This window comes from Cajanus cajan, chromosome 4 (assembly GCF_000230855.2).
Source record: "Cajanus cajan strain Asha chromosome 4, NIPB_CcT2T_4, whole genome shotgun sequence".
NCBI lineage: Eukaryota > Viridiplantae > Streptophyta > Magnoliopsida > Fabales > Fabaceae > Cajanus > Cajanus cajan.
Window position 1 is genome coordinate 70,013,261 of NC_138520.1, and position 123,639 is coordinate 70,136,899.

At 32.5% G+C, this 123,639-nt stretch overlaps 4 protein-coding genes across 11 annotated transcripts; 2 read left to right on the forward strand and 2 right to left on the reverse strand.

The window, feature by feature from the left end:
* The first annotated feature begins 47,081 nt into the window (after positions 1–47,081).
* LOC109802187 (F-box protein At4g00755) lies at positions 47,082–52,394 on the forward strand. Of its 2 annotated transcripts, none has more exons than XM_020363427.3 (6): positions 47,082–47,233; positions 47,818–48,011; positions 48,218–48,637; positions 48,727–48,866; positions 50,559–50,677; positions 51,840–52,394. In XM_020363427.3, the coding sequence occupies exons 2-6, from the start codon at positions 47,885–47,887 to the stop codon at positions 52,123–52,125; spliced, it is 1,092 nt and encodes a 363-aa protein (XP_020219016.1). In that variant the 5' UTR covers positions 47,082–47,233; positions 47,818–47,884; the 3' UTR covers positions 52,126–52,394. The 2 variants fall into 2 exon arrangements, with proteins under 2 accessions (XP_020219016.1, XP_020219015.1); XM_020363426.3 differs by having other exon boundaries at positions 47,106–47,233; positions 47,857–48,011.
* A 3,226-nt stretch (positions 52,395–55,620) lies between these two features.
* Positions 55,621–61,008, reverse strand: PEX11C (peroxin 11c). Of its 2 annotated transcripts, none has more exons than XM_020363888.3 (8): positions 60,848–61,008; positions 57,360–57,566; positions 56,935–57,009; positions 56,785–56,859; positions 56,597–56,677; positions 56,410–56,484; positions 56,131–56,304; positions 55,621–55,899 (listed from the first exon to the last, which is right to left on the reverse strand). In XM_020363888.3, the coding sequence occupies exons 2-8, from the start codon at positions 57,549–57,551 to the stop codon at positions 55,864–55,866; spliced, it is 708 nt and encodes a 235-aa protein (XP_020219477.1). In that variant the 5' UTR covers positions 57,552–57,566; positions 60,848–61,008; the 3' UTR covers positions 55,621–55,863. The 2 variants fall into 2 exon arrangements, with proteins under 2 accessions (XP_020219477.1, XP_020219478.1); XM_020363889.3 differs by lacking the exon at positions 60,848–61,008 and adding an exon at positions 60,692–60,751.
* A 16,420-nt stretch (positions 61,009–77,428) lies between these two features.
* LOC145956945 (uncharacterized) lies at positions 77,429–80,697 on the forward strand. Of its 3 annotated transcripts, none has more exons than XR_014433355.1 (3): positions 77,429–78,044; positions 78,130–79,985; positions 80,111–80,697. XR_014433355.1 is itself a non-coding variant. In XM_083072946.1 (3 exons), the coding sequence occupies exons 1-3, from the start codon at positions 77,937–77,939 to the stop codon at positions 78,499–78,501; spliced, it is 342 nt and encodes a 113-aa protein (XP_082929072.1). In that variant the 5' UTR covers positions 77,430–77,936; the 3' UTR covers positions 78,502–78,886. The 3 variants fall into 3 exon arrangements, 1 of the variants encoding a protein (XP_082929072.1); XM_083072946.1 differs by lacking the exon at positions 80,111–80,697 and having other exon boundaries at positions 77,430–78,044; positions 78,130–78,291; positions 78,430–78,886; XR_014433356.1 differs by having other exon boundaries at positions 77,974–78,291; positions 78,430–79,985; positions 80,111–80,696.
* A 9,054-nt stretch (positions 80,698–89,751) lies between these two features.
* LOC109801841 (uncharacterized) lies at positions 89,752–107,728 on the reverse strand. Of its 4 annotated transcripts, XM_083072949.1 has the most exons (12): positions 106,825–107,728; positions 101,790–101,932; positions 98,388–101,467; positions 97,974–98,207; positions 97,142–97,852; positions 96,159–96,974; positions 93,333–94,346; positions 91,322–91,953; positions 91,111–91,237; positions 90,739–91,020; positions 90,559–90,660; positions 89,752–90,328 (listed from the first exon to the last, which is right to left on the reverse strand). In XM_083072949.1, exons 3-8 carry the CDS (start codon positions 101,400–101,402, stop codon positions 91,945–91,947), a joined length of 5,799 nt encoding a protein of 1,932 aa, XP_082929075.1. In that variant the 5' UTR covers positions 101,403–101,467; positions 101,790–101,932; positions 106,825–107,728; the 3' UTR covers positions 89,752–90,328; positions 90,559–90,660; positions 90,739–91,020; positions 91,111–91,237; positions 91,322–91,944. The 4 variants fall into 4 exon arrangements, with proteins under 4 accessions (XP_082929075.1, XP_082929073.1, XP_082929074.1 ...); XM_083072947.1 differs by having other exon boundaries at positions 89,752–90,660; XM_083072948.1 differs by lacking the exon at positions 101,790–101,932 and having other exon boundaries at positions 89,752–90,660.
* Positions 107,729–123,639: the final 15,911 nt, after the last annotated feature.

The window sequence follows — 123,639 nt, forward strand, 5'->3', positions numbered from 1 at the left end:
AGCATGTTACATCACTGGTGACCCCAAGGTACACCTCGTTAGCAAGTTACATCACTGGTATGCGGCCTCAGCGGCACACCTGGAATAATATATGCGTATGATGCATGCCATACCATCATAATCTCATTGACTCAATATTTAACTTGTTACATAATTTCATTTAGTACATCATGTCCTCATTTGTCATAGTCTCATAATCATAGTTTGTCTCAATAGTCAATTCATATGTCTCATGTCATTTGTCCATATTTCACAAGGTCGTGTCATAAATACTCCTCATAAGGTTCGCATAGGAATTCACAGAGATCCAGAGAGCATTCTTTTTCATATTAAAATCCATTTATTATTAACATTAATTTCATATTCATTTATTACTTCAACAAAGAAAAAGGTAGAGTAAATAGAAAATCAGACAGAACAACGGCACTTTCAACAAAAACAAAGTAGAATAAATAGAAATTTAGACAGAACAACGGCACCTTCAACAAAAAGCAAAGTAGAGTAAATAGAAATTAAACAGAATAACGACAAAGGATTGGGGGCCAATCCGACAAACAACTATCCAACAATTATCCCCACACCCCTGAGCGAGGTTCTCACTCCCCCCCTTACCTGGATAAGCGGAGCTGAAACTTAGGCAGAGCCTCCTCCTCTGGATTCTCTCTTCCTTTCTCTCTCTCTTTCTTTCTCTTTCTTTCTCTCTCTCTCTCTCTCTTCTCTTTCTCTCTCTAAAATTTCACTTTCTTCCTCTGTATAAAAATTTTCACCCCCTGCCCCTATTTACAGGCAATCTGACGCACCCGGAACGGCCCGTACTGATTTCGAAACGGCCCGTTCCGGATCCTTCAAATCTGGGCAAAATTTGTAACTGGAACGGCCCGTTCCAAAATCGAAACGGCCCGTTCCCAAAAAAACCAGAACGGCCCGTTCTGAAACCAGAACGGCCCGTTCTCAATCTCAGCAGAACGGCCCGTTCTCCTTCCGGAACGGCCCGTTCTCCATACCGGAACGGCCCGTTCCAAGGCCGTTCTGGGACTACAAAAACCTCACATTTTCAACATTTGGAACGGCCCGTTCCACTTTTGGAACGGCCCGTTCCGGAACCCAAAATACCCCTATAACTTTATTAAAATTACGAAAATGCCATTAAAAAAAAAATAATAATAAAAATTTGGGTGTTACAATTCTCCCCTCCTTTTAGAAATTTCGTCCCCGAAATTTACCTGAAAACAGAAATGGATGAGCTTCTCGCATCTTGCTTTCTAATTCCCATGTAGCACTTTCTTCAATATTTCCTCCCCAAACGACCTTAACCAAAGGGATTTCCTTTCCTCTTAGTTGTTTCACTCTCGTGTCATCAATCCTTAGAGGAACCGTTTCATAAGTAAGATTATCCTTCAACTGAATGTTGTCAGACTCAATGATATGGGAAGGATCATGGACATACTTTCTGAGTTGGGAAACATGAAAGACACTATGGAGATTTGAAAGAGATGGAGGCAAAGCAATTTGATAGGCCACTTCACCGATTCTTTTAAGAATTTGATAAGGACCAATGAAACGTGGAGTAAGCTTACGGGATTTCAGTGCTCTGCCTACTCCTGTCCAAGGAGTGACTTTAAGGAACACATGATCACCTTCTTTAAACTTAAGGTCTTTTCTCCTCTTGTCATTATAACTCTTTTGCCTACTCTGAGTTGCTCTCATCTTCTCTTGGATCATCTTAACCTGTTCAGTAGTTTGTTGAACTATCTCAGGTCCTAACATGACATTCTCTCCAGGTTCTGTCCAACATAAAGGTGTTCTACATCTCCTACCATACAGAGCCTCATATGGTGCCATCCCAATACTAGAATGGTAGCTATTATTGTAGGTAAATTCTATCAAAGGAAGGAAACTATCCCAACTACCCCCACGTTCTAAGATGCAAGCCCTCAACAAGTCTTCCAAAGATTGTATGGTTCTCTCAGTTTGGCCATCTGTTTGGGGATGGTAAGCTGAACTCAATCTAAGCTTAGTGCCTAAAGCCTTATGCAAACTCTCCCAAAATCTAGAGGTGAACCTAGGATCTCTATCAGACACAATACTAGTAGGAACTCCATGCAACCTCACGATCTCACTGATGTACAACTTGGTTAACCTCTCCAAAGAGTACCTAATATTAATGGGAATAAAATGGGCAGACTTAGTCAATCTATCCACAATGACCCATATAGCATCCAAGTTCTTCACAGTCTTAGGTAACCCAACTACAAAATCCATAGAGATGCTATCCCACTTCCACACAGGCACATCTAAAGGTTGCATCAAACCTGAAGGTTTTTGGTGTTCTACCTTAGCTTTCTGACATACTAAGCAAGCATACACAAATTCCTCCACTTCCCTCTTCATCTTAGGCCACCAAAACATCTTCTTAAGGTCTTGGTACATCTTAGTGGCTCCTGGATGGATACTAAGGATACTCTTATGACCTTCTTCCAAGATTGCTCTCTTAAGTTCTGGCACACTAGGAATGCACAACCTATCCTTAAATCTTAAAACTCCATCCACTCCAATTCTAAACTCACTTTTCACACCTTGATTCAACTTCTCTACCTGACTCAATAAGAAAGGATCCATCTTCTGACCTTCTCTAATCTCATCTATTAAGCTATTAGTCACTCTCAAAGCTCCCAACTTAATACTCTTAGAGGTCAACTCACACCCTAAGCTCATATCCCTAAACTCCTCAATCATTTGCAATTCCCTAATCATCAAGGAAGACATTCTCAAAGATTTTCTACTCAAAGCATCAGCTACAACATTAGCCTTGCCAGGGTGATAATTTAATTGAAAGTCATAATCCTTAAGAAACTCTAACCATCTCCTCTGCCTCATATTCAATTCCTTTTGGTCAAACAAGTACTTAAGGCTTTTATGGTCACTAAAAACCTCAAATCTAGACCCAAACAAGTAATGTCTCCATAACTTGAGCACAAAAACTATTGCAGCTAACTCAAGGTCATGGGTAGGATAGTTTTGCTCATGAATTTTAAGTTGTCTTGAAGCATAGGCTACTACCTTACCCTCCTGCATAAGTACTCCTCCTAAACCCAATTTAGAAGCATCACAAAATACCTCAAAAGTCTTACTAGGATCAGGTAACACTAACACAGGAGCACTAGTTAATCTCCTCTTAAGCTCTTGAAAACTCTCCTGACACCTAGAATCCCACACAAAAGGTTGGTCTTTCTTCGTCAGCTTAGTCAAAGGAAGAGCTAGCCTAGAGAAATTCTCTATGAACCTTCTGTAATAACCAGCTAGTCCTAGGAAACTCCTAATCTCAAATACTGATTTAGGTGTTCTCCACTCTAACACAGCTTCTACCTTAGCAGGATCTACAGCTATTCCACCCTTGGATATCACATGTCCTAGAAAGTTCACACTATCCAACCAAAATTCACATTTTGACAATTTAGCATACAACTGTTTCTCCTTAAGGGTTTGAAGAACGATCCTAAGGTGCTCAACATGCTCTTCCCTAGTCTTGGAATACACTAGGATATCATCTATGAAGACCACTACAAATCTATCCAAGTAAGGGTGAAAGATCCTATTCATGTAGTCCATAAAAACACCAGGTGCATTAGTCACACCAAAAGGCATAACTAAATACTCATAGTGCCCATAGCGGGTTCTAAAGGCAGTCTTAGGAACATCCTCAGCTCTTACTCTAATCTGATGGTATCCTGACCTTAAATCTATCTTACTGAACACACAAGCTCCAACTAGTTGATCCATAAGGTCATCTATCCTAGGCAAAGGATACTTATTCTTAATGGTCACTTTATTCAGTTGCCTATAGTCTACGCACAACCTCATGCTCCCATCTTTCTTCTTAACCAATAAAACAGGCGCTCCCCAAGGCGAAACACTAGGCCTAATGAATTGTTTTCCTTGTAATTCCTCTATTTGTTTCTTAAGTTCAACTAACTCTTTAGGGGACATCCTATAGGGTGCTATAGATATAGGTGGGGTACCTGGTACTAAGTCTATGCTAAACTCAATCTCTCTCTCAGGTGGTAAACTAGACACATCCTTAGGAAATACTTCTGGAAATTCTCTCACTAAGGGAATCTCATCTAGCTTACTATCAGCCTCAAGTGTTAAAGAGGCTAAGATCATGTACACTCTTTCATTGTCTTTTAAACAAGTTTTAATGTCAGCAGCACTAAGAAATTCCATACTCTTACATTCACCAAAGGAAATAGATTTCTCAAAGCAGTTTAAAAGGACATGGTGAGAAGATAACCAATCCATACCAAGAATTACATCTAATTGACTAAGAGGCAAACAAATTAAGTCAACTAGAAACTGCTTATCAGAAACTGTCAAAGGACATTTCAAACACACTAGGGATGTAGTCACAGGACCATTAGTAGGGGTTTCAACAACTAGATCAAAATCTAACAAAGACACAGGCAAATTCAATTTTTGGACACAAGAGACAGAAATAAAGGAATGAGTTGCACCAGAATCAAATAGTACAACAAAAGGAGTCTCAGCTATGAAACAAGTACCTTGTATCAAATTTTCTGACCGAGAGGCTTCAGCACCACTAAGAGCAAATACTCTCCCTACAGTCTTTGGACGCTCAATTTGCGAACCCGATCCAATAACACGTGTTCTTTGTGATTCAGGACATTGGGTACTGATGTGACCTTTACCATTGCAGTTGAAGCAGGTAACTTCCCTGTCACGACACTCAGACTGATTATGACCAACAAGTCCACACTTCCAGCATCTTACTGAAGGAGTGGACACAGACCCTCCAACACTTCCAGTAGCATTAACAGTGGATCCTCTAGTAAGCAACTTGCTTTTATTAGCAGCAGCTTTACTCCCTTGAAATCTATTAGAAGCGGAATAAGGCTTGCTCCTACCCGAAGTACTAGAACTCACAGCACGGATAGGACCTCCAACTCCTTTATAAAAAGCAGCACGAGCACGGTTGTCATGATCATAAATGCTGCACTTATTGACCAGAGTGGGAAAGTGATATATCTCCTGATAGTTAATTGCAGTTTTTACTTCCGGACGCAGACCATTTACAAATTTTATGCATTTAGCTCTTTCACCACCCTCACCATGGTAGTGTGTGCAATAACGAACCAAAGCATCAAATTTGGCAGCATACACAGCCACTGTGTCGTTCCCTTGATTCAGCTCAAGGAATTCCATTTCTTTCCGACTTCTCACATCATCCGGGAAATACTTCTCAAGAAAGACCTTCTTGAAGTTGTCCCAATTCAAGTGCACCCCTCCATCAATCATCCTCCGAAGTGCTCCTTCCCACCAAAAGTGAGCATCAGCAGTCAACATGAATGTGGCCAACTTCACCTTCTGAGCGATGGGACAATCCATAACATTGAAAATTTTCTCTATTTCTGTTAGCCAATTCATAGCAGCATCTGGGTCATATCCTCCTTTAAAGGTAGGTGGGTGATTTCGTTGAAATTGCTCCAACCAGTTAGGAGTAACTTCAGTCCTATTGTTATTATTCATAGCTTGTGCTAATGCTTGAAGAGCATCGGCAATCGCACGATCATTTCTACCAGCCATAGTCTAAGAAAATAATACAATCAATAAACATAATCAATCATCATACTAGCATACCAACAAGTTTTACAATCAATTCAGTCCATCATTCATGTACCAAATAAACATAGTAAACCAAATAAGCATAGTAAACTCATAACTCACGGTCGATTAGATCGACCTGCTCTGATACCACTAAATGTGACACCCTCTACCCCATCATCAATTCACAATTAAATAATAAGAAAGATTTCTTTTTTTTTTCTTTTTGGGTAAATAAAATCTTTCATAGTTTAATAACATCTTTCATGTATAAAACAATTGTTTCAAATATTATAAGGTAGAAGATTCACATTCGTAACTCATCAATCATAAAAAGTCAACATATAAGTATTAAGATTCAAGAAATCATATAAAGGAAAATATAGATTAATTCCAGCAAAGGTGGCAGAGCCTCCTAGTTAGGAATTAATTTATAACTTTGAAATCATATAATAAAATAGTATAATAAAGATGTACATTTTGGTCTTTTCTCAGGAACGTTCAAAATTACATAAGAAGAGAAAATTAAAGCTTTTTAATATAATAACATCCAAAATAAACCTAGCTATGCCCGACGTCACATCCTATCAGAGCATGCCCCACTGAAGCCTTTAAGCCTCATCACCAACATCCCCATGATGCTGATCATCTGCAACATAATTTAAAACATATACAAAAATAACAAGGGAGTGAGAAACATCTCACTCAGTTTCAGGTGCAGAAATAAAGGCTAGATAGCACCCACACACACAACAAATATAAGTCACTTATAAACAATACACATATATCATCAATATCACATATACATTCATTTATCATGCAATGATGTCATGGACTCATCTCATAAATGCATGCATGTGGCGCCATACGGAAGTTTCACATATCATCACTGGTGACCCAAAGGTACACCTGGTTACATCACTGGTGACCCTAAGGTACACCTGGTTACATCACTGGTGACCCTAAGGTACACCTGGTTAGCATGTTACATCACTGGTGACCCCAAGGTACACCTCGTTAGCAAGTTACATCACTGGTATGCGGCCTCAGCGGCACACCTGGAATAATATATGCGTATGATGCATGCCATACCATCATAATCTCATTGACTCAATATTTAACTTGTTACATAATTTCATTTAGTACATCATGTCCTCATTTGTCATAGTCTCATAATCATAGTTTGTCTCAATAGTCAATTCATATGTCTCATGTCATTTGTCCATATTTCACAAGGTCGTGTCATAAATACTCCTCATAAGGTTCGCATAGGAATTCACAGAGATCCAGAGAGCATTCTTTTTCATATTAAAATCCATTTATTATTAACATTAATTTCATATTCATTTATTACTTCAACAAAGAAAAAGGTAGAGTAAATAGAAAATCAGACAGAACAACGGCACTTTCAACAAAAACAAAGTAGAATAAATAGAAATTTAGACAGAACAACGGCACCTTCAACAAAAAGCAAAGTAGAGTAAATAGAAATTAAACAGAATAACGACAAAGGATTGGGGGCCAATCCGACAAACAACTATCCAACAATTATCCCCACACCCCTGAGCGAGGTTCTCACTCCCCCCCTTACCTGGATAAGCGGAGCTGAAACTTAGGCAGAGCCTCCTCCTCTGGATTCTCTCTTCCTTTCTCTCTCTCTTTCTTTCTCTTTCTTTCTCTCTCTCTCTCTCTCTTCTCTTTCTCTCTCTAAAATTTCACTTTCTTCCTCTGTATAAAAATTTTCACCCCCTGCCCCTATTTATAGGCAATCTGACGCACCCGGAACGGCCCGTACTGATTTCGAAACGGCCCGTTCCGGATCCTTCAAATCTGGGCAAAATTTGTAACTGGAACGGCCCGTTCCAAAATCGAAACGGCCCGTTCCCAAAAAAACCAGAACGGCCCGTTCTGAAACCAGAACGGCCCGTTCTCAATCTCAGCAGAACGGCCCGTTCTCCTTCCGGAACGGCCCGTTCTCCATACCGGAACGGCCCGTTCCAAGGCCGTTCTGGGACTACAAAAACCTCACATTTTCAACATTTGGAACGGCCCGTTCCACTTTTGGAACGGCCCGTTCCGGAACCCAAAATACCCCTATAACTTTATTAAAATTACGAAAATGCCATTAAAAAAAAAATAATAATAAAAATTTGGGTGTTACAATTCTCCCCTCCTTTTAGAAATTTCGTCCCCGAAATTTACCTGAAAACAGAAATGGATGAGCTTCTCGCATCTTGCTTTCTAATTCCCATGTAGCACTTTCTTCAATATTTCCTCCCCAAACGACCTTAACCAAAGGGATTTCCTTTCCTCTTAGTTGTTTCACTCTCGTGTCATCAATCCTTAGAGGAACCGTTTCATAAGTAAGATTATCCTTCAACTGAATGTTGTCAGACTCAATGATATGGGAAGGATCATGGACATACTTTCTGAGTTGGGAAACATGAAAGACACTATGGAGATTTGAAAGAGATGGAGGCAAAGCAATTTGATAGGCCACTTCACCGATTCTTTTAAGAATTTGATAAGGACCAATGAAACGTGGAGTAAGCTTACGGGATTTCAGTGCTCTGCCTACTCCTGTCCAAGGAGTGACTTTAAGGAACACATGATCACCTTCTTTAAACTTAAGGTCTTTTCTCCTCTTGTCATTATAACTCTTTTGCCTACTCTGAGTTGCTCTCATCTTCTCTTGGATCATCTTAACCTGTTCAGTAGTTTGTTGAACTATCTCAGGTCCTAACATGACATTCTCTCCAGGTTCTGTCCAACATAAAGGTGTTCTACATCTCCTACCATACAGAGCCTCATATGGTGCCATCCCAATACTAGAATGGTAGCTATTATTGTAGGTAAATTCTATCAAAGGAAGGAAACTATCCCAACTACCCCCACGTTCTAAGATGCAAGCCCTCAACAAGTCTTCCAAAGATTGTATGGTTCTCTCAGTTTGGCCATCTGTTTGGGGATGGTAAGCTGAACTCAATCTAAGCTTAGTGCCTAAAGCCTTATGCAAACTCTCCCAAAATCTAGAGGTGAACCTAGGATCTCTATCAGACACAATACTAGTAGGAACTCCATGCAACCTCACGATCTCACTGATGTACAACTTGGTTAACCTCTCCAAAGAGTACCTAATATTAATGGGAATAAAATGGGCAGACTTAGTCAATCTATCCACAATGACCCATATAGCATCCAAGTTCTTCACAGTCTTAGGTAACCCAACTACAAAATCCATAGAGATGCTATCCCACTTCCACACAGGCACATCTAAAGGTTGCATCAAACCTGAAGGTTTTTGGTGTTCTACCTTAGCTTTCTGACATACTAAGCAAGCATACACAAATTCCTCCACTTCCCTCTTCATCTTAGGCCACCAAAACATCTTCTTAAGGTCTTGGTACATCTTAGTGGCTCCTGGATGGATACTAAGGATACTCTTATGACCTTCTTCCAAGATTGCTCTCTTAAGTTCTGGCACACTAGGAATGCACAACCTATCCTTAAATCTTAAAACTCCATCCACTCCAATTCTAAACTCACTTTTCACACCTTGATTCAACTTCTCTACCTGACTCAATAAGAAAGGATCCATCTTCTGACCTTCTCTAATCTCATCTATTAAGCTATTAGTCACTCTCAAAGCTCCCAACTTAATACTCTTAGAGGTCAACTCACACCCTAAGCTCATATCCCTAAACTCCTCAATCATTTGCAATTCCCTAATCATCAAGGAAGACATTCTCAAAGATTTTCTACTCAAAGCATCAGCTACAACATTAGCCTTGCCAGGGTGATAATTTAATTGAAAGTCATAATCCTTAAGAAACTCTAACCATCTCCTCTGCCTCATATTCAATTCCTTTTGGTCAAACAAGTACTTAAGGCTTTTATGGTCACTAAAAACCTCAAATCTAGACCCAAACAAGTAATGTCTCCATAACTTGAGCACAAAAACTATTGCAGCTAACTCAAGGTCATGGGTAGGATAGTTTTGCTCATGAATTTTAAGTTGTCTTGAAGCATAGGCTACTACCTTACCCTCCTGCATAAGTACTCCTCCTAAACCCAATTTAGAAGCATCACAAAATACCTCAAAAGTCTTACTAGGATCAGGTAACACTAACACAGGAGCACTAGTTAATCTCCTCTTAAGCTCTTGAAAACTCTCCTGACACCTAGAATCCCACACAAAAGGTTGGTCTTTCTTCGTCAGCTTAGTCAAAGGAAGAGCTAGCCTAGAGAAATTCTCTATGAACCTTCTGTAATAACCAGCTAGTCCTAGGAAACTCCTAATCTCAAATACTGATTTAGGTGTTCTCCACTCTAACACAGCTTCTACCTTAGCAGGATCTACAGCTATTCCACCCTTGGATATCACATGTCCTAGAAAGTTCACACTATCCAACCAAAATTCACATTTTGACAATTTAGCATACAACTGTTTCTCCTTAAGGGTTTGAAGAACGATCCTAAGGTGCTCAACATGCTCTTCCCTAGTCTTGGAATACACTAGGATATCATCTATGAAGACCACTACAAATCTATCCAAGTAAGGGTGAAAGATCCTATTCATGTAGTCCATAAAAACACCAGGTGCATTAGTCACACCAAAAGGCATAACTAAATACTCATAGTGCCCATAGCGGGTTCTAAAGGCAGTCTTAGGAACATCCTCAGCTCTTACTCTAATCTGATGGTATCCTGACCTTAAATCTATCTTACTGAACACACAAGCTCCAACTAGTTGATCCATAAGGTCATCTATCCTAGGCAAAGGATACTTATTCTTAATGGTCACTTTATTCAGTTGCCTATAGTCTACGCACAACCTCATGCTCCCATCTTTCTTCTTAACCAATAAAACAGGCGCTCCCCAAGGCGAAACACTAGGCCTAATGAATTGTTTTCCTTGTAATTCCTCTATTTGTTTCTTAAGTTCAACTAACTCTTTAGGGGACATCCTATAGGGTGCTATAGATATAGGTGGGGTACCTGGTACTAAGTCTATGCTAAACTCAATCTCTCTCTCAGGTGGTAAACTAGACACATCCTTAGGAAATACTTCTGGAAATTCTCTCACTAAGGGAATCTCATCTAGCTTACTATCAGCCTCAAGTGTTAAAGAGGCTAAGATCATGTACACTCTTTCATTGTCTTTTAAACAAGTTTTAATGTCAGCAGCACTAAGAAATTCCATACTCTTACATTCACCAAAGGAAATAGATTTCTCAAAGCAGTTTAAAAGGACATGGTGAGAAGATAACCAATCCATACCAAGAATTACATCTAATTGACTAAGAGGCAAACAAATTAAGTCAACTAGAAACTGCTTATCAGAAACTGTCAAAGGACATTTCAAACACACTAGGGATGTAGTCACAGGACCATTAGTAGGGGTTTCAACAACTAGATCAAAATCTAACAAAGACACAGGCAAATTCAATTTTTGGACACAAGAGACAGAAATAAAGGAATGAGTTGCACCAGAATCAAATAGTACAACAAAAGGAGTCTCAGCTATGAAACAAGTACCTTGTATCAAATTTTCTGACCGAGAGGCTTCAGCACCACTAAGAGCAAATACTCTCCCTACAGTCTTTGGACGCTCAATTTGCGAACCCGATCCAATAACACGTGTTCTTTGTGATTCAGGACATTGGGTACTGATGTGACCTTTACCATTGCAGTTGAAGCAGGTAACTTCCCTGTCACGACACTCAGACTGATTATGACCAACAAGTCCACACTTCCAGCATCTTACTGAAGGAGTGGACACAGACCCTCCAACACTTCCAGTAGCATTAACAGTGGATCCTCTAGTAAGCAACTTGCTTTTATTAGCAGCAGCTTTACTCCCTTGAAATCTATTAGAAGCGGAATAAGGCTTGCTCCTACCCGAAGTACTAGAACTCACAGCACGGATAGGACCTCCAACTCCTTTATAAAAAGCAGCACGAGCACGGTTGTCATGATCATAAATGCTGCACTTATTGACCAGAGTGGGAAAGTGATATATCTCCTGATAGTTAATTGCAGTTTTTACTTCCGGACGCAGACCATTTACAAATTTTATGCATTTAGCTCTTTCACCACCCTCACCATGGTAGTGTGTGCAATAACGAACCAAAGCATCAAATTTGGCAGCATACACAGCCACTGTGTCGTTCCCTTGATTCAGCTCAAGGAATTCCATTTCTTTCCGACTTCTCACATCATCCGGGAAATACTTCTCAAGAAAGACCTTCTTGAAGTTGTCCCAATTCAAGTGCACCCCTCCATCAATCATCCTCCGAAGTGCTCCTTCCCACCAAAAGTGAGCATCAGCAGTCAACATGAATGTGGCCAACTTCACCTTCTGAGCGATGGGACAATCCATAACATTGAAAATTTTCTCTATTTCTGTTAGCCAATTCATAGCAGCATCTGGGTCATATCCTCCTTTAAAGGTAGGTGGGTGATTTCGTTGAAATTGCTCCAACCAGTTAGGAGTAACTTCAGTCCTATTGTTATTATTCATAGCTTGTGCTAATGCTTGAAGAGCATCGGCAATCGCACGATCATTTCTACCAGCCATAGTCTAAGAAAATAATACAATCAATAAACATAATCAATCATCATACTAGCATACCAACAAGTTTTACAATCAATTCAGTCCATCATTCATGTACCAAATAAACATAGTAAACCAAATAAGCATAGTAAACTCATAACTCACGGTCGATTAGATCGACCTGCTCTGATACCACTAAATGTGACACCCTCTACCCCATCATCAATTCACAATTAAATAATAAGAAAGATTTCTTTTTTTTTTCTTTTTGGGTAAATAAAATCTTTCATAGTTTAATAACATCTTTCATGTATAAAACAATTGTTTCAAATATTATAAGGTAGAAGATTCACATTCGTAACTCATCAATCATAAAAAGTCAACATATAAGTATTAAGATTCAAGAAATCATATAAAGGAAAATATAGATTAATTCCAGCAAAGGTGGCAGAGCCTCCTAGTTAGGAATTAATTTATAACTTTGAAATCATATAATAAAATAGTATAATAAAGATGTACATTTTGGTCTTTTCTCAGGAACGTTCAAAATTACATAAGAAGAGAAAATTAAAGCTTTTTAATATAATAACATCCAAAATAAACCTAGCTATGCCCGACGTCACATCCTATCAGAGCATGCCCCACTGAAGCCTTTAAGCCTCATCACCAACATCCCCATGATGCTGATCATCTGCAACATAATTTAAAACATATACAAAAATAACAAGGGAGTGAGAAACATCTCACTCAGTTTCAGGTGCAGAAATAAAGGCTAGATAGCACCCACACACACAACAAATATAAGTCACTTATAAACAATACACATATATCATCAATATCACATATACATTCATTTATCATGCAATGATGTCATGGACTCATCTCATAAATGCATGCATGTGGCGCCATACGGAAGTTTCACATATCATCACTGGTGACCCAAAGGTACACCTGGTTACATCACTGGTGACCCTAAGGTACACCTGGTTACATCACTGGTGACCCTAAGGTACACCTGGTTAGCATGTTACATCACTGGTGACCCCAAGGTACACCTCGTTAGCAAGTTACATCACTGGTATGCGGCCTCAGCGGCACACCTGGAATAATATATGCGTATGATGCATGCCATACCATCATAATCTCATTGACTCAATATTTAACTTGTTACATAATTTCATTTAGTACATCATGTCCTCATTTGTCATAGTCTCATAATCATAGTTTGTCTCAATAGTCAATTCATATGTCTCATGTCATTTGTCCATATTTCACAAGGTCGTGTCATAAATACTCCTCATAAGGTTCGCATAGGAATTCACAGAGATCCAGAGAGCATTCTTTTTCATATTAAAATCCATTTATTATTAACATTAATTTCATATTCATTTATTACTTCAACAAAGAAAAAGGTAGAGTAAATAGAAAATCAGACAGAACAACGGCACTTTCAACAAAAACAAAGTAGAATAAATAGAAATTTAGACAGAACAACGGCACCTTCAACAAAAAGCAAAGTAGAGTAAATAGAAATTAAACAGAATAACGACAAAGGATTGGGGGCCAATCCGACAAACAACTATCCAACAATTATCCCCACACCCCTGAGCGAGGTTCTCACTCCCCCCCTTACCTGGATAAGCGGAGCTGAAACTTAGGCAGAGCCTCCTCCTCTGGATTCTCTCTTCCTTTCTCTCTCTCTTTCTTTCTCTTTCTTTCTCTCTCTCTCTCTCTCTTCTCTTTCTCTCTCTAAAATTTCACTTTCTTCCTCTGTATAAAAATTTTCACCCCCTGCCCCTATTTATAGGCAATCTGACGCACCCGGAACGGCCCGTACTGATTTCGAAACGGCCCGTTCCGGATCCTTCAAATCTGGGCAAAATTTGTAACTGGAACGGCCCGTTCCAAAATCGAAACGGCCCGTTCCCAAAAAAACCAGAACGGCCCGTTCTGAAACCAGAACGGCCCGTTCTCAATCTCAGCAGAACGGCCCGTTCTCCTTCCGGAACGGCCCGTTCTCCATACCGGAACGGCCCGTTCCAAGGCCGTTCTGGGACTACAAAAACCTCACATTTTCAACATTTGGAACGGCCCGTTCCACTTTTGGAACGGCCCGTTCCGGAACCCAAAATACCCCTATAACTTTATTAAAATTACGAAAATGCCATTAAAAAAAAAATAATAATAAAAATTTGGGTGTTACAATTCTCCCCTCCTTTTAGAAATTTCGTCCCCGAAATTTACCTGAAAACAGAAATGGATGAGCTTCTCGCATCTTGCTTTCTAATTCCCATGTAGCACTTTCTTCAATATTTCCTCCCCAAACGACCTTAACCAAAGGGATTTCCTTTCCTCTTAGTTGTTTCACTCTCGTGTCATCAATCCTTAGAGGAACCGTTTCATAAGTAAGATTATCCTTCAACTGAATGTTGTCAGACTCAATGATATGGGAAGGATCATGGACATACTTTCTGAGTTGGGAAACATGAAAGACACTATGGAGATTTGAAAGAGATGGAGGCAAAGCAATTTGATAGGCCACTTCACCGATTCTTTTAAGAATTTGATAAGGACCAATGAAACGTGGAGTAAGCTTACGGGATTTCAGTGCTCTGCCTACTCCTGTCCAAGGAGTGACTTTAAGGAACACATGATCACCTTCTTTAAACTTAAGGTCTTTTCTCCTCTTGTCATTATAACTCTTTTGCCTACTCTGAGTTGCTCTCATCTTCTCTTGGATCATCTTAACCTGTTCAGTAGTTTGTTGAACTATCTCAGGTCCTAACATGACATTCTCTCCAGGTTCTGTCCAACATAAAGGTGTTCTACATCTCCTACCATACAGAGCCTCATATGGTGCCATCCCAATACTAGAATGGTAGCTATTATTGTAGGTAAATTCTATCAAAGGAAGGAAACTATCCCAACTACCCCCACGTTCTAAGATGCAAGCCCTCAACAAGTCTTCCAAAGATTGTATGGTTCTCTCAGTTTGGCCATCTGTTTGGGGATGGTAAGCTGAACTCAATCTAAGCTTAGTGCCTAAAGCCTTATGCAAACTCTCCCAAAATCTAGAGGTGAACCTAGGATCTCTATCAGACACAATACTAGTAGGAACTCCATGCAACCTCACGATCTCACTGATGTACAACTTGGTTAACCTCTCCAAAGAGTACCTAATATTAATGGGAATAAAATGGGCAGACTTAGTCAATCTATCCACAATGACCCATATAGCATCCAAGTTCTTCACAGTCTTAGGTAACCCAACTACAAAATCCATAGAGATGCTATCCCACTTCCACACAGGCACATCTAAAGGTTGCATCAAACCTGAAGGTTTTTGGTGTTCTACCTTAGCTTTCTGACATACTAAGCAAGCATACACAAATTCCTCCACTTCCCTCTTCATCTTAGGCCACCAAAACATCTTCTTAAGGTCTTGGTACATCTTAGTGGCTCCTGGATGGATACTAAGGATACTCTTATGACCTTCTTCCAAGATTGCTCTCTTAAGTTCTGGCACACTAGGAATGCACAACCTATCCTTAAATCTTAAAACTCCATCCACTCCAATTCTAAACTCACTTTTCACACCTTGATTCAACTTCTCTACCTGACTCAATAAGAAAGGATCCATCTTCTGACCTTCTCTAATCTCATCTATTAAGCTATTAGTCACTCTCAAAGCTCCCAACTTAATACTCTTAGAGGTCAACTCACACCCTAAGCTCATATCCCTAAACTCCTCAATCATTTGCAATTCCCTAATCATCAAGGAAGACATTCTCAAAGATTTTCTACTCAAAGCATCAGCTACAACATTAGCCTTGCCAGGGTGATAATTTAATTGAAAGTCATAATCCTTAAGAAACTCTAACCATCTCCTCTGCCTCATATTCAATTCCTTTTGGTCAAACAAGTACTTAAGGCTTTTATGGTCACTAAAAACCTCAAATCTAGACCCAAACAAGTAATGTCTCCATAACTTGAGCACAAAAACTATTGCAGCTAACTCAAGGTCATGGGTAGGATAGTTTTGCTCATGAATTTTAAGTTGTCTTGAAGCATAGGCTACTACCTTACCCTCCTGCATAAGTACTCCTCCTAAACCCAATTTAGAAGCATCACAAAATACCTCAAAAGTCTTACTAGGATCAGGTAACACTAACACAGGAGCACTAGTTAATCTCCTCTTAAGCTCTTGAAAACTCTCCTGACACCTAGAATCCCACACAAAAGGTTGGTCTTTCTTCGTCAGCTTAGTCAAAGGAAGAGCTAGCCTAGAGAAATTCTCTATGAACCTTCTGTAATAACCAGCTAGTCCTAGGAAACTCCTAATCTCAAATACTGATTTAGGTGTTCTCCACTCTAACACAGCTTCTACCTTAGCAGGATCTACAGCTATTCCACCCTTGGATATCACATGTCCTAGAAAGTTCACACTATCCAACCAAAATTCACATTTTGACAATTTAGCATACAACTGTTTCTCCTTAAGGGTTTGAAGAACGATCCTAAGGTGCTCAACATGCTCTTCCCTAGTCTTGGAATACACTAGGATATCATCTATGAAGACCACTACAAATCTATCCAAGTAAGGGTGAAAGATCCTATTCATGTAGTCCATAAAAACACCAGGTGCATTAGTCACACCAAAAGGCATAACTAAATACTCATAGTGCCCATAGCGGGTTCTAAAGGCAGTCTTAGGAACATCCTCAGCTCTTACTCTAATCTGATGGTATCCTGACCTTAAATCTATCTTACTGAACACACAAGCTCCAACTAGTTGATCCATAAGGTCATCTATCCTAGGCAAAGGATACTTATTCTTAATGGTCACTTTATTCAGTTGCCTATAGTCTACGCACAACCTCATGCTCCCATCTTTCTTCTTAACCAATAAAACAGGCGCTCCCCAAGGCGAAACACTAGGCCTAATGAATTGTTTTCCTTGTAATTCCTCTATTTGTTTCTTAAGTTCAACTAACTCTTTAGGGGACATCTTATAGGGTGCTATAGATATAGGTGGGGTACCTGGTACTAAGTCTATGCTAAACTCAATCTCTCTCTCAGGTGGTAAACTAGACACATCCTTAGGAAATACTTCTGGAAATTCTCTCACTAAGGGAATCTCATCTAGCTTACTATCAGCCTCAAGTGTTAAAGAGGCTAAGATCATGTACACTCTTTCATTGTCTTTTAAACAAGTTTTAATGTCAGCAGCACTAAGAAATTCCATACTCTTACATTCACCAAAGGAAATAGATTTCTCAAAGCAGTTTAAAAGGACATGGTGAGAAGATAACCAATCCATACCAAGAATTACATCTAATTGACTAAGAGGCAAACAAATTAAGTCAACTAGAAACTGCTTATCAGAAACTGTCAAAGGACATTTCAAACACACTAGGGATGTAGTCACAGGACCATTAGTAGGGGTTTCAACAACTAGATCAAAATCTAACAAAGACACAGGCAAATTCAATTTTTGGACACAAGAGACAGAAATAAAGGAATGAGTTGCACCAGAATCAAATAGTACAACAAAAGGAGTCTCAGCTATGAAACAAGTACCTTGTATCAAATTTTCTGACCGAGAGGCTTCAGCACCACTAAGAGCAAATACTCTCCCTACAGTCTTTGGACGCTCAATTTGCGAACCCGATCCAATAACACGTGTTCTTTGTGATTCAGGACATTGGGTACTGATGTGACCTTTACCATTGCAGTTGAAGCAGGTAACTTCCCTGTCACGACACTCAGACTGATTATGACCAACAAGTCCACACTTCCAGCATCTTACTGAAGGAGTGGACACAGACCCTCCAACACTTCCAGTAGCATTAACAGTGGATCCTCTAGTAAGCAACTTGCTTTTATTAGCAGCAGCTTTACTCCCTTGAAATCTATTAGAAGCGGAATAAGGCTTGCTCCTACCCGAAGTACTAGAACTCACAGCACGGATAGGACCTCCAACTCCTTTATAAAAAGCAGCACGAGCACGGTTGTCATGATCATAAATGCTGCACTTATTGACCAGAGTGGGAAAGTGATATATCTCCTGATAGTTAATTGCAGTTTTTACTTCCGGACGCAGACCATTTACAAATTTTATGCATTTAGCTCTTTCACCACCCTCACCATGGTAGTGTGTGCAATAACGAACCAAAGCATCAAATTTGGCAGCATACACAGCCACTGTGTCGTTCCCTTGATTCAGCTCAAGGAATTCCATTTCTTTCCGACTTCTCACATCATCCGGGAAATACTTCTCAAGAAAGACCTTCTTGAAGTTGTCCCAATTCAAGTGCACCCCTCCATCAATCATCCTCCGAAGTGCTCCTTCCCACCAAAAGTGAGCATCAGCAGTCAACATGAATGTGGCCAACTTCACCTTCTGAGCGATGGGACAATCCATAACATTGAAAATTTTCTCTATTTCTGTTAGCCAATTCATAGCAGCATCTGGGTCATATCCTCCTTTAAAGGTAGGTGGGTGATTTCGTTGAAATTGCTCCAACCAGTTAGGAGTAACTTCAGTCCTATTGTTATTATTCATAGCTTGTGCTAATGCTTGAAGAGCATCGGCAATCGCACGATCATTTCTACCAGCCATAGTCTAAGAAAATAATACAATCAATAAACATAATCAATCATCATACTAGCATACCAACAAGTTTTACAATCAATTCAGTCCATCATTCATGTACCAAATAAACATAGTAAACCAAATAAGCATAGTAAACTCATAACTCACGGTCGATTAGATCGACCTGCTCTGATACCACTAAATGTGACACCCTCTACCCCATCATCAATTCACAATTAAATAATAAGAAAGATTTCTTTTTTTTTTCTTTTTGGGTAAATAAAATCTTTCATAGTTTAATAACATCTTTCATGTATAAAACAATTGTTTCAAATATTATAAGGTAGAAGATTCACATTCGTAACTCATCAATCATAAAAAGTCAACATATAAGTATTAAGATTCAAGAAATCATATAAAGGAAAATATAGATTAATTCCAGCAAAGGTGGCAGAGCCTCCTAGTTAGGAATTAATTTATAACTTTGAAATCATATAATAAAATAGTATAATAAAGATGTACATTTTGGTCTTTTCTCAGGAACGTTCAAAATTACATAAGAAGAGAAAATTAAAGCTTTTTAATATAATAACATCCAAAATAAACCTAGCTATGCCCGACGTCACATCCTATCAGAGCATGCCCCACTGAAGCCTTTAAGCCTCATCACCAACATCCCCATGATGCTGATCATCTGCAACATAATTTAAAACATATACAAAAATAACAAGGGAGTGAGAAACATCTCACTCAGTTTCAGGTGCAGAAATAAAGGCTAGATAGCACCCACACACACAACAAATATAAGTCACTTATAAACAATACACATATATCATCAATATCACATATACATTCATTTATCATGCAATGATGTCATGGACTCATCTCATAAATGCATGCATGTGGCGCCATACGGAAGTTTCACATATCATCACTGGTGACCCAAAGGTACACCTGGTTACATCACTGGTGACCCTAAGGTACACCTGGTTACATCACTGGTGACCCTAAGGTACACCTGGTTAGCATGTTACATCACTGGTGACCCCAAGGTACACCTCGTTAGCAAGTTACATCACTGGTATGCGGCCTCAGCGGCACACCTGGAATAATATATGCGTATGATGCATGCCATACCATCATAATCTCATTGACTCAATATTTAACTTGTTACATAATTTCATTTAGTACATCATGTCCTCATTTGTCATAGTCTCATAATCATAGTTTGTCTCAATAGTCAATTCATATGTCTCATGTCATTTGTCCATATTTCACAAGGTCGTGTCATAAATACTCCTCATAAGGTTCGCATAGGAATTCACAGAGATCCAGAGAGCATTCTTTTTCATATTAAAATCCATTTATTATTAACATTAATTTCATATTCATTTATTACTTCAACAAAGAAAAAGGTAGAGTAAATAGAAAATCAGACAGAACAACGGCACTTTCAACAAAAACAAAGTAGAATAAATAGAAATTTAGACAGAACAACGGCACCTTCAACAAAAAGCAAAGTAGAGTAAATAGAAATTAAACAGAATAACGACAAAGGATTGGGGGCCAATCCGACAAACAACTATCCAACAATTATCCCCACACCCCTGAGCGAGGTTCTCACTCCCCCCCTTACCTGGATAAGCGGAGCTGAAACTTAGGCAGAGCCTCCTCCTCTGGATTCTCTCTTCCTTTCTCTCTCTCTTTCTTTCTCTTTCTTTCTCTCTCTCTCTCTCTCTTCTCTTTCTCTCTCTAAAATTTCACTTTCTTCCTCTGTATAAAAATTTTCACCCCTGCCCCTATTTATAGGCAATCTGACGCACCCGGAACGGCCCGTACTGATTTCGGAACGGCCCGTTCCGGATCCTTCAAATCTGGGCAAAATTTGTAACTGGAACGGCCCGTTCCAAAATCGAAACGGCCCGTTCCCAAAAAAAACCAGAACGGCCCGTTCTGAAACCAGAACGGCCCGTTCTCAATCTCAGCAGAACGGCCCGTTCTCCTTCCGGAACGGCCCGTTCTCCATACCGGAACGGCCCGTTCCAAGGCCGTTCTGGGACTACAAAAACCTCACATTTTCAACATTTGGAACGGCCCGTTCCACTTTTGGAACGGCCCGTTCCGGAACCCAAAATACCCCTATAACTTTATTAAAATTACGAAAATGCCATTAAAAAAAAAATAATAAAAATTTGGGTGTTACAGTTCTTATAGAGTAGAATTATTATTTTGTGTTACATGGATGGTTGTGCCTGAGTTTCAGGTGGATTTAGTAGAAATTGTGATCTATATAAGTGCAGATTGCTCATTGTGTTAGGTGCACCTTCATGGTACCGGACGTCGTTCAAATGTAAGGCTCTTTGTCTCGATCACTTAAAGTGCAAGATCGATGGCACCAAAGAGAGACTCATCTCGGGTTGGAATGGTGTTGGAAGTGAGAACCTTGGGAGGTCTCTAACTTGGTGACGCATGGCCCAAGGTTGAGTGGTGTCCAACGTTGCCAAGTCAGGACTCTCTACTTGGATGGCGCTGAGCATTGATATGGTGATGTCGGGTGTGAGTCAGGCAAAGATTCCTTGCCTGAGATGGGGTTCGGCATGGTACCTTACCACGGTAGGCGTGAGGTCTTAGGGGCCTCTACCTTATCCATGTTGGGCATGGATTGTGTAGCCTTAGACATGGGTGAGAAAGGGATTTCCTTGCTTTGATGGCGTTGAACATTGTGTGAGTGGCACCGAGTGTTGGTTACTGAAGAAAAAATGTTGATTTATTTGATGTATTATTGAACATGAGATGAATATGAGTATATGTTGCATACTTTAAAATGTTGTTATTTTATATATGATGATGTTTTGAGATGAATGATGATTGAGAAATTGAATGTGAGTTGAAATGTGTGTTGTGAGTTGTAGAGTTGTGTGTTGGTTATGTAACTATGTTGAATATGCAAGAAGTTGTGTTGTTTAAGATGATGAATGTTGAGTTGTAATGACCAACCTAGAACTAGAGGAGAGATTTTTAAAAGTTGCATGTGGATATTGTGTTGTGGTGCTCCAAGAGCCCAAAATTTGTTTAAAACTCTTCTTAGGAAGTTGACATTTAAAGTGGATGGTTGTGTTGAATCTCCTTTAAGACTTAGTTGGTACTATGTGTGGACAAGATCGATACATACGTGTATAAAGTGACCATAGTATAAGGGTCAGGTCGAATTATATTGATTACAAGTTACTAAGTAAAGTACAAAATTGAAAACTTAATTCCTAACTAAGTATCAGAAGGACGTAATATTTGGAAGATAGTCGATGAGATAATCCCATAGTGAACTTAGTTGAGCTAGCTAATGTCATGGTATATCCATACCCAACTATTTTATTCTAATAGTATTAGACTTCCTTGTTTAAGTAACGACATTCGAGAAACCAAACTAAAAAAGATTATCATGTGTTGTTGGTTTGGTAAAGTCAAACTACTTAAACTGTTCATCATATGTTATAAAAAAATCTCATAGTTAAAATGCATGACGATACATGTAATTGTTGTGTTGTTCTGATGAACAATTTGAGTTGTCAATATTATGATGTTTAACTTGACATTGTGCTGTAGTAAATTGAGTTGTTTATGTTGATATATGTTGATTGTATTGTGATGATGCATGTTGATAGTGTTGGATATGAGATGAAGAAGTGATGATGCATGTTTTATGTTGTATATATGTTGATGTTTTAGCCTCTAGCTTACTTTTGCATGTTTCCATGTAATTTGGATCGCCATGATCATACGTGAAATGAGAGCAAGATAGAGATAGGCTTAAGGTGGAGGCAATGAAGATCACCTAATGGTGTTGGAGTTGATGTGTTGTGGCTACATTTGAGTAGTTATTGTATATATTGTAGAAGTTGCTTAATTGACAGCTTAGGTTGTATAATTTACTTTTATTGGATAATTATTTTTACATCTTTTATATTTATTTAGTTGTTCATTTTTATAAGTATAGTATGTAGTACATATCCAAATATTAGTAAACTTATAATTCTAAGATACTAGGTTTTTTTTTTCCCAGCGCTTGTAGTTATATTATTTAGTGTAGAGATTATGGTGGGTTATTACGGATTTTATTACTAAATTAAGAGAAGTTTATTAAATGAAATGCAAATTTTAAAAAAAATGATTTTCAATACATTTAAAAAAAAGGAGATTGTATAAAAAGAGTGTTATTAGTATTTATGAACAATGTGGAATCTAATGTGATGTGTAAATTTTGTTTTAAGATGGAATAAAACATATAAGTATTAAAATATAAATATATTTGTTTATTTATTATAAGTTGTCTTGAATATGGGAAGAATAAATACTCACTCTATGTTTTTATAGTTATCCATAAAAATTAATTATAATTTTTAACGATGAATATTTCATACTGCACCTGAAAAAATAAATTGTCATATACTCACATAATAATTCTCAATTAAAAATAAATAAGTTGTCCTGTAGCAACAGAATAATCATCGATTCGGTTATTGAATTAATTATGTGATCCTGACGCTAACGAGAACGTAACCGTTTAGGATTGAGTACATCGTGCATTTGAATTTGACGAGGAGATTAGTCATTGCTATTGACGGTGAATACTTCAGGAACAAATTAAAAATACTATTTTTTCATATTAAAAAAATTAAGGAGAGAAATCAGTTTTCTGTTCATAATTATAATGATAACAATAGACTTGAAATCTAAAATTATATATATATATATATATATAGTTTTAATTTAAGATTAGAAATGAGTCAAGTTAAGTTGTCAAATTAATTTAATAATATTTAACTCGATTCAAATTTGAAATAATTTTTTTTTTGAACTTAATTTGATTTAAATTCATTAACAAATATTTTGTTTAGTTTAAATTACATAAATCAAGAGTCAATTTTTTTTTAATCTTACACTATTTTGGTATTAAACTTTTTCAAAAAGACTTAATGACTATCCCAATTCAGAGCATCTAATGAGTGTAAAATTCCTCTTTTTCTAAGGCTTTGAAGTCCCAATATATACATTAATGTAATATTATAAGAGTTAATCACCTATACATTGCAAGAATGACAAAAATACTTGCACCCGTGGGTATCTGTGGGTAAAATTGGGTACCTACGGATATTGGGGACAAATAATTTTTTACCCGTTTATAAACGGGGCGGGGGGTATGATGATATCCATACCCGCGGGTATCCGTTTAATAATATTTTTTAAATATCTTAATTATCTTTGTATCACATAATCCTAAAACTACACTCTCTCATCTTATTTTCTTACAAAAGTAAGGTTAATGAAAATTAACAACATGTGTTAAGCATGTTATAGAATTATGTTGGATGTAATTTGATTAATTTTTTAGCTTTGATTGGACCAATAAGATTTATGTATTTTAAGTTATTTATTTCCGTTTTGAATTATGAGATTGAATTATTGTAGCTTTGTGATGATACTTTAACTTATTTATGAGATTGATGTATTTTGAGTTATTAATTATCTTGCATTTTTATTATTATTTAAACAAAATCAACATTAAATACGAGTTCAAAATTAACATTGAATTTTTATTTTTAATATTTCAATGACATTAAATATAAACAAAAATATTTATAATATAATTTTTAAATTTTTTAAAAAATTTATAAATATCCACGGATATCTTGAGTATTTAAGAAATTCATGGATAGCCGCTTAATGGATACCCGCGCGGATATGGGGTGGGTATGGGACCAATTTTCATCCAGCGGGGCGGGGGTGGGTTTACTATTACCCTCCCCCATGGGGCCCCATTGCCATCCTTCACTGCAGTGTAAAGTTTTTTTACACTGACAACCAATTATATCTTTTAATTATGTCATGTCACTGTTAAAATTAAATGTGTTTATAGTGACATGACACAATTAAAAGATATAATTGGTTGCTAAAAAAAACTTACACTGATAGTGTATAGGTGATTAAGTCATATTATAAATGTGAATCTCTTATTTCTTTTTGTTATTCTACAAATTATGTTGTATCATTATTATCATTAATAGGCTTATAAATCTTAGTATTTATGGTTATTATCATGTCTATTCCGTAAATTATGGTGCCTAGGCTCAACTACTAGATCATGGGAGATGGTTCAGAAATTGACTGAGTCTTGTTATGAAGCGTATTTAACAAATTAATCGACCATCAATCAGAGGATTTATTTGGTTCACTCGGTAGGCAAGAAACTAGTATGGTACATAGTCCTCCAAGCTCAAGTTCTAAAGACATGAAGAGTCTAAGTGATTGGACTACTTGATCGCCGAGACATCGATTTGGTACATATACATTTACAAATTTCAATTTATAAATTAACTTAAGATAAAATGATTGTTTAATTTTGTTTGGAAAGACAAAACATAACTTATTATATTAGTTTTGTAAGGTTACAAGATATGACTACAAAAAAACATAATTACAACCAAAATCTGCATAAATAAAAACTATTTTACCTCACATAAAATAATAGAAAACTTAATTCATAACCATGAAACTCTAATTAAGGTGTCCATTTCTTTCATTATTATTGACTTATAACTAAGTTTTGAAGGTTCTTCAAATTTTAATAAGTCAATTATATATTTATATGTCAAGCCAATTTTATGAGTCAAATGAGTCGAATCATATGCAATTTAAGTTCCACTCATTTATTTATCGAGTTCAATTTTTATCTTAAGTTCAACTCATTTAATTTATGAATATAACGAGTTAACTATCAAATCGATTGGCAAACTAGTTTTGAAAGTTGATTCGATTCATTGTCACTCTTAGTCCAACTCCTCACAACTAAGTTGACTGCATTGATACTTTTAGGTGGGTAGATTCGAATTTCATGTTAAGTAAAGTAAAAAAAATGTTAAATGTCAATAATATTTTTTGGCAGCAATATATTGGAGATCTCATATTATTTAGGAATATAATCATAATAATATATATATATATATATATAAATAGGGAGACAATCTTCATCTTATAATTATGAGAAATTTCACAATGTTTAAAGATATGACCATACTAATGTATATAAATGAAGAACAATCTTTACCTTACAAGAGTTAGATAAATTTCTTTATAAGTATTTTTAAGAGAAAAAATAAAATAAAAAATAATTTCTTTACCAATTAAAATTATTTTGATGTATAAAATAACTTTTAAAAGTTCTATCATATTAGTATTTCTAAGACTTATTTTTAATTATATATAAGTTAATTTTAACTTATTGATAAGTTTATTTATTTATTTGTAATTTTTTTTCCTAAAATTGTTTATAAAAAGTTTTATCCAAAGTCCAAATAGATCCCAAATGCAATCTTCCTTCCATCCTACCTTAACTTTTGTTTCTTGTGTCTATTTCCCTCCACTCTTCGTTCTCCCACCTCGCACATGTCTCTTTCATCACATCATCATCATCTTCCCCTTCCTAAATCCCCAACAATTCACACTACTATGTCCCCTCAACAGTAAATAAAGCAATAACACAACCACTCTCTTTGAAGAAAACCAATTAATTGTTTTCTTAACATCCCATCAGCCATTGACGAAAGAATTATTTTCATTGATGAAGAAACTTGAGTGAATAAAATAACAAAAAAAAAAAGAGTTGAAATGTGTTTTAAAATTTTTAGCTCACTTTATTTTATATATATAAGTTCATAAACTACTTGTTCAAAATGAAAGTTTATTCAAAACACAAAATCAAAATTCAATATCCTTTTATGGTCATTAGCTCGGAATGGTATTTGAAATTATAATTAATATTGATGTATGCTACTTTTAATATATATTGTTCTGTAAAGATTGTTTATATTAGAAACTATGTTTTGACTTTTAACAAGATATAGAACAATAAAGTAAAATGGAAGAAGAAACAAAGGCAAAAAAAAGATTTTATACCAGTTCCCCTTAAACTCATATATACTACGTTCACTTCTCACTACAACTGTGACACATTTTAACTGACATATTTTGATGTGCTTTCTTTGGAAGGATTTATTGACTTGAATTCAGCTGCCTTTCAGTAAACCATTCTGATGTTGTTTTTGGAGCAAATTCATTATGATGTTGCCCACTTGTTATATTCTTATATATCTTTTAAGTAAGACTATTTTGATTTCTTAGTAGTGAGTTTGGATTGAAATCTCATATAGAAACATTTTCTTCATTATTTAGATAATTAAACTTCATTTGATTCTTTTGATATTCTTTACTTTACACATCTGGATATAATTTATTTTGAATTTTCACTGAAACACTTGATTGAAAGATTAGTCCAAATAACTTGTCACCACCCTTACAATTTGCATAAGTGTTTGTCATAATTAAAACAACTTGGGGTCTGAATTCAACAACACTATTGACAAAGCATGACCAAACCACACATATTATTGTTCACGTTGACAGGGACATCGTTAATGAAAGAAAACCAAAACACACATAGTAGCACAACGCTTCTTCACCAGTCGAAAGAACTTTGGAGGTTTGCTTAAGACAGTTTTCATTGTGGCAGGATTGATGGCATGGAATCAATGCTTGTGTTTGTTGTCAGGTGTCATCAACTCGTTAATACCCGACTGATGAACTTGCAACTCGATCTCCAAATTCCAGACTTGCCCTAAACAAAGAATCAGATGGTCATTGTCAGTCTAGAAAAAACAATGTAACTAGTTGATAAAAACACTTTTCGTTTTCAAAATCAAGAAAAAAATTGTTTCTGCTTTTTAGATTAAAAATACATTCTCGTTATATTTAACAATGGTTCTTCTCATCGCCGCTACTATCAACATTTTTGTCACTAGTATCAACATCACCATTGCCTTCACTATAATTTGTGAATATGGTTTTTAGTTTTAATTAAGAAAAAGTATCACTATATATGACACTTGTCTTTTCCATCAGTGTTGCCAAATCATTGTCGTCACCACTGTCTTGTTGTGAACGGAGTGGATGATCTATAATCACACTAGAAAACTATTAAAGAAATTGATAGTTCACCTTGTCTTTACACAAGGTTGCATCTTGTCGTGATCTAAGCTATTATGAACAAAAAAAAAACTCATTACACGTTATATATTTTGCTTATCAAAATGTCAAAAAGTGCTTTTAAAATTTCCACACTAAAATCTACATTTTAAAAGACTTCGTTTAATTTTTAATTAGTACTATAAATAGTGTGATTGCACAATTTTGACGTCATAAGTTTATCAATTCAATATTTCAATCTCTCAACTTTATGTTCTTTTAGTCTTCCACATTTCCATTAAATATTTAACACATTGTAGTGACGTGATAACTCCCATGAGTTGAGTTGAATCTAAGTCCCAATTATTTTAATTATGATAAACTATTAGCATGCAAATTATAAGAATTATGATAAATCATTAATAATACAAATTATAAGAATGATGAGAAAAGTAAAGATAATTAATATTTTACTAAGTGTTTGAGTGGAATATATACTCCATTGAAACACTTATATATTCCACTAAAAATAACTATTAGTGGAATATATAGTCATTAAACAAAATAGCATACTTATTAGTTATAATTTCAAATACCATTTCAAGCTAGCTATTAATTGATTTATAAAAAGAATCAAATTTTTATTTTGAGTTATGAATAAATTTTTATTTTAATCACCTTTAGGATCAACGATAGTCTTGACAAATCAACGTAAGATTTTTTGGTGTACTTTGTCCTCAGCATAGACTTTTGGAAAAACTTCTCACAAGGTGATCATCTATTCCTAAATCATTTCAAGTCAAATATGCTTAATTATGGAGTTCTTAAATGACAAGTTATCGAAAAGTAGATGCATTTTTATTGGTATAGATAATATAAATGAATTTCTTTAAGTTATCCTTAATTATACAGTTTTACATATGTACAAGTCTTGAATCCCCCTCATTCATGTGTTTGAGTTGTTACAAGCCCACTAGTTTTTACTTGGTTCGTCCCCAAACCATACTGTATTTGAAGAAAAGACCTACTTTGATATCATTTGTAACATCCTTAAATTTGACGTCTTAACGACTCCACTCCATGACACTTTACACAACGTACTCTTCATTAGTTAGAACATTTTACCGGTTAGCACCTTCTATGGGTAGCCTTTTCTGAGATGTTTGATTGCCTTTAGGATTAACAACTGTCCCCACAAACCAACATAAGACTTTTTAACGTATTTTGTTCTCACTTGCACACTTTCTAAGAAAACTTCTCAAAAGGTCACTCCTAAATTACTCTAAGTCAAACATGTTTAATCGTGAAGTTCTTAAGTGATGAGTTACCAAAAAGTAGATACATCTTATTGGTATAGATAATTCAAATTAATTTCTTTAAACATAATCAACTACATAGTCTCACACTTGTACAAATCTTTGGATCCTCCTCATTCTAGTGTATTGGACTATTACACCTTCAAAAGTTCATCAAATCTATACATTAAAATGGTAACTTCAAAACATATTCTTATATATGATGTCAAGTCGTGTACAATTGACATTTTTCAAAACATCATTTAAGCAAAAGAGTTGTTAGCATGGGTACCACTTCTACTAACCATTACCTTGGTGTCTTTACAAGGACATGAAGATGACTTCTTGCAAGTGTGGAGTTGGTGAAAGAGAGAGATTCCTATACTTGTTACCTTTGATATGAGAAAACTCACTTTCTGCTTCATCACTCTTTGTAAGAGTGTACCACTTCTATACATGTAGACCAGGACATTCTTGAACAAACATAGAAGTGAGAAGTTGGATTTCCTTAGTGTAAACTCCTTTTAAGGAGAGAAATTGTAATACGTGCAAACTCTCATAAATAACCAAAATTTAGAGATAAATCTCCTAACCAAGACCTATGTAAGGTGTTGTAGTATAGGACATGTTCTATAGGTGCACTAGTTTTTTTGAGAACATTGTAAGAGTAGCCAACTTTGTAGTGTGAACAACCAGATAAACTTGATGTTATATATAGCTATGATTGTTGGAGTTCTCATTAAGTAGTGAGGATCGATGTAGCCCTAAGCTTGAGATGAACCAACATATAATATGTTGTGTTCCTCTTTCCCCTTTACTCATTTTACTGTATTAAACTATAAAGTAATACAACATGTTTGTCATAAACATATCATTGATAAACAATATTTTTAACATAAAATATTATGTTACTCTAATAGTTAATTCAAAAGATTTTAGAGTATGTTTGGATCCAACAATGTTTTACAGAAATTGCTAGATATTTATTTTGAGTTTAGAACAAATATTCACCATAAATAAACATCCTATTATCTGATCATTCTAATATTTACTTTTAATGAAGAAAAAAAAAAAAGAGCTCAAGTTTTATGAAAATACAATTTAACCATTTCACTCCTAAATTGTTTATATGGTTAACAACTAACACATTCAAATGTGATACTAATATGTGGTATGTCATACTGACATGAAATGCAAAAATGTGATATAAAAGGTGCTGAATGTTTATATTTAGACAACAATACTATAACCATTTGACTAATGTTTTAGTTTGGTACACGCTGGCCGATCCTAGCTAGGTAAAGTTTAGAGTTGCAACGACCAAGGAAGGGGCCCAAAAAGTTGAAAAATTTGTGCCACAGTTTTGTTTTAGTAGTCTATGGTACGTACTTTTATAAATAAATAAATTGAAACCATTGTCTCTTGTTATGTCTCCTTTATATATCTAAATGTTAAAAGTGATAATATGATTACAAAGTATTACTTTTAATTATTAGTTATTTTTATGTATTGCATTGATAAATTTTATGTTAAATGAATTCTAGCTCACACATGTGGATATTAAAATGCGTACTCCTAAATTCTTTTTTAACAATATAAGAAAAATTAAAACTAAAATCATAAAGGGATTTACTCCAGCATAATAATTCTAATCCCAAACTTGAATTGGAAAATTTTCACTTTCTCGATTAATTAACATTCTCTATTGTTTTCTATCTTGAAAATTACATATTTCACATACATTCTTTATAATTAGACCAAAAAAAAAAAAGAAATCTCACTCAATCATCTTAAATTACACATCTTTATCCTCTCTCTCTCTCTCTCTCTCTCTCTCTCTCTCTCTCTCTCTCTCTCTCTCTCTCTCTCTCTCTCTCTCTCTCTCTCTCTCTCTCTCTCTCTCTCTCTCTCTCTCTCTATATATATATATATATATATATATATATATATATATATATATTAATAATAACTTTAATCATCCATTCGTTTTAATTTAAATAGCCATGTATAATAATTTAAATTATTTATAATAATATAAAATATAATTTATATATTTAAAATATTTATATATTAAAAATTATTGTTATAACTATAATGACAATTATGTAATAGTAAATATTTAACTGATGTAATACACCTGATAAAATACTAGTTAAAAACAAAACATTATTAAGGGGTTTATTTATTTAAACTTAATAGTAAATGTTTTTAGACAATTACTCTTAAAAATTTAATTATTTAAGAAACATACAGGAGTTGTTTCTATAAAAAAATAGAAAACTGCTTATTTTAAAAAAAATTAGACAAATACATTAAAAAAAATAAATTAAATAAATAAATAAAGTGTTTATTTTATTAAAAAAATACTTTTAAAGAATAAAGTTTAAACAAACAAATTTAACATTTAAATAAAAAAGTACCTTTAATATTTAATTTAAGATGATAATATTTTGTTGATGATAAACCTTTATATATGAAATAAATTGAATAAAAGTATAATATATCTTTTTATATTTATTTAATTTAATAAAAATATATTATTTTTTATTAAAATACTTTTTTAATATATACTTACATTTTAAAATGTTTATACATAACGATTTTTTATTTATTATTTTGTCTAAAACTCATAAAATATAATGATTGACCATACATATGAAAATTATATGGTATATAACTAACTTTATGAGTGAAAGATAAATAAATAAATAAATAAATAAATATATATATATATATATATATATATATATATATATAATCGCACAGAGATTTAATTTTAATTTAATTATTATATTTTAAAAAAAATTATAAATATAATTTTTTTTTTACCTTTTTTTTAATATTTTAATAACATAAATAAGATATTACTGTCTCTATATTATTTTTTATTTCACTTAAAAAAAATATTTATATCATATATTTTTTATTAGCCTTCATTTAAGATATTATATATATATATATATATATATATATATATATATATATATATATATATATATAATTTGATAAGGAAGTATAACTCCTTCTTTTCAAGTTGGTTCATATAGGATAAAATGATACTTCTAGTCGTAGCTATATATCAAGGTAATAATCAAACTTCGATCTTTAGTTAAGTACGTGGTACAAGTATTGAACAATTTATGTACAAAAATATAATAATAAATATAAATTGAGAATAATTTATTTCATTCACAGAAGTATAAAAAAAATTAAAAATTAAAAAAATAGTTTTTTGAAATAATTATTTAATATTGAGGATTGAGTTATTAAATATATATATATATAGTACTAAAATAAATTTTTTTATTGATTTCATATTATTATATTATTTATTTAATAATAATAAAGATATATGTATTTTGACCTCATTTTTAAAGTTAAATCTATATTATTAATAAAAGAAATTACTCCATTTGGTAACACATTGTTTTGAACAACTTTCTCCATGTAACAATTTTTCAAGCTGTCATTTTTGTAACACTATGAGTTGGAGAATGTCCTAATTGTTGTAATTATATGTTGGTTGTTATGTTGAAGTGTTATTTTGTGTTGAGGAACTTTGGATATGAGGATTTCTTATGAGTTTCATTAATGTTGGAGGTTTTTTTTGGACAAAGGTTCAGTTTAACCCCAAAGAAAGGAGTACATAAGGTTTTTTTTTAGAATTAAGTTTTATAAGTTCAGGTCTTCAGAAACTTAGAGAGAAGAATTATAGAGAGAATGGCTCTGGTTTGACAGCTTCCTTTCTCTATAAATCTTCTCCAATTCTTCCTTTAATATATGTGTTGTATTGTTGTTGATTTGGGTTATAGGAACCTAGAATCAAGCAAGTGTATCTGTGTGGAGCTTCTCGGAGTCATGTGGGATCTTCTCCTTCTCTTTCTCATTTTCTAGATTGATATTAGGGTGAGGAAAATTGGATTATTGCTTTTAGTTGAGTTGTTAAATGATTTATAAATTGAATGTTGTTTGAAATCTTTGATATTCGTAGCTGAGTTGGTTGATTCGAAGTGGGTTTCATGTTGAGAGTTGAGGGTTTATGGTTTTGGGAAGGAGTATGATGAAAAGGTTGATGTTTTGTTTTAATTATGAGTTGCATGTTGAAAATGGTGTTGTATATGAGTTGCACATAACATATATGAGTGTATTCTTGTGTAACATGTTGGTTTTACTGGATTTCAAGTGAATGGAGAGGAGAAATCATGATTTGCATAAGTGCAGAACTGGCCTCACCCTCGACACAAGATTGGTAGCATTAAGCGTGATGAGAGAGACTTGTCTCATATTAGAATTACGACCAAACATGAGAGTACTATAAGGTCTTTGACTTGGTGACGTCGAGCCTTGGTGGAGTGGTGCCCAATACATGGCTAAGCCAAGACTCACTACCTAGAAGACATTGGGCACCAATATGATGACATCGAGCATAAATCAGGCAAAGTCTCCCTACCTGAAATGAGGTTGGGTGTGAAACTTTGCCACACCGAGCTTGAGGTCCTAGGGGCCTCTACCTAATCCATGTTAGGCAAAGAGTTGTGTGATGTTGGGTGTGAGCGAGGTAAAGTATTCCCTGGCTCAATAACACCAGGCATCGGGAGTTTGGCACCGACGACTAGATATTTATTAAAATTCTTGTTGGTTGCAATATGAGCTGAGGGGAATAAGTAAACTAGAGTTGTCTAATGCATGTTTTTAGCTTCTAAATGTTGATTATATATACATATATACACATATATATGTTGATATATGATGGTAATTAGAGATGATGGATGGCTAAGAGTTGAAAGTGAGTTAAGTTGTATGTTGTGTGTTGGTGGTGTAGCTGTGTTGAATATGCTTTAAGCATGATGTTGTTGTGTTGCTGAGATGATGAATGTTGAGAATGCTTTGGGCACTTAAGCATGGTGTTGAAAGTTGTGTTGATCAACTTAGGACTAGAGAAGAGATTGTCTTTAAAGTTGTATATTCTATTGTGTGGATATTTTGTGTGGTGCTTTAAGAACCCAATTTGTTAAAAAACCCTTCTTGAAAATTTGACCCTTGAAGATGATAGTTGAGTTTCTTCTAAGACCTTAGTTGATATTGTATATGGGTAAGATTGAGGTATATGTGTATAAAATGATCACATTATAAAGGTAATGTTAATCTATACTGATTACAAGTGTTTAACCGAGTAAAGTACGAAGTCAGGAACTTAGTTGTTAATCGAGCATCAAAAGGGCAAAGTATTTGGAGGGTAATTGATGGACTAATCCTATAAAAGGTTTAGTTAAGATAACTAATGTCGTGGTAGGCTTATACCGAATTGTTTTACCCTGACATGGTGCCCTATTTCCTAGTTTAAGTGACGACATCCAAAAAATCAAGTTGTTGGGTTGTGGATTGATATCCAAATTGTTGTTGATCTAGCAAGTCAAAAAAATATTCTCTTGTGTCATTGGTTTGATAAGGTCAAACCAATTAAACTACCCATCCTATGTTGTATATATTGTGTTGTTGTGTTGAAAAATCTAAGTTGTTGGTGTAGTGGTGTTCAAGATGATATTGAGTTGTAATGGACTGAGTCGTTCACATTAATAGTATTGGTTGATTTGTGGTGTACATGTTGATAATGTTAAAGGTGTTGTGAGGTTGATGTTATTATTTAAAGATGTGATGATATACCATCTTGTTTATACTTTGTGTTGCATATATGTTATTTTCTTTGAATTCTAGTTTACCCTTACATATTTTCATGTGGTTTGGACTGCGATGGTTATATGTAGTATGAGAATAGAGCAATGATAGGTGTGAAGTGTTGTACCGAGGAGTTCATTAGTTGGATGGTGAAATTGTTTATATTTTGGTGCTACTATTGTGTAGTACAAAGTGTAGAAGTTACTTTGATAATTTAGGTTATATAGTTTACTTTTACCAGATTACTGTATCTATATTACATATATTTGTATAGTTGATTTACCTCTATATGCATGATATATATTACACATTCACTAGATATACAATTCTAAGTTAGTAGATGTTCCACTACTAGTTTCTAATTCATAAAGTGTAGGGATCACGATTGATCATTACAATTTCTTTCCATAATTTTTAAAAAAATGACCTTTACAATTACACTTACTCAAAAGCTTATTATTAACTACTTAATTACTTTTATTTTTTTAACAATACATGGACGTAGGAATTTTTTTCTTTTTCTCTAGTATAATATAATTTTTTTTCTGATGGTAATTGGTTGTGGGGATTTAAGGGAGATATTGGAGTGGATACTAGCTTTAAAGCTGAATTGTTAGTTATTTTAGATGGTCTTCAGTCGTGTTGGAATAGAAGGTATCTATCTGTTCTCTTGGTTTCAGATTCAAAAATGGCTTTGGAGTTAGTCAGACAACCAATTCAACATACTCACAGGTATGCAGGGGTTCTTTGTCATATTAAAGAATTTATGGCCAAACCATGGGCCCTTAGATTGATTCATTCTTGGAGGGAAAGAAATATGTATGCAGACATGCTTGCTAACATGAGGCCCAATTCTGGATTACGCTTATGGAGCTTAAAGATCCTCTGACTGTGTTAGAGGCCCAGCTATTTGCTGATGCCATGGGTCTCCTCGTCTTACGGGAGTAGTGTGTTTTTTTCCTTATCTTTCTTTTTTCTCTTATTGGCATTTCAGTTTATAAAAAAAAGTATAAGAACAAATATTCAAATTTCTCTCTTATGTCAATTAATTTATTCCTTTGCTCTTATATTTATAAAAATTTGAGATCAAATTTGATTTCTCTTATGTTTCATATATCATCTATGTGATCTTACATTGATGATAAAATAAAGTAATAAACGATTCATAATTTCTCTAAAATGTTTTAAAGAGATTAATAATTAACTATAATTTTACATTAAGTCATATCTTATCTTAATCTAAATTATTTGTTAAAAAAATTCACTTTCAATACCTTGTCAATCTCTTTCTTCTTTTTTTATTACTATTAATAATATTTAGAGAATTTTAAATATTAATATTCTTCACTTCTCCTTCCTTCCCCACTTTTCTTTTCCTGTAAAAAAAAAAATCCCCCTCTTTTCCTCAATATTCTTGTGTTATAGAATTTAATGTCACCCAAACTTTTTTTCAATTTTTGCATGCCATGTCAAGTGGGGACCAATCATTGCAACATTAAATATTCAATAGACACTACCCCGTACGTCGTGCCATGCCGTCTTTCCACACTATCTCCTACGTGTTAAAACTTAAAACCTACTTGTAGTGTTTCTCAAAACGATGTTATAAAATTAGGTTTAATTATATTCCAAGCTTCATGTGCTGACATTTTTACAACACAAGCTGGCAATTAACGTGACTAGTTTCATCATCTCATTTGCTCCATTTTTCTTATCCTATTTTCAATGGACATTAATAGAAGTACAACATACAAAATAGCGAGGTCCCCACCATCATCCCATAACTTCTCAACATTAAATTATTAATACTAATAAAATTATAGCTTATTCCAAATATCATAGTCATAGAGAATTTTTTTTTAGCAAGAGATTGGTATGTTGCAGTGGATAAAATAGTCAAATTTCATACATTTCTTTATAAGGCAAGCTAAAACACAGCCCTATGCATATATTTTATTTATTTTAATAATAAAATAAATTACAACTAATGACATCAAAATTTAATCTTAAAAATTATATATATTATATCAATAGGCCCACTTTAAGAGTTTCCCTATCATGTATCTAATTGACAACTAATCAATATCCTAGCAAGTTATCTGTAAATGGAGTCATTAATTTCTAAGAAGTTTCGTTTGCTAATATGCCCATTGGTTTACAATGTTTACCGGAAAAAAAAAATTATATAGTGACGCACACTTTAAAGAAACATAATATTTATTAAAAAATATTTTTACTTATATTATAAATATAATATATATTAATATGTTATTAAAAATATAAATATAAGTTATTGTGATATATAATATTATATTATTAAATCTCATTAAAAATTAATAGTAAAATCATATGTAATTATATATTAAATATATATATATATATATATATATATATATATATATATAATATTTTTTTATATTACTGTATGTAACAATGTTTTATAATTATTAGTCGAATGAAATATAAAACTAGAACATGACTGTATACTTCCTAGTTACTGCTGTTTGGTGTAGGATACTGGTATGCATATACGGTGTTAATATTATTTAACGATCTTATATAGTAGAGTTATTAATTATTTTAAGAAGTTTTTATCAGTTAAGAATGCTACATATTACGATCGTAATCATATGTTCAGATGTTATTGGCTGAAATATGTTAAATTAAAGCAATACTACATCATATACTATTAATAAATTATTAAACATAAATTAAAAATACAAATAAATTAATAATTAAAATTAGTTTTCTTTTTCTTTCTAAAAGTCAATCGATCTTTTCCTTTTTTTTTTCTTCCTTCCTTTTTCCTTCTTCTTCTTCTTCTTCTTTTTTTTTTTTTTAAGTTTTTCCTTTCATCCAAAAATATATATATATATATATATATATATATATATATATATATATGTATGGAGAGATGATAGATTTACTTACTCTACTCAATTTACTCATATTTTGCATAAAATTTTATCAATTTAATTGTTAAATTCAAGTTTTTTAAAATATAGATTAAGTTTACAATTTTTTTAAGAAATAAAATATTTGATATTTCGATTCATTGATTTAAATTAATGAATAATCATAAAAATATTTTATACGTGGATTTGAATTTATATAAATAAATATCATATAGTTATCAAATTTCTTTAAAAAAATTGTAGAGTTGACTTATACATTAAATTTTTTTAATTAAACAGTTAGATTATTAAAATTTAATGTAAAATATAAGTTATGGTTAAAATTTGTAATAAGTGGATCCATATATATATATATATATATATATATATATATATATATATATATATATATATATATATATATATATATATATATATATGAGTGATTCAAGTAAGAACATTTGCAAATATGAGAATATAAGAATAACCAATAATAACTTTTGGATTAAATTAAATAACTTTGATTATAAAATTATCACATATTGTAATTCTCTTTATCATTGTTGTCGTCATCACTATTATTACAACAGTTACATTCACCTCCATTACACCGCTACTAAATTACCACCACCTCCACCCCCATTAACACTATCATCGTCGTCACTATTGTCAACGACAATGGCGTGGTAATGGTGACATAATAGTAATGACGATAATGATGGTGGGGTGACAATGACAATATTAATAATGATGATGGTGATTAGGAATGACAAAAAAAACTTGTATATGCAGATAAAACCTATCAAGGGTTGCAAATAAATAATTAAATGAATACCTTTTTAATAATAGACAAGAACGAGTAGTAAAGTACCTTTATGTAAATTAATTTGCTTTAATTGGTTTTTATTATAAATATACACTGTCATAATTATTTATTTTTGTATAAATATATCTCACAAAAATATTTTTTAATATAAATATGTTTTAAAATTATTTATTTTTAATTTTATATTATTTCTTATCTTTTTATTTTCAAGTTTACATTTTAACAAATATTGGTAAATATTCATAAACACTCATAGATATATAAAAAAGTATAGATACTTGTTAAATACATACCCATATTGAATGAGGTGGGTAGTCAAAGTTACTGTCCGCTCTTATCCTGGGCCATTGTCATCTTAGTGGTGACAATAAAAATGATGGAGGTAATGACAATAGTAATTGTAATAATAATAATAACGACAATGATATAGAAAGAATTATAATATAGCAACATTAGTAGTAGCTTATTTTATTTATTATTTTTTAAAACATTCATCAGATTAAAAGAAAGAAGTGAAAGGCAAACTCCTTTAGAATATTATGAGTTTAAGAGTTGAAAGGAAGAAAGAACTGAAGAAAAGTGAAGAGCTATTCCTCCTAGTTGAGCACAACTTGTCTTCACAAGGTATGTAAAGAAACACACATGGTATGCCCATTCCCCTCATCACCTAATAGCTGAGACGTCTTCTGGCAATTCGGAAACTGCAAAGAGATTATTCGCTTCTTTCTTTCTTTGTTGACATCTACTTTTTCTTGCCAAGTAAAGAATTATTCGTTTCTCTCTTTCTCTCAATGATCTTCCTGCAACTTATCGATAATTTTGGAGTCTATTGCTCATAATTTATAATAGTTTCAAACCAATTTGCATTCCTATGAATGTCTTTTCTTAATTCTCTTTCTTTCTCTTTCTCTTGTCAAGCAAAGAATTTAGCCTCTTTCTCATGATAAAATTTCTCATAAGAAACTATTCTCTCTCTATATATAGATATATATACTTTGGATCATTGTAAATTTGCTCATGCAAAGAAACCTAACATATCGAAAAACAAACAGTTCCTCTTTTCAGCCAATCAAACCTTTTTCATTTACATCCCATTTTGACATTTACCTTTGTGCTTCTAAATAAAAAAATTAAAAACAATTTTTTTTATATATATTTTTGGTTTATTATATTAGAGTTTGGTCTGTACACTGTTTTTTAAGAACATAAAAAAAACAATAGATCATAAATTATTAAATGAAATAAATATACCAAATTTCATTCTTTTAGCAAGTAAATTCCTCTCTCTTTATATATGTGTGCTCAAACTGTGTGAGCGTGGGTTGTAGAACAAAATAGAGAGACTAACTGTGTGTGAAGTTGATCAATTAAACCTATTTTTCAAGAAAATAAGTAGAAGCCAAACTTCCAAATCATTTTCCAAAGCTTTTCACACTTTCACTCAAGGTACACTCAGATCATATATTCACCTATTAATATATGTATATACAATAATATGATAGTATTCATAAAGTGTTTGGTCACACCACTCGGGTAGAGAATTGGACTTCCTAGAGTAAGGGGGCTTGGAGAAGAGGAAAGGAATTAAACTCATTTTTAGTTCATATAAAATATAACTACTTACATAAAGATATGTAGAATGCAAACTTTGAGAAGCAGACAACTAGCTTTTAGTTTCGATATATCAAAAATAAAGGAAATTTATGTTTTAAAATAATTTTGTTACATGTTAAATTCTTAGTCAAAACATTGCTGAAACAAATATTTAATTGGAATGTTATAGAATAACCAGTGGAAAGAATTTTCAAATAATAAATAGATACATTAAGAAACATCAACAAAAAATGCAATATTATAGAACAGTTTGTTTAATTACATACTAATAATTGAGCCTTTCCTCCTTTTTGTAAGCTTGTAGCTACTCTGTTTGATTTGAAAATGGCGACTCCAAAGTGGATTTTCTGCACCCAGAATAGACTCTTTTTTTTTTTTTTACTATATTTGAAGTTTTTTAATTTTAAATTTATGCTTGTAAATAACTACTTAGAAATACAAGAATAACAAGAACAAGTTGGAAACTTGGAACGAAATGAATGGAGGAAAAAAATCAATTTTTTCTTTTCTTTTTGAACTTTTTCTGTAACAGAATTATTTAGAAAACAGAAAATTTAGAAATTAATGCAACAAAGGACAAACTGGAACACAATAAGCAGAAAAAAAAAATATTTTTTTGTGCTTTTTTTATGTTATAAAAAAAAAGAACAAAGTGAATAAATCTGGAAGAGAATAATAATTTAAATTATTTATAATAATATAAAATATAATTTATATATTTAAAATATTTATATATTAAAAATTATTGTTATAACTATAATGACAATTATGTAATAGTAAATATTTATTTTATAAATTTATTTTATACTTTATTTCATTAATTCAAATTAATATATAAAATGTTTTATGATTAACTGTTAATTTGAATTAATGCAACGACGTATTAAATAATTTTTAATTTTTTAAAAAGATTTGCAAACTTGATTTAAGTATTATGAACTTTTAAATTAATAGTTGGATCGTCGAAATTTGATAGTTGAATTATTAAAATTTGATATAAAACATTAACTACTAAGGAAAGGAAGTTTACTTACTCTTGAAGTAAGTATATTCCTCCTTATATATATATACACATTAAATTTATGTTCATTTAATAGATTATATTTTACATCAAATTTTAATGATCCAATCGTTAAATTAAATTTTTTTAATATGTAGATCAAGTTTACAAATTTTCTTAAAATATGAAAATTATTTGATATTCCATTTCATTAACTATAACTATAATCCTAAACCTTTTATGATTCTCCATCAATTTAAATTAATGAAATGAAGTATCAAATAATTTTTAAATTGTTTAAAATTTTGCAAACTTGATTTATGTATTAAATTTTTTTAATTTAACAATTAAATTATTAAAATTTAATGTAAAAACATAAGTTATTGAGTGAAATAAGGTTACAAAAACTTACTTTAAAAATAAATCAATCTATTTATAAATATATATATCACCTTATGAACAGGAACTGAAGGAAGCCTGGGATCAAGAACTTTTATAACTCCTTCCTTTATGGTGTGTTTGGATGAGAAATTTTACAAATTCAATAAATTTTAAATTCTTGGTATTTGAATTACTTAAATTTCAAATGCTATCATTCTTAAAATATTTTATTTGGATAAATCAATTCAAATTTATCAAATTTTAAATTATTAGGTTGGATATGATAATTTGATTCTACCATGATGAAATTGATTTAAAAAATATATTTATATGTTGAAAATTTTAAATTAAATTTTATAAAAAAAAAATTAGCTAATTTTTAAATATTTAATAATTTTAAAAATTAATATTAGATCATATTTAATAATTTTAAAAATATTTTTGAATATTCAATAATTAAATACATAAAAAGATAAGAGATAAGATAAAATATATAAGTGAAATAAGAAGAAAAAGAATATGAAGAATTTCAAATTCTTACTTTTTTTGGAGAATTTGAAATTCTACTATTTCAAGAAATTTCACAAATGCTTGAATTTCAAATTTCTTATAAATTCTTTATTCAAACAAGGTATTTCACATTAAAAAATTTGAAATTGTTTAAATAAATAAATTAGTCCATTTAAATTCCTCATCTAAACACACTGTTAGAGTTTGTCATTTTCCTGACCCATTGATGATAATAAAATTTACCTCTAATCCAAATTATCGATAATAGCTTACACCTAGCTAAACCGTGATGATGAGCCAAATTAAGTGTCAAATTCTGAACAATGATTCAATGTTGAGTTGGAAAAAGAAAATTTGACACATAAACCTAGCCTTTTATATTAAAAAAAAAGCTTAATTATATTTTTATCCCTTAAATATTGTAATTGTATAATTTTGATCATAAGATTTTAATTGAGTAATTTTAATTCTTAAAAAATTGTAATTGTGCGATTTTAGTCCCTCAATTTTTAATTGAAAATTTTTAATATCTTAAATATCATAATTGTGCAATTTTAATATTTTTCATTAAAAATTTAATAATTTTAAATTTGTAATGTATATCTATATAGTTTTAAAATTATACAATTGTTACTTATTTTAAATTAACGTATATTATAATTTTATTAATGTATTAAATAATATATATTTATTATTAAATAAATAAAATTTATATTTTATTAATATTTTAATATTACTGATAAATTAATATCAATAATATTTTTAGTATTTATAGATAAACTAATAATTTGATAAATATAACTTAGTATATATTAATATATTTTTGTAAAAGTATATTAATATATAATAAATTATATTTATCCAATTATTACTTTATCTATAAATATATTAATAATATTATTGATATTAATTTATTTATAATATTATAAAAATAATAATATATAAATTTTATTTATTTAGTAATAATAAATATATATCATGATACATTAACAAAAGTTATAATATACGTTAATTTAAATAGACAAATAATTGTATAATTTTCAAACATTATATATATATATATATATATATATATATTAAAATTATTAAATTTTTAATAGAAGAAATTAAAATTGTACAATTCTGATATTTGAAGAATTAAAATTGTTCAATTAAAAAAATTAAAGAATTAAAATCGTACAATTATAATTCTTTAAGGACTAAAAATATTTAATTAAAATCTTGAAGATCAAAATTACGCAATTACAATACTTGAGGGGATAAAAATGTAATTAAACAAAAAAAATATAATATACTAGTCGAATGGAAAATTTCCCTGAGTTACAGTTGTATCTAAATTCTATGTCGGACCAAAATATGCTTCTTTTTTAAGTTCTGGGCCTTTGTGTATTGCCTTACATGTTATTTTACATAAAGTGCAAACTTCGTTAATTCTTTTAATATTTTGTGATTGTCATGATAATATTTTTCAGAAAGCAAATTGTTATGATTTCAATCGGTTAGAACTGATGACTTCCAATCATTTACTTGGTTTACTGGTTTCATTCTTGCTCTTAATTTGTTGGAGCATTATATAGTCGATTATAAATTTATAATTATCATAATAAAGATTAGTTAATCGGGCCATATCAGACATATTCGTTTAATAATTAATAGAATGATTTTTTCTCTTCCCAAAATATCGTTTTATGATATCAAAGTTTAGATAACTCTCCATCTAATCGTCACTAATTTAAGTATATACAAGCATATGTGTCAAGCTTGTGTTCATATGACACCTTTGTATTCCAAGCTATTTTAAATTAATAATAATAATAATAAAGTACGACAATTAAATATAATTAAACTTAATTCTTGAACCAAAGGATTCACAAATTATACATCTTCACTAAAATAAAACTCAAATAAATAAAAAAATATGAGTTTTGAAAATAAAAATAATACTTAGAGACATTAAAATGACCTTTATAAGTTCTTAAATTCAATGCAAATCATGATAAAAGAAAATTTAATTAAGACATGTTCATCACAAAATCCTAAATAACTAGTCCTAATCTTGATGTCATAGTCTGTTGGAGTAGCCCACAAAGAAAACCTATATAGCCTAAGCTTCTTTTCTTGCAACCGCTTCCTGCTTAAGTAGATCATGTTCACCTTTAATGGCAATCAACCCAAACAACAACAACAAGCACACAAATAGAGAATTGATAATATATCCCACATATGTTCAAAGGCACATACAAGAAATTCAAGTAGATCTCCACACTCACAAACATCACAAACAACCATTGTACAAAATATACTCAACTCATATGGACTTGTGCTCTTAATTCTATATACATGTGATGCCATTTACTTCGCATAAAAGGCTCACAAATATGAGGTAACATAGGAGTACATGAATCGGATCACACTAAGTGACCCTCTCAATCTACTCTTAATTAGGAAGATGATCTATTAGGAGTCAGTTAGGTTACTATAACACCAACAATTTCCTCTCGTTCATCTTAACGTGAGAGGCTTCCTACTATAACACCTCTAAGGTCAAGGTAGAAAACTATAAAGACCCTCCCATAAGGATTCACAACCACCCCAAACAAAATATGGATGATACACATGAACTCAATCACATCATCACAACACCCAAATGACCAAGTGTATACTTAGATTTTCTCCTTGCTAAGCCATTACTTAGATATATCTTGCAGCACACATAACTCATATGCACAAACATCTCAATTGTGCATAACAACCCATATATAGCTCAATTTTATGAATACTCATAGCATAAAAACTTAAGCATAATATAGTATGATATAGTAGTTTTAAGCTTTAATTGGGATTTTTACTAATTGGTTTGAAGTTTTGGGGTTTTTTTTTGTTTTGTATTGTGTGATTTTTGTATAGTCTATAGGTTCCTCACAAATTGATATTGTGTTGGGTGTAAAATGAGCCACGCCAGGTGCTGTTTGACATTGTTCTAATGAGGTTTCACATCAGGCATGATATTAGTCACATCGGGCACATGTACGACAAAGAGGTTCTGTCTTTTCCACATCGGGTGTAAAAAATGTCATGTGTTGGGTGTGATAATGTTAGAATCAAATTTTTTGATGTTCATATAAATTATAGCTCTAGATGTTATTTTTCCAATGCTGTTGGAATCACTAAAAAATAAGGTTTAGAACTCAAGTTATGGTCAAATCAGTGACCAAAGGTTAGACTATTAGATTTATGCTGAAACATTACGGTTTTGTAATTTTTAAAAATAGTAAATGACAAAACTAACTCTTAAGGCCACCATAGAAGTTGTACATAATTATCTTAACTTTATAATAAAATTAAGATCAACTCTATAACATGTATATAGTTTTAGATATCATGTTTGGACAACATGAGGCTATAAAAGAGTAAGTTATGAAAATGTAGTTTGTGAATGATGATTATGAATGACCTTACCCTTTAAGTGTTTTATCTTATGAATGGTTTGAAGTACCTATATCAATGTTTAGGGAAAAAATCACGAGGGAGAACAATTGTGATTAAATTATAGTGTGAGTTGATTGTTAACAATTTAAGAGATTTTGGTGATATCAATGCCTAAGAAATTAGTGTGTTATACCAATAACGTTGCTAAACTAGTTAAGTTATAAATATAAATGTCTAGTTTAATGATGATCTCTTAGTGACAATGGTTGAAGTATTAACATATGATTAGATGATTTCATAATGATTCTATCTTGAAGTGTATCGAATGATGTTATATAATTGTTGTGCTTGAACTGCGAATATATAACTTTTGTACTAATTGATGTGGATAACTAAATATGATATGTTGAGTATAAATTTATGTTAATGTGAGACATGATGGATGTAAAGGATGTGAATTGGTATTGGTGTTGACAAATCATTGTATGTGTATCTAATGAGGGTTGTTTGTGGTATTTTGGCAAATCATTGTGAATATGTATAGAGATAACATGATGTTATATTGAATCTTGTGTGACCTGTATCATGTGTATGTAAGTCACTAAATCGACACACACACATATATAATTGACACCACATGCATATGCAAATTGTAGTTCATGTTACACTTAAAATTTTTCATATGATTAAATTTTAACCAATGATACTTTGATTTTTTTTATTTAAAAGTTTAGAACTATTGTGTTTAGTTCATATCGTTAAGTAATTGTTTTTAATTATTTTTTTATTAAAACAATAAGTGACCATCGCAAGTGATACTCACAATTATTAATGATATTATATTAGTATTTGATAATTCAATTTTTTTATTTTATAATTTCTTAAAATAATTTTTTCTATCTAGGTTAAAATTATTGTTATGAACCAAAATAGTGGATTTAAGTTTTAGAAGGATGAAAATTAAAGAAAAATATTTCAGATGGACTAAAACCAAAATTTACTCATTTTACAAAGATAAATTTTTTTTATAAGGTCAAAAATATTTTTTTTTACAAATTTTAGAAGGATAAAAAGTGAAGAAAAAATTTCATAGAGACCAAAGTTAAAAATTTCTTATTTTAGTTTACAAAAACTAAAAAAAAGCTTTTAATTAGTTTAATTTACTATAACTAAAATTTATATTAAATATATTTTTAAAAGATATAAATTATATTACAATTAAAATCTATAATATGTGTATTAAATATTTTTTTTTATGAGAATCGAAATTGGTATGAAAGAGTTTACAATATTCATTATGAAACAAATGAGTTCACAAAATTTATATTTGCACATTCTACTTAACTAATAACATTTTAGTAAAAGAAACTCAACTGTAACAACCTTAATCTTGATAAACTGCTTTAACTTTTTGATTTCTATAGAATTAAAATGATATTTTTACGTTCAATTTCATATCAAGGCAAAAATCTAATATTAGGATTTAAATGAGCAACTTTATCTTTAAACTACTTTAATTTAAATATGACTATGAATATTAAATTAAGTTCTCAATACAAATGAAAAAATATTTTTGTTTTCTTTATTTTATAAAATAAATAAATAAATAAAATAAAATAAAATAAAATACAAACGAGGCGATTTTGTATTTTTTTTTGTAATAAAATAATCGAATAATTACGATATAGCTTTGTGTTTTGCCAGGTTATACGCCATTTCTCTCTTCTTACCAACAAAGTTACCATTCTCTGTTCAATTTTCTCTCCCTTCTACTTCTAGGGTTTCGCTTCTGCGATGTACATGTCTTCTTCTGCACATCAAAGGTGAAGTTTTTTTCGTGTTTATCGCACTTTCCCTGCAACATACAAACACCCTTTTATCCTCTAGCGTTAATTTTCCTTGTTTCTTCAGAATTTTTTCCTCTTAATTTTTTCTCTTTCTCTATTCAATTTTATTTTTCGAAATTTCCCCCTTTTTGTGTTGATTGTTAGTGATTTTACCCCCCAAATGCTTGAATTTTACAACCCATTGGTCAATTGATTTTTATGTTTATTTAATTTTTTGTTCAAAATGTTTGGTTTGATGCTTGGACGATAATGTTTTTCACCCCTTAAAGCAATTGGCTTTAGTCCCGCTGCAATCTATTGCACCATTCTCTGTTTGTGTCATTATTTGATTGACCTGTAGGGTGGAAAATTTTCAATTTCTGTATCCCCATTATTATTCTATACAAGTCCCAGGAAATAAAGGAGGTAAAAATATCCCATTTTTTTGGATGTTGGATATTTTTGAATTTTAGTAGCAAGCATGCATGAATAAAAGCAAATTTGACCATAGAAAAGTTGTTAAGTAATACTATTTTTTTTTTTAAGTATCTGGATTTTTCACTTTAAGGTTACTGTTGCAGCTGACTTTATGAACCAATTCATATTTCTGGCTTGAGAAGCCAATCTACAGTTGCAGTTGTTTCAACAATGGAAAATCGGAAAGATTTTCTCAGCTGTCTGGATTCTGATATGTCTCTTAAGATACTCACGTGTCTGGATGATCCGGCTGATCTTGTTCGTGTCTGCTGTGTCTCTCGATCTTGGAGACACTATGGTGAGTTAAACTAGTTCTAACTATGCAGTTGTTTCTCAACCGATGCATCAGTTTCATAAAAGTTCAATTCTAGTTCCTTGTTGCCTTGCATTTTACAATACTTTTCAAATCTGATCAGTACTGTTTTGGTTTCCAGTTCTCATTCTCAACAGAGACAAATTTCAATAAAAAAAATATATTAATTTCAACGATTAATTGGTTTGCAGTGATTGCAAATGGTCTTTGCAAGAAGCTATGCTTGAGAATATTTCCTCAATTATCTAGAGTTGCTTTTGTTGTTGAACTGAATCAACATGGAGCCAAGGAACTTGCCGAGGTTGGATCTAGCTCTTCTGTGGAATGGCTAGTTCAACAGAGAGAACATAGAGTCTATGCTTACTTAGGCAGAGCTCTCATGTCATCTGTTGCAATGAATTGCATTGCTAAGACAGTTGGTGCTTCTAGCACTGACAACTTTCCTCAGGAAAGCATTGATAATACTCTAGAGCCAAGAGATCACATTTCTGGTAGATATTCCTACTGGTCAAGTGATGGACAAAGTAATCCCAATGTTCCTGAGACATTAACATATGAGTTGGTCTCTCAAATTTGTGTAATCACAGAAATCAATATCCAGCCTTTTCAAGGTACACTTTGAAATCTTCACAAACTATGTGTTGACCCATCTATTTTATGTTTCTATTCCTTTTTGCTAACAATATTATGTCTTATCCAGCTCACTTTCAGATTGGGTCACCAATATATGCAGCAAGATCTGTTCGGTTTAAAATGGGTCATGCTAAAGCCTCTTTAGATGCTGTAGATGATGAAATGTTTTCATGGACCTATACTTCACCGGAATTTCCAATGTCTCAGGTATATAACTTATATCTTATATAGTTTGTCTACTGTTTTTTCAATTGAATAATGTCTGTTTCATTGATTTCCTGTATAACTTTACTATGAAGTTTGTCCTAAATTATAAATAATTGCCTTCTATAACTAGTGAACTCCCTCTGTTCAAAATGTGATGCTTTTGATTGAAGAGAACATATTATTGAAAAAAATGTTTTAATGCAACATAGGCTTATTTTTGAGCATCGGATAAGGAAGACCTGGTTTTTTTTTGAGTAAATCAACATCTTGTTTTAACAGGTGTTTAGTACACTCACAATTATAGTCAAATTTAGTCAAGCATTGTTATTTCATTACAACAACCTTATAGTGTATTCTCTCCAAATAATATGCATTAATAAGAAATCACCCCATAAGAGAAAAAAATAATTCTTTGGTTGCCCAATTTACATTCCACTGCTAAAAATGATGTGAATCATCTTACATCTATTGGACTAAACTGTGACCAGATTGCAGATCTGCATTTAATTAAAATCTCTTTTAAGTTCTGTTTACGAGGATTACTGGTTTTATAACATTTCTGCACAACATGATATGACATAATAAGAAGTCACCTCCCATAAGAATTAAAATTGCACTGTCTCCCAATTTCCTTTCCACTGTTAAAAATGATGTGAATAATCCCAGGTCTAGTGGACCAAACCATGTCCATGCAGCACAGATCTGTATTGCATTCATATCTCTTTTAAGTTCTGTTCAAGAGGATTGTTTGTCTCATTCAAAAATTTTCAAATTGTATAATCACTTGAAAGGCTGCTGCAATACTGGAAGAATGACCAGAGGGCTCTAAATCTCTCTTATCCTCAAGTGGGTTAAAATGATTGAAGTAAATAGATAATCAAACGTTCTACAGTCATTTCCGGCTAGGGAATTAACTATTGATAATAGGTGCTTTTGCTGCTTGCCAATTAAAATTGGGGTTTCATCTCAATAGCCCACGGCTTCTCTTAATGCCAAGATAAAGCTCCAATTTTGATTCAAAAAAATACCAAAAGCACCTATGGTATTGCACCTATGCTTTTTTCATAATAATAAATAATTAAATACCATTCATTCAGCCTATTTATGGTCGTTGGTAATTTTTTATATTTTCTCTGCATTGATACATACAGACAGAAATTGACTGATCTGTACACGACTTTAAACCACACATTTAAGCAATTTGGCTCCTCACAAGGGAGAAAAATAAAAAAATGGAAAACGGAATGCATAAGGAATATTTGGTTGACAGAATCTGGGCAACTATATCTTCAGTTTTATACTGATATACATTAGTTGGTCAGATCCTTTGTCTCTTCAGGTGTTTGTCAATGTTTATAATGTGTTATGTATGTGATGGGGAGTGAATGAATTGTATTAAGCTTGATTTATTTGTTGGATCCTAAGGCACTTCCATGAGTTTGATTCTGGGTCTATATATCATTCAATGTAAATACTGTAAGTAAATTGAAAAATAAAAATTGATGGATAATGAGAACATCTATTTACCTCCCAAAATAAAATAACCCAGGTTGATGTTGCATAGCGAAATAAAATAGAAGCTGCATAATTAGCATCAATAATTTAATGATTTCGTTTGTGCAACCCTCTTCACCTTAATTTATAATCCCAAGAACAGCAATATGAAATTTCTGAGAAAAATCTCATGAACAGGAGAACCGGCTGCAGAAGTTCAAGCTTCCAGAACCTGTGCTGTGTATTGGGGGTATCTTGCAGATTGAGCTTTTGGGGAGGGTACAGAGACAAGAAATTGATGGTCTATTATACATTTGGTGCGTTTTGTTCTTCCCATTTGGTTTGTATTTGTCAAACTGGTTCATTGTTGAGGTTTTATTGAACTTAGTGGCATAGATTTAGTATCCTAATTAAATGCCCAATAAGCCTTATTCAATGTTAGGTTTTAGTATCATTTGTCTTTTAAATGCACAAAAATGTGGCAAATAGTGAAGTCTTGATTATTGTGGCCAAAAGTGTTTGTGACAATGTTGTTTGGATGAATATGCACGAGTTTCCTCATTCTTTTTAAGTTGAGAAATAGAATAAACTTTTAGGTCCCTTTGGTTCTATGTACTGGCTTTGGGGAGGTGGGTTTTTGTCCCTCACCTGGACTCTTTTAAATATTCACATCTTACATAAATTTCAAATATCGGGTTTTTACATCATAAAAGAAGCAATATATGTGGCTTTCTCTTTTAACACTACAGTGTTTCGTTCATGTAAAAGTGTTGAGTCCTGCTTATCTGTGTATGCTAAAACAAAATGCCGAAGCCTTCCCCTGGATAAGTTGACCAGAATGCTGTAAACAGATTGGACATTCCTCAAACTGGCTCCGGGTCCATTTTCTTCCCTATTCATGAGAGAATTACAGTGTATTATCCACTGAGTTGGAAGTTACTAATTTCTACTTTTTTTTTTTTTCCTGATGTGTTAGATATGTTTTGTAGTTATTGCTAACCACAATTCAGTTATACCTGCATGACATGCTAATAGAACTTCTGTTGTTTGCTTTGTCTTTTTGTTGCTTTGAAGTGAATGATGCTTTAATGTTTAGTCTTGTAATATTCTGACATCCTTCATGTGTCTTTTCTTGGAGGATTTCTCTGTTGTGCTGATCTAGTCACCTAGAGTTCAACAACAGATCCTAGAACTCAGTAGATGACACTAGGATATTGAGTCCAAGAACACACCATGTATATATCTTCGTTTATCTCACTGTTTGATGCATTTTTGTGAAATTAAATCACCTAGAGGAACTTTTTCTCACCCAAATTTACATAGTTAAAAACACTGCCTCTGTTCCATTTATTACGGGATTCATGGCATGGTTGTTATGCTGTCACTTCCATTTGAAAAAGTATCCCTAAATATTGCGTAGAAGTCAGTTATATTGTTGACGGTTGTGCCAAGTCCCTAACACGAAAATTGTGGTTGCAGTGTTTCTCATGTTCAAGTTCTTGGAGGCTCATTGTCACCAGCATTCAATGCGGATATTCTAGATCCCTCTGGAAACTTTGTGTTGAAAAGGGACCAAATGGCTAACTGTCAACCAGTTATCACATCTGGAAATGAATCTCAAGAAATTTCAGCCGAGCACAGGGGACTGAGAGATTTCCGGAATATTGTGACTATATTGCGCGGACAAGTAGTAGGAATCGGGGAAGATGATTGGGATGAGGAAGAATATGAAATTGATGATTTTGAAGAAGAATATGCCCTCTGATCTTTTGCCGGTATAAAGTACTTTTATAATTCCTCCCAAATAAAGAAAAGGAAAAAAAAAAGTTAGAATCTCCTAGGTGAGGAGTGGTTGCATTCAAAACCTGTTTTCTGTGTAATGGTTACGCTTCAAAAATTCTGGTTTTTCTGTGCTGTGGCTACTGAGATTTGAATATAAGTATTTACTTCTCTTGTAGATATGATCTTGGGTGTGGGACAAGTATAAACTTATTTTCTGCGGTTTAACATCTGATGCTTGAAACTTGAGCTTTCTATCGAGTATTAACATGTTATCATCCATCTTTAAGTATAGTTAGACAAACCATATTCTGTGCCAGTATGCGTGATCTTGAAAACTTACTTGAGTAAATATGTAAACTTATTTGAGTAAATATGTAAATGTCTTCTGCTGTTCATGTCTAACTATTTTATTATCGATTTCTTAAAAATGTTTTATTAAATAGTTGGTGCTTATTGATTTGTTGAATAATGGTTTATTAAATAATTGAGACAATTGCTTTGTTTAGTGAGTAAATGATAATGTTTAACATTTAGTCGGTGTTTTAAAATCAGCTCGACTGGTTGGTCGAATCTGTTGAATCAGAAATCGGTGGTCTAGTCAATTCCTGCCTTGAGTTAGATTAATTATGCATTCTATTTGTTAAAAATTGGAGTGAACCGGTTAATGTTCTGATTTGATCAATAAATTGGAAGGTAATCAGTTCAATCACAAAAATGATTTTCATCACTTTTTAAAGAAATTCAAAGGAAAGCACATGAGAATCAAACCCTACTTATACGAGCGTGAAAAGTCTTAACAAATATTACAATGACCACTTGTTATAATATATTTATTTGTAATATATAAAATTTAAATATTTTTTATAGTATATTATTAATTTTAAATTATATATTTAATAATATATTATATATGTAAATATTACATATATTATTTTATGTATCAATTTCAAGAATACTATATATATATTATTTATAATTTTAATTTATATTAATATATAATTTATATTAATAAAAATAATTTTAAATAAGATAAAAATTAAAATTTAAAATATGATATGAATTTATTGAAATTTGTAAGTATAAAATATATTCAACATGGATATTTTTTTTAAAATTAATAGAAATCGGATCATGTGATTTAATTAGTGACCCATCGATTAAACTTTTGATTCACTGACTTAGTATCCTAACCGGTTTGATGACCGAATTTTTAAAACTATGCATTTAGTTTTCTTGTCTATAAATTATTAAAAATAATACCAGCAATATTTAGTATAAAGAAAGAGAATATGTGTATATTTTTTTAAAATTAAATTTAATAAAAGTGTTTTGAGCAAAAGTTTAGTCTTTTATATAAGGAAAATATAAAATGACTAAATCCCAAGAATAAAATCGTACAAATTTTATATAAAAAATCTTGGAAATTAAATGAATGCAAAAAAAAAAATGAATTGAAGAAGTATCTTTTCTTATTGAATAATAAAAACGTTGTATCAGTGGAGTATAATCAACTTGAGCAGAAGCCTATAGCAAAGTGTTGAAGAGTGTTCGTATAACGGATTAAAAGTTTATTCTTGAAAATATCAATATTTTCATGTTTTTTGTGTTTTGAAAAATTATTTTCAAGTATTGTTGATTCTTAAGTTGTCATATAAAAAAAAGAAGATATTTTATCAGGATTTCTATTCAAATTGTAGATATAATATTTTAGGATTTCTATATGTCATGTACCACTACAATCAATTTTTGAATGAGTTTATTATTTTTCCGATACTTTCTATAAAATGATTGCATATGAGAAAACATTAGTGTAGCATCTATTGAGAAAATAATGATAGGAATATGATTAAAGTGGTTTGGACGTGTGCAAAGAAGACCTTAAAAACATTGGGAAGGAGCAAAAATCACTTGATTTCTAGCTCTATAAAAAAGGTTATATGAAGATCAAGAAGAATGTTAAAAAAAAATAAATTAGGACCTTCTTGACCGAACCTATTGATATTATGTTATTTATGTAATGGACCTTCTTGTTGTATTAAACATATTTAAGCATTTTTATTATTTATAAAAATTATAATGACAATAACACGCTTTAAATCTAGAAGGACAAAATCCTAAGTATACTACTATAATATTCTACTACTAGGTTGTCATTAATAATTCATCAAGACATTTAAATTAACATGAAACGATTGTATTACATGTCTTATAAAATAAAGTAAAATTATTATAAATAATTAAGAAAAGAAATCTATATATAAATCTTATATATCAACCTTTATATATATATAAACCAAGATATTCCTTAATTAAAAGTTATAGATTAAGTCTTTGACATACTGAAATTTATTTAAGGAAATATTTTTCAACAAATTTGTTTTATACACACGGAAAAAAGCCTCTTATTTGAAAATGCATTAGAATAAAAAAAATTTTAAAAAGAAAAAATTCAAATAAGTTTTTCGTCATTAATTCATGTCTAGATTTGGCCCATTTTTAGCCTATTTTTCTTTCTGCACAATTTTTTTTTCTCTACCAATTTCTTGACTTACCTAAAATGACAACTTCACCAATTGCTGATTCAAAAAACTGTCTCAAACCAATCTGATCAATTTTATGATTGTTTCAATCGTATATTTTGCGGATTTTCATCCTAACTAAATGGAACTCTTACGCATATACTTCATGTTGCTTCTTTTGAAATTCACAAACCGACTAATGTGTATCAAAGAATATTAAAAATAAAAAAAAACCCAAGAAGCCCTTTAAGTATTACAATAAAGCAATACGGAAAATGACTCCAATGGTTCTAGAATAAGTTAATGTGTTGTAGGAAAATTGTTCATTGTTACACTGTTTTGTTATTGTTGCGGTGATGCATATTGTTTCTCTAGGTTATTATATATATAGACGTTTATTTCTTTCTCTTGAACTTATTTCTTAGGAGGTTGCTCGGGTCCTCTAATTCAGAGTAATCACACTTTTAACACATAAGCAGAGGTTTATTGGTTGTTTTTCTCTTTTAATTGGAAAACTAATGCGTGGGAACCGATATTGATTGCTCTTACCATATAAACAACACAGCATATCTGCAATTTATCTACATATTGTTTCAGCATTGCACATAACGGGATTGTCACTCAGTGTAGTGTTCAACATGAAGTACCCGTGGTGGACAAATACACTAGGTTGTGATTAGTATCAGTAAGTTGAAACATATACGTGGCTTGCTTAGTGGAATATATCATTCGTGTTCACACCAGGGAAACAATGACGAATATTTAAAGATTTTAGTCATTTGACTTCTACAAAGCATCGCATTAGCCCTTTGTAAACATCAAATTAATCCTTTAATGATAAAACCAATGCATCCCATGTTGTCTTTCAAGGACCACTTTGATATTTGATTGAAGGACCATTTTGATGACACAATGAAACATTGAGGGGGAGGGGGAACCAATTGATGACATGGCATGTCTTTTAGGGGACAAATTTATATATTTATATTATGGAGCAACATATTATCGTTGCATATATTTTGGAGGACCAAAATAGAAAGATACCCTACATAGCAGTTTTTGGAAACAATTGTAAACAGGGTCCTGTTTTCTACTATGATGGAAATTGGTCAATGCTCACACCAACCAATATTTCCTGACCAATTCATATAATTATTTGACAATAACGAAGTGACATGAGAACCATTTTATTCTTGCAAACTTCATGAAGCTTTGGACTTGGTTGGGGCAGGAAGCAACTGCATTGCATAAACCAAAAATTGTCAGAGGAAATAATACTGATAAGAATAGTTACAACTAAGAGAAAAACCATGACCATCAAACAATCAAGAGAGAAACAACTAAAGAGCTAAATTTGTCTGTGGTTTTGTATCTTGGTCACTAGTTGTGCAAAAGGCATGTATGTTAGAGATAGAACATGGATACAAGGTATTAGGGAAGAAAAATAGAAGCACAAAGAAAGCAAACACCTGATAGCAAGATATTAGAGATGAAGCAAATCCAAATGCACCAGTCACGCGGGGAGTAACTTTCTTTGGTGCCAATTGAAGCAGTCCAACTGCCACCACTATATCCATTCCCGCTTTGATTAGTGCTAGAGTCCTCTCATTTGACTTGTTTAGTTTGGCACGGTATTGTTCATCCTGAAATCATAGTTAATGAAAACACATAAAAGTAAGGCAAACAAAGTCCCAAAGTAAACCGAAATCACAGTTTGAAGACTTTATACACAAACATAGACAACATACTTCATATTTATTCTTGTTCTTGAGTTCTTTCTCTATCTTCTTCATTGATGCAGAGAGTCTTCCAAGCTCCCCCAGCTGATCAAATGAGTCAAACATGTTATGCAATTTACACAAAGTTTAACAATGAAGGAATAAGAGGGCACATTGATGCACACACAACATCAATGAAGGAAGGTAAGCCACAAACCTCAACCAAGGAGCCACACACTGAGGAACCCAGCCAACAGAAAAGAGATATCCGGCCAATTAGTTCACTGCGTTCTTTATTCTGTATTTAGACAAAAAATTCTTATATACTGCAGGATGGCATTCACATATAATAGTACCGAAACAAACATGATGCTAAAGAAAAATATATATTTTATTATTTCCTACCTGGTAGATGCCTGATCTTCCAAGCCACACAAATTGATCAAGAAACAAGAAAGTGGAGAGTAAAGCATTCTTGGACTGAAAAAAATAACAAGATGTAAGGAAAATCAAACAAAGATGAAAAACAGTGGAATGTTTTTTGAGTTTTCATACCTTTCCCAACAGAATTAGAGGGAGAGGAGTTCCCCGTGGTGTTGGACTAATCAGAGCATGTAGGTCATTGACAAACTGCGAATCAAGAGTGATGTATAAGAGTGACCATCAGTGCATGAACTAATTAATTTGCAACATTTATTTTTCATGCCAAATGTCTATTTGAATATTATAAATGGATAATACTATACAAAAAAGTTGCAGTATTCGACTTTTTTTGTTTTATCCCTTTTCCAATTACATCCCTCAGAACCCAAAAAATAAAATTATGCATACTACAAATATCTTGTCTTTTTTAAACAAATTAATCATTGGGGATACACACATAATGAAAATGATACAAAGAAAGAAATACCATTAAAAAATGAAGATGTTAACTGATGAAAAAGCATGTGCCAGAAATTGGAAAGTAAAGATAGCCAAACCTTAAACAGACGAAAAACTTTTCGTGCCAAGCTGGTTGATTTTTCTACATTCTGGGCAGTACCAGGTTCCCCGTTACTCAAAAATTTGGAACCATATTGTATTGCTCTGCATATTTTGTCCCTTGTTTCAGCCTTGCCCAGATATAAAACAAGAAGACCAAGTTCAGCCCTTGTTGCATCCAACGTACTCATCTTCTACACTAATTGCTGCAACATAACAAAATCACAGCACAGTTTATGTCAGCTAAATTAGGAGAAAGGATTAGGTAAAGTTAAAAGTGATATTGTCAAATTAAATAGGGAGGGCAAAGAGGTTTAGAACTCTCATTTCATGCAGCAATGTGAGCAGAGTTTTTTTTTTTTTTTTTTTTTTTTCCCCTAAGAAAAAGGTGTTATATATTAAGTTGTTCAAACCTTAAACTCGTCAACTACATAAAAGTAGGCTTAGTTACATTTTTTGCCATCCATGTTTCGCAATTTTGCAAATTTTGCCACTCAACTTTGAAATTGCACCATTTTACTACTTAACTTTCAAGTTTTCAAATATTTTGTCACTATGTTAGCTACCGTTGGACATTGTTAGTTGATCACTAAGATGACATGTTAATTATTGACATGTTATATTGAGACCATCAACATTGTTACTTGGCCACAATTTCTAAGTGATGTATGACTTTATTGGTATACTGGAACAGCTAGTGTTAATGTAGTCAGTATTAAATTCAGTCCTATAAGAGTTATATTATAGTCATATAGTTGGGTATTTTTGTTGGGTCAATTTATGGGTATTAGCTACCATATGCACTTTTCCTTATGTTCATTTTGTAGTTCAGGATTTTATTATCGCTTATCAGGGGTGGTTGTTTGACTTGGACCTGAAGTTGATAATACAGGGCCCGCAAGTTTGACTAGTCCTATGCAAATGATACCACAAACAATAAAAGATTATGGTAAAGAAAACATTTTCAGGGAAAACTCTTCATGCCAGGCACCTGATGTGTGATAACCATAGTTATCAATCCCAAGTAGTGAGGAGTGCTTGAACAGCCAACCCCCAAACCGTTATGGTGGGATTGCATATTGCGAGATGAAGTTTACAGATATATGTATTAAATAATTTATAAATGCTAAAAAATAAAAGCAAAAACACATAATTAAAGATATATTCATAATTAATAATTAAAATTCATATTTTTAAACCAAACAAAGAAGTTAATAACAATGCGAGTCAAGTAATATAAATAAATTAATAATATAAAAAAAAGTACACAAGAAAGGGAAACATAAGGTTATCAGAACACAAGGGTGAAAGAAACAGAAGACAAAACATAGACATAAATATATAAGCAGAATGGGCTGATTCAGTGGGATGGAGTTATACCTCCTAGTTATATATATATATATATATATATATATATATATATAAAGGGATATATAAACCCTTTTTTGGCTAGAACAAAGCAGTCCCCAGAGGATGTGAACATAAAAGAAACCAGAGAATAGTGTGCTGAAGTTCCACAGATTGTGGGTTGACCAGAAACTCCAGTAGAGTGTCGTGGTTTGGCTGGGCTGGTAACAAGGTTGAGAGCTCTGCATCAGATGGTTTGTGTTGAAAAGCGATGGGACCAATAAGAGTAGTTCATTATTTAGCTTTCAAAAGGAGTGAGAGGGAAATAGGGTTTGTGTTCTGATGAAATAAAAGCGGGTGAGATCCCAAGATTGCCTCCTTTAAACATAACCTAACGACATCATTTAAGGGACAAAAAGGGGGTTTTCATATATGAAGATAATAACAGATGATATATGGCTGCTATTTGAAGCAAAGGCGACCATTATTCCGCAAAACAGCGACATTGAACTGCTACACTACAGGCCACACAGAAGCAACAAGGGGACTGTGCTGCTTTGCAACGCCACTGTTAACTCTTGTGGCGATACCTAAATTATTTTTCTACTTTCATCTTTTAGACTTCTGCCTTATTTTATTACTTTCAACCCAATCCAACTGTGATTTCCTACGCAGTTAGCATTAAATATCCACGCCACCAAATCCCTAATTGCCACTTACAATTTTCCTCAATTTTGTCAAACCCCAATTTCATTTTCACTAATTGACCATTTAATCCTCCTCAGCAACAAAAGCATTTTTCCCCCAAGTGGGACTAGCTAAATGGATCAAATAATACAATTGTGTTCTGTCATAAACAAGAAGACATCTCCTTTACACTCATCCTTAGAGAGAAAGAGACAAAAAGAAGATATTTGGTGAGGGTGCCTTGGCCCTTGGTAGAATGGAAGAAAATATGTACAAATTGCATTTGCCCTTCCAACTGTGGCTACTCTAGGCCACATCTTGCAAGGATTAAGATTTAAGAACTACTCTCAAAACTCTATAATACATAACACTCAATCCTGGCTCTGTTTCCTGATAACTAATAAGAACTTAGACTAAATTGCAAGGGGGAATGTAAAAGTTTCATCATTTTATCTAGAACTAGAATCACTAAAGCATGATGTTCTCCGAATCTGTCAATCTTCGCCTCACCAACAAATATGATCTTCATCAGGTCCTGCTTTTTACAGACAGGATTTGAAGGGCTGCATGAATTCTCTGCCTCTGGATAGCTTCAATAGAATAGGTTAGCTAATATGGCACTCTAGAGTCTAAAAGGAACATTAAATTTGCAAGTTCAGAGGCGAAAGAAGAGGGTCATTAGCAAGAATCAAAAACCAAGATAGATATCTGCATATTCACCAGGGTACTTAGAATTCACCCAAAAGAGCAACCATTACATGAATACTTCGCTTAGTAGGACAAAATATTGAAACCAATGAGCAAATCAAAGCATCTACATTTAAGTTTTTTCTCCAATAACAATAGATAACTCATTCAAACAACTTTTAACAAATCAAACCCACAGAGCAATATTAAGAATAAGAAGTCATCAAGGCAACGTCTAATCCATGAGTCCGGATTAAGATTCATATCGTCAAAACATAAAGCTTAGTTCAATTATGCCACGTTTGGCACACGATATAAGATAGAAGAGCCAAAGAAAATCGACCCATCTGAACTTCCGCGTAGTCCAGTTACATCAATCCATTTCCTACGTTATAACAACCACATCTTCAAATCTTCAATTTCCCTCATTTTTTTAATATTTTGTTTTATCATTTTCAACGCAGCCGAACACACTACAAACAACACAACGTTCAAATAACAATAATAACCAACCCATCAAATCAAATCATAAAATTCCAATGACCCGGTTCCCCAACCTCAATTCAAAATCAAATCAAGTTGACCCAAAATAAAAATTCACAAGCCCCACCTTCAAAAATTGCAACTTTAGAATCTCAAGCTGCAAGGTCAAAGGATCTAACAACTGGGGCACGTGAATTCCCGAGTCTATTAGACAAAAAAAAAAAAAAACAATAGCAACGAAAAACACGAGCGAGAGAGAGAGAGAGAGAGAGAGAGAGAGTACCAAGTTCGTTGGGGGCGAAGAAGAGAATTGTGTTCGAGAATGAGAGAGCAAGCTTTTGGTTTGGGCCTTGTACGGTAGATAGAGTTGTGATAAGGGCTTGTTTGGTCCTCTCCTTCTCGAAACAAAAAAACAAATGGGAGATGTTATGCTCTGGTTTCGTCCCTCGCCTGGAAGAATCTTGCACCGTTCGATGATTCCGATGGCCACGTGTCGCACGTTGGGAGATGCAACTACGTTTGATTGGGCCTGGATCAGTGTCGTAGAGAGATTCAAGTCGACTGCGTCGTTTGGTTTGTCACACGCATCTCAACGTCCACTATGTCATGACTCATTACGCAAAAGCTTATCTACAGTACAAGATAATGTTTTAAAAAGGTGATAATAGTAAGTAATAATACTATCCTTTTAATGCACCACGCATTGCTCATTTTTCTTCTTTCTCTTTTTAGTCATACTATATATTTTTTAATCTTAGTGTTAGAAAAATATGAGCGTTTCTTAAGTTTTTAATATAATTTATTTCATAATTAAAGTTAAGATTCTAATTTTAAAATTTTGTTAAAAGATATAAATTATTATTATTTGTCTTCATCAATTAATTGTGTTTAAATTTTTAAAATACCAATATTGTATTTCTTTTAAAATTACTACAAGTAGTATTTTAATTTCGGCATGTACTATTCGAGAGAAATATTTATTTTTATATAATAAAAATTTATAACAAATAAATATTTTTTTATATAAATTATATAATAATTAAAATATAATAAATAAATATATTTAAACATATAAATTATATAATACTTATTTATAATGTAAAATCTAAATTGTAATTTAAATTTATAATATATGTTTTAACACACTGTTTAGAGATTACAACTTGGGAAGTTTCTCTATGTTAACTCTTAGCCTAGTCAAATTAGTGCAAAGCCACATTAGTGTGAAAAAAGAAAAAGAAAAAGATAACAGCTTGCGGGGTGTCTCTATATTAAAATATTTTTCTAAATAAAAATATTTTCAATATGCTATATATATTACGTGTATTATTGAATTTTAATTGTTTAAATAATGTTATTATATTTTTTGTTGACATCTTATGATGATATGTCTTTTTAAAGACCACGTATATTCTCTAAATATGTGATATCATATACTATACATAAAAATCACCGTCAACCTAGATTCATATGATTATATGAAGATTATAATACTATTCAACTGGAAGTAGATGACAATGCTCTTTGACTATTTTATTATAGTGTGTTATTTTAGCTGGAGCTCTAAACATTAGGAGAAATCTAATAAAAGAAGAAGAAGAAATATTAAGAGAATTTACGGCCGACTTTTCTTGCGAATTTTTCATAAAAATTTATAAGAAACGTTGTTCTTGCAAATTTTCCTATGAAATTTTATCTGTAAGTAATACCTTCGTGGATAATAATTTTTTGCGAATTTTAAAATTTATAGAAAATTTTCCTGTGAAATTTCTTGCGAAAAAAATTTGGAGGAAAGTTTCCTAAAAAAAAAATTGCAGGAAAGTTTCTTGCGAATTTTTTCGCAAGAAATTTTGCAGGAATATTTATTACAAAAAAATTAAAGAAATTACTATAAATTCTATCAATAATTTTTCAACTTTCAAATGCTCACAATGAATTCATTTGAAGCATTTGTTTCCATGTCTCCAACATGTGATACATAATCTTTTAAATTCTATGATTGTAGATTATAAGCCTAACACTCAACCATATAAATCAACTTGTAAGGTAAGTGTTGCCCCAACTTATATACTCTTTAATTGCTTTATTTTCAATCGATGTGGGACTCGAAGTTTTTTTTAAATATTAAAATTATAAATTTAAATATATATTTTTTTATTTTTCTTGCAAATTAAAATTTGTAGGAAAATCCGCAAGAAAAGTTACCTGTAAAATTTTTCTACCATTTAGTAAACATTACTTGCGAATTTATTTTTGCACGAAAATCTGCAAGAAACAAAATAAAATTCTTACAATATTTTCTGCAAATTTTTACCATGGAAAAAATTTCTATGATTATTAAATTTGTAGGAAAATTTGTAAGAAATATCTGTAAATTATTTTTCGCAAATAAATTTGCAAAAAATTTCTGCAAATATTTTTTTGTAGGAAAATTCGCAAAAAATTTCTGTGAATATTTTTTTGCAAGAAAATTCGCAAAAAATTTCTGCGAATATTTTTTTGCAGAAAAATTTGCAAGAAAATGCCACTTTTCTAGTAGTGACGAGTGTTCTAAAATCAAACTATTTATTTCCATTGATTGAGTTGAGGATGAAGTTGAAAAGGGTTTTCCATGGGTTTCGAGGGTTCAAGATGTTCATGGAGGTCCATGCTTGAGTGGTGTTTGATTTTTAGTTGCATGTTGTTTCTAATGATGAATTTGCGTTGTATATGTTGTATAGATGTTGTTTGAGATGTTGCATGCTATGAGAGCTTTTTGATTTTTAGGTATTGTGTGAAATTGGGCTCTGCACAAGTGTAGAATCCAATATTGCATCGGACGTGCCTTCAAGGCATCGAGCGTGGTTCTAAAGGAGACGTATTTGTCTTAATCACACTAGGCGTAAAATTGGTGGTGTCAGGCATGAGGAGGGAGACTCATCTTGGGTTGGAACCTCACTGGGTGTGGGTTGAATGGTACCGGGCATGAGGAGAGAAACTCGTCTCTGCCTTGGTTCACGTTGGGCGCTAAGGTGTGTGGTGCCAAGCCGAAGTCAAGCAAAAAACTCTCTACTTGAACAGGGTCCGGGGTGGAAGTTGCCAGGCTAGGCGTGAGAGTGTGGGGCACTCTTTGCCTCAACCATGCTGGGAATAATTGGAGTGACATCAGGTGTAACGTAGCAAGTTGTTTTAGAAAGTCCTATATAGGTGATTTAGTAGCCCAGAACGGGTCGTTCCCAATCTGGAACGGGCCGTTCCAAGCTATTAAATTTACCTGTGATTCGTGGTTGAGAACGGGCCGTTCTGGAGGGAGAACGGGTCGTTCTGGTTAAAGTACGGGCCGTTCTGGATGAGTTCCAGAATGGGTCGTTCTGAAGTCAGAACGGGCTGTTCTGCATGTGGTTTTTGCGTATGACAAAGGAGTACAAAATGGGCTGTTTCGGATTCGGTACATGCCGTTCTGGCCACTCCGAAATGTCTATAAATAGGGGTTGTGGGCCGTGAGAAGAATGCGAGTTTTTAGAGAGAAGGTCTCTGGGTCAGTGAGCTCCTTCCTCTCCCAAATTTCTTTGTATGATTCATTTTCTTCTCTAGACCACTAATGCCTTCTGTCATTTCTTGAAATTCAGATTAGAAAGCTTGATTTAGGTGGATTGAAGTTCCGAGTTGAGCCTCGAAGGGAAATTCTACTTTTGTTCAGTTTTTGGCTATCTGAGCCAATTTTCAGGTGAAGGAAGCTAGAATGTAGGTTGTTTAATTTCAGGAGAGTTAGGGAAGCTTTATGCGTGGTGTTCTTTTGTTGAAATAGTTGAGTTGTTGGGTGCTTAAGTTGATTTATGTTGTTTATGTGTCAGTTGACATGATAGATGAATTTTAAATATGTGATATATTGCTGAAGTTGTTTATAAAGTTGTTAAGTTGCATTAAGCTGCTATTGTAATGACTATAGTTGTTTAATTAAGTTGTTTGCATGTTGTAAGTTGTCTATTGTTGTTAAGATGTACATTGCTGTAAAGTTGATAAGATGTCTATTGCTGAAAAGTTGTATGTTGTTTAAGTTGTTACGTTTATTAAGCTTTGATGATGAGTTGTTGATCACTAGGACCAGGGGAAATGTTTTCGAAGTTGCTCATCCCATTGTGTGCATTGAGATAGTTGTGGTGCTCTAAGAGCCCAATTTGTTGAAAAACCCTCCTTGGGAAGTTGTCCCTTGGAGTGGACGTTGTGTTGTTCTCCTCTAGGACTTAGTTGATCCCGTGTGTGGGCAAGGTCGAGGCACACGTGTACAAAGCGACCACGGTATAGGGGACAGGCCGAGCTATACCGATTACAAGCGGCCAGATGTTTATTGTTATAAAGTTGTTATGGTGTCTATTGTTGTAAAGATGAAAAGTTGGGGACATATGGTGAAGATATATGTCCTATGTTGAGATACATAGTACTAAGGTGATAAGTTGAAAGTTGTTTTAAAGTTGAAAGTTGTTTTAAAGTTGAATCCCTTAGTACTGTGTGGGCGACATGGAAGTATTCGATCCATGTCATGGTTGAATGACCAATTTGAGTAAGGTATCTAGTTAGAGATGTAGTATTTGGCTAGGTACTAGAGGGTGCGTGGTACTTGGAGGACAGTGGGTGGGCTAACTCTACATGTGGATTGGTGAAGCTAGCCAAGACCGTGGTAGGCTCATACCCAAACCCTTCTGTCCTGACAGTAGTACTGGACCTCCGAGTCTAAGTGGCACACCTGAGAAATCAACTATTGTTGTCTATACCTGGTTCTCTTCGGAGTTCCTAACGCTATTCTATACCTGACCTGGTTGAGATAGGTCAAATGCTGGATTCGGTAGGGTTTATGCCACCTATACTGCTCAACTTCAGTTGTTGGAGATCTCCCAGTTGTATATGCGTGATGACGCATTAAATATTAAGTTGTATATTTGATGGAAGAGGTTAGTGAGAAGTGATGAATGTTCTTCTCCTTAGCTCCTCCTAGCCACGGATCCTCTTCAAGGAGATATTACCGAATGAAATGGAACTTAATTGATGAAGGAACACGGATGGATGAAGGTTCAAGCCTTGGATGGAAGCATCCAAGCTCAAAGATCAATGGAAGACTCACTTCAAAGAGTAGGAAGAAGATGAACTCCCTAGGTTTTTGAGATGAATTCTCTAGAGGACTTTGAAAAAGAAATTCGGCTCTTGGCTCTCAAATTTCATATAAGGTTCAAAGTGAATACAAAAGGTGAAAGAATGGCTTAAGTATGCACGGAATTGTGACCCATAGGTGCCTAAACTAAAGCCTCACAAAATGGCGCCTAAAGTTTGAATTCAAATTTGAATTTTGAATTCAAACTTTGGTGCACATGTGTAAGTCCGAAAATTTAGGTACCAAGGTGCATTTAGGTGTGATTTGAGAGTCATTTAGGGTTAATTTGAGTGGCACATGTTCAGCCACCCATGGTGCTAAACATGTGACTCAAATGTAACTTAAATGACTTCCAAATTAAACCTAATTTAACCTAATTAGCATACTTTAGTATTCCTTGTATTTTCCTATTCTAATGACCTAATTACATTGGTCAAACAATTACAATGGAAAGGAAAAATTACAAGAATGAAAATGAGCCCAATATTGGGTACCAAAAGCCCAAAGGCCCATGAAGCCCAAAACTAGGCCCAACTAGCCTAAAACCTAAAATGCTACTCTATGTGGTCCAAAATACAAGACCAAAATATATGATACCTATACTAACATGATGTATACAAAACATATGAAAATAGCTATAACAAACTATGGCCCATGAAAAGTTCAACTTGGGCCTTCCCAGGCCCATAAGGCCCATTGGGCCCTGACTGGCCCAAACCTTCATGTCTAGCCAACTCCTCTTGGATCTTTGAGTATGTCACCTCTTGCACTCCAAAGCATGATTCCATCAATATTGTTATTGTTGTTGTTGTATTAAAGTTGCTTCTAAGTTGTATGAATGAGTTGTGTTTTTATGTTGAACTGTATGATCGTTTGTGATGATGATTGGATGAATGAGTAGTATAGTGTTTTCCCCTATACTTGTATGGTTGTTTATCAAATTCTAGCTTACCCTTCTGTTTCCATGTGGATGGACTGCTATGATCATATGGTGTATGGGAGCAGATCAGGGCTAGGTTGGAGCTGTTGACTGAGTCTGCTACTAGAAGTGTATTTTTTTGGTGCCTAGTGTCAGAGTTACCACCTTGGGTAACAATTTTGTGCTTGACCGGCACTAGGAGATAGTAGTTTTGGATAACTGTATAAATACTAATACTTAAAAACAATTATTTTTTTATATATAATTATTCATGTTTTGTATTTATGAGTTATCCAATTTTATTATTTATCTTAGTTTATAAATTTTTAGTGCGATTCCATTAAGTGTAGAGACCACGGCGGGTCGTTACATCAGGCATGAGTGAGATAGGGAGCTCCCTGCATTAGTAACATTAGGCGCACGGTAAGTGGTTTTGAGTGTGAGTTGGATGATTAGAAGTTTCATTTTAATGATGTTTTTCATTTGATTGAGGATAAATAAGATGTATGATGAATAAGTTGTACAAGTAATATGGTAATATGTTGTATGAGTTGATATATAGTAAGTCGAAGTATGTTGCGAAGTTGTAAGTCGTTTTAGTTGCTCGTGTTGATTTATGTTATGGTTGCTCAAAGACGTGAATGTTGTAAAGATGTATGTTGTTATGTTGTTTAAGTTGACATGTTGTGAATGTTGAAAGTCAAATGCTGTATGTGTTGTATGTTGAAAATGTTGTTAAGTTGAATGCTGAAAGATGAATAAGCTGCTAAGTTGATAAGTTATAGATATGTGGGTTAGATACATATCTTTTCTATGATACATAGAAACTAGAGGAGAATTAAAGGTGTTTTCAAACTTAATATCCCATTATGTGGATATATGTTGCGGTGTTCTAAAAGCCTAATTGAAACCTTTAGTAGGTAAGTTGGCCTTTGAACGGGTAAGTTATTTTCAATTGTCTCCTTTAGGTTCTATGTGGCATATGTGTGGATAAGGTCAAGACACACGTGTATAAAGAAACCAACCGAGTAAAGTACCGGGTCAAAAATTTAGTTTCTAACCTAGTATTAGAAGGTTGTGATATTTAGAGGATAGTCGATGGACTAATCCCATAGGTGACAATGTTGTAGACTAATATTGTGGTAAGCGCATACCTAAATTGTTCTATCCTGATATAATACCATACTTCCTTATTTAAGTGACAAAACTTAAAAAATCAATCTAGCTTATGTTAGTCATTGTTTCTAGTCTTGCGCTAGCCATTATTTTTGGCCTTAGTGTCAACCGTTGATTATGGTATTATACCAGTCATTGTGATTCGATAAAGTCAAACCATTTAAACTGTTCAACCTAAGATGTAGGAAATCTTCATAGTTGATATGTGTGGCTAACACATTAGATAGTGTAAATAATGCATGTATGCTGATATAATGAAATGTCATGAGTTGTTAAGTTGTTATGTTGATGATGCCCTGTTGTAAGTTGAATTATTTAATGTGATGAATGTGATGTATCATGTCCAATTGATATGATGATTATAATGTTTCCTTGTTGTAAGATGAGATGTTTTTACATGATGATGTTTAATAAGTTGTATGTTGAATTATTTTCACTAGCTTACCATGTGTTTTCCTTATGGTGGGAACTGCGATGATCATACTTAGTATGAGAGCAGACCAGGATTAACAAGATGACTTGTGTAGTTGGAGGATTAGTCGCACTGGAGGTGGTTACTTTTGGTTGTAGGCTACTCCTATGTAATCGAGTTTTGTATAGATGTTGATCAACACTTTGGTTTATTTTGCAATTGGTATTGTATTTTGTATATATGGTATATATACGAGATGCCACTTACTAGTTGTAATAAACTCTAATTATTATGTATGTAGTTAAAACTTTTGCTATGGAGTAGTTGTATAATAGTTAGTATAGTGACCTATCGGGTCATTACATTAATACATGATATAAATTAGGTAAAATTCTACTCACATCTCTTTATGTCTTTTTAAATAACATATATCTCTCTTTTAGTTTTTTTAAGTGAACACTAATCTATTTTATTTATTTATGTAGGTAACACATATAACCTTTTATACAAGATAACACCATTTGTACATTAATAAGTGAGAATAAATTATTAATACAAGAGTCAATAATTAAATAAAATTTTATCTTTTACTTAATTTTAACTCTCAAATTATATCATAAATATCATACATAAAAAATGAATGATAGGCATGTATATGATTCAAAATATGAATTAACTTATATTTTTTCTTCTTCTTTTATTTTAATAAACTAATGATATTACTCTAAGGAAGCTGAGTGATTTTTAAAAATTAGAAAAAAAAAATGTGTATCATTTAAATATATCTCAAAAAGTTAAATACAATTTTTTCTAAAAATTAAATATATTTTGTCTCGCATAATTTTGTCAGTTTCATTATTTATATTTTAGAAACATATTAATGTTTCATTATTCATTGATATAAGCATTTATTAAAAATTAAATTTAAATACATTTTTATGAGAATAAATAAAATGAAATTAATCAAAATATTTAAAGAGAACGATATAATTAACACACTAGAGACAAAGCTTTATTGAGCAGAGACATCTCTCCTGCAAATTTTTTAAGAATATATATATATATATATATATATATATATATATATATATATTTATAATTGAGTTATTTCTAATAAATTTTATTAATATTTGTAAATATTTTTTAAACTTTATTCTCAATTATAAATAATTTTAAGTCACTAAAAAATTAATGATAATATTTTTTTTTACAAATAAACTTGTTTACTCATCAATTATTAACCATTTTACGTCATTGAAAGCGTATATATGGAGAATCTTAATGTGCAAAATTTTAGTCATTGAAAAAATATAAATAAAATAGTCTTTAATTAGTCATTTAATTTACTAGTCATAATTAATATATTGCATTTTAAGGTTTTTTTTTCCCGATAACATCAACCATTATGATTGATTTAATGAACACTTTTATACATTTCATTAACAATTTCTTTTCTTCATATTATAAAACTCTTCTTTTGTGTGTGTTTTCAACCCCATTTTTTATTTTTATTTTTTATATACTCATTCTAGTATAAGAAAGTTTATACAATATGATTTGAATTAATAATTTTTTCTTGCATGCAAAATTTTCTTGAAATTTTTTAATCTAGATTTCTTTCATGAATTTTGATTTTTTCTTCTTCTATATTTTGTAAAAAAAATGTGATTATTTTCTTAAATTTATTTAAAAAATTTTGGTTTTTTGTGCGTGCAAATTCTCATATAAAATTAGTTGGAAAAGGATATAAAAGTTGAAAAAAAAAGATGTAACATTATAGTTTTTCATATATGATAGTTATACGAGTTGTTAGAGGTGTTTTAAATTATTTTTTAGAATATGAAGGTTTATGAAACTCTTGAGATCAACTTGGATCAAGAAAAAGGAGAGATGTATAATTATATAAGGTTTTTAGAGATAAGGACTTCATAAATTCACTTCTAAAATCTTTTATAGAGAAATTTTATAAAGATAAACTATGGTGCCAAATTAGACCTTTTCACCTTCTGATTCTACCATGATCATCTTTATCCTCCCTTGAAATTGGGTTGGTGTTGTAGAAGTGAATTCAAGTCTTTGGAGCTTGAATTTGAATAGAGAAGTCAACCCTATAAGATTTTGTTGTTCTTCCCCTTTTCTTTAATTTCTTTTTTTAGTAGCAAATTGACGTAAGATATATAAGTTTGTTGTTTAATTATTTGATTTTTTTTTTATGATGCTTTGTTATTGAATTTTCCCATTGGTGGCTTACTTGTTGAAAATTTGATGATTGGAGTTATAGAAAGTTAGGGTTTTGGGGTTGTTGAACCAAAATCCAAAGTTGCTTGATTCTTGCTAATATATGGTTGCATGTGGATTTTGAAGTTGATTTCATGATGTTGAAATAGTTTAGAAATGGATTCATGGTGTGCATGTGGTTGATGATGGCTTGATGGGTTGGGAGTACGCATGCACCATGTGAGTACATTGCATTCTCGCTTAGTAAGGCACTACTTGTTAAACGAGCATTCATCGCTAGAAGGCTGAAAACCCAAATATTTCATTTTTACTCACTGACACTTGAACTGTTCAACAAAAAATGCATGAACTCTAAGAATGCCTATAAAGCTTTGCTGAGCAAGTTCTCTTAACAAGCTTGGGTCTTTAGATCAAGGGTTATTGTGTCTCATTGAGCATTTTAGTTGTAACATTGCATTTGTTGAGTTTGGCTTAAATTGTTTTGTTGAAGGACTTAAGGTAGGATGAGGAGGTGCCAAAATCTTTTCTTTCTCCTCTTAGGTTTAAGTTAGTAATGAAGTTGCAGTTCTAGAGGTCGAATATTTCTTCAATCCTCCTAGACTCTGTTTACTTCTCCTATGAGATTTTTGGGAGCCTTAGAGCTGAGATTCTATAACTGGTGGTGATTTAAAGTAACTTGAAGCTGAGAATCACATGGTGTAGGTGCGGAACTCATGTTGTTAGAGCTAGAAGCCTATTTCTTTCTCTTTTTCTTCTTCTACTTTAGAGTAGTTCAGAGTTTTCCCCAATTTCACATCGTTCTGAGGTAAGGTAAGTTGTATTTTTCTAGTTTTGATTGAGAAACTGAGTTGTGTAATGAAGTATGAGTTGTATATTGTGTGCCTTTCTTTAAGATTCATGACCATGTTAATCAATTTGAGTTGGGTTCTAAGGGGATGCGAGGTTTTTGGTGTTCTTGATGAAGAGTAAGAAATTGATAATCTACCTAATATGTTGTTGTTGTTGTTGTTGTTGTTGTTGTATACCCATTCTTTTATTTTTGAGTTGCATTTTATGAAAATTAGAAGGTTTTTAAGGTTGGATGTATGTGTTATTACATAAGTTGATAGAAATTGGAGATTAGCATTGTTCTTCATTGATGCTGAAAATTTTGACTTTTTGAGGTTGGATGTATGTGTTATTTCATAAGTTGATAGAAATTGGAGATTAGGGTTGTTCTTCATTGATGCTAAAAATTTTAAGTTTTGAAGCTGAGAGTGAGTTTTCACGCTTAATGTGAAAATTGAGAAGTGTGACTAAAAGGATAAAGTTAAGTGTGAATTTTCACGCTTAGTGTGGCTGAGGTTGAGCATGGGATTCTACGCTCATCGTGGAAACCTAAAAATTTTATTTATAACTCTTTAGAAGCTTGAGACTGAGCGTGAGAACTCAGTCAAATATTTTCCTTTCAAATTGAGTTGGTTGCTTACTTGATGAATGAGTTGTATGGATGATGTTGCATGATAATGAATTCATATGTTGAAATTTGATATGTTGTATGAATTATGATGAGGATTATGTTGTAAGCTACTAGTTGAGAGTTGAGTTAGGTTATAGAGTTGTGTGGTTCTACTACAATGTTGAATATGTTATATACATGACATTTTTATATTGTTGAGATGAAGAAAATATATTTTATGCATGATGCTTCTATGTTGTTGAGATGATGAGTGTTGAGAATGCCTTAGGCATGGTGTTGTTGAGTTATGATGACCAACCTAGGACTAGAGAGAGGGTTTAAAGTTGCATATTCTGTGTGGATATTGTGTTATGGTACTCTAAGAGTCTAATATTTTTTTGAAAAAAATTGTTATTGGAAAATTGATCCTTGAAGATAATTGTTATGTTAAATCTCCTCTAGGACATAGTTGGTACCATGTGCGGGTAAGATCAAGACACAAATGTGTAAAGGGACCAATTGAGTACAGTACAAAGTCAGAAACTTAGTTCCGAATCGAGTACTAGAAGGCATAATATTTGGAGGGTAGTTAGCAGGCTAATTCAATATATGACTTAGTTAAACTAGCTAATATTGTGGTAGGGTCAAACCCAAATGTTTTACCCTAACAGTGGTACTAGACTTTCTTGTTTAAGTGACAACATCTATGAAACTAAGTTGCTGTGTTATGGATTGATATCCAAATTTGTTTTTAATCTAACAAGCCAACAAGATCACCATGTGTTGTTGGTTCGATACGGTCAAGCTACTTAAACTACTCACCTTGTGCTGTAGGAGATCTCCAAGTTGAAGTACATGACGTCGTACCTAGTGTTGTGTTGTATAGTCTATGTTGTATATCTTGTGTTGAAAATACCATGTTGAGTGTTGAGGACTTGTATGATTTTTGTTGTGGTGTTACAATTGATTGTTGTGTGGTAATATCTTGAGCTGTTTGTTTTGATATATACACATATTGTTTGTGTTGTGATGTTGTACAGTGGATAGTGTAGAAAATGAAATGAAGATATGATGATATATATTGTTGTTGATGTTTCATGTTGTATATTTAAATTCTAGTTTATCCTTATGTGTTTTCCTATGGATGGATTGCGATGATCATACGTGGTATGGGAGTAGTGCAATGATAGATTAGTCTTGGAAGTTATGTAGTGGAGACCACCACGAGGTATTGAAGCTAGTTGTTCCTTTTTGAAGCTATCCTTGAGTAGAATTCCTATATTGATGTATAGAAGTTACCTGACTGGTAACTTGTTAGAAAAGATGGCTAAAATTCAAGAGGGGTTGAATTGGATTTATCAAAAATTTAATCAGAGTTTTGGATCTTTATTAAAAAAACTTTTCTAAAATTCTTTCCAATTGAAGTATATTGAAATCTTGATATATGGGATATACTCTTATATGCTCATTAAGACTTTCTTTAATCTTTAGGATCTTAACATGAAACTATGCATGAATTACATTTCAATTAACACCTCAATCATACAAAGATATAGATCACATGCAATCAATTTTAACCAAGTTAAGATACTAATTAAAGATTACACAATTAAAAGGATTAAGGATGAGAGAAAGTGCAAAATGATTTATCCTGGTTCAACCACTCCACATGTGACCTACATCCAGTCCTCAATCATAACCTGATCAAGATTTGTTCCACTAACTTTCACTACTAGAAAAATTAATATTTGTGACGAATTTTGTGACGGAAAAAATAGCATCGCTAATAGTGACGAATTTTGTGAGGGAATTTAAGTTTTGTGATGGACTAGAATTTATTGACTTTTGTGACGGATTTTGTGACGGAATATATTCCGTGTCTAAAAATCCGTCACAAATTTCGTCACTGAATCAAAAAAAAAAAATTTGTGACGAATTTTGTGACGAAAAAATTTTCGTCTCTAAAAATCCGTCACTAATTTCATCGCTAAATAAAAACAAATGTTTGTGACGGATTTTGTGACGGAATGAACTTCGTCTCTAAAAAATCCGTCACAAATTTCGTCACTAAAATGAAAAAATTTAGTGACGGATTTTTCCCTCTCAAAATTCCGTCACAAATAAGTTAAAATATTTTGTGAAAAATTTGTGATAAATTGTTTCCTCTCAAAATATTAAATTTTATTTATGAAACTTTTATATTTAAGAATTATGCATAATTAAAGAAAATATGTTAATTTTTTTTTTAAAAAATAATAAAATTAAAAATATTTTATTTCATTAAAGGACTGAAAAAATTATGAAATTCATTTAATTAAATAAAAAATTGTCAATTTTGAACATAAGAAACTAAGACATTCATTAAAAATATTTATAAAAAAACTTGTGAAATTAAAAAAAAAAAAGAATATTAATTTAATTTTGGCTTAATTACATTTTTGATCCCTCAAGTATTGTAATTGTGCAATTTTGATCCCTAAGATTTTAATTGGATAATTTTAGTCCCTAAAGGATTGTAATTGTGCAATTTTAGTCGTTTAATTTTTAATTGAACAATTATAGTCCCTCAAAAATCATAATTGTGCAATTTGAATCTCTCCCATTAAAAATTTAATAATTTTAAAATTTTAATATATATATATATATATATATAATAATAATAATTTAAAATTATACAATTATTTGCTTATTTAAGTTAACATATTCTATAATTTTTATTAATGTAACAAATGATATATATTTATTATTACTAAATAAATAAAATATTTATATTATTAATAATTTAATATTGCTAATAAATTATAAATTGATAATTTGATAAATATAACTTAGTATATATTAATATACTTTTACAAAAATATAAATATAGTAGATAAGATATGTATATTTATATTTTTGTAAAAGTATATTAATATATAATAAGTTATATTTATCAAATTATTAGTTTATGTATAAATATACTAATAATATTATTGATATTAATTTATGAATAATATTATAAAAATATATATATATATATATATATATATTATGTATTTATTAATAATAAATATATATCATTTGTGTGACACTCTCTACCCCACATACCATAACACAAATAACAAAAATTGAATAACATAATCTTTTTCATATTTAAAATACCAAACATGTTTAATTCAAATCAAAACTCATGTATTTGTGGAATTAAATAGATATTCATACATCTCACGCAACAAGGAATACAAGAGAACAATCAAAAAGTAAAATATAAACTTGCATAGTTTATTTGTTTCTCTCAGGATTCTCTTAAGAACCTACAGAGTACTCTAATCCATACAATAAACATCTTACTCATATAATTGTCTCTTACAATTGCATTCCCTTATGGTGTGTTTGGATGAGTAATTTTACAAATTCAAGGAATTTGAAATTCTTGGTATTTGAATTACTTTGATTTCAATTTCTATCATTGTTAAAATATTTTGTTTGGATAAGTCAATTCAATTTTTTTTAAATTTTAAATTGTTAATATGGATATGATAATTTGATTCTATCATGATAAAATTGCTTTTAAAAATATATTTATATGTTGAGATTTTTAAATAAAATTTTATAAAAAAAAATGTTAACCAATTTTTAAATATTTAATAATTTTAAAAATTAATTTAGATAATATTTAATAATTTTTAAAGTATTTTTAAATATTCAATAATTAAAAATATGAAGATATAAGATAAAATATATAAGTGAAATAAGGGGAAAAAATATGAGGAATTTCAAATTCTTACATTTTTGGGAGAATTTGAAATTCTATTATTTCAAAGAATTTCACAAATGCTTGGAATTCAAATTCTTTGTAAATTCTCCATCCAAACAAAGTATTTCACCTCAAAAATTTAAAATTCTTCAAACAAATGAATTACCCCATTAAAATTCCTCATCCAAATATACTTTTAGGTTTCTCATAGGAACCATAGAGATATTAAAATTATACATTTTTGATTATTAAAATAGTAATAATTATTAAAAACCTTTAAAACATTCTATAAAAGTCATTAAAATAACTATAAAAAGATAATGTCCACAAATATATATAATTGATTTAATTACATTTTTGATTCCTCAAGTATTGTAATTGTGCAATTTTGATCCCTGAGATTTTAATTGGATAATTTTAGTCCCTAAAGTTTAGGAATTTAGATAAAACTGATTTAGGAAACTAAACAATAAATTAAGAGAGTATAAACTAGTATATCTAAACTATATCTTATAGAATTATCTTAACAATTTATATTGTTTATGATATATTATAAAAAAAAATTATATATATATATATATATATATTAATTTCTTTTTTTTTTTATATTTTAAATTTCACAATGAAGATAAAAACATATTTAACAATTACTTTGATCTCTTGACTTGATTATGTGAATTTAATTTATTTAATTGAATGATCAATATTAAAATATTTTAAGAACTAACTCTAATCTTTTCAAATCACTCGGTTGTTATTTGAGAATAATAATCAATACTACCAGAGAGTTGTTATATGGTATACTTAAGAGTGATTTTTTTTTTAAATCTGTTGATCTAGATTGTGTTTGAGAGAAGACATTTAAGTAGCTTATTAAGTTATTTTAACTAGTTTACAAGCTAATCCGATTAAATAAGCTTGTTTAGTATGGGTGTTTATAATTTATTTTTATAAATTAATTGAAATAACTCAGTTTGTAAGTCTTTTTTTTATTCTTTTTACTTTGTTATCCTTATTATTTTTTTGAAATTAATTTTTATTCTTTTTAATTTAAAAACTACTTTATCTTTCCTGTCATTTTCTCATCCTCGTTATAAGAATTATTTCTTGAAATTTTATAATTATCAATTAGCCTACAAAAAACTTCCAATTCAATTAGCTAGTTCACAAACTTCTAATTTTTCAGTTCTTAACTAATAAGTTTTCAGTTTCCAATTTATAACTTATAAATTTTCAGTTAGTTTATGAGCCAATTTTACTAAAAACCTTTAATTAACTTTATAATTCTTGTAACTTTTTTTTTTTTTACAATATAACACTGCTTATTAAATAATTAGTAGCAAGTATTTTTTTTTAATTATAGTCATTTTTCATTAGTAGCAAGTATTTTTTTTTTAATTATATAACACTGCTTATTAAATAATCCGTCACTAAGCTTATTAGTGCAGTTGTGGTGGTTCGTCGATGTCTGGAATCAATGTTATTCCTAATCAGCTGTGACTATTAGGGTGGAAAGAAAATTGATTTCAAGATGGTTTGATTGGCTAGGAACTAAAATTTGTAGTCCTTTTTCTTATAAACTGATTGATGAGCCGTAATTTAGTGCTTCAATTCATATCATTATGGCATTGATTACTTCTCACATTTAGGGTTAATTTCGTGGTTTTATCATGTTTGCTAATTGTCATTTGAATTATGGGCCTAATTGCAAAACTAATCAAATTTCTGTTTCTGGACAGTTTGACCTTCGCTCGGTTTTTTGGCTCTATCTGGAGCTACAGGACTCCGAATTGAGCAATCTTGGTGGCGTTGGAAAGCTAAGAGAAAAAGCTACAAATGTCTCACTAATGTGCATCTCCTAGTTCGAAGCCTAAGATGGTCAAAATGGAGCCCGAAAATGACCCACGGAATCTGGAAACGTTTTGGGCCTTGTTTTGCAATGTTCAAATCAGTTTGGGCCCAATTTGACCCAAGCCTTCTAGAAGGGCAAAAGGGTAATTTAAGAAACCCTAAAAGAGGGCAGAAGGGAGCCCTCTTCACACATTCTCTGTCTCTTCCCCAAAACCGTAACCCTAACCCCCTTCCTCTCCCGCTCCCTCTCCCTCTCTGCCACCGCTCCTCCCTCCCTCTCCGCCCTCTCCTTCCTCCGCCGCATCTCCCTCGCGGCCTCCCCCTCCCTCCGCTGCTTCCTCCTCCCCGCCACCCCCCTCCCTTCGCGCCCTCTCCACACGCGCCACCACCTCCTCCCTCAACGACCCCAACCCCAACTGGTCCAACCGCCCCCCCAAGGAAACCATCCTCCTCGACGGCTACGCCTTCATCGAAGAGATGCACCGCGAGGAAGGCCACGCCGCTGTGAACTGTTCAGCGGTAAAGCGAAAGAAACCATGCTATGTTTGCGGTGGTTTGGGACACAATGCAAAACAATGCACTAAGGTATGTCTTATAGTCATATTCTGTCATTTTATTGGAATATGAGGGTTTAATGTGTTTTGTTGAGATATGTTTTATGCTCCTACAGACGCAAGATTGCTTTATCTGCAAAAAAGGTGGTCACCGTGCTAAAGACTGTCCAGAAAAGCATGCGAGTACTTCTAAAAGCATTTCTATTTGCTTAAAGTGTGGAAATTCTGGGCATGATATGTTTTTTTGCAAGAGTGATTATTCACTGGATGATCTCAAGGTTGTTCTGTTTCTTATTGTGCTTTTCTTTTATTGTCAAATTTGGGAAATGTTTTTGGTTGGATTTGCATAAAATTAGTGGCTTCTGTTGGATTTGAATTGCTAAGTCACTGACTATTTACCTTTTCTGTTTAATTAGGAAATTCAATGTTATGTCTGCAAGAGGCTTGGCCACTTATGTTGTGTCAATTCTGATGATGCAACACCATGAGAAATTTCTTGTTACAAATATGGTCATTTGGGTCATACGGGTTTGGTAAGTTTTATTTATTTAATGGTTTAATTGTCTTGCCTTATTATATATAGCTCTTTTGCATAATCTAGTCTACTCTTACTGTGTGACTCTTATTCTCTCTTAGTAAGGGGGGAATTTGTTTGATTGTTTCTTTCTTTTTGTTGTTGTCATCTTTTTCATACCAGGCATGCTAAAATGTTTGCAAGATTTAAATTTTATTTAGTGGAAATAAATAGAAGAAAGTTGAAATAGCCTGAAAATGATATTTCACTTATTGCTGAATTGCTTGTTAACATGTATGTGAAGGAAACCAATCATTTTTCTAAACCTAAATGCATCAGTGATAGCCATTTTGAACTTTCTTTCCTTTCAAAATCATTAGTTATCCTTGCACTCTGTTAAAAGCAAATTTCATCCTGAAAACAAATGAATAATATGCTAGTATTCAAGGTATTAGCTTTCAGTTGCTTTGATATAGAGAAAGGAAAATATGGCAACTAATAGGAACTACTGTCTTGGCCTTTGTGTTCTGATTGTACTAATGGTTACCGGTGTTAAACAACCTTTTACTTGTAGAGATGTGAGTTTTCTTTGTTTTCATTTTCAAAATATCACATTTTATAAAATAAAAAATATATGGTACAATAACTTGATTAAACAATAGTTAAATCTTTAGTTGCCTGATTGTTTTCTTAGATTCTGTGGAAGTATAATTTTAGAGTAGCTTGGTTGTGGTGGAGTGTCATTTTTGAAAATCATTGAGGGGATTATTGTCATCAACTCACATTCGGGTCTTTTTAAATAAGATATATTGGCATATGTAAATTTGATAATCAATTGATGCAGGCATGTTCAAGGCATGTTAATTTTTTTGGTGTGTTGATAGTTTTAATGACTATTTTACTGTAAGGCTTAATTGTATGTGCATGTTTGTAACTTTTTTGGGACCTGGTCTCAACAAGGCAGGCATGTTTTATTGTTTTGGGTTTACGATTTTGATCCTCTTGGATGTTCTAGAGTGTACTTGGTGATTTGCTTGTTCTGATCAGTTCACATAATACATTGTTGTGTTCTTGTTAATTTCTGGTCACATTGCGCTATATTGTATTTACTTGGATGTTTTTAAACACTAACTACATAATTTTTTTAAGTGGCTTTGGTTATCCTTTTGAATTGGCTCTACTATCCCTTGCTTTTAATTTGATTCCCTGCTTTTTAGAATTGTTATATTTTGGGTTTCTGATTTCAATATTGCTTTAGCTGAACCTTATTTTGATATTTTGCACCACTTTGCAGGGAAGTTCCCAACACTTGTATTAAGACTTATGCCCACATGATTTTTTCTTATATATATTTTTTAATTTGTCAGTTCATATATTTGCTTTGATGATGCTGGTTTTCCTTTAGTTTCCACTAGCCAGTGACGAGACAGTGTTGGAAGAAGGTGATATATTGAAAATGTAAGATTTTTGAGCATGGTTTTTTTTTTTCTCAGTAGGAATTTTGTTATGAGTGATAGGGGAATGAAATTTGTGTTTTTCGCTATTACTGGGAAGTTGATGGTAGTTTCTTTGGTTTTTTGTAGTGATTTGGCTTGTCATATAGATGGTTTCATCGCGGCTGTGGCTCACACTCATGTTCTTCAGGAAGGTCCTGTCACAAGAAGGGCAGCTGATGTTATTGCTACTGCAAATACTGCTGCTGAGGTGGCCTTGAGGCTTGTTAGACCGGGAAAAAGGGTAATCAATTTTAAGAATTTTTTCCCCTGTATTTGAATTTTTGTATGATTTGATTTGGAATTTTCAACATGTTGCCTCTATTAATTGTATGTTTCGTAGATAGGTATAAGGTCATCACTATATAAGCAATCTAGCTTAGTAAAATTAGGTTGCTTCATGTGTATTGTTTGAAGGGGTTTCTTTGCCTAAATGTGTGCCTTGTGGATTTTGATCTCTAAATGATGAAAAGTATCATGGCTATGGATATACTCCAATGAAACTTTATTGTCATAGTTACACTGATAGAGGTCATTCATTATTTTTCATGTGTTGTCTTGCCGATTAAGCACATCATTAATCTTGGGAACTCCTCTTGATGTCTGTATTGTTCTTTTATCTTCATTTTAAATGATATCATGCATTTTCATAAAAAAGACTTGATATTTTTTTTGATTAAAATTGTTTCAATAATAGCTCTGGTAATCGATTACCAGAAATGGGTAATCGATTACCAGAGACCCTTTTAATAAGTTAATTTCGAACATATATATGATTTCCATTGTCTGGTAATCGATTACATGTATAGGTAATCGATTACCAGAGTTTTAAAACAATAGTTTTCTCAAATTCAGTAATCAAACAGTTAGCGAGGGATTCATCCCAGTTAGTGACGGATAAAATCCGTCGCAAATAGCGAGGGATTTAATCCCTCTCAAATAGCGAGGGATTTAATCCCTCTCAAATAGCGAGGGATTTAATCCCTCTCAAATAGCGAGGGATTTTACATACCTCTCAATCCCTCTCAAATAGTGAGGGATTTTACATACCTCTCAATCCCTCTCAAATAGCGAGGGATTTTACATACCTCTCAATCCCTCTCAAATTGCGAGGGATTTAATCCCTCACAAATTGCGAGGGATTTAATCCCTCACAAATTGCGACGGATTTTTATTAATTTCTAAACATTTATTGTTACAAATTTGTGACGGAAATTATATTGTTTGTGACGCCTTAATTCCATCACTAATTGTGACGGAGCAAATAATCCGTCACTAAATATTTTGTGACGCCAAATTTTGTGACGGAATCATTTCCGTCACAAATTCCGTCACTAGCTTATTTGTGACGGATTTTATGAAGTTTAGTGATGGATTTTTTCCCTCTCTAATTTTAATTTTTCTAGTAGTGTTTATGGAGAAGTTTTACAATCACATTCACATGCAAAAGACTCATTCATACAAGATATAACCTTTCTTGCATCCAAGAAAGTACTCCTTGTATTAACCCACTACAAGAACTCCTACACTTGAGAAACCTACTCAAGTTGCTTATCACAAAACACAAAAAAATTAAGGAATGAATTCACCTGAAACTCCAAACTAATCAGATAGTGAATTTTGGATAAGTTTTTGTCCTTCTTTCAAGAATGTATAGATGATGATCAATTTCTTCAAAACATTTCACAAAGTGTTTTTAATTCTTGGATTCACACAGAAATCTCTCCAAGAAGATCACAAAGATCAAAAGTAGTTTACAAATTTCACACAATACCACTTGCATATGTTTCTGTATGAGAAAACCATTTTTATAAAATTTTTAGGCTTAGATAATCAATTATTTTGTTCTTAGCAATTTTGGAAATCACTTAAGAATAGAATAATCGATTATTTCATAAGATAATTAATTATTCCAAAGAGTGCTTTTTGGAATAATCAATTATTTCTACAAATAATCAATTATTTCTAAAAATAATCAATTATTATAACAAGGTTTTTCTTTTTAATGAAAAATAGAGCAAATATTCGATTATTGTAAGTGAATAATCAATTATTTTGAGTAATATCTCAAAATTTGATTTTATCATCCATAAATCTTCCCGTTATATTTTATCATCATCATACTACTTTCAAGACAATAAGGATAAATATTTATCACATGCACAAAGCATAAACTGACACAACATGCTTAAAGTAAAACAACAAGCAACTACAACTCATAAACTACTCTATTACATTTTAAACATTCACATATTCCATGACCTTCACTCTTCTCTTTTGTAATCATCAAAACACTTCAGAAATTGATTCATCATCCTATGAATCTCAACATAACTTAGGTTGTATAGTTTACATTTTCCTGGATGACTGTATCTATATTGTATATACATACTTGTGTAGTTAATGTTCTATTATATGCCTTATATATGATACATATTCAGGTATTAGTATGTTTCCAATCCTAAGTCATTAAGTGAAATTTTATTACTAGTAATGGTACTGATTAGTGTAAGGACCATTGATGGATCGTTACATTAGTTTTTTGAGTTGTTTAAGTTCATATGGTGATGCATTATGTATGATTTTTTGAGTTGAAAGTTGAAATAAAAATATATATATATAGGAGATTGAGTTGCTTTTAAGTTGAAAGATCTTATTGTATAAATCTAAGTTATGGTGCTCTAAGAGTCCAATGTTGAAAATCATCATTGAGAGAGTTGGCTCTTGAAGGAATAATTGCTTTTAAAGTTATCTCCTCTAGGTTTTTAAGTTAAAAAAAGGGCGTGGAGTCAGGCTAAGTCACACTTGACATAAGCGACCAAATAAAGTAAGGCATAAAGTTAGAAGCCAAAATTCCTAACTGATTGTTGGAAGGGTACACGATATCAAGAGGATAGTTGGAGGCTAATTCCATTTAGGACTTAGTTGATGCTTACCAATGTCATGATAGACTCATTTCTAAATTGTTTTATACCTTATGGTTATATCAAACCTTCCTAATTTAAGTGGCGATATATCTGAGAAACATCTAAGTTGTTTATAACTTTTATGCCTACTAAGTAGTATTTATGACCTAAATATGACATGTCAAGTGTTGTAGGTTTTGTAAGATTAAGTCACTTAAACTACTCATCGAGTTGTAGAAATTTTCCATAGTTAAAAATATGTGACGATGCATAGAGTTGTCTAGTTGTAAGGTTATGCATTCATGTTGCTTAAGTTGTTGAATTGTGCATCTTGAGTTGTTGAGTTGGAAGTTGAAATTTATGTTTGAGTTGGCATCATAGTTGTATGTTGTCACAAGGAATATTAAGTTTAAAGATATAAGATGAAATATGTCTTGTCTTAAACCGTGAATATCTACTACTTGTGATGAAGTTATTATTTGAGTTGATTCATGTTGAGGAATTGTTTTAAAGTTGCACAAGTTTACCTTTTGTTTTCATGGTTGGAATGCAATGATTGTATTTAGTATGAAAGTATGTCAGAATTAGGCTGGATGGCAAATACAGAGTATTGGCAGTTATCTTGGAGGATGGTATTTTGTTGATGCTATTTTGATGTAGTTTGCATAGTGTTGTTTGACTGACACTACAAGTTAATGTTTTTAGTTCCAATGCATGTAATTACATATTTTCAAGGATGATTATATTCGTATAAGAGGCTTCATGTTTTTTTTTTATATTTTCTCATACTTGTCTTAGTGATAATATATATATATATATATATATATATATATATATATATATATATATATATTCACTCATTCTTGGCTCTTATATTTTATTTTTGATGACTTTGATATTTTTTTTTATAAATTTAAGAAATTAAAATAAATAATAATGTTTATTAATTTAAAATTATACATGATGGAACAATAAAATAACTACGTTTTGAATCAATATATATATATATATATATATATATATATATAAAAGGAGGGTTCAAACGATACCATTGTAACTTTTACTAAGTGTTACATCGTTCAATAACTTTATATTAAATGTAAATTTTGAAAATTTAACCGTTAGATTGAAAGTTCATTATCTCTTAGATCATATATATCAAATTTTAATTCATTTTATTGGGAAAAATTTAAGCTCTACATTGACTAGAAATAAGATAATTAAAGAGTATATAAGTAGATGTCAACCCTCACCTTATAAATTAATTTTGTAGGGTTAAATTAAGCTCATAACTCACTATTCTAAAATGATATCAAATCACTCATCACTATCAATTTCAATAGTACTAGACTTAAGGGAGTGTATTAGAAAAATCTAAGTCATATTAAATGTCACAAAAATTCATATATTTTTCTCTACATTAAAAGAGTATTTACTAGTGGTAAAATATTTTACAATCATTTTTATTGTCACTAAAAGTTTATTTTGTTGTAGTGAATACATATTTAAATCATTTGTACATATCATACTAATTATATTATAATTCTCATATTAATGCAAATTTTGTTAAAATGTTTTTTTTCTCAATCAAATTTTTTTTAAAATGTTAAAGGATATTGTTGGAATGCAATCAAAGTCCCACATAGTTTGAATATGAGGATGGACATGAGTTTATAAACACATAATTGTCTTCATTGGTTAAAAGGTCTTTTGGGTGATGACCAAAAATAAAACCATGAAGACTTAAGTTCAAAGTGAACAATATCTTACCAATATAGAGACATGTGTGTGTGACAAATCCTAATGCACAACAATGGTATTAAAGTCAGTGGATTTGAGTAGAGGAGCGATGGTGCAAGTACTTAGAGCTTGACTGAGCTCTATAGGTCATCATTGATATACTTATGTATTAGCTTTCGCTGCAAAGAGCAACAAGTGGTATCATAGCTAATTGGTTTGGCCAAGTGACCATCTAGGCAGATGAGTATGATGGTTGACAGATGGATTTGAATATAGGAGTAGTGATGTAAGTACTTAGAGCTAGCTTTTGCTGCAAAGGAGCAACAAGTGGTATTAAAACTGGTGGATTCAAATATAAGAGCAGCGATGCACGTACTTAGAGCTTAACTGAGCTCTATAGGTCATCATTGATATACTCGTGTACTAACTTTTGTTGCAAAGGAGGAACAAGTAGTATCATAGACAATTGGTTCAACCCAAGTGACCATCTAAGTAGACGAGTATGATGGTTGGATGGTGGATTTGAATATAGGAGCTGTGATGCTAGTACTTAGAGTTTGACTGAGCTTTATAGGCCATTATTAATATACTTGTGTACTAGCTTTCATTGCAAAGGAGCAATAAGTGGTATTAAAGCTGGTGGATTCGAATATAGGAGTGGCGATGCAAGTACTTAGAGCTTGAATGAGCTCTATAGGTCATCATTAATATACTCGTGTCCTAGCTTTCACTACAAAGGAGAAACAAGTAGTATTAGAGCCAATTGGTTCAACTAAGTGACCATTTAGGTAGACGAGTATGATGGTTGATAGGTGGATTTGAATATATGAGCAGTGATGCAAGTACTTAGAGCTTGATTAAGATTTATAGGTCATCATTGATATACTTGTGTATTAGCTTTCATTGCAAAGGAGCAACAAGTGGTATCAAAGTCAATTGGTTTGACCAAGTGACCATCTAGATAGATGAATATGTTGGTTGGCATGTGGAGTTGAATATAAGAGCGGTGATGAAAGTACTTAGAGCTTGACTAAGCTTTGTAGGTCATCATAGATATACTCATGTACCAACTTTCATTGCAAAGGAGCAACAAGTGGTATTAAAGTTGGTGGATTCGAATATAGGAGCGGCGATGCAAGTACTTAGAACTTGACTAAGCTTTATAGGTCATCATTGATATACTCGTGTACTAACTTTTGCTACTAAGGAGCAACAAGTGGTAGCAGAGGTGATTGGTTCAACCAAGTGACCATCTAGGCAAATGAGTATGATGATTGGCAGGTGGATTTGAATATAGGAGCGGTGATCATGCAAGTACTTAGAGCTTGACTGAGCTCTATAGGCCTCATAAATATACTCGTGTACTAACTTTCGTTGCAAAGGTGCAACAAGTGGCATTAAAGCTGATGGATTCGAATATAGGAGCAAAGATGCAAGTATTAAGAGCTTGACTAAGCTCTATAGCCCACCGTTGATATACTCATGTACTAGTTTTGTTGCAAAGTAGTAACAAGTGGTATTAGAGCCGACTAATTCGACCAAGTGACCATCTACACAGACAAGTATGATGGTTGACAGGTAAATTCAAATATAAGAACGACGATGTAAGTACATAGAGCTTGATTGAGCTCTATAGGCTACCATTGAGTAGCTTTCATTGCAAAGGAGCAACAAGTGGTATCAAAGTTGACTATAGTTCAACCAAGTGACTAGCTATCTAGGAAGGAAAATATGATGGTTAGCAGGTGGATTTGAATATGATGGTGCAAGTACTTAATTATAAGAGTGGCAATGCAAGTACTTCAAATGTGACTGAGCTCTATGGGCCACCATTGATATACTCATGGATTAGCTTTTGCTGCAAAGGAGGGGGTAAATCATGGTTTTTTATTTGAAGGGAGGATTGTTGGAATGTAGTTAAAGTCTCACATTGTTTGAACAAGAGAGCTGGATATGAGTTTATATACATACAATTGTCTATTGTTAAGATGCAATCAAAGTCCCACATCGGTCGAACATGAGGATAAACATGATTTTATAAATACATAATTGTCTATATTGGTTAAGATGCCTTTTCGGTGATGACCAAAAGCAAAATTATGAGATTTTAGGTCCAAAGTGAATAATATCTTACCAATATAGAGACGTGTGTGGAAACCCTCAATGCACAACAAGTAGAATTAGATGTGCCATCTGGTTCAACTGAGTGATCAACTAGGCCAGTATGATTATCGTTGATAAATGGATTTGAGTATTCAATCCCTTGTGTCAAAAGTCTTCCTAATGGTGGATTAATTCATATATTTTCTCCTTCTAGTGACATGGAGGTACTTAGGAGGCTATCACACTATTATGAGTTAACGATGGAGCAACGATGAAAGTATTTAGGGTGTGACTAAGCTTTACGAGCCACTTGTATCATGAGTTAATGATGGAGCAACGATGCAAGTACTTAAAGTGTGATTAAGTTCTATGGACCACATTGAATATATTCGTGGACTAGCTTCTACTGTAAAAAGGAGAGGGGGTAAACCATAATCCTTTGTTTGAGGAAGAAATTGTTAGGATGTAATTAAAGTGCCATATGATTTGAATAAGAAAATGAACATAAGTTTTGTAAACACACATAAAGTCTCTATTGTTAAAGGTTTTTTGGGAGATAGCTAAAAGTAAAACTATGAGAATTTAAACTTAAAGTGGATAATATCTTACTATGTGAAAACATGTGTGTATGGAAACCTTTTGGTGTACAACAAATGTAATATGATTATTGAGTAAAATTAATGTAAAATAATAAATAGAAATAAGATTGCTTAAATTATAAATTAAATTTTATGAAAATGAATATATGTAAATTATATGAGCCGACAGCTCTTTTCTAACGAGAATCCTGCCTTGGACGTGTGTTTCCTTTATCTTTAATGAATGACTTACTTGACATAAGAAAAAAAAAATGGAAATTATTATTACAAAACTATGTAAATAACTAAAAATCACACCATAAAATAAAAATACATAACGTATGTCAATATTACTCGTCCAAACCACCTAAAAAAAGACTTTTAACACAAACCTTTTTTCATAATATATGTAGTTATTTCCATCACTGTTCCCTCCTTATTTGTTATTTCGATGTTCAAACCCCACTCAACCTAAAAACAAATTAAAAGAATAATTATGCAAGTTTAATCATTCTGTTTTATAACAAGTAAATACAAGGATATATGGAATGAAATCTGTATAAAAAATACTGCTACCATATCGTCCTTCTAGTACTATATACTAATTAAGCCTTTCTTGTATTAGATAAAACATTTTCAAACTACAAATTAAAGAGAAATGTGAGAAAGAGCTTCACGATTTGTCGCGTTATTGCTTCCTTAACAATTTGATGATATGTAAAATTCACAAGTATTCTTCCGTATTTTCGGAATGGATTGCATTGTTATTAGTTTTGAACTTTGTGCTCTACTATTGGAATTAACTTGTCATTTTTAAATATTTTATTCCATTTAATCATCATTTTAATATATATATTTCAACAAGCATTAATTGTATTTAAATGGAAAGGGGAAATTAGGCAGCAAAAATATAAAACACGATCAATTAATATTTATGTAATGATATAGGGAAATCAAATTAAAATTGCAGTATTGCAGGTACATGGTTGGAATTTACTAAACAGGAAAGAAGACTTACCCATGTTGGAGTCAGTATAAGACTGTAAAAGTGGCGCACTACTAGAATTTTTTCTATTACCTAAGGATTTTTCTAGGAATTTTTTATTAAAATTTGTAGGAAATAAATTTTTTGCGAATTTTTCTACAAATTTATTTTCGCAGCTAATACCTTCGTAGATAATTGTTTCTTGCCAATTTCAAAATTTGCAAAAAAATTTCTTATAATTTTTGCTATAAAAAAATCTATAGAAAACTTTCTTGCAAAAAAAAAATGGCAGCAAACTTTCTTGGGGAAAAAGAATTCTTAGAAAATTTGCAAAAAATATTCTACAAATTTTAAAATCTACAAAATTTTTGCAAAAAATTTTCCACGAAATTTAAAATTTGCAAGTAAATTTCTTGCAAAATTAAAATTTCCCAAGTAAATTTTCTGCAAAATTAAAATTTTGTAGGTAAATTTTCTGCAAAATTTCAAATTCACAAGTAAATTTCCTAGGAAAAATCGCAAATAATTTTTTATAATTTTTTTTAATATTATGATGCCCCGCTAGTTCACAATTCTTATAACCTTCACATTTTAATATTATGTGCCCTGCAAGTAAATTTGCGTTTTGGCCACCAAAGGAAAAAATAGCCACAAGTTCACAATTCTTATAACTTTCACGTTTTAATATTGTTTTAATATTATGATGCCCTGCAAATAAATTCACGTTTTGGCCACCAAAGGAAAAAATAGTCACTCGTGGCAGCAAGTGCTGATATGGGTAATTTGTACACTTCAATTAACCTTTTCATTTCTTCCATAACAGAATCAAGTTCATACTTACCACCATAGATATCAAGTTCCTTTAGGCCTTAATTTAAAGCATACTGCATAGTTCATTCAAGACAAGAATTTGTTTTGATAATCATACTCAAAGCCCTTAACTCACTCATTCAAGTACATAAATAATTTTTCAAGGTTTAGTGAAAACATTGATTAACCACCAAGGCCCATTATAACAAAAAGAAAGCACATATATAAACTACTGAAGCATATATAAACTCAATACCCATATCATAGAATGTAAAACATTGATGATGTACTTGATAATGTGTGTCATCACATTATTAACCAAAACCAAGCAAAGAAACTAAACAATGACAAGAACCTTCTCAAATTTGGATGACCAAAACTTTCCTGAACTCTTTAAGTTTAAACCTATTATCATCATAATCAAAACTAAGCAAAAAAAAATTGAGCAATGACAATAACTTTCTCAAAGCAAGATGGCTGAAACTTTTTCAGTCTAATTCCAGTCCATGTTAGTTCCTGATTTATAAGCATAAAAGGTCAAGATCTCATTTAATCATTATAACAATGTCATCATAAAAAACCACTAAATTAAATAACACTCACAACTGAAAAAAAAAATACTAAAGATTTAATCTATTGCATTCAAGACACAAATCAAATATGTTAGGACAAGAAACTAAATAGAATATGAGGTAATACACCTTTTTCAAATATCACCCTCCTCATCACTATCTTCATCATCATCATCATTGTCAACATTTCCATAGCTACGTTCCAGTGATGGAGGTGGATGAGAAGAAGAGCCAACAAATCCTAAATGTGTCATTAAAGCTACTAAATGTTTCCATGTCTCATTCAACTCTTGTCTTATTTCTAGCTTATCCTTTTCTTGTCTTTGCAACTCTTGCATCATTGCTAGCTTCACTTCCTCTTGTTTTTGCAATGATTCATTTAATGCCTGAATTTGACCCCTTAAAGTACACACATCCTCATATTTAGTAGAAAATCTTGATGGAGTCAACATTTTGCCTAAAGATCCAAGACTAGGGATCCTTCCATTTTTCTTTCCAACTAAATCTACCCATATATCCAAGTCAGAAGACATATGATGATTTATAGATGATTGGCTATCAACTCCATCCTCCCTTTGAGATGATAACTCAAATTTCCTTTATTGAAATTTGTCCTACCAATGAAATTTGTATAATAAAATTAACTCGAACTAACAAAAAGTCTCCACTTCTCCTTTTTTAAAAGGAAGACATAAAATAACTATTGTGTCTTAAATTTTTAAAATATCACTATATCATAAACCTGGTCATGTAGAAAATTTCCAGATTTTGAAGGAGGCTACTCCATACCCAATATCCTTACTCCATACCCAATATTCTAAAAAATCAGCAACAAAAAACTTACAAATGTTAATTCTGCATGATGACCCACCCAACTTTTATCCTTTTTCCGATGTGTACGAAAATAAAACTCACTTAATGATGGATCCATTCCTTTTTCCTGTTTCTGCATTGATAAAAAAAAGATTTAGTGATATTAATTTCAAGAACTAAATTATAAAAAACAACAATAAATTAATAATACCATTCTTTTCCAATGCAAACGGTGAGGAATTGATCCACCGGTATGAAGAGATGCACCATTCACAGATTCACGATTTCTTTTATTTACTTCTGACTTTTTCTTAAAACTTAAGGATCTCCAATGTTCCTTCAAGTGTGCCCATACATCTTCTCCTATCCAAATTGGTTTTCTCTCTAAATCCTTTCGAACTTCTTGCATTAATTGAGACATTTTAGCTACACCTCTTTTCTCAAAATTACGTCGCACCATGTCATTATATTCAGGTGGCCATGTAAATTTTGACTACATTGGTTTTGATAAAAATGAAAAAAAAAATTATTAGGCAAATATTCAAAATGGAATCTTTTTAATAAAAGTTTAAAGTTTGATTACTTGAAGCATATCAAACCACGAATCCCTTTGACCGATAGATAGCTTCTTCCATGATGGTTTTGCGTCCCCCAAGTTACTTCGTATGATTGAAGCAAGTGCAGCAATTACCAACTTATGTTGATCAAACCTATGTAAAATAATAAAAAATGATAATTAATTAAAATATCAAACAAAAATTCATATCATATGCCAATAAATTAAAATGACTCACCCATCCCCTTCTGGGAGTATCAAGATTTTGTTTTCATTATTGTCTCCACTAACATGACTAGATGAAGAAGATGGAGTTTCATTAACTGTTGAATATTCGGGCATATGAATGACTTGAACAGAGATAGGTTGAGATTGGGTGGGTTGAGGTGGGTGGAGGTGGAGGTAGAGGTGGAGGGGGAGGTTGAGGGGGAGGAGGTGGAGCTTGAAATTGATGTGGAGGTAGAGGTTGAGAATAAGTGGGTTGAGGTTGATTAGCATAAGCTTGTAGACTAGATGATGGTATAATCAATGGTATATTAGCCTGTATAGATTTTTTTCCTTTAAACTTTTTGGTTGAATGCATAAATCTCTTAGAGTCTAACATCTATTTATTAAGTATTATAACAAGAAAAGTTAGTACACATATAAACTAATTCAAACAAGCACTAAAGTGAAAATTTCAAACAAATTAACATCATCCCTGTAAGTAATTGTCAATAGTATGCAATATAATGCTAGAATAACATCATCTAAATTCACAATGTGATACTAGAACAACATCATAAAACCAAACCAATTAAAACAAACACTATCATTTGCTTTTAATTTTCATCTTCACGATTAATAAAATCTCCTCTCTTCCTACTCCTCCTGAAACAAATAAGAAAAAGTAAGTTTAGATAAATTTACTCTTTAAATAGATTATATATATATATATATATATATATATATATATATATATATATATATATATATATATATTAGAGAAACTTCACTTCAAACTTGATGAATTTCATTAGTTGGGCAATTCGAATTATCATGTAATAACTAGTAATTTAGGTCCAAAAAACACTCGGGGTGGATCATTTAACAAGGTTATATATGATAAAATCAATTTAATGAAATAAGAAACGGGGCAGAGAACCAGATAAAACCAACAAAAAGAGGGAAACCATCCTTATAAAATTGAAAGCACACCGAACATGCCACATGGTTTGGTTTATTTTATCCCTCAATGGTATCACTAAATCATATCTCTTAATTTCTATGCACCAAGTTAGAAAATAATTAAGAAATAGGAGAATAAGCAATATCATTATGAAAAATTACTAAACAAAAACATTAATAAAGTCGATTAGTAAATATAATCAAAGTCATGATCATTACTATTATATTTTCTATCTCCTAACAAAGCAAAGATTATAATATACATTAGAGTTGATCTAATGATGAACGAGTTGAAATAATATATACAAAAATTTTATGTTTCAACTATGATGTTATTATTGTATTTTTTATAAATAAAAAAAGATAATAATATGTCAAAATTCTTTGTTTCTTATGTCAAAGTCAAAAGGAAATGCAACCAAAGTTATGCTTTAAAAGGTGATTGTGGTTGGTTTGGTTCACGTTGGAATTGACATTAAAAGCAGAAGAAAAAGACAAAATATTAGTGAAAAAAATTAATAAGTGTATTACTATTACTAGGGGATTTATTTATGTGGAAAAAGGTTTAGAGTGTAACTCGATTTTTTTAAGGGAAAAATGTATATTTTAGAATGGAAATAAACATATACATAATTTAAGCATCGCTAGAGAGAGCATAATTTATTCAAAATTTTATTATTCATTTGAATTAGGTACTTCTATACAAAGTTAGGTATACAATCTTAAAAGGAATACTTAAAAAAAAAAAGATACTTAATTTTTCTTATGAAATTACTTTAATATTCCTTTCAAATAGTAATGAAAGAATTAAATATTTTATATTTTAATATATTAAATAATTTTCTTGTCGTTTAATATAATTAATTAATAAAATATTAAAAGCATTATTAAAAATAATTCATACGAAGATATGAGTCAGTTGTAATAAAAACCATCATATGAATCATAAATTAATTATTGGTAGAAATATATTGTGGAATTTCGGCACGGACAAGACCATTTTAATTTAAAAGGATTAAATTTACTTAGATATAATAAACAAATAAAAACAATTAAAATTAGAAAATGAATTAATTCCTAACCTGTTGGTGAAATAGCATCTTGATTGTCGTGTTGAGATCATTGTGGAATTTCAAGGGAATATCATCAGACTTCTTGGTTGATGTTTCAATTCCAATTATCGATGGTGTATTTATTGTGCCTCCTTCAGAGAAAGTTTTCATATTGGGGCATTCAGCTACCCTACCTCCCAACAAACATGGGAATTGCAAAGTGGCATTCCCTGAATAAAAGCTTACTAGACTTTGTAAGAAAGTTAAGGAAAAGTATTCAAGTCGTCCAAATATGATCTCATGAGAAGTATCTTCATCTTCTGTTTTTATTATTTCTTTTATTGATACACAATTCCTTATAGCTAGATATTCAAGTTGCACCAAACTTTTGGCAATTGAAAATGTGAGTAAATACTTCATCCTTCTACAGCGGGCCACATGCAATTGTTTCATATTGATGAAAGATACGGTTGAGCACACTAATTTTTCTAACTGAGGGCATTCGTAAAGCTGTAATGTTTGAATCTTTTCAGTGTATGGCTTTACCCACGTGTGCTCTAACCCTATTGACTCCAACTCTAAAAGCCCATATAGGTCTATTTGAAGTGACTCAAGCTTTACAAGATTTTTGGCAATGGATGAAGGGAACAGTGTTACCAAGCTTCCACAATTACGAACATCCACTTCTTGCAAATTAGGAAAGTTGACAATTCCTTGGGGAGCTTTGTTCCATTTCCATACACATTCCAAATTTGACAAGTCTTTTAAAGTAAGTTTCTTCAAACGAAAGACTATTCCCTTGGTCTTGTCTATGTCAAATATTACTTGCGCTGCATCAGAGTTATATACATTCAATTCTTCCAAGCTCTTCAAGTAAGGAAGAACATGAGATGGAATTACAATATCTCTTTTACTTGCTGCATCAAATTCCAATTTTTTTAAACTGCCACAGAAGTTGTCTGGAAAAGCTGGTTTGCCATGCCGAACTCCCTTCATTTCAGGATAATCAAAAAGTTTCGCATGCTTTCCATATTCCAAAAAAACCTTGAAAGCAAAGAAACTCAATGTCAGGAGTGTTTTATGAAAACTATATACAGTAAGGAAATAACTCAAGAACTTCACTTGGAAAAAAAATAATACTTAGTTACTTTGTAAGACAGAAAATTTTTAACCTCAAAACTCAAGCATATCTTTTTTAATATATAAAATAAAGCATGCTTGAACTTTCTATCATTTTAGATGAGTGTGATTAAGTTTATTTAAATACACTTATTAATAATTTCGTTGTGTCACATTCTTTTTTTAAATCATTGACATAAGTGAAATTTGAACTTAGGACCACATATAAATTATTGAAATTCACGCCATTTGACCGACTTTACGAGTCACATCTTATGAACTTTAAAAAAAATGAAATATATGTACTATAAAGTTGAATAAAAAATTAGTTCAAAATCAACTAAATCTTAACATATGTAACATATTCTCAAAAGCAAGAGAAACTTTTATTTATTAAAAATAATAAAGATTCATACTTAAGACCACTTGCTTAAGACACCAGTAAAAAAATCATACATATATATGCCTCATTAATTGAGATATATGTAGCTATCATGTATCAAAATTCAATTTTTTTAATTAGATTGAGTTTAATTTTAAATATAATTAATATAACAATTTTATATTAAAAATAAAATCATTATAAATATGAAATTTAAAGTAAAAAATATGAAATTTACAACAATTTAATATTGGATGATGATATAAAAAGAATGCAATATAAGCATATTTTAATTAAATTTTTTGAATTAATTACTATCAAATTGAATAATAATATAAAAAACTTTTATGGTATATTTTAATTAAATTCTTACTCCCACTTTTATAAATAGGAGTGTTCAACGGCCGAGTTAATTTGAGTTTCGGTAAAAATTCATTCTGAACCAATTAAATTTAATTGATTCGGATTTCATAAATTTTTTTGCTTAAGCTTAATCGAACCAATCTGATGTTGATTGGGTTAGTTCAATTTGGATCATTAGATATCTAATGAATTTTTTAAAAAGATAAATTAATTTTTTCAAAGTAAATGAATTTTTCAAATATTAACTAAATTGATATATTATTAAAAATTAACTAAATTAAAAAGATTTGTAATAGAATTCTTCTTGATTTCTTTAAGTATTTGAAAAAGAAATGAAAAAAATCAACATATTGTAACACAAAAACATCTTTAAAATAATTAAAATAATATATACATATTCATTGTTAACCAAATAAATAACAATAATATATAAATTAATTAGTTTTGTTTCAGATTTTAAATATGTAAGTTTGATACCCAAACCAATTATCAGATTTAATTGATTTAGTTCAGATTAAACCTAAAAAAATTTAGAACCAATTAAATTAATTCGATTAGTATTGTTAGGTTGATTGAATTAATTCAATCTAATGAACATCTTTATTAATAAACTAATTATAATACAAATTTGGTATATGAAGAAAATAAAATATTATTTTTACTATTTAAAAAGCATAACAAAAATCATTATTTATACAATTTTCTTCATAAAATTATGCTAGAATTTTGGACATTAAATTAGACTTGATTAGTACAGATAAAGAAACATGGACAAAATGAATAAATGATCTAATTATATCTATATAGAAGGCATAATGTGCATCCTTCGTATTTTAGACATGCTACAACATACAACTATATATGTTTTAGGACAAAATATTATTTTAATTGTAGAATATTTACTATAAACAAATCTTCAATGAAATGAAAAATAATTTATATGCTTAGGTATCATGAAAAATTGCAATTATTATTAAAACTTTAATGCATACCTCGTCTGTGATAATTTTTTGTAGAGTGTTATTCAAATCACCTTCCCAATACCATTTGTCTTTTTCTCCAGCTACAACATGTACTTTTTGTAGGTTTGGAGAGCTTTGAACTTCAGAGAATTTTGTCATTCGAAGGCAATTACTTACTACTAAATTTTCCAGCAATGGAAATTTTAAGTCGCACTTCTCCAAACTGCAAAAACTTTTGATATTTTGTAGATCCACCAATTCTAAAGATTTTAATTGTCTAAACTCAATCTCTTTTACTTCTTCCTCTTCATTTTTTGCAACAATTTCCAAAATCATTGGGCAGGAACTTACCTTCATAGTTGTGAGTTTAACCAAGCTTTTGGCAGTTGAGGTTGTCATTAAATTCCTCATCAATCTACAATTCATCACTTCCAAATGTGTTAAGTAACTGAAAGATACTGAGGGTGACACTAAATTTGTCAATTTAAGACATGTGTGAATGACCAATAACTCTACCCTTTGAAGAAGTTGGTCATGCTCAAAACCTATTTCCACTAAAGAATACATATGTGTCAATGTCAACTCTTTAAGTTGCGAAACAACACCTATCTTTTCTTCTAAAACGAGACTTCTAGGAGTCCAAATGCTTTCCAAGTGACTCTCTGCCAAGCCTAACTTTTCCAAATTGGGAAGTCTATGAAGAAACCAAAAAAGAACTTTAGTATTATTTAATCCAAACAACCGTAGAGCTTGTAGTTTGTGCATTCTATGAATGCTAACAATGTATTTATGCATCCAATCTGCTGCCTTTAGGCTCAGTACCATTTCCTCCATGTTGTATATCACCTAAAAAATAGATAAATATTAATTAAGATATATCAATATCTAAGCATGCTTGAAAACATATGTGCGACGACATTTAATGTGTTAATTTAAAAAAAAATATAAGATATTATATTTTTTTCACATCCTTTAGTAAGAGATTCTTCATTCATGTTTTTCATATTATTCACCTTTTCTGTGGCCAAAACAACTAGCTTTACTTGTGAATATGTGGTTTCTGTAGTGAGCCCTTCTAGCTTGTAACAATTCAATATGCTCAAGTTCTTCAACGATGGCCACTCTAAAGTGTGATTTCCCTTGTAGAAACTTCCAAGTTCATATAAACCATCAAATGATATAGTGTTTAGATGAGGAAATTTAAAGTTGATAACATCTTCATTTGAATCTTTATACCAAGCAACAATTTCCTTCATTGTCGTACACTTCGATATCTCAAGAATTTCCAATTTTTCTAGGTCATTGGCAATGGAAAATGGAAAAAGACATTTTAAATTTGGACTCTTTTTAACACTTATGCTTCGAAGATTATTGTATTTAAGTATTTCACAAGTGTCATCCTTCCATACGTGCACCAAATTTGGCAAAGCCTCTAGAAATACATTATGCAAGTTTGTTTCATTACTATTACAACTTTGTGGAATATTTGCAAAGTCAAATATGTTTTCCACTAAATTGCAATCAGTAATGGTTAAGCTTTGAAGGCTCTGAAATCTTTGCCCTATATAATCAGGAAAAATCATAACAAGTTTGTAACACTTTCTTATTATCAAAGAATCCAAACTCTGAAATGAATGAAGACCAATATGGGGCTGCCAAATGGTATTAAGTCTCTTCATGAAAATGATCTCCATTGTCTTTAACTTGCAGAAAACATCAATATTCTATAGCAGGAAAAGGAAATTGTTACTTAATTATGTGATCAAATAAAGTACCACAACAATTAATGAAACTCAACAGCAAATGATAAGAATCAAGTTTAATTAAAATGATCCATTCACACACCTCTACATCTTCTAGACGAAATATATCCTCCATCATTTCACATGCACATACAAAAAGGCTTTGGAGATTCACCAAACTTTCAGCCATAGACAATGACATTAAATATTTTAAATTACCACAATTTGTCACATTCAGTGTAAGCAAATTTTGAAAACAATGTAGAGATTGATCACTCCATATCTTCACGATGTTGATTGAGGACAACTCTAACCTTTCTAATTTAGGAATTGAAACCTATAAGAAAACATAATTAATTTATCATCATTAAATAATTTTGATTTTCAAAAGTTGATGTCCCAAGAGAATTACAAGATCTAAATGAGTATGACTTGTTACTTTGAGGAATAACGTATCAAATTAAACATTAGAAATTGTAGAGCAATTGACACAATTATGATAATAATTTTTACATACCTTTTCATTGAAGAGTGAAATGCGAGTATCAATTACATCTTGGCTGACATTAGTGGCAATATCTTTGTTCTTGTTTCGCACTTGATCTTCCAATGATTGTGCACTAGAAGGCATCTTATCATTGGTATATAAACAAGAAAAGGTTGGTAATGATTGTAATGTTAGAAATTTTAATTGAGGAAACACAATCTTGTCATCATTGATAGTATTAATTTGTCTTTCAATAGTATGAGTTTGTCTTTCAACAGAAACTATCTCCTTCAAATAATCACAGTCACACACTTCAATTGTTTCAAGCATGGTGAGTAGTCTAACCATGGAAAATGGGAAAAGGTTTTTCAACTGATCACATGTTTTTATCTTGATGCTTTTTAAGCTGCTGAAAGAGCCATTTGTAAGCTGACTGTCACATATTTTTTCCAAATTCTCTACTTTGTAAAGATACATGGACTCCAATTTGGGAAAAGCCAACTCCATTGACTTGATAATGTATTCAATGCTAAAATTGTTTACAATGGACAAATGTTTCAAATTTGGAAATCCTTCAACATTTAATTCATAGAAAACATCATGAACATCATTGATTTCTCCCAACAACAAATACTCAACTCTTTTGAACAACATTTTAATCCATTTTTCAGAATGAATGTTCATACCTTCTTTAAGGTTCAATGCCAAAAATTTCACCACTTCATACTTGTCAGGGATATTGAGTTCTCCCACTTTAAGTGTGTTAAATTCACCAATTACAATCTTGTAACTATCTAACCTGTCAAAAAACAAGTTTTGTGGAAAATGGACATCACTCTGAATGTGTATGTCTAGATTTTGTAATTGATTCAAGTGCCTCAACTCAGAAAGACTAGCATTTCTACTTTCCAAGTTCTTCTCAGTCTCCCATGGAATCAAGCTGTCTCTCATATAAAACTCTTCCAAAATGTTCATCCTTGATATTATATTGGAAGGTATTACTCTTAGTTTTAAGCAATTGCTCAAGTCTAAAACTTGCAGCTTGTCTAACTCACCAAATTCATGTGGCAAACTTTCAATATTAGATCCTGAAAAAGTAAGGATTCGTAACTTCTTTAACTTTCCAATGATTGATAAGTCTTTTACTAGAGTGCATCTCTCCAAACTAAGCATTCTCAGTTTTGCCAAGCACTGAATCGAAGTAGGTAAGCATGACAAATCCACACCGTTCAATATCAAGATTTTGAGTTTAATCATATCTTTAAAAAGGTCATCTGGTATTTTCAAAAAATCAACTTTGCTGTCGATATGTAAGACTTCAAGTATAGGACAATATATACTCCCAGGAGGCCCATCATTGATATCACAATGGTGTAAAAATATAGCAGTATACCTTTCAAGTTCACCCTTGTGAGGCCACTCATCTAGTATGCCATTTTTCATGAAAAGTACATGCTTTTCTTTGGATGATATTGAAAGAGCAACATCACGCACAATGTCGTGCATGTTGAAGCGGTCATTAGAGTAACTTTCCATCAACAAACTTGATTTTTTTAGCTCTTCTATCAACACATTTACTTTATTTCTCGCTTCTCTAATTGTGTGGACTCCTTGAAGCAAACCTAAACCCACACAATACTTTACCAAGTCCATAAGCAAAGCATCATTTCCCATTCTAGCACAATGTAGAAAAATATGCTTAAGTTGGTCATTTTTAAGATGATCATAACTTAGCTTTACGCAAAACTCAATAGGTTCTTGCCCTTCTGTAAAACTATGTCTTCTAATTTGTTGATAGACATCCTCCCATACAAAGGAGCTCTTGTTCTTTAGTGTTCGTCCAATGGAAACTAATGCAATGGGCAAACCAGCACACATTTTGGCCATTTCAATAGCTTTCACATCAAACATGGAATTTTTTTTTCCTGCCACTTTCATAAGTAAAGTCTCTGCCTCCTTTTCATCAAGGACTCCTATCGAGAAAGTTGATCTTTGTTGTACATTCATATTGCATAATACATCTTTATTTCTAGATGTTAGAATAATTTTACATCCTTTATGATCACCAGATACCTTTTCCATTTTCAACTTATTGAAATCGACAGAAAACTTTTCTGTTTTCAACTCACTGAAATCGGCAGATAACTTTTCATTTTCTATCTTATTATAACCAAAATCTTTGACATCCTGTTGACTACCATCCTCATCATCACTAAACGGAATCCCCAATCTTTTCATGTCCAAACCACTCCAGAGATCATCTAGGATTATAAGGGTTTTCTCCTTTTCTTTGTTTAGCCTCTTTCGAATGCGATCTGCTCTTACAATCTCACTTTCTTCTTCCAATCTCATTCCTAACATCTCAGTAATTTGTCCTTGAATTTTTTTTATGTCAGGATTTATTGTTATACTTGCCATAACTACCATATTGAACAACTTCTTTTCTTGAGCTTTCTTTGCAACTTCTTTAATCAAAGTGGTCTTACCCACACCACCAACCCCATAAACTCCAATCATATTAACTGTAGAGTCTTCTAGTGTTATCATAATATTCTCCAAAATTTTGTTTCTTGACCCCAAACTTTCATAATCAATGTTAGACAGAGCAACATCAATGGATGGACGTACTCGATAGGAAACTTTTTCAAAACTTTTATTCAAAAGTTGATTTTTTTTTATTTCCTCTACCATCTTTGTAGCATTTCTGCCTAATCGATACCTCAATATTAAGTTATTAGGAAAAAAACCAATGAAACACCTTGTCTTTGAATGGCGTTCATCATGAATAAAACTTTCATATTTTTTTATCTTTTCATCCACATGTTTCAACCAATCAAGGACATCATTTTCAATTTCTTCTACATTCATTTCTGCAACCCTAACATCATTTTGTACCCTGGTTCTTTCATTTTCCATCATCTTAATGTAATGTTTCACCTCTTCAAATGTATCATTGTAATTTAATAAGTAGCCCATATGTCGTTTGACTATATCACCTCCACATTGTAACACATTTTGAGTAGTGGTAGAGATAACTGGGTCCATGCTACCTTGTTAGTTGACACTCTTCTTGTTTTTGTCTTTGCTTCCTACTTTGACTATAACTTTTCCTAAATGTTGCAAATATAAAATTTCAAAATGAATATGACATAAAAGGACACATATTCTTAAGACATTAAAAATATATATATATATATATATATATATATGAATTTAGTTATGAGTTCTTAATATTTTTTTGTTTGCAGTCAGTTCAATTAATATAAGTAAAGAAGTTATGAAGTTATGGTAACTTGGGCGGTTATAGTGTGAAGGGCCATTATGCATGCCTTATATGTGAAGAAAATACAAGTTATATCCAATTGAAACATGGGCAAAAGACCACATATATACACTAGGCATCGCAAGTTTCTAGTTCATAGTCATACATACCGTAGATTGAAGAAAGTATTCAATGGATGTCAGAAAGATGAAATTGCCTCGGCACCACACAATGGTGAACAAGTATATGAGCGGGTGAAGAACATTAACATTGTGTTTGGAAAGACGCAAAAGAAGTCAATTGAGAAAAATATCTGTAAGAAACAATCAATATTCTTTAATCTTCCTTATTGGTGCAAGCTAGATGTTAGACACTGTATAGATATGATGCATGTGAAGAAAAATGTTTGCGATAGTGTAATTGGGACATTGCTAAACATAAAAGGAAAGACAAAAGATGGAGTGAAAGCACGACAAGATTTGGTGGACATGGGTATACGTTATGAGTTACATCCACAGTCTATTGGAAAAAGAAAAGAAAAGCTTTTGTGAGTGCTTACGCAGTGTGAAAGAGTCTCACTTACTTCCCTCAAATGTTAAGAGTCTGGTGTCTTTGCAAGATTTGAAGTTAATTGGTTTAAAGTCTCACGATTGTCATGTCTTAATGCAACAACTTTTACATGTGGCTATTCATAACATTTTATCATCTTCTGTTAAAGTTGTTATTACTCGATTGTGTTTATTCTTCAGTGCCATTTGCAAGAAAGTTATTGACCCTTTAAAGTTAGATGAGTTAGAAATTGAAGCAATCACAATCTTTTGTCAATTGAAAATGTATTTTCTACCTTCATTTTTTGATATCATGGTGCATTTGATAGTTCATTTGGTTAGGGAGATTCAATTGTGTGGCCTAGTTTATCTTATGGATGTACCTTGTTGAGAGATACATGAAGATCTTAAAAGGATATGTCAAGAATCAATATCGACTAGAAGCTTCTATTGTGGAGAGGTACATTGCAGAAGAAGTCATTGAGTTTTGTTCAGGGTACATTATTGTCTTAATTCATGCTTTTTAACATTTATATATTATTTTCTTTTTGTGATTCAATTTTGAAATATAAATTATATTTGAATTTTTATTCTAGACTGCCTGGGTTAGGTGTACTACTTGATTTTGTATTCTAGACTGTATGCAGGTTTTGGGTGTATCAAAAAGTAATGCAAATCTTAAAAAAAATGCATAAATTTACGTCGGATATGGTACAGTCTGACGTAAATTTACGTCGGACATGGTACACCCGACGTAAATATTTTTGTGTTATTTTTCTTGGTTTTACAACTTTTTTATGTCGGTATTCAAAAATCTCCAACGTAATATTACGTCGACTTTTAAACCCGACGTAAATTTACATCTCCCGCATTGATGTTGGACTTTTTTCTGACATAAAAACCTCAAAATAACATATGTAAAATACCTCTTTTGCACTAGTAAAAGAACCAAAGTGGGGAAAAGATGGTTGCTGATGGTTGCATGGAGGGTGGAGGCAGGGACAAGACGTGAGGGTCACATTTTTCTTTAGTGTTTTTAAATCGATTTGAATTAGAAAAAAATGGTATACATTGCTTGTATCTACATCAGTCGTAAACTCACTTAGAATGTTTATGTTAATCAATGTAAAAAATACTATATTTACACCAATGACACTAATGCATATATAATATATGTGTGTTTCGTAAAGTATTTCGTTGTACACTAATACAGCAAAGACATTTAACATAAATTAAAATGGACAATAAATATTGGTTCTAGAACCGATGTTGGTTCCTATGATATAAAATGGGAACACTTTCTACATCAGTTATATTATAATCGATGTTGAAATATACACTTTCTAATACACCATAGCTGATATGACAAGGCTTCATTCTTTAACAAGATGATGTTAAACAACCTTGATCACTACAAAGTTGTTTCGTTCCTCTACCCACTATCATAGTCTATGTACATACCTAAAGCCTTCCTCATCCCTTGATGTGAATCCAGTCGGGTAAAATTGAAGATTAACAAGCCTAAAGTCATATGATAAAGAAGAAAGATTGATGGGCTGAAATTTAAGTAGTTTGGGGGTGAATAATTAAATAAGTCCATTATCTTATTTTTTTAATGTAATTTTCGTTTTATTTTATTTTATTAAATAAATCTGATGGGTTTCCTTGCCTTTTAGGTTACTAAGGGGAAATAAATGCTAGTGGGAATTTATTGCTTAGTTAGTGGGCTAGTGAAGAGTTAATATTAAGTGTTAGTGGAAATTTATGTCATCTTGCCTATCTAAGCTTATAAATAGGAACCTTTTGTAAAAAATTTAGACGAAGAAACAAAATGAATTATTCAGAATTTGGATATTTTTCCAATTGAGAGGATTTTCTCTCTCTAGGTTCTTAGGAACTACTTTTGATTCTTATCCTTGAATTTCCTAATTCAAAGTGGCGAATCTTCCTCAACTTATCAATCTTTAGAGATTGTGGCGTTGTTCTTCCATTTCTTACCTCAATCCATATTTTTTTTCTTTTAATTTCTTAATTATGAACTTTCCAACCTAGATAGATCCGTAAAACGAATTCATCCCTCTAGGTTCACATCATTTGGTATTAGAGCTTCAGCTCTGGGTTTGGAATGGAAATGGAAATTTACTATACAAGATGTTTGGTTGACGACTCTCTGTTCTTGGTCGTAGTAGATGAATTCAATTTCAGAAATGTCGTGAGCAGCATGGCGGTTGAGAAATTATGTCTGTCCACTACAAATGGACAAGCAATGATTAAATTCTCTATTGGAAAATATGAAGATGAAGTTCTTTGTGATATTGCCTCCATGGAGACATGCCATATGTTATTACGGAGGCCATGGCTGTACAAAAAAATTATAAATCCTGAACGACCTTCTATTTGTTTTGTGCATGATAGACGAAGGATTAAGTTGATATATTTATCAATCGACGTTGTACATGAGGATCAATTGAAATTGAAAATAAAGATAGAAAAAGAAAAAGAAGAGAAGAGGAGAGCAGAAGATGAGATACATAGAGAGGAAGATGACAACTCTAACGTTACATTTTCTTCTTTTGATGTGTCAAATTTACAGGAACAGGAGGACAAGTTTTCTTGTTTGAAGAAGCATGTCAACACCATTCCTAATGCACCTTTATACATCCAGGCCATGTTTCAGAATAAAATTCAAGAGACCTTGCACTTGGAAATTGGAGTTGATTTGTTGTTTGAAGTTACTATTTTCCAAAGTTACCACTTGAACGGGATTCAATTCCTATTCATTGAGTATGTTCGTGGTTATGAGTTCAAAGAGGTTTTATTTGTTTCGTGGATGATTAATAACTTACCAACAAGTGAAGCTAAAGATGGATACAAGCGAGATGTCTTCGACCCAGGAGGAAACATTATTTGCGTTTCTGTAGTAGTTAGTGAATTAAATAAATTAGGAAATAAATAAAGTCTTAAGATTCGGGACGAATCTTCTTAAAGAAGGAGGGTATGATGTGAATCCAGCCGTATGTAAAATTGAAGATTAACAAGCCCAAAGTCATATGATAAAGAAGAATGGTTAATGGGCTGGAATTTAAGTAGTTTGGGGGTGAATAATTAAATAAGTCCATTATTTATTTTTTAATGTAATTTTCGTTTTATTTTATTTTATTAAATAAATCTGATGGGTTTCTTTGCCTTTTAAGTTGCTAAGGGGAAATAAATGCTAGTGGGAATTTATTGCTTAGTTAGTGGGCTAGTGAAGAGTCAATATTAAGTGTTAGTGAAAATTTATGTCATCTTGTCTATTTAAGCTTATAAATAGGAACTTTTTGTAAAAAGTTTAGACAAAGAAAAAAAATGAATTATTCAGAATTTGGATATTTTTCCAATTGAGAGGATTTTCTCTCTCTAGGTTCTTAGGAACTACTTTTGATTCTTATCCTTGAATTTCCTAATTTAAAGTGGCGAATCTTCCTCAACTTATCAATCTTTAGCGATTGTGGCGTTATTCTTCCATTTCTTACCTTAATCCATATTTTTTTCTTTTAATTTCTTAATTATGAACTTTCCAACCTAGATAGATCTGTAAAACGAATCCATCCCTCTGGGTTCACATCATCCCTTCTCCACTCTCTCTCACACGAGGCTTAGGATCATGAGTGCAACTTGATCTAATATGTCATTATCACATCTGATCATTGCTTCAAAACCCTTAGGCAAAGAGAAATCTATGTGGTTTGTCACAACACCATTATAGAGTTTCTCAATGCAAAAAGCCTAGAAGAGTTACCTAGTGGAAACAATGATGAAGATGAGGCGCACAACAATGGAGCCTTATTAGCGTCAAACACAACAATAAGAGATATTGATGTCTGAGTTTTGGGATTGCTGGCATGGAAATCATGACAACAATGGCTGGAGTGAGTTCATGCTAGGTGGGGAAGACGAAGGTTTTGAACACACCAATGCAAAAATGAATTATAGGAAAGATTTTTAAAAGGCATACATTGGTTCAAATTAAAAGTGACGTAAAAAAAACTATTTTTACATTTTTTCTAATTATAACCAATGTGTAAAGATTTTTTACATCAGCTATTTTAGAACTGATGTAAAAAGAGTTTTTTTACATCAATTATTTTAAAATTCGTGTGAAAAAAATTAATTTAAAGTGCAAAAATGTTGTTGCATCATTTCTTCATTATTACTCATCCAATGTGAAATGACGTCAAATATCACTTTTGTACTGGTGGTACAACTTAGTAAGAGCTTAGGATCTTTAAGGTGGTACAACTTAGTAAGAGCCTAGGATCTTTAAGGAGCTTGGAGAGGAGGAATTCTTATTAGTCCATATATATCAATACATGGAGAGGAGGAATTCTTAATCAAAACTCATTATAAGAAATTGACACTGCAATACATATTATATACAATAATATAGAAAAAGTGTCATTATAAAGTATATATCATGATATAACAATTTTCTTATAATGTAATTTTAAAATATTGTTAATCCATATATCAAATTCTTACTCAAAGTATTATTGAAACAAATATATAATTGGAATGTTATAGAATAACAAGTAAAGAATTTCAAATTAATAAAATAATACATAAGAAACTAGAACAAAAATACAACATTATAAAACAGCTTGATAGATATACATACCAATAATGGAGCTTTTCCTTCTTGTTGTGAGCTTGTAGCTATTCAGTTTGATTTGAAGATGGCGATTCCAAGGTAATAAGGATAGTGCACTCAGAACCTTTTTTTTTTTTTTTTACTTTATTTGAATTTTTAATTTTAAATTTATGATAGAAAATGAATAATTTAGAAATACAAAGGATAAAAAGAACAAATTGGAACAAAATTAATCAAAAAAAAAAATCAAAGTGTTCTTTTTGAAATATTTTTTACTTTTCTGGTTAACAGGAAATTTAGAAATGCAATAAAGAACAAACTGGAACGGGAAGAAATAGAAATAAAAAGGAAATCCTTTTTTTTTAGTTTTTTTTTAATTCTAGCAAAAAGAAAACACAGGGTAAGGAACAAACTGGAATATAATATACAGAAAATATATATAAACTTTTTTTTTTTCAATTTAGAAATGTAAATGTAAAGGAGAAAATGGGATGTAAATGAAAACGGTTGATCAGATTCAGAGGCACGACAATGAATTCACTAAAAAGAAATTCTGTCTTCTATTTTTTCTGCTTGGTTTTTTAATTTGCATGAGCAAACAATGATCGCAACCCATATATATATAGAGAGAGAACAGAGATAGATTCTGATTAGAATATTTATCATGAGAGAAGGAGAGGCAATTCCTTACTTGGCATCTGGCAAGAGAAAGAGTGAGAATTCAGATTAGAAACACACGAAATCCTTTTATTCTTTTGGAGAATACTGAGTACAGTGTACAGAAGAAGAAAAACAATCTTTGTTATTGAGAAGGTATGAATATAAACTGTAACATATCATAAAGCCTTAAGCTAGAGTGATGTATAAGATTTGTTTGGATAAGTTTCTCACTTCTAGAAAAGAAAAATAAGAAAAATAATTAAAATAAATTTTTTACATTAAAATTAACTTATGTATGGATTATAAAAATAAGATTTTGGTAAAGTTAATAAGAGAAAATTTTAACAAAATAGCTTAGATATAAAATTATTTTAATCTATAAATAAGTTTATTTCATTTTTCCCCTATTTTATTCTCCTAATATTTCTACGCAAAGCCAAATTATTAGACTTTCTAAGGTAGTGTTGGTGAATCAATGTTTTGCAAAGGAGAACAGTACATAACTATTCCCTCCGTTTTTTTTTCATAGTCATTTAAGATTTTACACGGGACTTAAAGAAATCATTGATATTTTAGTTTTCAAAAATATTTATTACTTACTTTCCTATTTTACCCTTTATCTTTTTTTGTATTTTTGAGACTGTTGAACTACAATCTACTCCATTAATTATTAATGCATTGATTACACGTGAACTGTAACCTACTGTATTTAATTATACTTGTCGATGAATTAATGGTTATAGTTAAAGAGTCTTGTAAATAGTTGTCCCTTTTTTTATTTTTTTATAGTATTTTGTTGGAAACATATTGCTCTTATAAATGTACATTAACTTTATATGGATAGTTGGAAAAAAAATAGGTAGACATTAAAAATAAATACACACATTGTTCAGTAAACATGTATTAATTATCAAGGATAAAAATGAAGAAAAAAAATTAATAAGTCATTAATTTTAGTAAAATGACAATGAAAAAAAAATAACAAATTCTGACAAAACGACTATGAAAAAAAAATTAGAAGGAATAGATATTATGAATTGATTATTCATTATATAGCTTTCGTTATTACTGTTATTGATTTTTATGAATTTGACCGACTTAGCGTAAAATTTGATGCATGTGTATATGGTAGAATGTTAATTTGGATCGGTCCGATGAATTCATCTGGTCAATTCGTAAATAATTATATTAAGTTTTGAAAAGAATACTAAATAAAATCATGTCATTTTTGATTCAATTTCTTAACTCCAACAAGTTAAATTGAGTTTAGGTTGAATTGACATGCAGTTTACGGGTTGATCCTTTATTAATAATAAGTCAAATAATTTGAATTATTATTAGTATGTAATAAAATAATAAAATATAATAATAATAATAATTATTTATTCTTTTGTAATTATTTATAGAGTTGTAATTACAAACTTAGAGTTAAAGTTAGTAGTTTTGAAAGCTTTGTCACTCCTATTATGTTTTAAATGACTTGATCATGTAATTTGTCATTGTTGTTTTGTTTGTTAAAAAAGAAGAAAATGTATCACACTTATGTCAGAGCTCATGGTATAATAATAAAAGTAAGAGTAAATATATTAATGACAAAGACCAAGATACTAAAAAAATTAAGTCTAATACTTCTTAAGTATGAAATTATTATGAAAAGATTGGTCTAGCTAGTTGACATGGGACAAATGTAATGATTGTTTGAAATTGTATACATATAAAGTTATTAGGTGTTTCATGACGTATATAGTATCAATTAATTAATTATGTTGTAATTTTTATTTTTTATTGTAAAGATAAATTTTTTAAAATATTTTTTTAATTAGACTAATTTGATTTGATGACTAGATATAGGTTAATTTGGTCAAAAAATGTCAATTTTAAAAAAATACAAATCAAATTAACTTAATCTAAAATAGTATTTGATCTGTGTAAGTCTGATTGAGTCAAATTGATTTGACACCTCTAAAATATAGATTATAATTAATTTTAAGTAGTGAAATTTAAAAAACGTTGAATGAAAATGAGTTGGTTAAGAGATTAATGAAAACTTTAATTTATATACTGATTTTTAAGACATTTCATATTATACAAGTTGATTTGAAACTATTATAGAAATTATGACCAATACAAAGTGGTAACCTTACAGTATGTTGTTCCATGAAGATCACAGATAAAGAGAGAAGCGAATAATTCTTTGCTTGGCAAGAGAAAGTGGATGTGAACTAAGAGGGGGGAAAAAGAAATGAAAAGTCTCTTCCACTAAAGGACATTGCTTCTGGTGAATTCTTTGCCTTCTGAATAAGAAAAGAATAAACATAACGTCCAATGGTTAAAGAAAAGCACGATCAATATTCGTAGAGGAGTATCAATGGCTACAAAGTTTGATTGTAGTTTTGAAATTTAAGAATTGGTTTAAACAAGAGATGGATGCTTCAACTTGCACATCATCATAGTTCAAAAAAGAATGACACCAAGCAGTAACTGCAAAGCTGAAGGTTATATGTGAAATGATATCCTTAAATAAATAATATTTCGTTGGTTAAAGTCACATTTCATAAACGCAGGTTTAATTGTTAAATAAACCAAAAAAAATATACTTATTTCTCAATGTCTTATTATTTTTTTTTTTCGCATCACATTTTTTTTATATATTTGTCACGTCTCGTCTTATCGACGTTTATCATTTTTGTCATTTTGAAACTCTCATTTTTATAGTTAGTGTCATTACAGGTTAAGAAACCAAATGGATTGTGTACATTGATCAAAGGCAGAAATAATGTGATAACTCCCATTTTCACAAATTATGTTATAGTATGTATTTGAATTATAGTTAAAATTTAAGTTGAGTTCAACTTTCCAAGCTAACTTGAAAAAAAAAATCAACAATTTTTAGTTTCTGATTCAATTGAGTTTGTTTGTAATTCAGTCTCAACGAAACACACAAAAAAATGTCAAACGTGTAGATATTGCATTCAAAATCAACTAATTGAAGATATTACGCTTATTTTAAGTCTCGTCTATGCAATTAATGCGTAACTATTGGATAGAGCATAATTAGAAATTTCAATCTCCAAACGCATTCCTTCTTCGGTGAAGACCACTAGCTTCGTGTGCAAATATTCCATATCCAACATAGAGACACCTTCATATTACGCTTATTTTATAGTATTTGTGTGAGGTTATTTTTATAAGGTTATTACACAAACATACTTCATAAAAGCTCAAAGCCCTCACTCTTTTGCTTTCGATTATCACTCAAAAAAGGCCTCTTAATCATTCTTAAAATAGTGGGTTAAGCCTAATTCAACCCTACAAAACCAGCTTATAAGTTGATGGTTACTTTTCACTTATATATTCTTTAATTGCCTTATTTCTAGTCGATGTGGGACTTAGTTTTTCCCAATACACCCTCTCACGTCTAGCACTGTTGGGTTTGGTATGTGGATAAATAATAGGTGATCCTTTTGAATGATCTAGGATAGGCGGTTCATTTTTAACCATTATTTTTTATGGTATTTGTCTGATGAAATATTTTATGAAAGTTATTTTTTATAATGTTATTACACAAACATACTCCACAATGATGAGATATTATCCGCTTTAAGTCTAAGTCTTCACGATTTTACTTTTTGTCATCACCTAAAAAGTCTTTCAATCATTAAAGTATGTTTTGTATTATATAAATTATTATTTCTTATCTTATTTTTATCGATATGGGACTTGTTTGTGTGACTTTCAAATGGCAATGCCTCCTTGATCCGTATGACATATCAGAAAATATATAGATTACACAGTAAGCGATGCAGATCCAGATCATCGAAAGCCCATTACACATTTTTACAAATTTATTGAAATGTTTGACACTGTCATCATGCCCATGATTATTGTCGTTGTTGGAACTGCACTCTATGATGGTACAACACCAATCAATTTCTTTTTTACATCATAGATGAGTTTAGTCATTAATATAATTGTAAATCATGTGTTCAATGAAGTGAACTTTGTGACTGATGAATAATGAATGTATATATAGGTAGCATTGTAGCAATATGATTACCAAGATCCAATATGTTAAATATCACACATCTCCAACATAAAGTTTGTGAAACTAAATATTTATGATTGGTCTATAACGAGTGACATAATAATTCTAATAATAATTAATAACTAATAAAATAAATTTTGATATTATCTTTAAAGTGGGATATGAAAAATCTAACTTGATCTTTTAAAATTAAATTATAAAATAAAGATTAATATTTACTTTTATTTATTATTATAATATTATCTTTGATGTGAGATCTATAACATATAGTTATAAAAATATAGAGGATGAGGTAAAGAATGATCCTACTGCTAGTTGAGGTATAGTCAAAACGCTGATTCGAGAAGATTGGGAGAAGTGTCAAGAAATCCGACCTTGGACTCCATTTGAGCCAAATATTCTGTCTATATATGTCTTGGGGGGCATTTATTCAGACTTTAATATCAAAAGCTATGATAATAAGCATATACTTAATTAGATAAGTGGGGTTTATATATGCCTTATGTAATCAAATTCTTTCATTAATGTGGTTGTGTTGATGGTGCTTGGCCTATTATTGTTAAAGTGTGCTCCTTACTGCATTAGGACTACATGAAGAAACAATAGATCTATTTTTCATATTGTGGGAGTAATTAATTTACCTTCAAGACTCTTTTTTTCTTGTGAACTATTGCAAGTCATAAAAAATAAAATAAAAATTTATGACATGAATGTTGTTCAGTTGTTCCCATGTGGATTTGTTATCTTTTACTTTAGATGTCTTCTTTTAGTTAATTTAAACAATTTTGTATTATGTTGTTAGTTAATCGATACTTCCTGCATTATCTCCACGATTAATATTGAAAGATAAGCAGTTTATATAACTTAATCTATAATAATATATATAAAAAAAAATATCATCATTTTGTGTTTTTTTTTAAATGTTTATATCCCTCTATTTTATTCTAACCTTTTTTTTCCATTAATATATCTTTTATAGGAATGAAAAAAAAATGTGTATAAAAAAAATAACCACTCTTTTTTTAAAAAAAATAATAATAATAACCAAGCATGGAACTAAAAGAAATATCATTATTTTGTGTCTTTTTTTTTTAAGATTTTTATATCCCTCTATTTTATTCTTTACTTTTTTTTCCATTAATATATCTTTTAGGGATGAAAAAAAAATATAAAAAATAACCACTCTTTTAAAAATAATAATAATAACCAAGGACGGAACTAGAAAAACATATTAGTGGGTCAAAAATTAATCACATAATAAATATTATATATGTTCTTATTTATATGATTAATTTTGAATAATTATTTGTTCTTTTATATATAAGACTCAGATTGTCCATATAAAAAAATACTAAATATTAAGATTGTGATATTTTTTATTCTTAATATGATAAAACTTTTTTATGACTTTTTGTTTAGTGGGTAAGAATGGCAATAAATTGAACCAACTCAAAAATAGTTTGAAACTCGGTTCGATAATTAACTCGTTAAACTTAATTTATGAACCAACAAATGCACTGAACTTGAACTAAAGATCCAGTTCGATAAATAAATGAGTTGAACTTAAATTGTATATAGCTTGACTCTTTTAGTTCATAAATTGGGTCAACATATAATAAATATATAATTTATATAATTAACATTCTATTTAGTTTTAGTAATAAATTAATAATAATAAAAGAAGTGAACATTTTAGAATTTCAAGATTATGAATTGAGTTTTTCTATTAATTATTTTATGTAAGTTGAAGTAATTTTAATTTAAACAAACTTTAGTTGTAATCACTTTTCTTTAGAGTCTTGTCTTATAATCTTGCAAACCTAATAGAATAAGTTATATTTTGAAAAATAAATAATCATTTTATCTAAAATATATTATTAAATTGAAATGTATAAAATTTTAAAACAATTGATTATTGGTTCATGTGATTAAGTGAACAAGCTGAATTGAGCAGCTAGTGAAGCGAGTCAAATTTGAGCTGAAAAAAAAAAAGGTTTATGTCAAATTCAAGTTAAGTTGTGAGTTGAGTCAAATTTTATCGAGTCGAGCCAAACTAAACCTAGCTCTCAACTTGATTCATTTCTAGTACTAGTAATGAATGTATTTGCAATGTCTTTTACTGTTGGTTGTTGAGATTTTACTCTACAATTTTTTGTTTTGCTTGTATGTTTCATTAAATGTTGCTTATGTTCAGAAAAAGTAAGTTGTGCAGGAAAATAATACTCGCTTGTTAGCTCAGTCATAATTTGTTGTTTGTTTTACCCAATCAAGAGTTAGCCAATTTTAATATTTAAGTATTTATTGTAAACACTTTTAATGTGTGAGTTCATAACCCAAATATAGTTCCAAACTCGATTTTATTACTAACTCATTGAACTTAATTTTTGAACCAAATGCATTGAACTTGAACTAAAGATTGAGTTCGATAAATGAATTAAACTTAACATTATATAATTTAGCTCGTTTAGTTCATAAATTAGATTGATATATAATAAATATATAATTTATATAATTAACATTCTATTTAATTTTAACTTATTAAAATTTATAAAAAAAAATTCAAAACTTAGTTATAAGTTAATAATAATAAAAGAAGTGAACACTTTAGAATTTCATGATTATGGATTGAGTTTTTCTGTTATTTTATACAAGGTGAAGTAGTTTTAATTTATGCAGACTTTAGTTGTAATCTTATTTCTTTAAAGTCATGTCTTGTAATATTGCAAAACTAATAGGATAAGTTATATTTTTAAAACAAAAAATAAACAATCATTTTATTTAAAATCTACTATTAAATTGAAAATTGAAATGTATAAGATTCAAAATAAATTGAGTATTGGTTCATGTGATTAAGAAAACAAACTAAACTAAGCTAGTAACGAACTTGAATGGGAGTAGGGATGGGGGTTTGTTTACTCTCTACTCCCAATCATATAAAAACTTCAAACAGGAGTTCTTCCGGGTTGCCCTTGTGGGTATTGACCCCTTGGAGGATGAGGTGTTCCACTTCGGCGGCTTGCCGAAGTTTCCTTTTTACCGGTGTTCCAAACCATCTAGGTTTCACGGTTTGGGTAACCTGGAGGTGACGGCTTCAGAGGCAGCTGCCATCGAAAACCTTGCCGCGCTCCCTCGCCCGCGGGATTGCAAGCTCGTTCTGTCGCTTGCGAATTCGCCCTACAGGGAGAGGGGCTTAGAGAGTGAGTATTTCGTGTTTTGGTGGTTTGCTAGGGTTCGTGTAATTTCCTTTTGTTGATGTGTTTCCGTTTTTGTTTGCAGGCATTATGGGGAAAAACTTGTGGCGCGAGCTTAAGCACCGCTACAACGTTGCCGAGCTCGAGGTTCCCGAGCCTCCGGAGGAGGATGTTTCCCCCCTGAAGACTAGTCGGAACAGAAAGAGGGGGGGAAAGAGGCCGGGGGAACCTCGGTCCCTCCAGGTGCCGAGGAGGTGGCCTCCAAGGCCGCTGATGCTGATGCGATGGATCTCACTAAGAGTTCACCACCCTAGGTGGCCTCTGAGGAGGTGGCTCAAACTGCTGAGCCTACTGTGCAGGCCGCCGAGGTGAGTGACCTTTCTCTTTATGCGCGTCTTTTGCGCTGACTTTGTTTGGTTTATTGAGGCGGAGTGTATCTTTTCGCAGGTCGGGGTGACCGCTGCCGAGGTGGGAGACCAGGCTGCTGAGCGAGTTGCTCGAGTTGCCGAGGTGGTTAGTAACTTGTTTCTCGGGTTTTTCGTTAATACTTTTATTATGCTTTCTGATCGCTTGACCTGGGGTCGTTTTTAGGCAGGAAATGCCCCTCAGGCGGTGACGTGGGCTGCCAAGCGGGTCGCCCAAGCTGCAGAGGTAGGTGGCATTTGTTTGCTTGATTTTGTGGTTCCCCGTATGTCACCTTGTTTATTTTTGACATGGGGTTGATTTTCGCAGGCAAGGTCGGGGGTCCCCATTGTGGACTTTCTGGATGCCGAGCAGGGGACGCCGGCTTCCATCGCTGCTAAGGCCCGTGGAGGAGGCCCTAGTCATGAGGTTCCTTCGTCTGTGGTTGCCGCTTCGGCGCCGCCTCTTGGCACGTCGCAGGAGGCTTCCTGGAGCCGATATTTGACTCACCGTTTCGGGAAGGGTCTTTCCAAAGTGTGGCTGGACCACGTGAGCGCCTCCGCCGACATGGATTCGCTGTGGAGCGCGGGGGGTGACCGGGGAGAAGTTCCACCCTCAGGGTTCGTTGAGCTCCGAGGACCAGGGGTTGATAGACGGGGTCGGTCCCGAAGAGAGTTTTGATGCGGCCCAGGTCCTTCTGCAGAGGGTTATGGGCATATTGGGCCATTGGAACCCTAAGTGGGGCCAACAGCGGGAGGATTTGGTCAAGCAGCAAGAGGACCTGGCCAAGTTGAGGGGCCGACTTCAACCCTGGAAGGAGGCAAACAAGATTCTGAGGGAGGAGAATAAAGCTCTTAGCGCAGCCCTTGATGAGGCGAAGCGGCGCGAGGCTGAGCTCCGCTCTGCGCGTGGCGACCTTGCACGGGCGCAGAAGTCTCTTGAGATTGCGTTGCGATCCAATGAGGCTTATGCCTCTCAGGTGGGGGAGCTGCAGGGACTCGTCGCCTTCTCTCGAGGCCGCGCTCGCTCCTTGGAGGATGAGGTGACCTCTTCTCGTGGCCAAGTGCGGGCTCTGGAGGACGTTGTGACCTCCCTTAAGGGAGAGTTGGCGGCGGCGGCTGAGGAGCGCCTCCGTAGCGAGGTCATTCTTGGTGGCTGTGAGGACGAAATTGCCACCTTGAAGGCGGAGCTCGCGGAGCTGGGGGCGGGGAAGGCGGCCACGGACAAGAGGCTCGCGGAGGTCAAACGCTCCGTTGTGGTTGAGCACAAGAGGGGCTTCCAAAAGGATGCTCGTCAGGCTCGGCTTCTTGCTCCCGGATTCGACTTTTCTTCCATGCATGTGGAGAAAGTCGTCCGCTTTGGGAGGCTAGTCAAGGAGGACGATGCCGACGACAGTTCTAGCGGGGGTGCTTCAGCCTAGGCCGCCTTTGTAATAGCTAGGTTTATTTTTCTTTGGCTTGAATTGATGTACTGAATTTTGAGAACTTTGTTTGTATATATATATATATATTTTGCTCTATCTTATCCGTATTTGCGTTTAATTTTGGCTGTTCGCGCTGTTTAAGGCACATGTTTGGTGTTTGTTATATGCTTTTGTATATATGGTGATGCTTCTACCTTGAGTTGGTGAAGTCGAGGTTCGAGGTCGGCCTTAGTTTTTTGTTTAGTAGGACTTTTCGTGGGAGTTCGAACCCGACCGTAAATGAATGTGTTAAGATTCGTATTCGACCTCGAATTTTGACTAAGTAATTGTTGTGAAAGTTCATAAATGACCCTAGACTGGGGTCAAGGTCAGAGTTCGACCTTAAGTCGGTCGTGCCGGGGTTTGAATTCGACCCAGTATTGAGAGTGGGGTGTGCTTTGCCAGGGTTCAAAGTCGTCCTCAAGTTAGTGGTTTGGACTCGACCTTAAGTAAATGTGTTGAGGCTCGTATTCGACCTCGGATTTGAGTTAGACTATTTGGTTAGGTTCGGACTCGACCTTTATCGGGAGTGTCGAGGCTCATATTCGCCCTTGCACTTCGATTTTGAGCAACTAATTTTATTGTGGTTCAGATTTGACCGATTTTATTAAGGGTCGGGTTTGACCTTGAAAGTGTCGAGGTTCGTATCCGACCTTAGGCTTTGGTGGGGTTCGGGTTTGATCTTAGTTTTGAGCAAAATGATTTAGCTAAGGTTCGAACTCGACTTTTAAGCGGGGACATCGAGGTTCATACTCGACCTCGGTTTCGAATAAAACAAATTTTTTGGCGAGGTTCGTATTCGACCTCGCATCCGGATGCTGTGGTTCGTATTCGACCTCATATGCTAAGGGAGGTTCGGGCTCGAACTCGAACTTCTGTTTGGGTGAGCGTTTCTGTGAAGGTTCGATGACCTTGATTTATTGGCGCCGAGGTTCTGAGCCGACCTCAAACCGGAGTGTAGTGAATTGGATAGGTTGTCCGTATCCGGCCTTAAGTTTAGGGTCATGTATGTTTCGTCATGGTTCGAACTCGACCTTAGGTATACAGCTCGTACTCGGCTTTTAACGATAGTGTCGAGGTTCATACTCGACCTTAGATTTAGGGTGGTGCGGGTTTCATCGAGGTTTGAACTTGACCTCGGAAATGTCGAGCTTTGGACTCGACCTCAAATTTGAGATATGCTATTTAATTAAGGTTCGAACTCGACCTTTAACGAGAGCGTCAGGGTTCGTACTCGACCTCAGGTTTGAGATAGATTATTTAATTAAGGTTCCAACTTGACCTTTAACGGAAGCATCGAGGTTCGTGCTCGACCTCGGATTTGCTATTTGATTAAGGTTCTGAATCGACCTTTAAAGAGAGCGCCGAGGTTCGAACTCGACCTTGGAAATGTCGAGGTTCGGACTCGACCTCAAATTTGAGATATGTTATTTAATTAAGGTTCGAACTCGACCTTTAACGAGAGCGTCAGGGTTCGTACTTGACCTCAGGTTTGAGATAGATTATTTAATTAAGGTTTGAACTCGACCTTTAACGGAAGCATCGAGGTTCGTGCTCGACCTCGGATTTGCTATTTGATTAAGGTTCTGAATCGACCTTTAAAGAGAGCGCCAAGGTTCGAACTCGACCTCGAAAATGTCGAGGTTCGGACTCGACCTCAAATTTGAGATATGCTATTTAATTAAGGTTCGAACTCGACCTTTAACGAGCGTCAGGGTTCGTACTCGACCTCAAATTTGAGATATGCTATTTAATTAAGGTTCGAACTCGACCTTTAACGAGAGCGTCAAGGTTCGTACTTGACCTCAGGTTTGAGATAGATTTTTTAATTAAGGTTCGAACTCGACCTTTAACGGAAGCATCGAGGTTCGTGCTCGACCTCGGATTTCAGCGTTTACACAGTTAGAGTTTGTTTTCGTCCTTTAGATAATCAGGAAAATAGGAATATGAGATGAGCGAAAGGAGTAGTTTTATTTATGGTGCTTGTGTGCCTCATTAAAAACCCTCTCAGCCAAAGGTTGAGGCGGGAAAAGAGTGCACAGCTGTGTTCACACTAGAAGAAGAGAGACTTAAAAACTTAAGGAGCTATGGTGGGGGGATTCCCCTTGCTTTGCTTGCTCGACGAGAAAGTCTTCAGGCTCTCGGTGTAGCATTGCCGAGCTGTTTTCTGATTAGCTTTGACGGAGATGACTTTACCGTCCTTGCCCGGGAACTTCATGGTGAGGTGTGGGGTTGACACTACCGCTCCGAGTTGGTTCAAGGTTGGCCTCCCGATGATGATGTTGTAGGAAGTGTTAGCTTCCACGAGGAGGTACCGGACCATGACCCGCCTTGTATCCGGTGGCGTTCTGAAAGTTGTCAGCAAGTCTACGTATCCTCGGTGTGAACTCGCTCTCCTGCGAAGCCGACTAGGGGCTTCGTGTGAGGTTGGATGAGAGAGTGAGGGACGTCTAGTTTGAGGAACGTTGGCAAGTACAGGACATCAGCCGAGCTTCCCTGGTCGATGAGTGTTTTCTGCACTTTCCAGTTGGCTATCTCCACAACGATGACCATGGGGTCGTCCTGGTTAGGGTTGACGTCGGCGTAGTCTTCGTCGGAGAAGGAGATCGGTGGTGAGCTTTGGTGCGGGGCCGAGGTGGTAGAGTGGACGCAGTTGATGCTCTGCAGGTGTCTTCTTCGGGCCGAGCTGCTAGCGCCTCCTCCCGCAAAACCACCTGCAATCGTGTTGATTACTCCCCGTAAGGGAGCCGACTCTGTCTCTTGGCTTATCTCGGCTTGTACTGCGCCGCTAGCATTTTGTTGGGAACCCGGGTGTGAGTCAGTGCGGGCTCCTGAACCTCGACCTCTACCGCGTCCTCGGCCTCCATAGCCACCTCTGTTACTCTGTTGGCGCTGGACATACTGGCCGAGGTGACCTGCTTGGATGAGCTCTTCAATGCGGTCCTAGAGTGTACGACATTCCTCCATGGTGTGACCATGGTTCCTGTGGTACCGGCATTGCTTGGACTTGTCGGCGCTGCTGGGAGTGTGACCCGGTGGTGGAAGGGCGAGCAGGTTATTATTGTTGGCTTCCTCCAGGATGTGTACCCTAGGTGCGTTCAGGGGAGTGTAAAAGTCGTATCTCCCCCTTTGTTTGCCCTAGTCGACTTCTTGAATTGGCTGTCATTGTGGACTTTGATTTTATCCTTATGCCCCTGTTCCGGCTTTGCTGGGGCTTTCCCGCGGACCTGGTCGCGGAAGGCGGAGTGCTCCTCCATTTGGATGTATCCGGCCGCGCGAGGGCGAAGTTCATCCATGTCGTGGGGGGGGGTCCCGGCAGAGGCTGTCGACAAAGGGGCCAGCTTTGAGGGCCATGAGCATGGAGTGAAGGGCGACCTCGGGGTTTAAGTTTCGGATCCTCACCAAGATGCTGGAGAAGAGCTCCATGAAGGCCTGCAGAGGTTCGTCATCACTCTGCCTGAGGTTGGCCAATGCAGTGGAGGTTGTGTGGTGAGGTCGGCTGGTGGCGTATTGCGCCGTGAACCGGCGGATTAAGGTACCGAAGCTGTCGATGGACTCGGCAAGTAGCTGGGTGTACCAGTGGAGTGCGGCTCCTTTGAGCGAGGTCGGAAAAAATCTACACAAGATAGCATCACTATTAGTGTAGAGGTTTACCTGGGTTGTGTATAGGTCGATGTGCTCATCGGGGTCCGTCGTGCCGTCATAGCGGTCGAGATGGAGAGGCTTCCATCCTCGGGGGAGTGGAGTCTCCATGATGTCGTCCACAAAGAGATGTCGGCAGAAGGTTTCGCGGCCTTCCGTGGCATGTGAGGGTGCTCTGCTGGCGTCTGGGCCCGGCTTGTGCGTCGATGCATGAGATCGGTGCGTGGCGGGTTGCGACGTTGGTGCCCTAGTCGCAGTCCGGGATTGAGAGGCCGAGTGTGCCTCGTCTTCATGGACGTTGCTCCCGTGAGGAGGGCGATCAGAGGGGCGTCGAGGGAGTTGGGCGCGAATGCGCTCGTTTTCTTCACGCAGCGCTGCGAGGTCTGCTTCATTGGCTGTCCGCATTGCTGCTAGGTCGGCTTCGTGTTTGGCACGCATGTTGCCCAGGTCAGTGTCATGCTGCTGGCGCATCTGTTCGACTTGGTCGATCAGCCTTCTCAAGGTTGCAGCGTCGTTGTCCATGGTGACTGAGTGTTCAGCGTCCTCTGTTGCACGTCTGTTGTGGCTTCTGGTGAGTACCATACGGGTGGCCGATAAGAGCTGTCTCGATCGGCCCCACGGTGGGCGCCAAATGTTCTTACCGGAATTTGTCGTAGGGACGATCTTCCAAGTAAGATTGGTGAGCCTCCTTCACGGGTACGCTGGTGCTCCAAGATGGGGGTGGTACCTGCAAAAGAGACTTTGATGCTAAAGTTAGGGTTTGTATGAGTGATAGTCTCGCATAAGTAATGCACGTACCTTGGAGTGAATTAGGTTTGCTTTGGGATCTGGGCCTGAGATAAGATATGATAGCGGATCTCGTCTTGGGCGAGATCTTCGGTAATCAGTGATTAGATAATGGATCTCGTATGGGCGAGATCCTCGGAAATCAGTTGTGATTCACCTGAATGCCGAGCTGACGTCGTATGACGCGTGCCCGAGATCGTCTTGCACTGTGGTGCCGAGCTTGGAGCTCAGCCTCGCGGTACGGTCAGTACAATAATCAAAATTTTGATATAAATTTATAATTAATAATATTTATTTGTTATTCATTATTTTCTATAACTAATATTTTTATTAAATTTAGTCTCTTAATTTAAAATTAATAGAATCACTAATATATTTATTAATTAAATATAATTTTCAATTATTATTTATTTAATACTAATTATTTATGAAAATATTACTTAGCACAGTTATTACAATTATAATTTTATAAAAATTCAAAATTTTAATTAACTAAAAATTAAATAAAAATACGTATTTTAACTCTTTAAGAGAAAAAATAATTTCAAAAAAGAGTGATGCAAGAAGATAATAAAAGGAATATATATATATATATATATATATATATATATAGATAATGTTTTGATCAAAAATATTATGAAATTTAAATGTTTTGACTAAAAAAGGGGGGAAAAAGTTTGATAGGAATTTTTGAATTCATTGACACTCAATCACATTTGATTTTCCTTTAGAACAATGAAAATAAAATAGAAAGAATCACTTTAGTTACTCTCAATTTTGAAATTTCATGAAACATGTATTGTGAAAAATCGTGAGAGAAATAAAGGCTCAAATGGTTATCAAAACAAAACATCAAAAAATTGATTTCATAATATAAGAATATTGTTTCACTTATCAAAATATGTGAGAGGAAACAATTTAAGAATATAGTTAGACAAAAAAACTACCTAGTACTTGTATATCAAGTGTCTCAATTTCTTGAATATACTTATATGTTTGTATCATCGAAAATCACAACGGTAAAGTCTCTATCGAATTATTTGATTTCAAGTATTTGTTGATTTTCAGTAACATTTGATTTTATAGAAAATAAATATTCATATATCAATCATAACAAATCATAAAAAAATAAAAAAAGATTTCACAGTAGAAGAACAATGTTTCGTTAGTTTGCAAAATGAGTTATCAAATCTCAAATTATGAGTGCAATCAAATTAAGAATATAGTGGAGAGAAAAAAAAAGACTACCTAAAAATTAGTATTTAGACATGTAATGATATGTGATAATGGAGGAGTGGACTAGTGAGTATTTGGAGGATTTATGAGGTAAGGAGGTGACCAGGGCTAATAGATGCGATGAAGGAATGATCGTCGTGATTTTGGCTTCAACAAAGAAATTGTAGTTGGTGAATATTTGAAGGATTTGGAGGATGGGTATGGAGGAGGTCGGTAGATGGTGAGAGATGATGGAGGTGATGAAGTGCAATCATTGTAAGTAGAGGAGTTATGGAGCTATAGGTGGTGCTCCAAGTATTTAGGCTTTGTGGCTATAGAAATATAAGGTTTGTCGTAGTTATGGAAGTATATTAGAATAAAAAATATAGTATACAATAACACGTAAACAATTTTGTTGATATGAAATATTTTAGATATATTTTAAATTGACGTGTCAACGTAATAGAGAGTGGTTTAGATTTTATATTATAAATAGATATAAGAAGCTAAGCTATGAAATCATACTGGCATATCAACGTATACTTATTTGTCACATCACCTAATTCGCTTACGTGTCAATATTTTAAACCTTTTACTTCCTATTATAATTATCTCTACTAAACTAACAAACCATGCATTGTTTATTTAAAAGCTAATTACACTTAATGTTAACACATAATCCTTCTCACTTCTACCTTTCTGGTTCCCACTATCCATTGATATTTGTAAGTCAAATAGCCTCGTATAACTTAAGAGGGGAGTAAATTAAGTTTTCCAAATTTTCCTCTTATAAAACTTTTCTGAATTACTTTCTTACAAATTCAATTCCTTAGATAAATTTATATGTTAAGAATGAATGATGATGCAAACTACTCAATCACAATTAATAACAAGTAATTAAAAAGTGTAGGGAAAGAAGAATTGCAAACTCAATTTATACTGGTTTGGCCAATCCTGCCTACATCCAGTCCTCAAGTCTACCACTTGAGATTTTCACTATTCTTGTAACTCTTACAAGACTTGAATCCTCCAACACCTTGGAACTCCCTTTCCTTGTGTTGAGATTCAAAAACCAACAAGGAGAAAAACCCTTTCTCCTTTACAAATCAAATGATCAATTGAGTATAATGTGGTAACTCTCTTTGAAGAGTAGATTTTACACTTTGATGATCTTAAAGAACTCTTTAGAGATTTTTGCAAATGACTTTGGCCAAGGAGTTTTTTTAATAGATTTACATTTGAGTTCGTAACCTTCTTCTATAAAATTATAGGTATTTATAGACAATTATTTCTTGGGTTGTGACTTTTCATGAAGAGTTGTAACTATTTATAATTTTTCAAAAAAGATACTCTGGTAATCGATTTCAAGACTTGATAATCGATTACAACGGTTTATAAGTTTAAAATGTTTGAAACGTTGTATCATTTAAATTCAAATT

What these genes read in the sequence shown, in the direction of transcription:
- LOC109802187 (XM_020363426.3), top strand. Translation starts at nt 47,205, where the DNA reads ATGTACATGTCTTCTTCTGCACATCAAAG. An exon ending in CAATATCCAGCCTTTTCAAG is followed by an intron (nt 48,638 to 48,726) that starts GTACACTTTGAA and finishes TGTCTTATCCAG; the next exon opens with CTCACTTTCAGATTGGGTCA. An exon ending in GATGGTCTATTATACATTTG is followed by an intron (nt 50,678 to 51,839) that starts GTGCGTTTTGTT and finishes TTGTGGTTGCAG; the next exon opens with TGTTTCTCATGTTCAAGTTC.
- PEX11C (XM_020363888.3), bottom strand. Translation starts at nt 57,551, where the DNA reads ATGAGTACGTTGGATGCAACAAGGGCTGAACTTGGTCTTCTTGTTTTA. An exon ending in AAGTTTTTCGTCTGTTTAAG is followed by an intron (nt 57,010 to 57,359) that starts GTTTGGCTATCT and finishes CTTGATTCGCAG; the next exon opens with TTTGTCAATGACCTACATGC. An exon ending in GAAGATCAGGCATCTACCAG is followed by an intron (nt 56,678 to 56,784) that starts GTAGGAAATAAT and finishes GTCTAAATACAG; the next exon opens with AATAAAGAACGCAGTGAACT.
- LOC145956945 (XM_083072946.1), top strand. Translation starts at nt 77,937, where the DNA reads ATGCACCGCGAGGAAGGCCACGCCGCTGTGAACTGTTCAGCGGTAAAG. An exon ending in ATGCAAAACAATGCACTAAG is followed by an intron (nt 78,045 to 78,129) that starts GTATGTCTTATA and finishes ATGCTCCTACAG; the next exon opens with ACGCAAGATTGCTTTATCTG. An exon ending in ATTCACTGGATGATCTCAAG is followed by an intron (nt 78,292 to 78,429) that starts GTTGTTCTGTTT and finishes CTGTTTAATTAG; the next exon opens with GAAATTCAATGTTATGTCTG.
- LOC109801841 (XM_083072948.1), bottom strand. Translation starts at nt 101,402, where the DNA reads ATGGACCCAGTTATCTCTACCACTACTCAAAATGTGTTACAATGTGGA. An exon ending in TTCGTCTAGAAGATGTAGAG is followed by an intron (nt 97,853 to 97,973) that starts GTGTGTGAATGG and finishes TTCCTGCTATAG; the next exon opens with AATATTGATGTTTTCTGCAA. An exon ending in TTGTTTTGGCCACAGAAAAG is followed by an intron (nt 96,975 to 97,141) that starts GTGAATAATATG and finishes TCTATTTTTTAG; the next exon opens with GTGATATACAACATGGAGGA.